At 41.9% G+C, this 144,179-nt stretch overlaps 5 protein-coding genes and 1 long non-coding RNA gene across 12 annotated transcripts in view; 4 read left to right on the top strand and 2 right to left on the bottom strand.

The window, feature by feature from the left end:
* Positions 1-5,252, top strand: part of boc (BOC cell adhesion associated, oncogene regulated) — a 64,367-nt gene extending 59,115 nt beyond the window's left edge. For 2 of the 3 annotated variants that reach the window (XM_072913430.1, XM_072913428.1), the window contains 4 exons: positions 2,271-2,542; positions 3,948-4,036; positions 4,919-4,989; positions 5,063-5,252. In XM_072913430.1, coding sequence (XP_072769531.1) covers positions 2,271-2,542; positions 3,948-4,036; positions 4,919-4,989; positions 5,063-5,124 — 494 coding nt within the window. In that variant the 3' untranslated portion in view covers positions 5,125-5,252. The remainder of the gene's footprint in view (positions 1-2,270; positions 2,543-3,947; positions 4,037-4,918; positions 4,990-5,062) is intronic. The other variant, XM_072913429.1, reaches the window with a different exon arrangement.
* A 1,554-nt stretch (positions 5,253-6,806) lies between these two features.
* Positions 6,807-28,621, bottom strand: LOC133581359 (basic helix-loop-helix domain-containing protein USF3). Its single transcript, XM_061935345.1, has 7 exons — positions 28,512-28,621; positions 25,377-25,486; positions 25,279-25,310; positions 23,107-23,189; positions 22,934-23,030; positions 15,211-19,577; positions 6,807-8,697 (listed from the first exon to the last, which is right to left on the bottom strand). The coding sequence occupies exons 2-7, from the start codon at positions 25,418-25,420 to the stop codon at positions 6,925-6,927; spliced, it is 6,396 nt and encodes a 2,131-aa protein (XP_061791329.1). The 5' UTR covers positions 25,421-25,486; positions 28,512-28,621; the 3' UTR covers positions 6,807-6,924.
* Positions 28,622-30,229: 1,608 nt separating this feature from the next.
* On the bottom strand, positions 30,230-43,465 carry naa50 (N-alpha-acetyltransferase 50, NatE catalytic subunit). 2 transcript variants are annotated; one of them, XM_061935353.2, is made up of 5 exons: positions 43,276-43,465; positions 35,054-35,187; positions 34,859-34,978; positions 34,738-34,804; positions 30,230-30,829 (listed from the first exon to the last, which is right to left on the bottom strand). In XM_061935353.2, exons 1-5 carry the CDS (start codon positions 43,281-43,283, stop codon positions 30,661-30,663), a joined length of 498 nt encoding a protein of 165 aa, XP_061791337.1. In that variant the 5' UTR covers positions 43,284-43,465; the 3' UTR covers positions 30,230-30,660. The 2 variants fall into 2 exon arrangements, with proteins under 2 accessions (XP_061791337.1, XP_061791336.1); XM_061935352.2 differs by having other exon boundaries at positions 35,054-35,190; positions 43,276-43,464.
* Positions 43,466-48,195: 4,730 nt separating this feature from the next.
* On the top strand, positions 48,196-114,973 carry gramd1c (GRAM domain containing 1c). 3 transcript variants are annotated; one of them, XM_061935347.1, is made up of 18 exons: positions 48,196-48,308; positions 52,995-53,103; positions 55,533-55,629; positions 64,821-64,921; positions 66,391-66,486; positions 66,560-66,640; positions 80,962-81,080; positions 87,285-87,396; positions 87,459-87,726; positions 101,168-101,308; positions 101,374-101,492; positions 101,551-101,693; positions 101,768-101,871; positions 105,061-105,210; positions 113,332-113,398; positions 113,465-113,572; positions 114,401-114,506; positions 114,620-114,973. In XM_061935347.1, the coding sequence occupies exons 2-18, from the start codon at positions 53,014-53,016 to the stop codon at positions 114,674-114,676; spliced, it is 1,959 nt and encodes a 652-aa protein (XP_061791331.1). In that variant the 5' UTR covers positions 48,196-48,308; positions 52,995-53,013; the 3' UTR covers positions 114,677-114,973. The 3 variants fall into 3 exon arrangements, with proteins under 3 accessions (XP_061791331.1, XP_061791330.1, XP_072769528.1); XM_061935346.2 differs by lacking the exon at positions 48,196-48,308 and adding an exon at positions 50,521-50,632; XM_072913427.1 differs by lacking the exon at positions 48,196-48,308 and having other exon boundaries at positions 52,957-53,103.
* A 1,735-nt stretch (positions 114,974-116,708) lies between these two features.
* LOC140678938 (uncharacterized) lies at positions 116,709-119,900 on the top strand. Of its 2 annotated transcripts, XR_012050521.1 has the most exons (4): positions 116,709-116,935; positions 117,040-117,231; positions 117,344-118,542; positions 118,680-119,900. It is a non-coding gene; the product is annotated as an uncharacterized lncRNA (long non-coding RNA). The 2 variants fall into 2 exon arrangements; XR_012050520.1 differs by having other exon boundaries at positions 116,709-117,231.
* Positions 119,901-124,492: 4,592 nt separating this feature from the next.
* On the top strand, positions 124,493-137,777 carry zdhhc23b (zDHHC palmitoyltransferase 23b). The gene is made up of 6 exons (XM_061935350.1): positions 124,493-124,900; positions 127,444-128,043; positions 130,304-130,909; positions 130,995-131,162; positions 136,676-136,945; positions 137,071-137,777. Exons 2-6 carry the CDS (start codon positions 127,916-127,918, stop codon positions 137,108-137,110), a joined length of 1,212 nt encoding a protein of 403 aa, XP_061791334.1. The 5' UTR covers positions 124,493-124,900; positions 127,444-127,915; the 3' UTR covers positions 137,111-137,777.
* The last annotated feature ends 6,402 nt before the right edge of the window (positions 137,778-144,179 follow it).

Genomic DNA, 144,179 nt, shown 5'->3' with positions numbered 1-144,179 from the left:
TTCACCTTCCCTACAGACCTTCGCCTTCCCTTTAGACCTTCCCTTCAGACCTTCGCCTTCCCTTTAGACCTTCCCTTCAGACCTTCACCTTCCCTTCAGACCTTCACCTTCCCTACAGACCTTCGCCTTCCCTTTAGACCTTCACCTTCCCTACAGACCTTCGCCTTCCCTTTAGACCTTCCCTTCAGACCTTCGCCTTCCCTTTAGACCTTCCCTTCAGACCTTCACCTTCCCTTCAGACCTTCACCTTCCCTACAGACCTTCGCCTTCCCTTTAGACCTTCACCTTCCCTACAGACCTTCGCCTTCCCTTTAGACCTTCCCTTCAGACCTTCGCCTTCCCTTTAGACCTTCCCTTCAGACCTTCACCTTCCCTTCAGACCGTCTCTTCAGACCTTCGCCTTCCCTGTAGACCTTCCCTTCAGACCTTCCCTTCAGACTTTCACCTTCCCTTCAGACTTTCACCTTCCCTTCAGAACTTCACCTTCCCTTCAGACCTTCACCTTCCCTACAGACCGTCTCTTCAGACCTTCGCCTTCCCTTCAGACCTTCACCTTCCCTTCAGACCTTCACCTTCCCTTCAGACTTTCACCCTCCCTTCAGACTTTCACCTTCCCTTCAGACTTTGACCTTCCTTTCAGACTTTTACCTTCCCTTCAGACCTTCACCTTCCCTTTTGACGTTCACCTTACCTTCAGACCTTCACCTTCCCTTCAGACCTTCCCTTTAGACCTTCCCGACAGTCACCTTCCCTTTAGACCTTCCCTTCAGACCTTCACCTTCCCTACAGACCTTCGCCTTCCCTTTAGACCTTCCCTTCAGACCTTCACCTTCCCAACAGACCGTCTCTTCAGACCTTCGCCTTCCCTTTAGACCTTCCCTTCAGACCTTCCCTTCAGACCTTCACCTTCCCTTCAGACCTTCACCTTCCCTACAGACCTTCGCCTTCCCTTTAGACCTTCACCTTCCCTACAGACCTTCGCCTTCCCTTTAGACCTTCCCTTCAGACCTTCGCCTTCCCTTTAGACCTTCCCTTCAGACCTTCACCTTCCCTTCAGACCTTCGCCTTCCCTTTAGACCTTCCCTTCAGACCTTCACCTTCCCTTCAGACCTTCACCTTCCCTACAGACCTTCGCCTTCCCTTTAGACCTTCACCTTCCCTACAGACCTTCGCCTTCCCTTTAGACCTTCCCTTCAGACCTTCGCCTTCCCTTTAGACCTTCCCTTCAGACCTTCACCTTCCCTTCAGACCGTCTCTTCAGACCTTCGCCTTCCCTGTAGACCTTCCCTTCAGACCTTCCCTTCAGACTTTCACCTTCCCTTCAGACTTTCACCTTCCCTTCAGAACTTCACCTTCCCTTCAGACCTTCACCTTCCCTACAGACCGTCTCTTCAGACCTTCACCTTCCCTTTAGACCTTCCCTTCAGACCTTCACCTTCCTTTCAGACCGTCTCTTCAGACCTTCGCCTTCCCTTTAGACCTTCCCTTCAGACCTTCACCTTCCCTACAGACCTTCGCCTTCCCTTTAGACCTTCCCTTCAGACCTTCGCCTTCCCTTTAGACCTTCCCTTCAGACCTTCACCTTCCCTTTAGACCTTCCCTTCAGACCTTCACCTTCCCTTCAGACCTTCACCTTACCTTCAGACCTCCCCTTCAGAACTTCACCTTCCCTACAGACCATCACCTTACCTACAGACCTTCGCCTTCCCTTTAGACCGTAACCTTCCCTTCAGACCGTCTCTTCAGACCTTCGCCTTCCCTTTAGACCTTCCCTTCAGACCTTCACCTTCCCTTCAGACCTTCACCTTCCCTACAGACCTTCGCCTTCCCTTTAGACCTTCCCTTCAGACCTTCACCTTCCCTTTAGACCTTCCCTACAGACCTTCGCCTTCCCTTTAGACCTTCCCTTCAGACCTTCACCTTCCCTTTAGACCTTCACCTTCCCTTTAGACCTTCACCTTCCCTTCATACCTTCACCTTCTCTTCAGACCTTCACTTTCCCTTCAGACCTTCACCTTCCCTTCAGACCTTCACCTTCCCTTTAGACCTTCCCTTCAGACCTTCACCTTCCCTTTAGACCTTCCCTTCAGACCTTCACCTTCCCTTTAGACCTTTCCTTCAGACCTTCACCTTCCCTTTAGACCTTCCCTTCAGACCTTCACCTTCCCTTTAGACCTTCCCTTCAGACCTTCACCTTCCCTTTAGACCTTCCCTTCAGACTTTCACCTTCAGACCTTCACCTTCCCTTCAGACCTCTTTTTGCCTTCCAGAGCAAACGTCGGCCTTGTGCTTCCCCGCCCCCACGTCCTCCTGCCACTACACGGTGGTTCCTCTGCAGGGTGTGGCCCTGATGGGACACGCTCCCGTGGACGCCCACCTGACCCTGGTGGGACACGCTCCCGTGGACGCCCACCTGACCCTGGTGGGACACGCTCCCGTGGACGCCCACCTGACCCTGGTGGGACACGCTCCCGTGGACGCCCACCTGACCCTGCCGCAAAACCAGGAACACGCACATCCCGGCAAAGTCCAGCACCGGCAGGTGAGAAGCACATATTGATTAGATTTAGTCTTCATATTGATTAGATTTATAAGATCATTGTTGATGATTGTATGATTATTATTAATGATTGTATGTTTATTATTGATGATTGTTAGGATTTTTATTGATGAGTTTTATGATTATTATTGATGATTGGTCTGATTATTATTATTGACGATTGGTATGATTATTATTATTGACGATTGTATGATTATTATTGACGATTTTTATGATTATTATTGATGATTGGTACGATTATTATTGATGATTTTTAGGATTATCATTGATGATTGTATGATTATTATTGATGATTGGTATGATTGTTATTGACGATTGGTCTGGTTATTATTATTATTGACGATTGGTATGATTATTATTGATCCTTTTTATGATTATTATTGATGATTGGTCTGATTATTAGCATTGACGATTGGTATGATTATTATTATTGCGATTGTATGATTATTATTGACGATTTTTATGATTTTTATTGATGATTGGTACGATTATTATTGATGATTGATACAATTATTATTGGTGAGTGGTACGATTATTATTGATGATTGGTTTGATTATTATTGATTGTATGATTATTATTGACTTTTATGATTCATATTGATGATTATGATTATTATTGATAATTGGTACGATTATTATTGATGATTGATATTATTGATGATTGTTCAAATTATTATTGATGATTGTTAGGATTATTATTGATATGATTATTATTGATGATTTGTATGATGATTGGTGTGATTATTATTGATGATTGCTTGGATTGTTTTTGATGATTGTTAGGATTATTATTGATGATAGGATTGTTATTGATGATTGTTAGGATTATTATTGATGATTGTTAGATTATTATTGATGATTGTTAGGGTTATTGATTGTTATGATTATTATTGATGATTGTTATGATTATTATTGATGATTGGTATGATTATCGTTGATTGTTAGGATTATTATCAATGATTGTTAGGATTATTATCAATGATTGTTTGGATTATTATTGATGATTGCTTGGCGTATAATTGATGATTGTTATGATCATTATTGATTGTTGTTATGATTATTGTTGTTATGATTATTATCGATGCTTGTTGGATTATTGATTTTTTAAATAATTATTACTGATGATTATGATTATTATCGATGATTATAATGCTGATTATTATTATTGATTATTGTTGGGATTATTATGATTATTATCAATGATTGTTATAATCATTATTGATGATTGTTATGATTATTATTGATAATTATGATTTATTGATGATTATGATTATTATTGATGATTGTTGTGATTATTATTGCTAATTATGAATGATTGTTATGACTATTATTGATGATTGTTATGATGATTAGTGTTTTTTTAATGGCACTGGTGTGTGTGCTGCAGGAGGACCTGGAAGCTTCTATGGAGTGTGACACCTTGTTACCACGGCGACTGTCCAACGGGCACGCTCCTCTGTGCCACTACGCCAACGAGTACGTTACTTGTCTCATCGATGGTCCATCAATAATCTATCAATGGTGTATCAGTAATTAATGGTGTATCAATAATCTATCAATGGTGTATCAATAATGTATCAATGGTGCATCAATAATCTATCAATGGCGCATCAGTAATCTATCAGTGGTGTATCAATAATCAATGGTGCATCAGTAATCTAATAATGCCATCAATGGTGTATCAATAATCTATGGCGTATCAATAATCAATGGTGCATTAATAATCTATCGATGGTGTATCAATGATCTATGGCGGATCAATAATGTATCAATCAATGGTCCATCAATAATCTATCGATGGGGTGTCAATCTATGGCGCATCAATAATGTATAAATAATCAATTTGCATCAATGTATCAATAATCTATGTCGCATCAATAATGTATCAATAATGTATAATCAATGACGTATCAATAATACATCAATGGCACATCGATAATGTATCAATAATCAATGGTGCATCAATAATGTATCAATAATAAAAGGTCCATCAATGATCTATTGAATGTGTATCAATCTATGGCGCATCAATAATGTATCGATGGTGCATCGATAATGTATCATTAATGGCACATCAATAATGTATCAATAATCAATGGCGCATCAATAATGTATCAATGGCGCATCGATAATGTATCAATAATCAATGGCGCATCAATAATGTATCAATAATCAATGGCGCATCGATAATGTATCAATAATCAATGGCGCATCAATAATCAATGGTGCATCAATAATCAAAGGTGCATCAATAATGTATCAAAAGCGCATCAATAATCAATGGTGCATCAATAATGTATCAATAATCAATGGCGTATCAATAATCAATAATTGGAATGACTTCTCTGCTGCTTTCAGCGACGCTGAGCCTCCTGATTGGTTCATGCTGGATTCGTGTCCTCAGTGGGCGGAGCCTCAGCAGTGGCCAGGTGAGGAGCAGGACAATATGTCACAAATCAGGACACTTCATAAGGTACACCTCCTCTCTGTTCCTCCATGCAGAAGTCACGTCTTCTCCCAGCGCTTCTCTACAAGATGAAGCAACGCTCAGCAGCGCCACATGAGAGAGCAACACATGAATATTTATTTTTCTATGGCAGATATTTATCTATTTATACTTTTGTACATATCATCCTGTATATAAGATGGCATCTTTTTCTACAGCATCATAAACTTGGTCTGGAAATAACAACATGCTTCTTTCAATCATTTGCTGCGCACGTCCTCTTGTTTGCCACACAAATGAAGGACATCCTAAATAGCACTTTTGCAAAATCCTAAATAGCGGCTGGAGCACTCTTGCATGTAAATGAAATCCTAAATAGCGGCTGGAGCACTCTTGCATGTAAATAAAATCTTAAATAGCGGCGGGAGCACTCTTGCATGTAAATGAAATCCTAAATAGTGACTGGAGCACTCTTGCATGTAAATAAAATCCTAAATAGCGGCTGGAGCACTCTTGCATGGAAATGAAATCCTAAATAGCGGCGGGAGCACTCTTGCATGTAAATAAAGCTTGTGAAACACTTTCATGGCTTTCATGGCATTGAGGGAGAGCCTCAATGACGTGTTGCCCTCCAGTGGACTGAGAGAGTATTGCATACACACTTCTTTGGCGCTTTCATTAAAATGTTTGCTGCCCTCAAGTGGCTACCAGGGATATTGCATGAATTATTGCTTTGGTGGCCAGACGGTATTGCATTCCAATGATGGTGTGAGTATGGCTCTCGGTTTTGAAGCTGGGACCAAATATGGCGCCTTGAGTCACGTGAGGAGCGTTTGAGCAATCGTTTAGGAGATCAGGCCAAAAGCCCCTCATGTGACTGCAGGGCGCCATGTTTGGTCTTACACACCTGATTGAACTGAGTGGTGTGCCCTCAAGTGGACACAAAGAGTATTACACTCTGGTGTAGAAGTAACCTGACTCAGATAGATCCTTGTAGTTGGCTGAGCTCCACACAAGGATGTGGGACTTCTCCACACAAGGATGTGGGACTTCTCAATAGGAGATGTATTTCAGAAGGCGGGGCCTTGTATGTGATTGGATAAAGCACTTATCTTGAACGAGGTGCTACTTTAAGCACTCCCATGGAAATCAAGCCGTGACGCTGATTAGAGCCACCCTGGGAAATACAAACCCGGTCGGAAGAACATTCTTGCCACCAATAAATGCCTTCAAAATCCTTCTCTGTTCATCTTTGAAATAGTTAATATTCGATTGATGTGACAAAACATTTGCAATAGCCGAATCAATGTCAGCACACCATTGTTGTTTCAATCAAAGTCCCTTTGGCGCTACGTCGCATCTATGAAATCCCCAACTAATTGCTTCATTATTTTTTGCTATCTTAAAGGAGTTTGCAATGCCTTCGAGCCCAGATCCTTGTGTGCAGCTCAGCCAACTACAAGGATCTGGCCAGAGTCTGGTTAGTGTAGAGGACTATGCATCCAAATGTTGCTCTTGAAGTGGACACAAGGAGTATTACACTGAATTGTTTTGACAGTATTGCCTTCAAAAGTTTCTCAAAGTCTTCATTGCATTCAAATATCACAGCGTATGGACAACCGGGTTTCAGAGTTGGTCCCCAACATGGCGCCCTAGAGTCACATGAGGGGCTTTTGACCAATCAGAGAGAATAAAGCCAAGTGATTGGTCACGTGACTCCAAGGCACCATGCTGGGGACCAACTCTGCAACCCAGTTGTCCATACTGTCTTGCTTGGTACGCCTTAGTGGACAGGATGAGTACTGCATCTCTTATAAACTTTATTCATCATTTGGTATTTACAAATAGACAATCTAAACTCTGATATGAAAGGTGAGTATTTACAAAAGCCATATAAGTTAAAAAGGTTTGTCCCCCTTCAGACCGCCGAACTGCCGTCGTGTCCCAGGATGTGGCTGATGTTGTGGGCGGGCCTGTTGGGTTGCTTGCTGGCGTCGGCGGAGGACGCGTTGGCGAGGGACAGCAGGGGCGACATGGGCATGGCCGAACCGTCCGTGGGCATTCCCGCGGCAATCTCCGGGAAGAGAGAGGTGAGGCTGAAGTTGGAGATGTGAGGCGTGATGCCTGCAGTGTTGGTGATGGGCATGGGAGGCATGTCGGGCAGCAGGGGGAAGCTGGCCTGAGCGAAGCCTACCGGGCGCGGCGGTGACAGGATGGAGCCGAAGCGGTTGTTCAAAGGGGGTGGCGGCGGGGGGGCGCTGGCCTTGTCAGCAGTGGGGCTGGTGAACATTTGGTTGGAGAAGTACTGCAGGGTGACGTCGCCCGGCAAGCTGGGGTGGGCAGCAGGCGAGTAGGACGGGTAGAAGGAGGCTAAGGTGTTCTGGGGGGACTCCACGGGCAGCAAGGAGGGCGTACGGGAGGTGCTGGGTTGGCTGACGGGGGGGATGAAGGTGGAGTTGCCGTTAATGGGGGGTGGAGGGTTTATGCCACCCTCGGGGATAAAAGGGAAGCCGAAGTTCTGCGTCAGGTGTTGTTCAGGCACAAGGGCGTTGTCGCCAGGCGGCTGAGCGCCGTCCGCCATAAAGCGAACAATGGCGCTACGCCTAGCCTCGCCCCCTGATGGGGGCTGAGGCCGGCCCAGCAACATCCCCCCCGGCAGGTGGGGCTCGGCCTCAAAGGGGTTAGCGGGTCGTAAAGATCCAGATCTGGGCCGTTCGCCCGGTCTCAGTTTGGTGCTCTGAGTGTCCCGGGCGATGTGGCGTGAATGCTGGCTTACGACCGGGGGCGGCCTCGAGACAGCGGTAGGGCGACCGGGTTCAGAGCTGCTGTGAGGCGTGGGAGGGTGGGCCACACCCACTCGGACACCCCCGTGCATGTTGCCGTTCACCTGAGAGATATGACCTTTGTTACTCATGGCCGAGGCCTTCTGGCTGGGGGGCACATTGGGACTGGAGCTCTTGGCGGTCTGGATGTCTGCTGATGGGGGGCCACAGGCGTACTCCATGCTGACCGGGGGACAGCACTGCGCCACCCTCTGGTGGTTGCTGTGCTCCAGCATGTGGGGGGAAAGGAGGCTCTGCATGAAGGTCTGGTGACACGCTTCCCCTTGTGACCCCTGAGAGCCAAGTTGGATGCCAGCATAGCGGTTTCTACTGTCTGCCGGGGGACCGACACCCATCCTGAAGGTCCCTTGTTGCTGGCCCGGAGGTCCCCGCTGGGACGGGAGTCCCGGCTTAGGGGCCATGTCGCCGCTGCGTGAAACCTGCGCCTCGAATCCGGTCAATTGGTGTCCTCCTGCCGCCATGGCCTTGAAGGGGGGGCACTCTGAGACCCTCTGTATGTCAGCTGGGTGCTGCTCCGACGAGAGGCGGTTCTGGGGGTTGTGTGCCATGTTGGCTTTCGCCCGCGTGGTTGTGTTCATGTACGCTCGCAGGTCAGGCTGGTCCTGGGCGGCAGCACGGCCCGACTGCAGGTGCAGCGCCAAACGCTGCTGCTGGTCGCCGCTTGTCGGGCTTTTCCCGATGAGTGCCTCGGCGGAGTAGCTGGACACGCGGTGGCGCTCCTGGCGGGATGGAACGCAGGACAGCTCGGATGGACGGGAGACGGGGTTGCTAGGAGACGAGATGAGCTGCTGCTGCTCCACAGTCCGAGAACTCATCATCCGCTGCATGGCGCCGTGATCCTGAGCCGGCTGAGGACAAACAAACGTCACTTGAACACAACGTCTACAAACACAACATTGTGTCAAGTTTTACTTTGCTTGTGCAAATTAAATATATATATTTCCTCTCAGGGATCAATAAAGTACATTTATCCAATCCAATCCACTTTATTTCAAACAACAAAAATGTTTCCAAAGTGCTGCACAAAAATATTAAAAACAAGATTCAAATACTATCCTTAGCTCCACCAATGACTGAATAAAAACTAAATATAAAACCAATATAATAATAAATATGATTAAAAATGATTTTAAAGGGTAAAACCAATGAAAACAATAAATAGAATAAAAAAAATGTAAAAACATGAGTCACGTAGTGTTAAAAGGCAGAGAATAAAAGTGGGAAACTTAAAAGAGTCCACTGTGGGAGCAGTTGGAACATGGAGGGGCAGAATGTTCCAGAGCTTAGCCCTGTCTCCCCTGGTTTTAAGTCTGGTCTTGGGCACCACGAGCTGGAGCTGGCTCTCGGACCTCAGAGCGCACGCAGGAGTGTACATTTAGATGAGATATAATGAGGTGCCAGTCCATGCAAAACTTTAAAACCAAACAGCAACATTTTCAAATCAATTAAGAGGGAGCCGATGCAAAGTCTCCAAGAATGCTGGCCTTTCCTGGCCTCTGTTAAAAATCCTGCTGGACTAACTGTAAGCGGGAGAGAGCTTTTGACTAATGCCAGCATAAAGTGCATTGCAGTAGTCCAGGCCACTCGAAATAAAAGCATGCACCACTTCTTCACAAAGGTTCAAAGATAAAAACGGTTTTACTTTTGCTAATAGACCAAGATGATAAAAACAGGCTTTAAAAAGGACATTGACGTGTTTGTCAAGTTTAAAATCACCGTCTATAGTGACGCCAAAGCTGGTGACATCATTTTGCAATGGCCCCAAGTCAGTGAAACTACAATTTCCCTTTTTCCCTCATTCATTATTCAACAATTCTGGGCTAACCAAGCCTTGACGTGGCATAGACAGTTGAGCAGGGGCGTCAGGGGGCGTGGCCTTTTCAAATCACCAAATACATTTGGCAGTCATCTGCATAAAAGTGATAAGACACTTCAAAATCTCTCCAAGAGGGAGGAGCTCAAGAGCAAACAGGATAGATCCCTGGGGGACACCACAGTAAAGAAGGAGCTCTCTGACAGGTAGGATGTGAAGCACTCCAATGCGGTCTAAAAGAATTGTGTCAAAGGCAGCTGGGAGATCTAAAAGCACTAAAATGGCAGAGCTGCCATAATCAGTCATTAAAAACCTTTAAAAGTGCAGATTCAGTACAATGCAAAGCAGACTGAAATGGATCTAAAGTGCCATTTTCATCTAAAAAAGGCTGCAGTTGCGCCAAAACACGTCTCCAAAATGTTTGACACCAAAAGTCCTTTAGAAATGGGCCAATGATTTGACAAACTTGTAGGATCAAAACCTGTTTTTTTGATGGAAGGCTCAACAACAGCTCCTCTACAAAAAGAGGACACACTGCCAGAAATCAAGCTGCTGTTGATGATGTCCCTCACAGAAAAATCAATAGAGTCCCAGACCTCTTTAAAAAGGCCGGGGGGACTGGGTCTGTGGGACTGAAAATGTGAGCAAATCTGCTGTGTCAAAAGTATACATACAGTCACAATAACATATTGCTGGGTATTGTGGCCAAACAGCTCAATTTTTGTTCAATCCGACCACAGAACATTCCTCCAGAAGGTCTGATCTTTACAGAGAGTAAATGGGACAATGAAAAAAGAGAATTACCGTATTTTCCGCACTATAAGGCGCACCTAAAAACCACAAATGTTCTCAAAAGCTGACAGTGCGCCTTATAACCCGGTGCGCTTTATATATGGATTAATATTAAGATTCATTTTCATAAAGTTTCGGTCTCGCAACTACGGTAAACAGCCGCCATCTTTTTTCCCCGTAGAAGAGGAAGTGCTTCTTCTTCTACGCAAGCAACCGCCAAGGTAAGCACCCGCCCCCATAGAAGAGGAAGCGCTTCTTCTTCTACTGTAAGCAACCACCCGCCCGCGTAGAAGAAGAAGAAGCGCGCGGATATTACGTTTCATTTCCTTTGTGTGTTTACATCTGTAAAGACCACAAAATGGCTCCTACTAAGCGACAGGGATCCGGTTCATGAAAAGACGCAATCTCTCCAGCCGCACACAGACTACTATTTCACAGCAACTGCCTAAAGACTTTCAAGAAAAGCTGGCTACTTTCCGTGCATATTGTAAAAACAAGATAGCTGAAAAAAAGATCCGGCCAGAGAACATTATCAACATGGACGAGGTTCCACTGACTTTTGATATTCCTGTGAACCGCACTGTGGATACAACGGGAGCACGTACGGTGAATATTCGCACCACAGGGAATGAGAAGTCATCCTTCACTGTGGTTCTAGCTTGCCATGCTAATGGCCAGAAACTTCCACCCATGGTGATATTCAAAAGGAAGACCTTGCCAAAAGAGACCTTTCCAGCCGGCGTCATCATAAAAGCTAACTCGAAGGGATGGATGAAGAAAAGATGAGCGAGTGGTTAAGGTAAGTTTACGCGAAGAGGCCGGGTGGCTTTTTTCACGCAGCTCCGTCCATGTTGATATACGACTCCATGCGCGCCCACATCACGCTGGTTTTAATATATTATTAAAGTTTGACTGACCTATCTGACTGTTTTTTTGACATTCCTTTAGCGCAGTTAGATGCGGCTTATAACACGGGGCGGCTTATAGGTGGACAAAGTTTTGAAATATGCCGTTCATTGAAGGCGCGGCTTATAACCCAGGGCGCCTTATGGTGCGGAAAATACGGTACCTCCAAATTCTTCTGGACAAGCTAAAATCATCCGCCCGGAGGTTGGGTCTTGGGCGCAGTTGGGTGTTCCAACAGGACAATGACCCCAAACGCACGTCAAAAGTGGTAAAGGAATGGCTAAATCAGGCTAGAATGAAGGTTTCAGAATGGCCTTCCCAAATTCCTGACTTAAACGTGTGGACAATACTGAAGAAACAAGTCCATGTCAGAAAAACAACAAATTTAGCTGAACTGCACCAATTTTGTCACGAGTAGTGGTCAAAAATTCAAGCAGAAGCTTGTGGATGGCCACCAAAAGCGCCTTATTGCAGTGAAACTTGCCAAAGGAAATGTAAGCAAATATTAACATTGCTGTATGTATGCTTCTGACCCAGCACATTTGCTCACATTTCAGTAGACCCATAATAAATTCATAAAAGAAGCAAACTTCATGAATGTTTTTTGTGAGCAACAAGTACCGTATTTTCCGCACTATAAGGCGCACCTAAAAACCACAAATTTTCTCAAAAGCTAACAGTGCGCCTTATAACCCGGTGCGCTTTATTACGATTAATTTTCATAAAGTTTCGATCTCGCAACTTCGGTAAACAGCCGCCATCTTTTTTCCCGGTAGAACAGGAAGCGCTTCTTCTTCTACGCAAGCAACCGCCAAGGAAAGCACCCGCCCCCATAGAACAGGAAGCGCTTTAAGCAACCACCCGCCCCCGGAAGAAGAAGAAAAAACGCGCGGATATCACCGTACGTTTCATTTCCTGTTTACATCTGTAAAGACCACAAAATGGCTCCTACAAAGGACAAGGATCCGGTTCATAAAAAGACGCAATCTCTCCATCCGCACACGGATTACTACCGTATTTCACAGCAACTGATATTCCTGTGGAACGGGAGCACGTACGGTGAATATTCGCACCACAGGGAATGAGAAGTCGTCCTTCACTGTGGTTCTAGCTTGCCATGCTAATGGCCAGAAACTTCCTCCCATGGTGATATTCAAAAGGAAGACCTTGCCAAAAGAGACCTTTCCAGCCGGCGTCATCATAAAAGCTAACTCGAAGGGATGGATGGATGAAGAAAAGATGAGCGAGTGGTTAAGGGAAGTTTACGCGAAGAGGCCGGGTGGCTTTTTTCACACAGCTCCGAAGGCGAACACACCTTCACTAAGACGGGCAGATAGCGCCGGTCGACATACGCCAACATCTGCCAGTGGATCGTAAATGCCTGGGCAGATAGTTTCGGTCACAACTGTGGTCCGAGCTTTCCGGAAGGCAGGATTCACAGAACTGCTGCACAACAACAGCGACACTGAATCCGATGACTTCGACGAGGCGGAGCCGGCCATTTTTGGATCCCACGCTTGCGCAACTTTTCAATTCGGACACCGAAGACGAAGAATTCGAAGGATTTACGAATGAAGAATAACTTCAGAAGGTGAGCGCTATGTTTATTTTGTGTGTTGTGACATTAACGTTCGAGCAACATTATGTTGCTATTTATTGCTCTACACCATTTTGAATTTTACTATGTTTGTGATTGCACATTTGCGTACATTTTGGGACAGAGTTGTTAGAACGCTGGTTTTCAATATATTATTAAAGTTTGACTGAACTATCTGACTGTTTTTTTGACATTCACTTTAGCGCAGCGTTTTTTTGACATTCACTTTAGCGCAGCGTAGGCGCGGCTTTTAGTCCGGGGCGGCTTATTGGTGGACAAAATTATGAAATATGTAATTCATAGAAGGTGCGGCTAATAATCCGGTGCGCCTTATAGTGCGGAAAATACGGTATGTGCTCCAATCACTACATCACAAAAAAATAAGACTTGTAGAAATGATTGGAAACTCAAGACAGCCATGACATCATGTTCTTTACAAGTGTATGTACACTTTTGACCACCACTGTATATATAATATATATATATATAAATATATATATATAAATATATATATATATTTATACACACACACACACACACACACACACACACACACACACACACACACACACACACACACACACACACACACATTTACAGTACGTGTAGGTGGGATTGAGGAGGTCTTCAAAGTATTCCTTCCACCGATCCACAACTTCCCCAGTCTAGGTCAGTAGCACACCACCCCCACCATACACAGTGTTGACAGTGCACTGCTTCCCCCTCCCGAGGCAGCGGATGGTGGTCCAGAATCGCTTCGAAGCTGTCCGGAAGTCGTTCTCCAAAGCTTCTCCAAACTCCTCATGTCCGAGTTTTTGCCTCTGCAATTGCCAAAGCCGCACACCTTTTGGCCTGTCGGTACCTGTCCACTGCCTCCAGAGTCCCATGAGCCAAAAGGACCCAACAGGATCCAACAGCATCAGCGGGTTTTGAGATAACCACCACGACAGGCGCCGATCACCTTGCAGCCACATCTCCGATCGACTGGCTCGACAACAGAGGTACAGAACATGCATGGTCCACTCGGCTCATTGTCCGGTGCCTCCCTCGTGACATGTTGGAAGGTCTTCCGGAGGTTGAAATTGAAACTCTGATGGGAGACTCTGCCAGTGGTTCCCAGAAGACCCTCACTATGCGTTTGGGCCTGCAAGGTCTGTCCAGCATCCTCCACCAACATCAGAGCTGACTCACCACCAGGTGGTGATCAATAGAAAGCTTCGCCCCCTCTCTTCACCCGAGTGACCGCAAATCCGATGATACAACAACAAAGTCGATCATGGAACTGCTGCCGAGGGTGTACTGGTGCCAAGTGCACATATGGACACCCTTATGTTTGAACATGGTGTATGATATGAACAATCTGAGACAAGCCCAAAAGTCCAATAACAAAACCACACTGGTTCTGATCAGGGCGGCTGTTTCTCTTATTCACACCTCTCCAAGTCTCACTGTCGTTGCCAACTTGAGTGTTGAAGTCCCCCAGTAGAACAAGGGAATCACCTGAGGGAGCACTCCCCAGTACTCCCTCTTAGGCCTTCAAAAAGAGCAGGTACTTTGAGCTACTGTTTGGTGCGTAAGCACAAACTACAGTCAGGACCCACCCCCCCTCGGAAGTGAAGGGAAGCTACCCTCTCATCAACCGGGTTAAACTCCAACGTACAGGCTCTGAGCCGCAGGGCAGCAAGTATAGCCACCCCGCCTGTCAACGCCAGATTGGAAAAGAGTCCAGAGCTCTTGCTGTGCGTCGAAGTGAGACCAACTTGATCCAGCCTAAACTACTCTACCTCGCGCACCAGCTCAGGCTATTTGTCTGGTTGAGCACAGAGGAGTGCCTTCAAGGTGTGCACAGGTTTGTTGATTCTTTTGTGGACTTATAGGAGCACTGGCAGATTTGCTGGAACGTGGCGTTCCATTCATCAAAGAGGAAAGATATTTAATTTTATTTATTTATATTGTAATTTTCAACCATTTCCAGCCAGTTTGACAAGTTTTTGATTTATTGTCCTACTTACTTGTATGGGGGTCGATTATAAACATAATCTTAGTGGTAATCAAAGAAAGGGAGTTCATAAATTATTGTCAGCTTACTCCATGTGAGCTAAGTTGAGAGGTAATGTGAGCATGCTAGACTATAACTTGTTCCAAAGTTAGCATTAACAATAGCATTAGCTTTACAGTCTGTTATGTTTACAATGTTTACAGTTTGAGTCATGAAAAGACTTTAGTTGTAGAAAAAAGTAAAAGTAGTCCAACCTTGAGGTGGTCTTGCTGGGCCAAATGGTTGCCGTGGAGGGTTCTGGTTCCAGGAGCCTGAGCGTCGCAGATTTTCTCCTGATGTCTAAAATGTTGAATCTGCTGAAGATGCTGCTGGTGTCTGGAATGAGAGTTCTGCTGCAGTTGTTGATGATGTTGTTGGTGCTGTGCTTGGTGTGCTTGATGCTGCTGAGGATGAGACGCTTGGTGTTGATGTTGTTGTTGTTGTTGTTGTTGTTGTTGTTGAGCATGCTGATGTGCAGCCTGTTGCTGTTGTGAGTGATGCTGCTTCTGCTGCATGCCAGCGGGTGAGCCCAGCCCCCGCTTCTTCTGCTGCTGCTGCTGCTGTTCCTGCAGCGCCCTCTGGTGGAGCGAGTGTCGCTGTGCGGGATCGGGCTGAGTCAGGTGGTGTTGGAGGTGATAAAGATGGTGCCTGTGTTGCTCTTGCTGCTGCTTCATGTAGATATTACCTCCCAGATGCTGTCCAGGCTGGGCTGGTGGATGCTGTGGATGACTTTGGGGCAGATGGAGCACTCCAGGCTGGTTGTGCTCAGGGGGACTCATAAAGGAGTTTGGCGAGAAGAGCGAGCCTTCAGGATGAATCCTCGCCATGGCTGAAGATGAGGGGGGAAGCTGTCCCACCATCATCTGGCTGTGTTCCGCTGCCTTCACGTCCCTTTGGCCTACAGCAGGTGGCGGTGCCGGACAAGGTTTGGCTCGCTTTCCCGTGTTGAGCATGGCCTCCTCCTGGGCCTGCCGCTTTGAGATGATCTTGACCTGGCGCTCGGCCTGAGCCCTCATTAGAGCCGTTTTCATGGGGGCGTATTCGCTGAGCTGGGACGCACCAGAATTGCTGTTGTGCGAGTTGTTGGAGCCTCGAGACACGTGGACGAAGGCGGCGGTGGCGGATGTGGGTCCTGAGGCCTGCTGGACTGCCAGACTTGGAGCAGCAGGGTAGGGATGCTGCGAGGAGCTGGGTCTGATCAGGTTGTTGACACTCAGGCTTGCCACTGGGCCACTCTGAGTCTGGACCTGAGGGACAGACTGAGGCTGTGAGTACGAGATGTGATGAGGCAAGTTCTGAGGATGTCTGCTTGCACTGCTCCCACTGACGGAGACATCTCCAACTTGTCCTCTGGTTGACACTTGAACTGGAACTTTTACTGTGTCCAAAGGTTTGCTAACTTTAGTCTGCTGCACAGTCTTGTCTTTATTAACAGACACTTTTGGAGGCTCCCAAGCCGCTGCAGTGTTATTGGTTGGTGCAGTGTTGTGTGATGGTGCGGTGCTGTGTGATGGTGCGTTGTTGTTGGTTGGTGCGGTGTTGTGTGATGGTGCGTTGTTGTTGGATGGGGCGGAGTTTTGGGATGGTACGGAGTTGTGGGATGGTGCGGAGTCGTGGGATGGTGCGGCGTTGTGGGATGGTGCGGCGTCGTTGGATTGTGCGCTGTCGTTGGTTTGTGCGGTGGTGTCGCTTGGTGCCGTGGTGTCGCTTGGTGCGGTGGTGTCGCTTGGTGCGGTGTTGCTAGTTGGTGTTGCATCGCTCCCGGTGCAGCTTCCAGTCCTCCTCCCAGGACTATCCTGCTCCAACATGGCCAGGGCTAACATCTCAGCCTGCTCTGAAGTGAATGTGAAGGTGCCGAAGGTAGCGGAAGAGGCACTTATACTGTGACCCTGAGGGAGCATGGAGGCCACAGAGAAGCCTCGAACTCCCTCTGCCACTGACGACATGGGGGAGTCTGTCTGTGTGGGGTGCTCCATTGCTTGGTCGCTCAGATTAGTGTACAATCCATGAGGGAGCGCAAAATATTTTTTAGATGTCGCGTCAGATAGGGTCTCTGCTTGTGTGATTGCTTGTTCTTCCTGGAGCTGTCTGGGTTTTTCTGGAGAGTCGGGCACTTGGACTTCCGACTGATGCTCTCTTGTGGCCGTGAATCCTTTTCTCAACTCTGGACAAATTGTTGGGGTATTACCGGAGCTTGCAGATGAAGACAGGGTGGCGCTTGTGGATGCTGTGGAGGAGGGAACTGGCTTCTTACAAGGCAGAGGCGTTGTTGTGGTTCGCTGGGGACAAGAAGCTGAGCTGGTTGGCGTGCTGGGAGCTATGGATGTTGAAACTGTGCCGCAGACTGCAATAGGACAAGCGGTGGTAACAACACATCTGCTTTGTTTAGCAGAAGGTGGCGCTGTCTTGCTTTGTGTAGTGTTAGTCACTGACCTAGTGGGCGACTGTTTTACTCCTGAGTCGACAAGTTTGCTTCCCACTGAGCTACTGCTGGAAGATGTTTTATCACTCTCTGAAGGCTTGATTAATGTTGCGCTGACAACTGCTTGCGTCACACTGGTTTTGGTTTGCCTGAGAATAAGATCACTCTGAGTGGAGCTGACAGAGCCTAGACTTTGCGGCTGAGAATTACTGGATGAAAGTGTTAATGTGGCGGTAGCATTTTCTACAGCGTCACTGATGGTGGTGGTGACCATGGAAGAAATGTCTAAGCAAGCCCGGCTGGGCTCACTCTTATTTGATTCTTTGGTCTTTTTACCTGCAGACCGCTGAGCATAAAGAGAAGTCCTGAGCCTCTTTCCTACAGGTTTAGGAGCACTAAGCACTAGACCTTGTTTGATGGTTTTTGCAGGAACTGTCAAAGGAGCAGGCCGCTGCAGGACCACTGTTGATGCAGCAGGTGAAGGCGGGACGCTGCTGCTCTGGCTAGTGATACTAAGTGGAAGGCCCTGAGAGATGCTCTGGTTCAGACTGCTGAGGGCCCCCAAACTCTTAAGCGCAATATTAGTCGTCGGCTCCTCTGTGGTGGTGGGCTGGACCAGTTGGATTGTACTCTGGACGCCCTGCGAGGCGCTTTTGTCTGACGTTGTCATGGGCTGCAGAGCGAACACCTGCCCATTCACAGTGATGGTCTGTGGGGTTGCTTGGACCCCTGGACCGGTGAGCGCTTGGCTCACAGGAGGCTGAGCCGGGCGTGGGAGGATGTGCACCAGCTGCTTGCCGCTTACACTCTGCACGGTTGATGCCGAGCTGCTCGGTGTGGGTGTTTGAGTTGACACTGCAGGTAAGGAAGCAGGCACCAGGCCCACCTGAGAATTCTGAGGGGCGGGTGCAGCTTGATTGGGGGCCTGGATGATAACAATGTGCTGACATGGCGTTGGCTTGTCTTCTCTTAAGACCGGCTGGCTTGGGCAGGAACTGGCCTGCTGTAAGATGACCACACTGGCATTGTGTGTGTTCTGCGGTGCAGAGACCGCCGCGACGTTAGGGTTGACCTGTAACACCTGCATGGTCTGCAGGAGGGGAAGCACGGTGGCCTGCTGCTGGGGCATCGCAGGCTGAGTTTGAGGGAGGAGGGCAGCAGGAGGGTGTGGAACTAATGAGGCTGGCTGAAGAACAGCAGATTGGGGCTGGGAGACGATAGCGGGGTGAGCTACCATAGCTGGCTGAGGTATAATGGCAGATTGTGGTAGCACGGCGCACTGGGGTTGTGGGGCGAGGAGTGTCTGAGGTTCGGGGGCGAGGAGCGTCTGAATTGAAGGTCGAAGCTGGGGCGTTCTTGCTTGACTGTGGGCGCTGATGGGGGCTTGCTGCACAGGAGTTTGCATGTGTATTTGAATGGGTTGACCAGAAGGAGGACGACACACTGTCACTTGGTGGACAGACTGGGTAGTGCTGCCAAGACTCTGACAGACAGGCTGCACCGTGTTGCCCGCCATCTGCAGTGTCGTCCACGTGGTTTGCGTGCTACTGGCCGCCCCCGCCCTGAGGAGAGCTTGGCTGTTACGGATGGCGGTATAAGCTACGGTTCTGGTGGTCGTGTCCTGCATGGCGGTTGCCGTGGTGATGGTCGGAACCAGTGTTGTGAAGCTGGAAACAGGTGGGCTTTGAGTGAGGTGTGGGCATGCTGAAGTAGCCATGTTGGTGTGTTGGGGGAGCTGAAGGGTGATGTAGGACACAGACGGTGGCAAAGAGGGGACGACTGGGATCTGCTCCACCACAGCGAGGCCTGTTGTGGACTGGCTGTGTGGGACTGTGGAAGCGGTGGAAGAAGCCTCAATGTGCAGCAAGGTTTCATTTACCCTTAATTTTGTGCCGACCTCAGTAGGGGCCTGAAGAATTAACGAGTCGGACTGCTGTTTGCCAGGACTCGCCTCCTTGCCGTCAGAGGAGACCATTATTCCCTTTGGGGGCTGATAGGTGGGCGTCACTTTGGCCACCTTGGCACAGCTCTGCTTACCCTTCCAGTGAAGGGTAAGGTCCTCCAGAAGGTTGATGTCATGGGCTTTGAGGAGCTCGATGTAGTGAGCGCTCTCCTTGCGAAGCTCATCCAGTTGACGCCGCAGTCGGCGGATCTCCTCCGCTGTGGAAACCGAGAACAAGCGGAATTATCTATTATGACAAAAATCCTCAAATAGTGGCCTCGCTCTATTAGATACCAACTGTTGTGCGTTTATGGCTGCACTGTCCACTGAAATGAATGACTTAGCTCAAAAAGCTCATTTCATGACCTTTACCGTAGTCATGTTTCCACTAGGCGGTAGGTATCGTTCAGTACACAAGGCCCTTTTTTACATGAGCCTCATAGTCTCTTTCCGTCGTGTTCGAATTTTGACATTTGTTCCCCTCTAAAGAGTCACCATCTAGGCCGCAAAGCGAGAGAGCTTGCTTAAACATGTCGTTTTCATACGATTAGGAATTATGTACTTTATCTGTGGCGACAAATCATGGGTAACACTTCACCTTCCCAGTAAAATTTGTAAGGCGGGGGTGTCCAAAGTGCAGAGGGCAGCTAGTTTTTTTTAATGGGCCTGTGTTACAATGAAAAAATGAAACTGAACCAGGGCCTGTGGCGCAATGTAGAAATGAAACTGAACCAGGGCTTGTGGCACAATGTAGAAATGAAACTGAACCAGGGTCTGTGGCACAATGTAGAAATGAAACTGAACCAGGGCTTGTGGCACAATGTAGAAATGAAACTGAACCAGGGTCTGTGGCACAATGTAGAAATGAAACTGAACCAGGGCCTGTGGCACATTGTAGAAATGAAATGGCACAATGTCGAAATTAAACTGAACCAGGGCCTGTGGCACAATGTAGAAATGAAACTGAACCTTAGCCTGTGGCACAATGTAGAAATTAAACTGAACCTTAGCCTGTGGCACAATGTAGAAATTAAACTGAACCAGAGCCTGTAGCACAATGTAGAAATGAAACTGAACCAAGGCCTGTGGCACAATGTAGAGATGAAACTGAACCAGAGCCTGTGGCACAATGTAGAAATGAAACTGAACCAGAGCCTGTAGCACAATGTAGAAATTAAACTGAACCAAGGCCTGTGGCACAATGTAGAAATGAAACTGAACCAAGGCATGTGGCACAATGTAGAAATGAAACTGAACCAGAGCCTGTGGCACAATGTAGAAATGAAACTGAACCAGGGCCTGGGCACAATGTAGAAATGAAACTGAACCAGGGCTTGTGGCACAATGTAGAAATGAAACTGAACCAGAGCCTCTGGCACAATGTAGAAATGAAACTGAACCAGGACCTGTGGCATAATGTAGAAAGGAAACTGAACCAGGGCTTGTGGCACAATGTAGAAATGATACTGAACCAGGGCCTGTGGCACAATGTAGAAATGAAACTGAACCAGGGCTTTTGGCACAATGTAGAAATGAAACTGAACCAGGGCTTTTGGCACAATGTAGAAATGAAATGGCACAATGTAGAAATGAAACTGAACCAGGGCCTGTGGCACAATGTAGAAATGAAACTGAACCAGGGCTTGTGGCATAATGTGGAAATGAAACTGAACCAGGGCCTGTGGCACAATGTAGAAATGAAACTGAACCAGGGCTTGTGGCACAATGTAGAAATGAAACTGAACCAGGGCTTTTGGCACAATGTAGAAATGAAACTGAACCAGGGCTTTTGGCACAATGTAGAAATGAAATGGCACAATGTAGAAATGAAACTGAACCAGGGCCTGTGGCACAATGTAGAAATGAAACTGAACCATGGCCTGTGGCACAATGTAGAAATGAAACTGAACCAGGGCCTGTGGCACAATGTAGAAATGAAACTGAACCATGGCCTGTGGCACAATGTAAAAATGAAACTGAACCAGGGCTTGTGGCACAATGTAGAAATGAAACTGAACCAGGGCCTGTGGCACAATGTAGAAATGAAACTGAACCATGGCCTGTGGCACAATGTAGAAATGAAACTGAACCAGGGCTTGTGGCACAATGTAGAAATGAAACTGAACCAGAGCCTGTGGCACAATGTAGAAATGAAACTGAACCAGGGCTTGTGGCACAATGTAGAAATGAAACTGAACCAGAGCCTGTGGCACAATGTAGAAATTAAACTGAACCAGAGCCTGTAGCACAATGTAGAAATGAAACTGAACCAAGGCCTGTGGCACAATGTAGAGATGAAACTGAACCAGAGCCTGTGGCACAATGTAGAAATTAAACTGAACCAGAGCCTGTGGCACAATGTAGAAATGAAACTGAACCAGGGCCTGGGCACAATGTAGAAATGAAACTGAACCAGGGCCTGGGCACAATGTAGAAATGAAACTGAACCAGGGCCTGTGGCACAATGTAGAAATGAAACTGAACCAGAGCCTGTAGCACAATGTAGAAATGAAACTGAACCAGGGCCTGTGGCACAATGTAGAAATGAAACTGAACCAGAGCCTGTGGCACAATGTAGAAATTAAACTGAACCAGAGCCTGTAGCACAATGTAGAAATGAAACTGAACCAAGGCCTGTGGCACAATGTAGAGATGAAACTGAACCAGAGCCTGTGGCACAATGTAGAAATTAAACTGAACCAGAGCCTGTGGCACAATGTAGAAATGAAACTGAACCAGGGCCTGGGCACAATGTAGAAATGAAACTGAACCAGGGCCTGGGCACAATGTAGAAATGAAACTGAACCAGGGCCTGTGGCACAATGTAGAAATGAAACTGAACCAGGGCCTTGGCACAATGTAGAAATGAAACTGAACCAAAACATGGCAAAGCAAACTCCTACGTAATGATGTAACTACGTACGTACGTACGTAACACATGCACGCACATTAGCTTTAGGTGTTGTTAGCTGATCATAGCAATTAGGATAGCTAGCATTAGGTGTCATTAAATGCATATTCTATCATAACAACATGTCTGCAAATTGTTCCTTGCTTCTCTTGGACTGCTTTTGTACGTGTGCATGCGCTCCCTTGCGTGTACGTGTTGACGAGACCGGGTGGTATGACCGCCCACACGAGACCGGGTGGTATGACCGCCCACACCGTAAACACCAATCATTTTATTCGGGCCGGCAAAAAAACCTGTATTTCATAAACTTTGTAATTGTTTCAAATATAGACGATTGTTAAACAAATGCGTAACATAAGCTAGCTGGGGGTGTTCTTGTTTTAGTTTCTGCTTTGAAAAGTGTAACTGTAAGGAAGTTGCAAACAGCACCTTTGAACTGAATTGTTGACACTAGTTAGAAAAAAATAGTCGAAGATTTGTTTCGCCTTTTTAAAAAGTTACATGCGTCATGGACGATTGAGAAAAATACACCCTCCCCCACACCGACCTGGGCCACCCACCACCACAAATAGATGTCAGTCCTGTGGGAAAGACTGAAATGTTTTTGTTCTCCAGACAGGCAGTTTGAAGGCCTGATGCCGGTCGATCAAGCAAGGACTTTACCTTGGACTTTGTCGCCGCCCTCCAGCAGCATGGCATCATTCTGTTTCTTCAGCTCGGTGATGTAGCGAAAGGCCTGGTCCAGGATCATGTTCTTACTCTGCAAAGTCAAACAGATGGACGGGTTTTACCAGAGAGTGGTGAGTGACATGGTCTCCTTTCCAAATGCATCCTACCTGTCGGAGTGCTTGCGAACAGGGCAGAAGGTTACCAATGCGGTTAATTCCAGCATTTATCTTCTCCTTTCTGTGTCTCTCAACTACAAAGGACAACATACTTATGTCATTAGGGCGCCAACCATTCCTTCTGACAACCATTCCATTCTCAACTGCTGGTTGCCATACCATTCAGGGACCATGTTGTTTTTACAATACCATCCCAGCAATTTGTTCCTGGCCTCGGACCATTCTGCCATCCTGGCCTCGGACAGGGACAAATTGAAGGTTGAAAGTGCACTCAGCACCCAACTAAGTCATCTCTGTCTCTGGCTTGCCCATAACAAACTGTCACCACACCTGGGTAAGACACAGTCCATCCTATTTGGCTCCAGGATTTACTAGGGAAATCCCCGGGCTTTACGATTAAGGTAACACAAGAGCCACAACACAACAACATAAAGCCACAACACAACAACATAAAGCCATAACACAACAACTATAAGCCAAAACACAACAATATAAAGCCACAACACAACAACATAAAACCACAACACAACAATATAAAGCCACAACACAACAACATAAGGCCATTACACAAAACCTATAAGCCACAACACAACAAGATAAAGCCAAAACACAATAATACAAAGCCACAATACAACAATACAAAGCCACAACACAACACATATGAGCCAAAACACAACAACATAAAGCCACAACACAACAATATAAAATCACAACACAACAACTACCGTATTTTCCGCACTATAAGGCGCACCTAAAAACCACAAATTTTCTCAAAAGCTGACAGTGCGCCTTATAACCCGGTGCGCTTTATATATGGATAAATATTAAGATTCATTTTCATAAAGTTTCGGTCTCGCAACTTCGGTAAACAGCCGCCATCTTTTTTCCCGGTAGAACAGGAAGCGCTTCTTCTTCTACGCAAGCAACCGCCAAGGTAAGCACCCGCCCCCATAGAACAGGAAGCGCTTCTTCTTCTACTGTAAGCAACCACCCGCCCGCGTAGAAGAAGAAAAAGCGCGCGGATGTTACCGTACGTTTCATTTCCTTTGTGTGTTTACATCTGTAAAGACCACAAAATGGCTCCTACTAAGCGTCAGGGATCCGGTTCATGAAAAGACGCAATCTCTCCATCCGCACACGGATTACTATTTCACAGCAACTGATATTCCTGTGAACCGCACTGTGGATACAACGGGAGCACGTTCGGTGAAACTTCCACCCATGGTGATATTCAAAAGGAAGACCTTGCCAAAAGAGACCTTTCCAGCCGGCGTCATCATAAAAGCTAACTCGAAGGGATGGATGAAGAAAAGATGAGCGAGTGGTTAAGGTAAGTTTAAGTTTACGCGAAGAGGCCGGGTGGCTTTTTTCACGCAGCTTCGTCCATGTTGATATACGACTCCATGCGCGCCCACATCACGCTGGTTTTATTATATTATTAAAGTTTGACTGACCTATCTGACTGTTTTTTTGACATTCCTTTAGCGCAGTTAGATGCGGCTTACAACACGGGGCGGCTTATAGGTGGACAAAGTTTTGAAATATGCTGTTCATTGAAGGCGCGGCTTATAACCCAGGGCGCCTTATGGTGCGGAAAATACGGTATAAGCCAAAACACAACAATACAAAGCCACAGCACAACAATAGAAAGACAGAAGACAACTATGAACCAAAACACAACAATATAAAGCCACAACACAACAACTATAAGCCAAAATACAACAATATAAAACCACAACACAACAACTATGAGCCAAAACACAACAATACAAAGAAAGGAAGTTGTAAAAGTAAGTGAAGTGTGACAACATCAACATTTTCAATAAGACTAATTTACAAGGTTGAGGAAGTGTGTCCGTCACCCTAACTTGCTCCACTGTCACTTCCGTTGTGTCCTTAAAGTTGTGTTGTGGCTTTTGCAATGGTGCTGTAGCTGGAAGTTGTTGTGTTGTCATTGATATTGTTGTGTTTGTATTTGTAAATATTCTTCACATGAAGTAACTTCCTTGTCATTAAAAGTCTTCACCTTCATAGAAAGTCTGCTGCTCTTTAACCCAAACTTGTCCTTGTTCTAGAACCCAGACAACTGCTGGATTGCCTTTAAAAGGACCTCCCGCAAGGCAAAGATGGCGAGCACAGGTGGAATGGAAGGACACATCTTACCTGCATTGTGGGACTCTTTGTTCTTCTTCTTCCTGCAAAAGGTTTGGAGAAGTGAGACATCAAAGATCCTTCAGCAGAAATGTCCGTTCAGTTCTCACTTTGGTTTGCGTCCACTTGAGTCACTTTCAGTCATCTCTGGCATCCTGTCCTACACCTGGTGACCTCACATCCTTCACCAGGTGGACCTCACATCCTTCCTCTGCCCCTCCTGAAACACAACGTGCACAACTCACACCTGGACAACTCACACCTGGACAACTCACACCTGGACAACTCACACCTGGACAACTCACACCTGGACAACTCACATCTGGACACTGCTTTACCGCTCTCACATAATGACAATAGTCGTGTAGTTAAAAGACATTTGGTGGCATAGAAAGACAATAGTCGTGTAGTTAAAAGACATTTGGTGGCTTAGAAAGACAATAGTCGTGTAGTTAAAAGACATTTGGTGGCATAGAAAGACAATAGTCGTGTAGTTAAAAGACATTTGGTGGCATAGAAAGACAATAGTCGTGTAGTTAAAAGACATTTGGTGGCTTAGAAAGACAATAGTCGTGTAGTTAAAAGACATTTGGTGGCATAGAAAGACAATAGTCGTGTAGTTAAAAGACATTTGGTGGCATAGAAAGACAATAGTCGTGTAGTTAAAAGACATTTGGTGGCATAGAAAGACAATAGTCGTGTAGTTAAAAGACATTTGGTGGCTTAGAAAGACAATAGTCGTGTAGTTAAAAGACATTTGGTGGCATAGAAAGACAATAGTCGTGTAGTTAAAAGACATTTGGTGGCATAGAAAGACAATAGTCGTGTAGTTAAAAGACATTTGGTGGCTTAGAAAGACAATAGTCGTGTAGTTAAAAGACATTTGGTGGCTTAGAAAGACAATAGTCGTGTAGTTAAAAGACATTTGGTGGCATAGAAAGACAATAGTCGTGTAGTTAAAAGACATTTGGTGGCTTAGAAAGACAATAGTCGTGTAGTTAAAAGACATTTGGTGGCATAGAAAGACAATAGTCGTGTAGTTAAAAGACATTTGGTGGCATAGAAAGACAATAGTCGTGTAGTTAAAAGACATTTGGTGGCATAGAAAGACAATAGTCGTGTAGTTAAAAGACATTTGGTGGCTTAGAAAGACAATGTTTGTGTAGTTAAAAGACATTTGGTGGCATAGAAAGACAATAGTCGTGTAGTTAGAAGACATTTGGTGGCTTAGAAAGACAATAGTCGTGTAGTTAAAAGACATTTGGTGGCATAGAAAGACAATAGTCGTGTAGTTAAAAGACATTTGGTGGCATAGAAAGACAATAGTCGTGTAGTTAGAAGACATTTGGTGGCTTAGAAAGACAATAGTCGTGTAGTTAAAAGACATTTGGTGGCATAGAAAGACAATAGTCGTGTAGTTAAAAGACATTTGGTGGCATAGAAAGACAATAGTCGTGTAGTTAAAAGACATTTGGTGGCTTAGAAAGACAATAGTCGTGTAGTTAAAAGACATTTGGTGGCATAGAAAGACAATAGTCGTGTAGTTAAAAGACATTTGGTGGCATAGAAAGACAATAGTCGTGTAGTTAAAAGACATTTGGTGGCATAGAAAGACAATAGTCGTGTAGTTAAAAGACATTTGGTGGCATAGAAAGACAATAGTCGTGTAGTTAGAAGACATTTGGTGGCTTAGAAAGACAATAGTCGTGTAGTTAAAAGACATTTGGTGGCATAGAAAGACAATAGTCGTGTAGTTAAAAGACATTTGGTGGCTTAGAAAGACAATGTTTGTGTAGTTAAAAGACATTTGGTGGCTTAGAAAGACAATGTTTGTGTAGTTAAAAGACATTTGGTGGCTTAGAAAGACAATGTTTGTGTAGTTAAAAGACATTTGGTGGCATAGAAAGACAATAGTCGTGTAGTTAAAAGACATTTGGTGGCTTAGAAAGACAATGTTTGTGTAGTTAAAAGACATTTGGTGGCTTAGAAAGACAATAGTCGTGTAGTTAAAAGACATTTGGTGGCATAGAAAGACAATAGTCGTGTAGTTAAAAGACATTTGGTGGCATAGAAAGACAATAGTCGTGTAGTTAAAAGACATTTGGTGGCATAGAAAGACAATAGTCGTGTAGTTAAAAGACATTTGGTGGCTTAGAAAGACAATAGTCGTGTAGTTAAAAGACATTTGGTGGCTTAGAAAGACAATAGTCGTGTAGTTAAAAGACATTTGGTGGCATAGAAAGACAATAGTCGTGTAGTTAAAAGACATTTGGTGGCTTAGAAAGACAATAGTCGTGTAGTTAAAAGACATTTGGTGGCATAGAAAGACAATAGTCGTGTAGTTAAAAGACATTTGGTGGCTTAGAAAGACAATAGTCGTGTAGTTAAAAGACATTTGGTGGCATAGAAAGACAATAGTCGTGTAGTTAAAAGACATTTGGTGGCATAGAAAGACAATAGTCGTGTAGTTAAAAGACATTTGGTGGCTTAGAAAGACAATAGTCGTGTAGTTAAAAGACATTTGGTGGCATAGAAAGACAATAGTCGTGTAGTTAAAAGACATTTGGTGGCATAGAAGGACAATAGTCGTGTAGTTAAAAGACATTTGGTGGCATAGAAAGACAATAGTCGTGTAGTTAAAAGACATTTGGTGGCTTAGAAAGACAATAGTCGTGTAGTTAAAAGACATTTGGTGGCATAGAAAGACAATAGTCGTGTAGTTAAAAGACATTTGGTGGCTTAGAAAGACAATAGTCGTGTAGTTAAAAGACATTTGGTGGCTTAGAAAGACAATAGTCGTGTAGTTAAAAGACATTTGGTGGCATAGAAAGACAATAGTCGTGTAGTTAAAAGACATTTGGTGGCATAGAAAGACAATAGTCGTGTAGTTAAAAGACATTTGGTGGCATAGAAAGACAATGTTTGTGTAGTTAAAAGACATTTGGTGTCTTAGAAAGACAACAGTCTTAGCAATCTGAAGTCATTTCCAAACATGTGCAGCCTGGACATAAGACAAACGTCAAGTAACGCAGTCTGGAGATGGTATTTGTGGTGTAATATAAATATATTTGTAGTGTAATATAAATGATCCACACACTTATTACGACGTTTAATCCAAGAAAAAGTAGAAATCTTTGCTTATCCGGCTAGCTAGCTTAGCTGACTTTAAAGGCATGATTTCGAAGAGAAATTGAGCACCGTTTCAGCTAAGAAAGCGTGATGAAAGGCTGCGAATGGCCACTAACCTGTGCTGCGTAGTGGACATGTTACAAGAAGTTACAAGAAGTTACAAGAAGTCTGCTCCTCGCAATGTTTGCACTCCCACTGCTGGCTAGCTGGCTAGCTGGCTAGCAGCATAGTCAACATAGCTCAAAAACAATCGAGCAGCAAAAAGAGGCGGGCCTACGGAGCTGTCAGCCTATCAGAATTCAAAGTCTGGAGGACGCAGCCAATCAGTGAAGGGCAAGTAGGTTGCGCAGACACTGAAAGCACTCTTGTGTTGGTGAACAACTTCTCAAGTGCCCGCAGCTCATTTGTAATGGCCATCTATCTATTTTCTACCGCTTGTCCCTCGCGGGGGCGGGGTGCTGGAGCCTATCTCAGCTGCACTCGGGCAGAAAGCGAGGTATACCCTGGACAAGTCACCACCTCATCAACACAGATAGACAACATTCACACCCCAGGAGCGTCTCTTTGGAGGTGGGAGGGGCCTATCCCCAGGTGCATCTCTTTGGAGGTGGGAGGGGCCTATCCCCAGGTGCATGTCATGGGAGGTGGGAGGGGCCTATCCCCAGGTGCATGTCAAGGGAGGTGGGAGGGGCCTATCCCCAGGTGCATGTCAAGGGAGGTGGGAGGGGCCTATCCCCAGGTGCATGTCATGGGAGGTGGGAGGGGCCTATCCCCAGGTGCATGTCATGGGAGGTGGGAGGGGCCTATCCCCAGGTGCATGTCATGGGAGGTGGGAGGGGCCTATCCCCAGGTGCATGTCATGGGAGGTGGGAGGGGCCTATCCCCAGGTGCATGTCGTGGGAGGTGGGAGGGGCCTATCCCCAGGTGCATGTCATGGGAGGTGGGAGGGGCCTATCCCCAGGTGCATGTCATGGGAGGTGGGAGGGGCCTATCCCCAGGTGCATGTCATGGGAGGTGGGAGGGGCCTATCCATATTGTGTGATTGTCATATAAAATACTGCATATTGTGTGTGATTGTCATATAAAATATTGCATATTGTGTGATTGTCATATAAAACACTGCATATTGTGTGTAATTGTCATATAAAACACTGCATATTGTGGGTGATTGTCATATGAAATATTGCATATTGTGTGATTGTCATATAAAACACTGCATATTGTGTGTAATTGTCATATAAAACACTGCATATTGTGGGTGATTGTCATATAAATACTGCAGTGTGATTGTTATATAAAATACTGCAGTGTGTGTGATTGTCATAATACTGCAGTGTGTGATTGTTATATAAAATACTGCATATTGTGTGTGATTGTCATATGAAATACTGCAGTGTGTGATTGTCATATAAAATACTGCATATTGTGTGTGTGATTGTCATATAAAATGGGTTTTCTTTGACAAAACAGACATTAAACCAACAAAAAATAACTTACCAAGGACAGATAGATCTGAAGTTGATCTAAAGATCTAAGTGTTGAAAACGTAAAAAATGAGAACATATGACTTATTTTTAACACTTCTGATCCCTGCAAATGTTAGTGGCATATTTTAAAAAACTGTCTTTGCTCAAAAATAATAATGAATCCAAATCAATGTTATGAATTATTGACCTAATCAAGACTGCACACATTTCACTTTCAAATATTTGGTGGGGGAAAGATTGCATATTTTGAGTTTCTTCCATAAAAATCCAAATGAAAAATGAAAAGTGTTATCAAAGTTGATTATTGATACGACTTGAGCCCTGAAGGTTCCAAAGCAGAAATGAAGTTTACTGCAAATAGTACTTCCTTTATTTCCAGGTTAAAAAGTCTTACAATATAGAGCTCCAGTAAAGATAAAATTCTTCAAGCATGCTGATACTACATGCATGTGGAGTCAGAGCTTCCTCTGGGGCCAAGAAGGTGGACATGAGCCGGCAGAAACCCTCGGGCAAGGCAGCAAAGGTGGAGTGCTGAAGGCCCTTCAACACAAGCCAAGACTTAGATGTTGCAAACCCAGGAGAACCTCTGAAACATCAAGCTGTGCAATGTAAAATAGACCTTTAAAAGAAAACATGTTGAACTGACACAACCTGGCGGGCTCTTTGTCAATTGGCTGGGAAGCAATCAAATATGCACAAAAACAACCAATCCCCAAAACAAATTTAGATTCCCCCCCGAATGAGTTCTGCTTTTAGCCTTCTTTGTGTTTGTCACAGTTCACTCCGTCTTCTGGAGCTCTTGGCTGGCCGCACTCTTCAGACTCTTCTGCAGGACGTGGGCGTCTGCCGGTTCTATCCTCTTGTAGTAGTTCTTCTTGGTCTCCATGATCTCAAAGCCAAACTTCTGGTAAAAGTCCATGGCCGACTCGTTGCTGATCTGCACGTGACTGAGGATGACAGGCATCACATCTTCAATTCTACATGATCACAAATAACCCTCAAAATATCAGTAGACTTACCTGCTGCTTCAACATCAAATATTACATGATCACAAATAACCTTCAAAATAACAGTAATTTACCTGCTGCTTCAACATCAAATAATATAATATTAATATCACAAATATAGTACAACCAACATCTTCACATTAAAAATAAAAGTAGATTTTAGAGCTGCAACAACTAATCGATTAAAATCGATTATAAAAAATAGTTGGCAATTAATTTAGTCATCGATTGGTTGGATCTATGCTATGCGGCTACGTCTCATGAGGTGGAAGTAGGGCTGGGCGAAATGGCCTTTTATTCATATGTGGATATGTTTAGTCCATGTCACCATACACCATATATATGTGGATATGTTTAGTCCATGTCACCATACACCATATATATGTGGATATGTTTAGTCCATGTCACCATACACCATATATATGTGGATATGTTTAGTCCATGTCACCATACACCATATATATGTGGATATGTTTAGTCCATGTCACCATACACCATATATATGTGGATATGTTTAGTCCATGTCACCATACACCATATATATGTGGATATGTTTAGTCCATGTCACCATACACCATATATATGTGGATATGTTTAGTCCATGTCACCATACACCATATATATGTGGATATGTTTAGTCCATGTCACCATACATCATATATATGTGGATATGTTTAGTCCATGTCACCATACACCATATATATGTGGATATGTTTAGTCCATGTCACCATACACCATATATATGTGGATATGTTTAGTCCATGTCACCATACACCATATATATGTGGATATGTTTAGTCCATGTCACCATACACCATATATATGTGGATATGTTTAGTCCATGTCACCATACACCATATATATGTGGATATGTTTAGTCCATGTCACCATACACCATATATATGTGGATATGTTTAGTCCATGTCACCATACACCATATATATGTGGATATGTTTAGTCCATGTCATGATACATCATATATATGCGGATATTTTGCCTTAGCCTTGAATGAACACTTGATGCATATAATGACAGCAGTATGATGATTCTATGTGTCTACATGAAAACATTCTTCTTCATACTGCATTAATATATGCTACTTTTAAACTTTCATGCAGAGAGGGAAATCACAAGTAAAAGTGTATTTATTAAAGAGTTATTAAGCAGTGGCACAAACATTCATGTCATTTCCAAACAGAAAGTGCAAGATTGTCAGAGACATTTAAAAAAAAGCTATAAGTGCACTTTTTGTGCATGATGTCACTAAGATGACATATCAAAACAACACTTAAAGTGCACTTTTTGTACAGAACGCCACTACAATAGTTCAAAACAAATAAAGTGCACTTTTGTGCATGATGTCACACAAGATATTTCAATAAGTGTCAAATAAAAATGAGCTGCATAATAGGAAATCAAATAGTGTATGTCCTTCGCTATGTGGTAGGTTCCTGCAGACGTAATCTCCTTCTGTTGTTGACTATTTGTTTCATACGGTATTGATCTGGAAATGGTTGCTCGGGCATTTTGTGGGTATGGCACCGAACGGAGATGTTGACATGCAGAGTTTCAAGCACTCTTCATTCTCTAGCGGGTGACTTTTCAAATGATGCTACACATTAGCAGTGCTGCTACTTTTTGTAACAACGCTTTTGCCGCATACTTGACATATTACGGTTGTCTGTTCAACGTCTTTCCGCTTGAAGCCAAACCACTGCCAGACGATGGACCCCCTGCTGTTTTTCTTGGGAATTAATTCTTTCTTCATTTGTTACCAGATTCGCATCTTTCTTTCTCTCGTATTACCACTCACACCACTCCGCTTACACCACCTGCCACAGCTAACGTTAGCCATGTCACAACTCTCTGCTTGTTTTATTTGGCAAGTTGAAAGAACATGGTGGCAGTACGCTGTTTTTTTTAAATAAAATACTGGAAAGGATAGAAATGTAGTTTGTCTCTTTTATCCGATTATTAATCGAAGTAATAATCGACAGATTAATCGATTATCAAATAAGTTGTTGGTTGCAGCCCTATTAGATTTACCGTATTTTCCGCACTATTAGCCGCACCTAAAAACCACAAATTTACTCAAAAGCTGACAGTGCGGCTTTTAACCCGGTGCGCTTTATATATGGATAAATATTAAGATTCATTTTCATAAAGTTTCGGTCTCGCAACTACGGTAAACAGCCGCCATCATTTTTCCCCGTAGAAGAGGAAGTGCTTCTTCTTCTACGCAAGCAACCGCCAAGGTAAGCACCCGCCCCCATAGAACAGGAAGCGCTTCTTCTTCTACTGTAAGCAACCACCCGCCCGCATAGAAGAAGAAAAAGGGCGCGGATATTACCGTACGTTTCATTTCCTTTGTGTGTTTACATCTGTAAAGACCACAAAATGGCTCCTACTAAGCGACAGGGATCCGGTTCATGAAAAGAGGCAATCTCTCCATCCGCACACGGATTACTATTTCACAGCAACTGCCTAAAGACTTTCAAGAAAAGCTGGCTACTTTCCGTGCATATTGTAAAAACAAGATAGCTGAAAAAAAGATCCGGCCAGAGAACATTATCAACATGGACGAGGTTCCACTGACTTTTGATATTCCTGTGAACCGCACTGTGGATACAACGGGAGCACGTACGGTGAATATTCGCACCACAGGGAAGGAGAAGTCATCCTTCACTGTGGTTCTAGCTTGCCATGCTAATGGCCAGAAACTTCCACCCATGGTGATATTCAAAAGGAAGACCTTGCCAAAAGAGACCTTTCCAGCCGGCGTCATCATAAAAGCTAACTCGAAGGGATGGATGAAGAAAAGATGAGCGAGTGGTTAAGGTAAGTTTAAGTTTACGCGAAGAGGCCGGGTGGCTTTTTTCACGCAGCTCTGTCCATGTTGATATACGATTCCATGCACGCCCACATCACGCTGGTTTTAATATATTATTAGTTTGACTGACCTATCTGACTGTTTTTTTGACATTCCTTTAGCGCAGTTAGATGCGGCTTACAACACGGGGCGGCTTATAGGTGGACAAAGTTTTGAAATATGCCGTTCATTGAAGGCGCGGCTTATAACCCAGGGCGCCTTATGGTGCGGAAAATACGGTACCTGCTATTTTTACTGTTGTTTTTTGACATAAAAATACAAATAGAAAATCAACTGATATTAACATTAGTTGAGGTTGAATGAGCAGTGGTTATAAACATCTACGCTAGTAGAGCACTAACACAAACAACAACAAGAGTAAGACAGAAGAAAAGTAACTTCCTGAGACAGAAAGTGTGTAATAAGGAAGTTGGAAACGTTAGTGAAATGTTGGACTTTTCCCAATAAGACTAATTTACAAGGTTCAGGAAGTGGGTCCGTCAGCCTAACTTGCCCCACTGTCACTTCCGTTGTGTCCTTTGTGGCTTAAAGTTGTGTTGTGGCTTTATATTATTGTGCTGTAGCAGAAAGTTGTTTTGTCATGTTTGTATTTGTTGTGACCTTTCTCAGCTGCTGTAGCTACCTGCCATTCCTCTTAAAGATGACATCACAGACAGACTTGAGTAACGTTTAACGTCCTTGTCATTAAAAGTCTTCATAGAAAGTCTGTTGGTCTGTCTAGTATGGATGGTGGTTTTAAAAGGATATGTATATGTTTGGGTAACGTTTAACGTCCTTGTCATTAAAAGTCTTCATAGTAAGTCTGTTGGTCTGTCTAGTATGGATGGTGGTTTTAAAAAGGATATGTGTATGTTTGGGAAGGAAGATGATTGATGGTTACACCCCCAGTCATTGCGTAATCCAAGGTGTAAGAGTAGACTGTGAGCGCTTCTTTAAGATGAAGGTTGAGGATACTTACAGGTAAATGTTGTCAAAAGTGCCATCCTTCTCGCAGATGTTGAGCACATGATTCAGCATCTTTGTACCTGCCAGGACCACGGAGGTTACAAAGAAACCACCACCCAAAATATGCTCCTTACCAATGCCGAGCCTCCGGTAGGGCGCTAGGCAGCCCAGCGTCATGATGTACAACCTCTTCTGGTTCTGAGAGTGGTCCACTCTGCAGCACACGGCCCCCACCGCAATGTCGTTGAAGTACGCTGCCAGACAAGACTTCTTTAACACAAGCAACAGGAGGGCCAGGCCACGCCACAACACGCCACGCCACGCCTCACCTAGCTTGGCCAGCTCGCCCACCTCCAGCACATCCTTGTAGAACTTGTCGTTGTAGCTGACAGGGAAGATGACCTGGTTCAGACGCTTCAACTGCTTGATGTTGTGGGGCGTCACGTCCCCCAGCTCGATGCGGCTACTGGAACAACAGTCAAAGAGACGACAAGTGATAACAATGTTGTGGGGCGTCACGTCCCCCAGCTCCATGCGGCTACTGGAACAACAGTCAAAGAGACGACAAGTGATAACAATGTTGTGGGGCGTCACGTCCCCCAGCTCCATGCGGCTACTGGAACAACAGTCAAAGAGACGACAAGTGATAACAATGTTGTGGGGCGTCACGTCCCCCAGCTCCATGCGGCTACTGGAACAACAGTCAAAGAGACGACAAGTGATAACAATGTTGTGGGGCGTCACGTCCCCCAGCTCCATGCGGCTACTGGAACAACAGTCAAAGAGACGACAAGTGATAACAATGTTGTGGGGCGTCACGTCCCCCAGCTCCATGCGACTACTGGAACAACAGTCAAAGAGACAGCGTGATTGTTGTATTTTCTAGACAACAATACAACAGCCTGCACATCAACATCAACAATGGAGGAGAAAGGTGAAGAAGAAATGATTGATGGTCAGCAACTTCCTAGACATGGTTTTCTTTAATACTCTAAAAACAACACTTTGCTTGTCTGCCAGACGTGCATTGGAAGCATCACGTCCTTTGCAAATATGTCCCTTACATTCATCTAAATCCATATTTGTATATATATTATAATATTTAAACACATCTACATCCATATATGTATACACTGTATGTATGTACCGTATTTTTCGGACTATAAGTCAACGTTTTTTTCATAGTTTGGCCGTAAACTCCGGAGCGACTTATGTGTGAAATTATTAACATATTACCGTAAAATATCAAATAATATTATTTATCTCATTCGCGTGAGCGACAAAGCAAATGTCAGCAATCGTCACTCACACGCCAACCAATAAGAATTCAGCGGGGGCGGGTCATGGCAGAAGTGCATTGTGGGTTTTGGAATGCTAACTGCTATATGCTATACGCTACTGCCGGAGCTATTAAAATAGATCACATCAACAATCGCGGTAACTTATAAAAACTGAGAAGGACTGAACTAAAATGGCAGCGAAAAGGAAATCATATACTGCAGATTACAAGCAGGACATAGTGAAATATGCACCAGAAAACGGCGATCGAGCAGCAGAAAGAAAGGACGCTAGCGGGGCGCATACCAGGAGCGACACCGAGGGGGAAGATTTCATGGGATTTAGCGATCGGGAGTGACAGATTGTTTGGTAAACGTATAGCATGTTCTATATGTTATAGTTATTTGAATGACTCTTACCATAATATGTTACGTTAACATACCAGTTGGTTATTTATGCCTCATATAACATACACTTATTCAGCCTGTTGTTCACTATTCTTCATTTATTTTAAATTGCCTTTCAAATGTCTATTCTTGCTGTTGGCTTTTATCAAATACATTTCTCCCAAAAATGCGACTTATACTCCAGTGAGACGTATATATGTTTTTTTTCTTCTTTATTGTGCATTTTCGGCCGGTGCGACTTATACTCCGAAAAATACGGTACATAGTATAATATTTAAACAACACATCTACATCCATATATGTACACACTGTGTATATATATATATATATATATATATATATATATATATATATATATATATATATATATATATATATATATTATAATATTTAAACACATCTACATCCATATATGTATACACTGTATGTATGTATGTATATACATATATATATATATATACACCGTATTTTCCACACTATTAGCCGCACCTAAAAACCACAAATTTACTCAAAAGCTGACAGTGCGGCTTTTAACCCGGTGCGCTTTATATATGGATTAATATTACGATTCATTTTCATAAAGTTTCGATCTCGCAACTTCGGTAAACAGCCGCCATCTTTTTTCCCCGTAGAACAGGAAGCGCTTCTTCTTCTACGCAAGCAACCGCCAAGGTAAGCACCCGCCCCCATAGAACAGGAAGCGCTTCTTCTTCTACTGTAAGCAACCACCTGCCCGCGTAGAAGAAGAAAAAGCGCGCGGATATACCGTACGTTTCATTTCCTTTGTGTGTTTACATCTGTAAAGACCACAAAATGGCTCCTACTAAGCGTCAGGGATCCGGTTCATGAAAAGACGCAATCTCTCCATCCGCACACGGATTACTATTTCACAGCAACTGATATTCCTGTGAACCGCACTGTGGATACAACGGGAGCACGTACGGTGAATATTCGCACCACAGGGAATGAGAAGTCATCCTTCACTGTGGTTCTAGCTTGCCATGCTAATGGCCAGAAACTTCCACCCATGGTGATATTCAAAAGGAAGACCTTGCCAAAAGAGACCTTTCCAGCCGGCGTCATCATAAAAGCTAACTCGAAGGGATGGATGAAGAAAAGATGAGCGAGTGGTTAAGGTAAGTTTAAGTTTACGCGAAGAGGCCGGGTGGCTTTTTTCACGCAGCTCCGTCCATGTTGATATACGACTCCGTGCGCGCCCACATCACGCTGGTTTTTAATATATTATTAAAGTTTGACTGACCTATCTGACTGTTTTTTTGACATTCCTTTAGCGCAGTTAGCTGCGGCTTATAACACGGGGCGGCTTATAGGTGGACAAAGTTTTGAAATATGCCGTTCATTGAAGGCGCGGCTTATAACCCAGGGCGCCTTATGGTGCGGAAAATACGGTATATATATATATATATATATATATATATATATATATATATATATATATATATATATACATATATATATTATAATATTTAAACACATCTACATCCATATATGTATACACTGTATGTATGTATGTATGTATGTATATATATATATATATATATATATATATATATATATTAGGGATGTCCCGATCCAGGTTTTTGCACTTCCGATCCGATACCGATATTGTTTTTGCATTTCCGATCCGATACCGATACTGACCGATACCGATACTGACCGATACTGGCCTATCCGAGCATGTATTAAAGTTTAAAGTTATTTAGCCTACTTAGTTGTCAGAATCATGTTGAAAAGGGTTTTAGTACTCTTGATAACAACTAGCCAGCTGAATTAGGGGAGTTTGAATAATACACAATGGTTGGTAACAAGAAACTGACCTGTTTATTCAAGGATAAACACAAAATAGACAAAATTATACATGACAAACAGAAATGGCATCATTGAACTAGGGCTGGGCGATATGGCCTTTTTTTAATATTGCCATATTTTAAGGCCATATTGCGATACACAATATATATCTCGATATTTTGCCTTAGCCTTGAATGAACACTTGATGTATATAATCACAGCAGTATGATGATTCTATGTGTTTTGATTGATTGATTGAGACTTTTATTAGTAGGTTGCACAGTGAAGTACATATTCCGTACAATTGACCACTAAATGGTAACACCCCATTAAGTTTTTCAACTTCTTTAAGTCGGGGTCCACTTAAATTGATTCATGATACAGATATATACTATCAGATATATACTATCATCATAATACAGTCATCACACAAGATAATCACATTGAATTATTTACATTATTTATAATCCAGGGTGTGGAGGGGGGCGCCGGATGTAAGTGTCAAAAAGACAGCCAAAAGAGTTTGATATGAGAATAAATCTAAAGTTAAAATATAGGGTAGAAATGCATCCATTTGCAGGAAATGTAGTCTTGATTTTCAACATTTTCTTTCAAGGCTTGCATGTCTACATTAAAACATTCTTCTTCATACTGCATTAATATATGCTACTTTTAAACTTTCAGGCAGAGAAGGAAATCACAAGTAAAAAAATTACTAATTTTTTCATACGGTGTTGATGTGGAAATTTTTGCCTAGGCATTTTGATGGTGTGGGCGTGTGGCACCGAATGGAGATAAGCGTCTCGACAGACGTCACAATATTTGAACAATGATGACGAAAACTGTTTTCTCTGTCGTGTCCGTGTGTCGAAAATTGTTATGCGCTTATTTTTTTATTTGATTTTGTGCGTGGCATAGATTTGCTATGCGCAGAGGACGCTTAAACAGTGCGCAATTGCACAGGCGCGCACCTTAGAGGGAGCGTTGCTCGCACGGCTGCGCTAGCATCACAGCTAACGTTAGCCATGCTGCTACCTCTCTGCTCGGGGAGGACGTGACAGTATGTGACGTATGACGTGACAGTATGTGACGTGTGACGTGACAGTATGTGACGTATGACGTGACAGTATGTGACGTATGACGTGACAGTATGTGACGTATGACGTGACAGTATGTGACGTATGACGTGACAGTATGTGACGTGTGACGTGACAGTATGTGACGTGTGACGTGACAGTATGTGACGTATGACGTGACAGTATGTGACGTATGACGTGACAGTATGTGACGTATGACGTGACAGTATGTGACGTATGACGTGACAGTATGTGACGTGTGTAAGAAGGTGCACTTGCTGTCTGTGAGAGGGAGACACAGGAAAGAGTGAGAAGAGCCTGTCGTGTAATGCCAGCAGCTACAAGCAACTGCGTGAGAATTCACAGACCTGTGGATGTGTTGAAGGTGTGCTGGAAAATGCGGAACGGAAATTACGGAGCAGCAGAAAAGTGGAATGTATTATTTAAATCGGTGCGTTGGAAAACACGAACCGGAGTTTTTTTTTTAAAAACTGGATCTGGATCGGCATTTTCCCATGCCTTGCCGATACGCAATTTTTGGAAAATATCGGCAGCCGATCCGATCCAAATATCGGATCGGGACATCCCTAATATACATATATATATATATATATATATATACATATATATATATATATATATATATTAGGGCTGCAACTAACGATTAATTTGATAATCGATTAGTCTGTCGATTATTACTTCGATTAATCGATTAATAATCGGATAAAAGAGACAAACTACATTTCTATCCTTTCCAGTATCTTATTGAAAAAAAAAAACCCAGCATACTGGCACCATACTTATTTTGATTATTGTTTCTCAGCTGTTTGTGTACATGTTGCAGTTTATAAATAAAGGTTTATTTATTAAAAACAATTTTTTTTTAAATGCCTCTGCGCATGCGCATAGCATAGATCCAACGAATCGATGACTAAATTAATCGCCAACTATTTTTATAAACAAGACATGATAAATTACAACACAACTTTCGGCTACAACACAATAGCAAAAGTCACAACAAATAAACACCATGACACAATAATATAAAGCCACAACACAACTTTAAGTCACAAAGGACACAACGGAAGTGACAGTGGAGCAAGTTAGGGTGACGGACACACTTCCTCAACCTTGTAAATTAGTCTTATTGAAAATGTTGATGTTGTCACACTTCACTTACTTTTACAACTTCCTTCATTACACACTTTTCAACTTTCTGTCTCTCAAACTTGTCATCGGTCACTTCTGTTCTTTCTTTGTATTGTTGTGTTTTGGCTCTTAGTTATTGTGTTGTGGCTTGTACTTGCTGTGTTGTGGCTTTGTATTGTTGTATTTTGGCTTATACTTGAAGTGTTGTGGCTTTATATTGTTGTGTTTTGGTTTATACTTGTGTTGTGGCTTTATATTGTTGTGTTTTGGTTTATACTTGTGTTGTGGCTTTATATTGTTGTGTTGTGGCTTCATATTGTTGTGTTGTTGCTTAATAGTGTTGTGTTTTGGCTTAATAATGTTGTGGCTTTATATTGTTGTGTTTTGGCTTATACTTGTGTTGTGGCTTAAAGGCCTACTGAAACCCACTAAAGGCTTTTTTATCAGCGACCAAAAGTTGTGAACTTTATCGTCGATGTTCTCTACTAAAACCTTTCAGCAAAAATATGTCAATATCGCGAAATGATCAAGTATGACACATAGAATGGACCTGCTATCCCCGTTTAAATAAGAAAATCGCATTTCAGTAGGCCTTTAAAGTTGTTGTGTTGTGGCTTTATATTGTTGTGTTTTGGCTTATAGTTTCTATGCTTTGGCGTATAGTTGTTGTGTTGTGGCTTTATGTTGTTGTGTTTTGGCATATAGTTGTTGTGTTGTGGCTTTATGTTGTTGTGTTTTGGCGTATGGTTGTTGTGTTGTGGCTTTATGTTGTTGTGTTTTGGCGTATAGTTGTTGTGTTGTGGCTTTATGTTGTTGTGTTTTGGTGTATGGTTGTTGTGTTGTGGCTTTATGTTGTTGTGTTTTGGCGTATAGTTGTTGTGTTGTGGCTTTATGTTGTTGTGCTTTGGCATATAGTTGTTGTGTTGTGGCTTTATCTTGTTGTGTTTTGGCATATAGTTGTTGTGTTGTGGCTTTATGTTGTTGTGTTTTGGCGTATAGTTGTTGTGTTGTGGCTTTATGTTGTTGTGCTTTGGCGTATACCGTATTTTCCGCACTATTAGCCGCACCTAAAAACCACAAATTTACTCAAAAGCTGACAGTGCGGCTTTTAACCCGGTGCGCTTTATATATGGATTAATATTAAGATTCATTTTCATAAAGTTTCGGTCTCGCAACTACGGTAAACAGCCGCCATCTTTTTTCCCCGTAGAAGAGGAAGTGCTTCTTCTTCTACGCAAGCAACCGCCAAGGTAAGCACCCGCCCCCATAGAACAGGAAGCACTTCTTCTTCTACTGTAAGCAACCACCCGCCCGCGTAGAAGAAGAAAAAGCGCGCAGATATTACCGTACATTTCATTTCCTTTGTGTGTTTACATCTGTAAAGACCACAAAATGGCTCCTACTAAGCGACAGGGATCCGGTTCATGAAAAGACGCAATCTCTCCATCCGCACACGGATTACTATTTCACAGCAACTGCTTAAAGACTTTCAAGAAAAGCTGTCTACTTTCCGTGCATACAACGGGAGCACGTACGGTGAATATTCGCACCACAGGGAATGAGAAGTCATCCTTCACTGTGGTTCTAGCTTGCCATGCTAATGGCCAGAAACTTCCACCCATGGTGATATTCAAAAGGAAGACCTTGCCAAAAGAGACCTTTCCAGCCGGCGTCATCATAAAAGCTAACTCGAAGGGATGGATGAAGAAAAGATGAGCGAGCGGTTAAGGTAAGTTTAAGTTTACGCGAAGAGGCCGGGTGGCTTTTTTCACGCAGCTCCGTCCATGTTGATATACGATTCCATGCGCGCCCACATCACGCTGGTTTTAATATATTATTAAAGTTTGACTGACCTATTTGACTGTTTTTTTGACATTCCTTTAGCGCAGTTAGATGCGGCTTATAACACGGGGCGGCTTATAGGTGGACAAAGTTTTGAAATATGCCGTTCATTGAAGGCGCGGCTTATAACCCAGGGCGCCTTATGGTGCGGAAAATACGGTAGTTGTTGTGTTGTGGCTTTATGTTGTTGTGCTTTGGCATTTGTTGTGACTTTTAATGCCGTCGTAGCCGTTTATTAAAATGAGAGTACGTTGGTTGCACATTATGTTTTGAAATGAGTACTGTATTTATGTTGAAAAACAAAAGCAGACATAGCAGCTCCATCTACTATTAAAATGTTTGAATGTTGAAAATGAGTGCAGTTTCCTCTTGTTAATTCAAGCTGAAGTGCATTTTATTTTGATGAGATGTGAATGCATTGTTTTTTAGTTGTATCATAATTGAGCCATTCCCTTACAATAATAACATGAATTTCTACATCATTCTTTACAAGAGATAGGAAACTTCACCTGCAGGGTCAGGTATCCAATTTGTATTCCACACTTACACTGCTTGTTTTCTTTCTTTCTAAAGTTACTCAATCGTTTCGTGTCGTTGTAAAACACAGAATAGCTGCAGCCCTCACAACACTGACAGCCGACACACGCACTAGCAGCTAAAGCTACAATTGGCAGCAGCGTGACGTCATCGTGTTTGCTATCATAGATGACGTAATAATGCTCAGATTGACGCTGCTCATTACAAGCTAGCTAGCTCGCTATCCAACAAGCTTGCAATGGGCGCGGGTTTAGCCCTAAAGTGGTGGTGCGCTCCTTAGCTTTATACGAATTATTCTCGGCTCCTTAGCTTTGTACTAATTCTTCTTAGCTTTGTACTAATTCTTCTGGGCTCCGGCACCGAGATGAAACTAGTTTAGCATGCTAGCTGGCTAGCCGTCTAAGTTGACATGTGCTAATGCGCTTAAATGGTGTCTCCGGAGCGTCCACTCACCCTTTCATTGTGCGCACAGACAACCTTTGATCCTCCACAAGGCTAAACTAGGAAGTTGTAGCCGCTAAAAGCGGGGAAATGTGACTGGATGGCTTCCCTTTCACCCTCCACATGTAGCTAGTTACGATGCTGTTAGCTTAGCCGCCGCACGACCGTCAACCTTTCACCCCCGCATGCGCACTAACGTCTCATTTCAGTGGACGAATAAGAACCTGAATTGAGTCTGTCAGGTTGACACCTCCGACAGGTTTTTTGCTCCTCTTAATGTTTTAGATGATGTCTTTTACTTTCACGAAAAACACCAAATGTATCAATCCATGCCCCTTAGCTTTAGGAGCAGTTCTAGCACTATACAATAATCGACCAATACTAACTAGCTATAAGATGATGTGATAAGAGCAGGACCGGCCCTAACCAATCTGGCGCCCTAGGCAAGATTTTAGGTGGCGCCCCCCCACATCGGCAGTGAAGTGTGTATACTCACAAGAACCCGAATAGCTTTGTCTTTGACCTTTTTTTTTACTTAAAGAAAGCAAATTAACAATCAGAATACCGGTAGTTAACAAGATAAAAAAAAAAAAAGAATAAATAAATGAATGCAAAAAATAAAAAATGAATATATGAAATACAATATTTTTTACATACATATTGCTTAATTAACATTAATGATGTGCACTTTAACAACTAGGCTTACAACTATACCTAATATATAAAGGGGTGGAAAAGTGACTATTACCTGCAGGGCAAACATTAGCTAACCAGAAGGCAATAACAATGTAAACAAAAAACACCTGCTTAAAAGATCTAATACAAATGTCCCTGAGGAATGTAAGGTGGGAGTACTGTAATTACCTAACGTTACATTATTATTTTCCATAACAATTTAGCCCCCTCCACAATATTAACCCGACGTTGAAACAGAACTAGCTATTTATTGATTAGCAATTGCCGAATCATGTAACATTAGCTTAATGCTAAAAAGCCAGGTTACTATCACATTCTGTAACAGACAAATCATTTCATGTAGGCTAACGTTACCTACCTGCTACCTCTGTCTTTTCTCGTTTCTCCTCGTCTTCTTTTCTCTTTTTTCTTCCCTGGGCACCTGACAGTTTTGGCCGTTTTGACATCTTGTGTTGATTTTTTGATGTGGTGACGTCCAAAAAGAGTCATGATACGGGAAGGGAGGGGGCGCACCGTGCGGGGGGAGGAGGGGGGGGGGGCGTAATGTTGTAACAAATAATATTTCTATTAAATAGGCTTTACTTTGCATTTTAATTAACGTGGGATTATTTTTTGTATTTAGAAATAATAGTACCAACTTTTTTTTTTTTTTTCTCTTACATTTGTGGCACTGGCGTGGCGCCCCCTGATGGACGGCGCCCTTAGCATTTGCCTATACGGCTTATGCCACGGGCCGGCCCTGGATAAGAGAACTAACGGGCAGAAATGATAACTAGAGTAAGCTATTTTTGATCCACAAACAGCATATAGCTTTGACACATACAAACAAATTAAATCCAACACATTTCAACATTACAGCAATCAACATCTTTATATAAACACAAATGTTAAAAAGAAAATAAAGTAAGAGACAATACAAAAAGATCAGGCTTATCTAAAACAACTTCCATTCATTCAGACAATCATTTAAAAGCTTTTATGTTATAAACCATTATCCAAGATTTGTTCAATCATTTGAAATCAATAATCACATTTGAGAATTTGGCTTCCTCTTTCAGAGGATTTCACTTTTGGAAACCAACTTTTACTTATGAAAAATTTAGCCTGAAAGGTGTTATTATTGTAAGCGCCACATGATGACGTCACTAAGGGGCGGGCTCAAGTCTACTTGGGATCTTGCTCAGGTGTTGTCAGTGAAGGCGCAACAGTTTTTGAATTAAGTCCTAAACTCTTAGTGCTACTGCTTGCCCAATATACAAACCCTGTTTCCATATGAGTTGGGAAATTGTGTTAGATGTAAATATAAACAGAATACAATGATTTACAAATCCTTTTCAAGCCATATTCAGTTGAATATGCTACAAAGACAACATATTTGATGTTCAAACTCATAACCTTTTTTTTTTTTTTTGCAAATAATAATTAACTTAGAATTTCATGGCTGCAACACGTGCCAAAGTAGTTGGGAAAGGGCATGTTCACCACTGTGTTACATGGCCTTTCCTTTTTAACAACACTCAGTAAAGGTTTGGGAACTGAGGAGACACATTTTTGAAGCTTCTCAGGTGGAATTCTTTCCCATTCTTGCTTGATGTACAGCTTAAGTTGTTCAACAGTCCGGGGGTCTCCCTTCTGCTATTTTAGGCTTCATAATGCGCCACACATTTTCAATGTCTGGACTACAGGCAGGCCAGTCTAGTACCCGCACTCTTTTACTGTGAAGCCACGTTGATGTAACACGTGGCTTGGCATTGTCTTGCTGAAATAAGCAGGGGCGTCCATGGTAACATTGCTTGGATGACAACATATGTTGCTCCAAAACCTGTATGTACCTTTCAGCATTAATGGTGCCTTCACAGATGTGTAAGTTACCCATGTCTTGGGCACTAATACACCCCCATACCATCACACATGCTGACTTTTACACTTTCACCCTAGAACAATCCGGATAGTTCTTTTCCTCTTTGGTCCGGAGGACACGACGTCCACAGTTTCCAAAAACAATTTGAAATGTGGACTCGTCAGACCACAGAACACTTTTCCACTTTGTATCAGTCCATCTTAGATGAGCTCAGGCCCAGCGAAGCTGACATACAGTCACGTAAATAAAAGTCACTTTGTAATAAGACGGAAAATGAACAAAAGATAGCTCAGCACAGTCAAAAAGTGTTGCGCCTCCACTCAGCAACAGGTGATCCCAAGTAGACCTGCACTTGGCCTTAGTGACGTCATCAACTTGATATATGGCGCTTACAATTATTCATCATTTCTAGGTTGCTATCTTTCATAAATATAGCAAATGTAATATCTTCTATAGTAACTGGAGATATATCTGGTCTCCTCCCAAAAGAAATATACAGTATCACATTCCAAAAATACAAACATAACAGTTGTCAAACATACCGTATTTTCCGCACCATAAGGCGCCCTGGGTTATAAGCCGCGCCTTCAATGAACGGCATATTTCAAAACTTTGTCCACCTATAAGCCGCCCCGTGTTATAAGCCGCATCTAACTGCGCTAAAGGAATGTCAAAAAAACAGTCAGATAGGTCAGTCAAACTTTAATAATATATTAAAAACCAGCGTGATGTGGGCGCGCATGGAGTCGTATATCAACATGGACGGAGCTGCGTGAAAAAAGCCACCCGGCCTCTTCGCGTAAACTTAAACTTACCTTAACCACTTGCTCATCTTTTCTTCATCCATCCCTTCGAGTTAGCTTTTATGATGACGCCGGCTGGAAAGGTCTCTTTTGGCAAGGTCTTCCTTTTGAATATCACCATGGGTGGAAGTTTCTGGCCATTAGCATGGCAAGCTAGAACCACAGTGAAGGATGACTTCTCATTCCCTGTGGTGCGAATATTCACCGTACGTGCTCCCGTTGTATCCACAGTGCGGTTCACAGGAATATCAAAAGTCAGTGGAACCTCGTCCATGTTGATAATGTTCTCTGGCCGGATCTTTTTTTCAGCTATCTTGTTTTTACAATATGCACGGAAAGTAGCCAGCTTTTCTTGAAAGTCTTTAGGCAGTTGCTGTGAAATAGTAGTCCGTGTGCGGATGGAGAGATTGCGTCTTTTCATGAACCGGAAACCTGTCGCTTAGTAGGAGCCATTTTGTGGTCTTTACAGATGTAAACACACAAAGGAAATGAAACGTAATATCCGCGCGCTTCTTCTTCTTCTACGGGGGCGGGTGGTTGCTTACAGTAGAAGAAGAAGCGCTTCCTCTTCTATGGGGGCGGGTGCTTACCTTGGCGGTTGCTTGTGTAGAAGAAGAAGCACTTCCTCTTCTACGGGGAAAAAAGATGGCGGCTGTTTACCGTAGTTGCGAGACCGAAACTTTATGAAAATGAATCTTAATATTAATCCATATATAAAGCGCACCGGGTTATAAGCCGCACTGTCAGCTTTTGAGTAAATTTGTGGTTTTTAGGTGCGGCTAATAGTGCGGAAAATACGGTAATACATTTTTGTAAAAAAAAAAATCATGAGTAGGGTATATCCCATGAATAATTAGAAATTGTATTTGTTGAACTTTAGGTGGAATTGGACATGGAGTATATCTTGTCCTTATTTGACCTTTTGTTAACTTAAGTCCGAAAGCACAGAGAAAATCTGCACCGATGAGCGGCACCGTCACTTTAGCAGTCACAAAGTTCCAACTGAAACGCTGTCCACCAAAACACAGATCCACGTACCGTATTCCATAAGTGCGGATAGGGCTGCCATTGGCCGCTTCCATGGGGGTGGGGGGTCATGGGACTCAGACAGCATGTCCAACCTTGATGCTGGCAGGACTCTCCTCTGCGGTGTCACACAGGAACCCTCGTCCAGAGAGGGAGTCCTGGATGAAGAGCAGCCTGCCAGTACTGTTGATGCTCATGGCCACTGCTGAGCGCCAGCCCTGGCGTTCCCCGGCGGTGGGCCACTGAAACTGCACGGGGTGGCTTTGGTCCCGAACCTTGCATGAAAAAAACATAGTCCAGAATCTGGTTGCCGCCTGTGGGGCGCCGCAGCAGCAGCAGCAGCAGCAGCAGCAGCAGCAGTAAGAGTGGAAGTATCTCCCCCAGCTGGAAAGAATGCAGCCACATAGGTGGGTTGGGAGGCTAAAGAGAACTTATCAGCTTCAGCAGCTAGTTGGCGGCAGTCCAAGATGGCGGTGTTGGCTAAAGCAGCCCGCACCTGAGAAGGCAGGAGTGTCAGGAAGAGAAAATCAGGCATGTGCTCACCTAAGAGGTCTAGCATTTTGTCCATTAGTTCAGAGAGCTTGCAATCGCCAAGCCCCTGCAACGAAAAAAAGGCTGCTAGCTCTCTCCGCGTGGGAATGTTCAAATGTCTTTAAGAGGTGAGTCACGTACTTGTTCCTCTCCGGTGGATGTTCCTCTCCGCGTGGGAATGTTCAAATGTCTTTAAGAGGTGAGCCTTCAACGTCACGTACTTGTTCCTCTCCGGTGGATGTTCCTCTCCGCGTGGGAATGTTCAAATGTCTTTAAGAGGTGAGTCACGTACTTGTTCCTCTCCGGTGGATGTTCCTCTCCGCGTGGGAATGTTCAAATGTCTTTAAGAGGTGAGCCTTCAACGTCACGTACTTGTTCCTCTCCGGTGGATGTTCCCCTCCGCGTGGGAATGTTCAAATGTCTTTAAGAGGTGAGCCTTCAACGTCACGTACTTGTTCCTCTCCGGTGGATGTTCCTCTCCGCGTGGGAATGTTCAAACGTCTTTAAGAGGTGAGCCTTCAACGTCACGTACTTGTTCCTCTCCGGTGGATGCGTGAGGACGCTAACCACTCTGGTCGCCGTCGCGCTCCCGAGGGAGGAAACGACATAATAAAAGTTAGTGTCGTCCTCGGTGAGACCACGCAGGGCCAACTGTGCCTCGGCCTGGGCAAACCAGGCGGTCGCGGAATTTTCCCAGAAGTCGGGCAGCTTCAGAGAAAGCGCATTAGCCGTCACGGTGGATAATCTTCACTGGATCCGTTCAGTGAAGTGTTGGAGTCACGAGGGTTGCGCTTGTAGCGGGAAAACAACACAACTTCTTGACACACAAAAATGTGTGCGTCGTTTATTCATCAAAGACGAGAATGAATGACCGCTTACATCACACACGCAAAAAATGGCGGGAACAACAAACCCCCACCTCTGGGAGAATCTTCCGACGGCCACTTAAAGGAGTCGCTCCGAATGACTCGCTCTTAACTGCACACATCAACGCTAAACAAGAACAACATCCTTATGTGCACAATCCAACAGTACAGTCAATGATGACCAATTATGTCCTTAAATCAACAACACAAAATGATCACCACTTTTACACATTGACATCACCACTTTTACACATTGACATCACCACTTTTACACATTGACATCACCACTTTTACACATTGACATCACCACTTTTACACATTGACATCACCACTTTTACACATTGACATCACCACTTTTACACATTGACATCACCACTTTTACACATTGACATCACCACTTTTACACATTGAGATCACCACTTTTACACATTGACATCACCACTTTTACACATTGACATCACCACTTTTACACATTGAGATCACCACTTTTACACATTGACATCACCACTTTTACACATTGACATCACCACTTTTACACATTGACATCACCACTTTTACACATTGACATCACCACTTTTACACATTGACATCACCACTTTTACACATTGACATCACCACTTTTACACATTGACATCACCACTTTTACACATTGACATCACCACTTTTACACATTGACATCACCACTTTTACACATTGACATCACCACTTTTACACATTGACATCACCACTTTTACACATTGACATCACCACACAAATCTTACATGGCAGAAGTGTCGCAAAAAGTCACATGTAAAAAGACAGCCAATCAGGGATACTGCTTCACACACACACACACACACACACACACACACACACACACACACACACACACACACACACACACACACACACACACACACACACACACACACACACACACACACACACACAAACACACACGCCCAAAAAGAGATGAAGAAAAACATGTATTTGCTTTTGTTGTTTGTCTCCTGCATGTTACTGACTGTCTGTCTGACTGTCTGGTTCTACTGGTCCTTCAACATGTCTTACTCTCCTTCAACATGTCTTACTCTCCTTCAACATGTCTTACTCTCCTTCAACATGTCTTACTCTCCTTCAACATGTCTCACTCTCCTTCAACATGTGTATACAATCTATAACTATAGATGTAAAAAAGATTACAATCTATAAAGAGAATCTCTATGTTAAGGTTGATTATTCCATAGAAGTATACAAAGATGACAATGTATGAAGATAATGTTAGATGATTATTCCATATAAGTATACAAAGATGACAATGTATAAAGAGAATATCAAAGAAGAAGATTCCAGCGCTGCACGGAAGTCCGACAGGGGCTGACTTCCTCCACCTGCAGGCAAGTGACGTCATCAAGGCAAAAGAGGACCAATGAGGAACGAGGAACAACACCTTCCAGGTGTCATGCACCTGCAAACTACACCTGCCAGATTCCACGCAGCAAACAGAAGGACTAGCAGCAAACAGAAGGACTAGCAGCAAACAGAAGGACTAGCAGCAAACAGAAGGACTAGCAGCGTGTTTGTTTGTGCCGCGTGGACTCAGTCAGGTATGTTGTCATCTTAATCTTGTCCTCAATCTTCCAACTGATCATTCCAGAAGGTCTGCAACACCTTTTAATCACACCTTAATAACTCTTTATTGTGTCAACTTCCAACTGATCATCAAACATGCTCCTTATTTTTGCTAGCAGGAAACAGTGATGACATAATAGCACATTTTCCTAACACGGTCAGGCACCGGGGTTTTGATTGATTGATTGAGACTTTGATTAGTAGGTTGCACAGTGAAGTACATATTCCCTACACTAAATGGTAACACCCCAATAAGTCTTTAAGTCGGGGTCCACTTCAATTGATTGATGATACAGATATATGCTTGCCAGTGATGACATCATAGCGTGTCATACATTCTCCCTAATATGGTCAGGCACCCGGGTTGCCAGATGGCTAATGACACGTTATCCTCGCTACTGTCAGGAACATGATTACAGGTAAAAGCCAGTAAATTAGAATATTTTGAAAAACTTGATTTATTTCAGTAATTGCATTCAAAAGGTGTAACTTGTACATTATATTTATTCATTGCACACAGACTGATGCATTCAAATGTTTATTTCATTTAATTTTGATGATTTGAAGTGGCAACAAATGAAAATCCAAAATTCCGTGTGTCACAAAATTAGAATATTACTTAAGGCTAATACAAAAAAGGGATTTTTAGAAATGTTGGCCAACTGAAAAGTATGAAAATGAAAAATATGAGCATGTACAATACTCAATACTTGGTTGGAGCTCCTTTTGCCTCAATGACTGCGTTAATGCGGCGTGGCATGGAGTCCATGAGTTTCTGGCACTGCTCAGGTGTTATGAGAGCCCAGGTTGCTCTGATAGTGGCCTTCAACTCTTCTGCGTTTTTGGGTCTGGCATTCTGCATCTTCCTTTTCACAATACCCCACAGATTTTCTATGGGGCTAAGGTCAGGGGAGTTGGCGGGCCAATTTAGAACAGAAATACCATGGTCCGTAAACCAGGCACGGGTAGATTTTGCGCTGTGTGCAGGCGCCAAGTCCTGTTGGAACCTGAAATCTCCATCTCCATAGAGCAGGTCAGCAGCAGGAAGCATGAAGTGCTCTAAAACTTGCTGGTAGACAGCTGCGTTGACCCTGGATCTCAGGAAACAGAGTGGACCGACACCAGCAGATGACATGGCACCCCAAACCATCACTGATGGTGGAAACTTTACACTAGACTTCAGGCAACGTGAATCCTGTGCCTCTCCTGTCTTCCTCCAGACTCTGGGACCTCGATTGCCAAAGGAAATGCAAAATTTGCATGGTTGGGTGATGGTTTGGGGTGCCATGTGTGTCTGTATGCGCAGTAAAACTATGTTTTTGTGTGTCTGTATGCGGAGTAAAACTATGTTTTTGTGTGTCTGTAAAACTATGTTTTTGTGTGTCTGTATGCGGAGTAAAACTATGTTTTTGTGTGTCTGTATGTGGAGTAAAACTATGTTTTTGTGTGTCTGTATGCGAAGTAAAACTATGTTTTTGTGTGTCTGTATGCGGAGTAAAACTATGGAACAAAGTGGACTTACAACACAAGCAATGCCAAACTATTAATGGATTTAAACTATTATACAAACATGGAGTCTGGTTCAAATATAGAGATGAGGGTCTTTAATTTGACCTGCTGCTGTACTCTGTCTCAAAGTCTTAACATGTGCTCAATGTTTACTTACCATTATTGCCATGTTGTCTATTACCATTATTGCTATGTTGTCTATTACCATTATTGCTATGTTGTCTATTACCATTATTACTATGTTGTCTATTACCATTATTGCTATGTTGTCTATTACCATTATTACTATGTTGTCTATTACCATTATTGCTATGTTGTCTATTACCATTATTGCTATGTTGTCTATTACCATTATTACTATGTTGTCTATTACCATTATTGCTATGTTGTCTATTACCATTATTGCTATGTTGTCTATTACCATTATTGCTATGTTGTCTATTACCATTATTGCTATGTTGTCTATTACCATTATTGCTATGTTGTCTATTACCATTATTGCTATGTTGTCTATTACCATTATTGCTATGTTGTCTATTACCATTATTGCTATGTTGTCTATTACCATTATTGCTATGTTGTCTATTACCATTATTGCTATGTTGTCTATTACCATTATTGCTATGTTGTGTATTACCATTATTGTTATGTATGAGCTTCAATTCTTTGATTTCTTCATTTATTAGTTGTTTTTCAATCCTTAAGACATTTGCAAACAATTCTAAAATGTCCTATTGTCATTCTGGACTATTGTGTGAGGAGAAACAAGAAAGTATACAACAAATGGAAATGTGTGACGACTGTAATGTTGGATGACTTTGTCCACAGAGCAGGAAGTCCACAGCAGATGCACCTCATCACCTGCTTGGGCGGCGAGGCCGCAGACGAGAACACGTCCTTGATGGACGGCAAGTACAGCTCTGAAGACGGTGCTGAGGTGAGGAGAAAACTCAAGCCTCAGGTGATGGAACGAAAGTGAGGAGTGGAGAAAACTCAAGCCTCAGGTGATGGAACGAAAGTGAGGAGTGGAGAAAACTCAAGTCTCAGGTGATGGAATAATAGTGAGGAGAGGAGAAAACTCAAGTGTCAGGTGATGGAACAAAAATGAGGAGAGGAGAAAACTCAAGTGTCAGGTGATAGAACAAAAGTGAGGCGAGGAGAAAACTCAAGTGTAGGTGATGGAACAAAAGTGAGGTGAGGAGAAAACTCCAAAGTGTCAGGTGATGGAACAAAAGTGAGGAGAGGAGAAAACTCAAGTGTCAGGTGATGGAACAAAAGTGAGGAGAGGAGAAAACTCAAGTGTCAGGTGATGGAACAAATGTGAGGTGAGGAGAAAACTCAAGTGTAGGTGATGGAACAAAAGTGAGGTGAGGAGAAAACTCCAAAGAGTCAGGTGATGGAACAAAAGTGAAGAGAGGAGAAAACTCAAGTGTCAGGTGATGGAACAAATGTGAGGTGAGGAGAAAACTCAAGTGTCTGGTGATGGAACAAAAGTGAAGAGAGGAGAAAACTCAAGTGTCAGGTGATGGAACAAAAGTGAGGTGAGGAGAAAACTCAAGTGTCAGGTGATGGAACAAAAGTGAGGTGAGGAGAAAACTCAAGTGTCAGGTGATGGAACAAAAGTGAGGAGAGGAGAAAACTCAAGTGACAGGTGATGGAACAAAAGTGAGGAGAGGAGAAAACTCAAGTGTCAGGTGATGGAACAAAAGTGAGGAGAGGAGAAAACTCAAGTCTCAGGTGATGGAACAAAAGTGAGGCGAGGAGAAAACTCAAGTGTCAGGTGATGGAGCAAAAGTGAGGAGAGGAGAAAACTCAAGTGTCTAGTGATGGAACAAAAGTGAGGAGAGGAGAAAACTCAAGTGTTGGGTGATGGAACAAAAGTGAGGTGAGGAGAAAACTCAAGTGTCAGGTGATGGAACAAAAGTGAAGAGAGGAGAAAACTCAAGTGTAGGTGATGGAACAAAAGTGAGGTGAGGAGAAAACTCCAAAGTGTCAGGTGATGGAACAAAAGTGAGGAGAGGAGAAAACTCAAGTGTCAAGTGATGGAACAAAAGTGAGGTGAGGAGAAAACTCAAGTGTAGGTGATGGAACAAAAGTGAGGTGAGGAGAAAACTCCAAAGAGTCAGGTGATGGAACAAATGTGAGGTGAGGAGAAAACTCAAGTGTAGGTGATGGAACAAAAGTGAGGTGAGGAGAAAACTCCAAAGAGTCAGGTGATGGAACAAAAGTGAAGAGAGGAGAAAACTCAAGTGTCAGGTGATGGAACAAATGTGAGGTGAGGAGAAAACTCAAGTGTCTGGTGATGGAACAAAAGTGAAGAGAGGACAAAACTCAAGTGTCAGGTGATGGAACAAAAGTGAGGTGAGGAGAAAACTCAAGTGTCAGGTGATGGAACAAAAGTGAGGAGAGGAGAGAACTCAAGTGTCAGGTGATGGAACAAAAGTGAGGAGAGGAGAAAACTCAAGTCTCAGGTGATGGAACAAAAGTGAGGAGAGGAGAAAACTCAAGTGTCAGGTGATGGAACAAAAGTGAGGAGAGGAGAAAACTCAAGTGTCTAGTGATGGAACAAAAGTGAGGAGAGGAGAAAACTCAAGTGTCAGGTGATGGAACAAATGTGAGGTGAGGAGAAAACTCAAGTGTCTGGTGATGGAACAAAAGTGAAGAGAGGAGAAAACTCAAGTGTCAGGTGATGGAACAAAAGTGAGGAGAGGAGAAAACTCAAGTGTCAAGTGATAGAACAAAAGTGAGGTGAGGAGAAAACTCCAAAGTGTCAGGTGATGGAACAAAAGTGAGGAGAGGAGAAAACTCAAGTGTCAGGTGATGGAACAAATGTGAGGTGAGGAGAAAACTCAAGTGTCAAGTGATGGAACAAAAGTGAGGTGAGGAGAAAACTTAAATCTCAGGTGATGGAACAAAAGTGAGGAGAGGAGAAAACTCAAGTGTCAGGTGATGGAACAAAAGTGAGGTGAGGAGAAAACTCAAGTGTCAGGTGATGGAACAAAAGTGAGGAGAGGAGAAAACTCAAGTGTCAGGTGATGGAACAAAAGTGAAGAGAGGAGAAAACTCAAGTGTCAGGTGATGGAACAAAAGTGAGGAGAGGAGAAAACTCAAGTGTCAGGTGATGGAACAAAAGTGAGGAGAGGAGAAAACTCAAGTGTCAGGTGATGGAACGAAAGTGAGGAGAGGAGAAAACTCAAGTCTCAGGTGATGGAACAAAAGTGAGGAGAGGAGAAAACTCAAGTGTCAGGTGATGGAACGAAAGTGAGGAGAGGAGAAAACTCAAGTGTCATGTGATGGAACAAAAGTGAGGTGAGGAGAAAACTCAAGTGTCAGGTGATGGAACAAAAGCTTTCTTTTGTCCTTCAGAAAACCACTACTGCATCTCTGCCCACCTACACCCTCCGGAGGGATGAGTTCAAGAGGTTCTTCAAGGAGGTGCCGGACTCCGAGAGACTTCTTGTGGGTCAGTCAGCATTTATTTGATACATCTATTTTATACAACATTTATTTGATACATCATTTATTTTATACAGCATTGATTTTGTACATACTTTACTTTATACATCATCTATTTTATACATCATTTATTTTATACATCATTTATTTTATACATCATTTATTTGATACATCATTTATTTTATACATCATCTATTTTATACATCATCTATTGTATACATCATTTATTTGATACATAATTTATTTTATACATCATTTATTTTATACAGCATTGATTTTGTACATACTTTACTTTATACATCATCTATTTTATACATCATCTATTTTATACATCATTTATTTTATACATCATTTATTTTAAACATCATTTTTTGCATGCATCATTTGTTTTATACATAATCTATTTTATACAGCATTGATTTTATACAGCATCTATTTAAGAAATCATCTATTTTATACAGCATCTATTTTATACATAATTTATTTTATACTTCATCTGTTTTATACAGCATGTATTTTATACATTATTGATTTTATATGTCATTTATTTTATACATCATCTGCTTTATACAGCATCTATTTTATACATAATTTATTTTATACAGCATCTATTTTATACATCATTTATTTTATACAGCGTCTATTTTTTATGTCATTTATTTTGTACATCATTTATTTTATACATCATCTGCTTTATACGGCATCTATTTTATACATAATTTATTTTACACAGCATCCATTTTATACATCATTTATTTTACACAGCGTCTATTTTATATGTAATTTATTTTGTACAGCATCTATTGTATACACTATCTATTTTATACATCATTCATTTTATACATCATCTATTTTATACAGCATCTATTTTATACACTATCTATTTTATACATCATTTATTTTATACATCATCTATTTTATACAGCATCTATTTTATACATCGTCTTTTTTATACATCATCTATTTTGTACAGCATCTATTTTAAACATCTTTTTTATACGTCATCTGTTTTATACAGCATGTATTTTATACATTATCTATTTTATACAGCATTTATTTTATACAACATTTATTTTATACATCATTTATTTTATACAGCATCTATTTTATACATCATTGATTTTATATGTCATTTATTTTATACATCATCTGTTTTATACAGCATCTATTTTATACGTTATTTATTTTATACATCATTTATTTTATACAGCATCTATTTAATAAATCATCTATTTTATACAGCATCTATTTTATACAATATCTATTTTATACAGCATCTATTTTATGCATCATTTATTTTGTACAGCATTTATTTTATACATGTATTTTATACAGCATCTATTGTATACATCATTTATTTTATACATTATTTAGTTCATACATAATTTTGTGTATACATCATTTATTTTATATATCATTAATTGTAAACATTATTTATTTTATACATCATTTATTTTATACATCATCTATTTTATATATCATTTATTTTATACATCATCTAATTTATACATCATTTATTTAATACATCTTTTATTTTACTCATCATTTATTTGTCATGTGGGGGTGGCATCTTCATGCGGGATCGTTCCTCCGATGCAACTCAGACACTCCGGACAAAAACGTGAAGGTAAGAGATGATTTATTTACATAAATCATAGGCAAACAGAAAATAAGCAAAAGAAAAGCGTGCCGGAAGCTAAGGCTAACACTTAGCACAGAAGTTAGGCACAGAGTCTAGAACAGACTAGAACATCAACGTAACTGTTGCTTACCGCAAACAAGGAAGCCAGGACCAATGAACAGAAAGACAGGCTTAAATCGTGTCCGTGATGGCAAACAGGTGCGCGTCGGGAACACTAGCGGCAGGTGAAAATAATAAGTAACCATGGTAACAAACTCAAACAAGGAAGTGCAACCAAGAACTAAGGAAGTCCAAAACTAACAGAACATAACTAAACTAAACATTATTTTATATATCATATTTCTATACATCATTTATTGTGTACATCATGTATATACTTACATGTGTGTTGTGTACATCACATATACTTACTTGTGTGTTGTGTACATCATGTATATGAAGTGCTTCGAGCGACTTGTTCTCCAGCACATCAAGGACCATATCCCTCCAGACTTCGACCCCCACCAGTTCGCATACCGGGCGAACAGGTCCACAGAGGACGCCATCGCTGTTGCTCTCCACTCTGCTCTGAACCACCTGGAGCAGCAGCAGAGCTACGTCCGGATGCTCTCTGTGGACTATAGCTCTGCCTTCAATACAATAATCCCGGACAGACTCTGCAATAAACTGGACACTCTTGGCCTCCCCCCTCTCACAAACGCCTGGATAAGGGACTTCCTAACGGACCGACCCCAGAATGTGAGACTTGGCCCGCACCTCTCATCCTCCCGCACGCTGAGCATCGGCTCCCCACAGGGCTGTGTGCTGAGCCCCCTCCTCTACTGCCTTTACACCCATGACTGCAGTCCGGCCCACAGTGACAACCTTACCGTCAAGTTCGCCGACGATACCACAGTGGTCGGGCTCATCTCCAGGGGTGACGAGGCTGCCTACAGAGAGGAGGTCCTGAAGCTGACGGCCTGGTCTTCGGAGAACAACCTCGCTCTCAACACCAGCAAGACCAGAGAGATCATCGTCGACTTCAGGAGGAGCAGCACCGACCCTGCCCCCCTCTACATCAACGGCGAGCGTGTAGAGAGGGTCCACACCTTCAGGTACCTTGGAGTCCACATCTCTAATGACTTCTCCTGGACAGTCAACACCACATCAATCATCAAGAAGGCTCAGCAGCGGCTACACTTCCTTAGAGTCCTCGGGAAGTACAACCTGAAGCCTGACCTGCTGCTGACCTTCTACCGCTCGTCCATCGAGAGCCTGCTGACCTACTGTATTACGGTATGGTACGGCAGCTGCACTGCAGCAGACAGGGAGAGGCTGCAAAGAGTGGTCAAGACGGCTCAGAAGATCATCGGCCGCCCTCTCCCCTCTCTGACGGACATCTACACCTCCCGCTGCCTCAACAGAGCCAGTGCCATCATCAAGGACAGCACCCACCCTGGCTCTGACCTGTTCCACCTGCTGCCCTCTGGGAAGCGCTACAGGTGCATTAAAACCAAAACAAACAGACTAAAGAACAGCTTCTTCCCCAGGGCCATAACCATCCTGAACGGACTGCCCCATTGTCCCTCATAACTGCCTTCTCTTCGGTGCAATAACCCATTCCACCAACCACCCTGTTTTTTTTTTTGTTTTTTTTTCATGTATATATTCATTTCACACCATATTCATTGCACTTCTACATTTTTTATATTTTTATATATTTGCACATTGTTTTTCTAGCATGCACACATCGCACTGTATGGAATGGCCTCAATCTCGTTACCTTGCGTAATGACAATAAAGCTGATTCTGATTCTGATTCTGATTCTGATATACTTACATGTGTGTTGTGTACATCATGTATATACTTACGTGCGTGTTGTGTACATCATGTGTTGTATACATCCTGTATTATATACTTCCATGTGTGTTGTAAACATCATGTATATACTTACATGTGTATTGTGTACAATGTTCCCTCTAATTGTTCATGTGTGTGAGCAAACTCACAAACTCCCTGAGCACATCAGACGTGCACACTGTGGCCACACCAGCGTCACACCTGTCCCAAACCTGACTAAATAACAATTGAAATGTTTTATTCAAATCATTTTCTGATATAAGTGATTTTGCCCTCTTACAATGACAATAAGTAAAAAACATTTTTTCATGAGCTATGTGCTAGTATTGTATGTCTGGCTGCAAGTCCTGCCTTTAAGAAGAAATGTTACCCCTTTCAGAGATTACATTTAGTTCCTGTAAAATACATCTTTTTATCAGCATTTATGAAATCTAGTGACAATATTTCATGAATAATATCCTTGGATTAACATTCTTAATAAATAAGCACACATCTGATTGAGTGTTACAACCTGGCATTTACACATTGTGTGGCGTTGGGGTTGTCCCACTTTTTGTGTGGCCATAAACGCAGCACTGGCTAAGTGCCATGAGTGCGTGTGTTGGTGCAGGTGAGACTGAGCGAGCGGCTTCTGTTGAAACCACGGATGATAACGTTGGTTTAAGCCTGGTTTGTATGGCAAAAAATTACCAGTTTTTATAGATAACTTTTTTTAACTCATATTTTGGTGTGGTTACAAACAGTTTAACCCTAACCCTAACCCTGTCCGTAAAGTGCCTCGACCCTAACCCTAACCCTGTGTTGACAAAGATTGTTTTATTCATTGGGGCCACTCTTGTTGTCACCTGTCACTCAGAGTTGCATTGCAAAATCATACAGAACAAATTGTAATGTGTTTATTAGGGACCGCAATGTCCCTTTATTGTATTTTGGGCGTTTTATTCTTTATTATTATACCGCCGCCTCTTTGAGCTGTAATTTGACCCCCTTAACATGCTTCAAAACTCACCATATTTGACACACACATCAGGACTGGCGAAAATTGCCATCTAATAAAAAAACAAACCCAAAACTCAAAATTGTGCTCTAGCGCCCCCTAGGAAAAAAACACAGACAAACTGCTTGTAACTTCCGGTAGGAATGTCGTAGAGACATGAAACAAAAACCTCTATGTAGGTCTGACTTAGACCTAGATTTCATACGTTGACATCTTTCAGCAAAAAACAGGAAGTTGGCAATTCCCCCTTCAAAACAAAAGTTGAGTAAAAACAGTGACTTTTGCCTCTTTGAGCTGTAATGTGACTCCCTTAACATGCTTCAAAACTCACCAAACTGGACACACATCAGGACTGGCAAAAATTGCGATCAAATAAAAAAACCCAACCCTAAAACTCAAAATTGCGCTCTAGCGCCCCCTAGGAAGAAAACAGACACAACTGCTTCTAGGAAGAAAACTCAGACAAAACTGCCTGTAACTTCCAGTAGGAATGTCTTAGAGACATACTTGCCAACCTTGAGACCTCCAATTTCGGGAGGTGGGGGGTGGGGGCGGGGTCGGGGGGCGTGGTTGGGGGCGTGGTTAAGAGGGGAGGAGTATATTTACAGCTAGAATTCACCAAGTCAAGTATTTCATATATATATATATTTATATATCCCCCGCGACCCCAAAGGGAATAAGCGGTAGAAAATGGATGGATGGATGGATGGATATATATATATATATATATATATATATATATATATATATATATATATATATATATATATATATATATATATATATATATATATATATATATATATATATATATAAAAGAAATACTTGAATTTCAGTGTTCATTTATTTACACATATACACACACATAACACTCATCTACTAATTGTTGAGTTAAGGGTTGCATTGTCCATCCTTGTTCTATTCTCTGTCACTATCTTTCTAACCATGCTGAACACCCTCTCTGATGATGCATTGCTGTGTGGCACGCACAAAAGTGCTTTCATCAAATGCACTAGATGGCAGTATTGTCCTGTTTAAGAGTGTCACAACATTGCTGTTTAGACGGACTGCTTTACTGTAGACGTTGTTTATATTGTGGGAAAGCGGACTCAGGTCCGCAGCTGGAGGGGGCGTGGCCTTCAGTTCGGCCTGAATTTCGGGAGATTTTCGGGAGAAAATTTGTCCCGGGAGGTTTTCGGGAGAGGCGCTGAATTTTGGGAGTCTCCCGGAAAATCCGGGAGGGTTGGCAAGTATGCTTAGAGACATGAAACAAAAACCTCTATGTAGGTCTCACTTAGACCTACATTTCATATATTGACAACCCCCAGCAAAAAAACAGGAAGTTTGCAATTCCCCCTTCAAAACAAAAGTTTTGTAAAAACCGGTCACCTATTTTCAAACATTATCTCCTCTGAAGGCGTTTGTCGTGTCGGCTTCAAACTAGCATTGAACCCTTCTGATTAAAAGTTGACCAAAGAGTTTTAATTACTGCTCCGGTTTGGATTTTATGTGCGTCAAAGTCGGTCCCGTCCATCGCTGCTTGCAGCTTTCATTTTGTTTAAAGTTCAGATGGGATTTTTGATTTCCTGCGCGGCATTCATTTGCTGTGAGCAGAGGACGCGTTAGCGGTGTGCACCTTAGAGGGAACCTTGATTGTGTAAAGAAATGCTTTTCTACCTTCAAGGTACTCAAAGCGCTTTGACACTACTTCCACATTCACACACACATTCACACACTGATGGCCATGCAAGGCGCTAACCAGCAGCCATCAGGAGCAAGGATGAAGTGTCTTGCTCAAGGACACAACGGATGTGACTAGGATGGTAGAAGGTGGGGATTGAACCAGCAACCCTCCGATTGCTGGCACGGCCACTCTACCAACTTCGCCACGTCATGTATATACTTACATGTGTGTTGTGTACATGTACTTACATGTGTATTGTGTACATCATGTATATACTTACATGTGTGTTGTGTACATCATGTGTTGTGTACATGTACTTACATGTGTATTGTGTACATCATGTATATACTTACATATGTTTTGTGTACATCAAGTATGTACGTACATGTGTGTTGTGTACATATACTTACATGTGTATTGTGTACATATACTTACATGTGTATTGTGTACATAAACTTACATGTGTGTTGTGTACATCATGTGTTGTGTACATATACTTAAATGTGTGTTATGTACATCATATGTTGTGTACATATACTTACATGTGTGTTGTGTACATCAGACTACCCGTGTGCCCTCCAGCATGACATCATGTGTTGTGTACATATCCTTACATGTGTGTTGTGTACATCATGTGTTGTGTACATCTTGTGTGTCACAGACTACCCGTGTGCCCTGCAGCGTGACATCATGTGTTGTGTACATGATGTGTTGTGTGCATCATGTGTTGTGTACATCTTGTGTGTGACAGACTACCCGTGTGTCCTGCATTGTGACATCATGTGTTGTGTACATTATGTGTTGTGTACATCATGTGTTGTGTACATCTTGTGTGTGACAGACTACCCGTGTGTCCTGCATTGTGACATCATGTGTTGTGTACATCATGTGTTGTGTACATGTTGTGTGTGACAGACTACCTGTGTGCCCTGCATTGGGACATCATGTGTCGTGTACATCATGTGTTGTGTACATCATGTGTTGTGTACATCTTGTGTGTGACAGACTACCCATGTGCCTTGCATTGTGACATCATGTGTTGTGTACATCATGTGTTGTATACATCATGTGTTGTGTACATCTTGTGTGTGACAGACTAGCCGTGTGCCCTGCAGCGTGACATCATGCGTCGTGTACATCATGTGTTGTGTACATCGTGTGTTGTGTACATCATGTGTTGTGTACATGTTGTGTGTGACAGACTACCCGTGTGCCCTGCATTGTGACATCATGTGTTGTGTACATCATGTGTTGTGTACATGTTGTGTGTGACAGACTACCCGTGTGCCCTGCATTGTGACATGATGTGTTGTGTACATGATGTGTTGTGTACATGTTGTGTGTGACAGACTACCCGTGTGCCCTGCAGAGAGACATGATGTGTTGTGTACATGATGTGTTGTGTACATGATGTGTTGTGTACATGTTGTGTGTGCCAGACTACCCGTGTGCCCTGCATTGTGACATGATGTGTTGTGTACATGATGTGTTGTGTACATGTTGTGTGTGGCAGACTACCCGTGTGCCCTGCAGAGAGACATGATGTGTTGTGTACATGTTGTGTGTGACAGACTACCCGTGTGCCCTGCATTGTGACATGATGTGTTGTGTACATGATGTGTTGTGTACATGATGTGTTGTGTACATGTTGTGTGTGCCAGACTACCCGTGTGCCCTGCATTGTGACATGATGTGTTGTGTACATGATGTGTTGTGTACATGTTGTGTGTGGCAGACTACCCGTGTGCCCTGCAGAGAGACATGATGTGTTGTGTACATGTTGTGTGTGCCAGACTACCCGTGTGTCCTGCATTGTGACATGATGTGTTGTGTACATGATGTGTTGTGTACATGTTGTGTGTGCCAGACTACCCGTGTGCCCTGCAGAGAGACATGATGTGTTGTGTACATGTTGTGTGTGGCAGACTACCCGTGTGCCCTGCAGAGAGACATGATGTGTTGTGTACATGATGTGTTGTGTACATGTTGTGTGTGGCAGACTACCCGTGTGCCCTGCATTGTGACATGATGTGTTGTGTACATGATGTGTTGTGTACATGTTGTGTGTGGCAGACTACCCGTGTGCCCTGCAGAGAGACATGATGTGTTGTGTACATGATGTGTTGTGTACATGTTGTGTGTGGCAGACTACCCGTGTGCCCTGCAGAGAGACATGATGTGTTGTGTACATGATGTGTTGTGTACATGTTGTGTGTGGCAGACTACCCGTGTGCCCTGCATTGTGACATGATGTGTTGTGTACATGATGTGTTGTGTACATGTTGTGTGTGACAGACTAGCCGTGTGCCCTGCATTGTGACATCATGTGTTGTGTACATCATGTGTTGTGTACATGTTGTGTGTGACAGACTACCCGTGTGCCCTGCATTGTGACATGATGTGTTGTGTACATGATGTGTTGTGTACATGTTGTGTGTGACAGACTACCCGTGTGTCCTGCATTGTGACATGATGTGTTGTGTACATGATGTGTTGTGTACATGTTGTGTGTGACAGACTACCCGTGTGCCCTGCAGAGAGACATGATGTGTTGTGTACATGATGTGTTGTGTACATGTTGTGTGTGCCAGACTACCCGTGTGCCCTGCAGAGAGACATGATGTGTTGTGTACATGATGTGTTGTGTACATGATGTGTTGTGTACATGTTGTGTGTGGCAGACTACCCGTGTGCCCTGCATTGTGACATGTTGTGTTGTGTACATGTTGTGTGTGCCAGACTACCCGTGTGCCCTGCAGAGAGACATGATGTGTTGTGTACATGATGTGTTGTGTACATGTTGTGTGTGCCAGACTAGCCGTGTGTCCTGCATTGTGACATGATGTGTTGTGTACATGATGTGTTGTGTACATGTTGTGTGTGGCAGACTACCCGTGTGCCCTGCAGAGAGACATGATGTGTTGTGTACATGATGTGTTGTGTACATGTTGTGTGTGCCAGACTAGCCGTGTGTCCTGCATTGTGACATGATGTGTTGTGTACATGATGTGTTGTGTACATGTTGTGTGTGGCAGACTACCCGTGTGCCCTGCAGAGAGACATCCTCCTTCAGGGACGTCTTTACCTCACAGACAACTGGTTGTGTTTCTACAGCAACGTGTTCTTCGGCACCAAGGTAATATTCACTCTAGTAATATTCACTCTAGTAATATTCACTCTAGTAATATTCACTCTAGTAATATTCACTCTAGTAATATTCACTCTAGTAATATTCATCATAATGATGATGGTTATACTAATCATCATCATCATAATAATGATCATTATACGATATAATAATATAATATAATATAATAATCATATGATATAATAATATATCATTATTATAATTATCATCATAAAAATGATAATAATCATCATCATAATGATGATAAAACTATTACGAATAATCATCATAATAATTATGATAATAATACTAATAATCATAATAATAAAGATAATCATCATAATAATCATGATAATAATACGAATAATCATCATTATGAAAATGATAATATTAATAATAATCATCATAATCATGATAATTATACTAACAATCATCATCATAGATATGAAAAAAATCATCATATTGATAATACTAAAAATCCATCCATCCATCCTTGCTACCGCTTGTCCATTACAGGGCCGCAGGGGATGCTGTAGCCTTTCTCAATTAATGATTTAATCTGCAATATGTGAACAATATCTTCATGATTTAATCTGCAATATGTGATCAATAACTTCATGATTTAATCTGCAATATATTATTAATAATTTCATGATTTAATCTGCAATCATTGATCAATACATTCATGATTTAAGCTGCAATATATGATTAATAATTTAATGATTTAATCTGCAATCATTGATCAATAACTTCATGATTTAATCTGCAATATATAATTAATAATTTAATGATTTAATCTGCAATAATTGATCAATACATTCATGATTTAATCTGCAATATGTGATCAATAATTTAATGATTTAATCTGCAATATATGATCAATAACTTCATGATTTAATCTGCAATATATGATTAATAATTTAATGATTTAATCTACAATCATTGATCAATACATTAATGCTTTAATCTGCAATATATGATCAATAACTTCAAGATTGAATCTACAATATATGATAAATACCTTCATAATTTAATCTGCAATATATGATCAATACATTCATGATTTAATCTGCAATGTATGATCAAAACAGTCATGATTTAATCTGCAATATGATCAATATATTCATGAATTAATCTGCAATATATGATCAATAACTTCATGATTTCATCTGCAATATATGATCAATAGCTTCATGATTTCATCTGCAATATATGATCAATAGCTTCATGATTTCATCTGCAATATATGATCAATACCTTCATGATTTAACCTGCAATATATGATCAATACAGTCATGATTTAATCTGCAATATGTGATCAATATCTTCATGATTTAATCTGCAATATGTGATCAATAAGTTGAAGTCACATCTACGTCTGTGTGCACTTTCAAATGTTGCTGTTTAGTTGTTCCACTTGCCAGTGTTGTTTCTAATGTATTAGTCAGCGTGATTGTCATGTCTTTTTCTTGCTGTAGTTTACTCTTCTCCTCAAAGACATCGAGCAACTGACCAAGGAAAAAACCGCCCGTCTGATTCCCAACGCCATGGTTGTCCGCTCCACCACGGAGAGGGTGAGACATCAAAGTACAACAGCTGCAACTCAATCTTCATTCATCTCTACTTTTCTTCTACTTGGACACACAGCTCTTCCTCACTTCCTTCTCAGCGAGAGACAAAAGCTACGTGGAAGTCTTCCGTATGTGGCAGAACGCACTGATGGACAAGGTAATATACATGTTGTAGTACTACTGCAAAGAATACATTGTACTACATGTAGTATGACCGCAAATAATACATTGTACTACATGTAGTACGACCGCAAAGAATACATTGTACTACATGTAGTACGACCGCAAAGAATACATTGTACTACATGTAGTATGACCGCAAAGAATACATTGTACTACATGTAGTATGACCGCAAAGAATACATTGTACTACATGTAGTATCGCAACAAAGAATACATTGTACTGCATGTAGTATGACCGCAAAGAATACATTGTACTACATGTAGTATCGCAACAAAGAATACATTGTACTGCATGTAGTATCGCAACAAAGAATACATTGTACTGTATTTATTGTGAAAACAAAGAATACATTGTACCGTATTTTCCGCACTATAAGGCGCACCTAAAAACCACAAATTTTCTCAAAAGCTGACAGTGCGCCTTATAACCCGGTGCGCTTTATATATGGATTAATATTAAGATTCATTTTCATAAAGTTTCGATCTCGCAACTACGGTAAACAGCCGCCATCGTTTTTCCCGGTAGAACAGGAAGCGCTTCTTCTTCTACGCAAGCAACCGCCAAGGTAAGCACCCGCCCCCATAGAACAGGAAGCGCTTCTTCTTCTACTGTAAGCAACCACCCGCCCGCGTAGAAGAAGAAAAAGCGCGCGGATATTACGTACGTTTCATTTCCTTTGTGTGTTTACATCTGTAAAGACCACAAAATGGCTCCTACTAAGCGACAAGGATCCGGTTCATGAAAAGACGCAATCTCTCCATCCGCACACGGATTACTATTTCACAGCAACTGATATTCCTGTGAACCGCACTGTGGATACAACGGGAGCACGTACGGTGAATATTCGCACCACAGGGAATGAGAAGTCATCCTTCACTGTGGTTCTAGCTTGCCATGCTAATGGCCAGAAACTTCCACCCATGGTGATATTCAAAAGGAAGACCTTGCTAAAAGAGACCTTTCCAGCCGGCGTCATCATAAAAGCTAACTCGAAGGGATGGATGAAGAAAAGATGAGCGAGCGGTTAAGGTAAGTTTAAGTTTACGCGAAGAGGCCGGGTGGCTTTCTTCACGCAGCTCCGTCCATGTTGATATACGACTCCATGCGCGCCCACATCACGCTGGTTTTAATATATTATTAAAGTTTGACTGACCTATCTGACTGTTTTTTTGACATTCCTTTAGCGCAGTTAGATGCGGCTTACAACACGGGGCGGCTTATAGGTGGACAAAGTTTTGAAATATGCCGTTCATTGAAGGCGCGGCTTATAACCCAGGGCGCCTTATGGTGCGGAAAATACGGTACTACATGTAGTATCACAACAAAGTATACATTATACTATATGTAGTAATACTACATTGTACTGCATATAGTATCACAACAAATAATACATGATATTGTATGTAGTATTACTACATTGTACAACATGTAGTATCACAACAAATACATTATACTATATGTAGTAATACTAGTTTAGTTTAGTTGATTCTTCTTCGGTCAATGGTCAACCAAATAAACAAAGAGTTGCACATTCATAGATTGAAAATGAAAATGTTGCAGACCGAAAGGGTTTAGGCTGAAGTTGAAGACTTATTGCGCCTAACCCTATAAACAATGTCAAGTACAAGATGAACTTCCCAAAATTGTGAAATGTCTTTTGTACAACATATTATAAATACACATTATACACAGCATAAACACACTTCAATTATATACACAGTAAAGGCATGTGAAATATCCTTGTCCATCCATCCATCCATCCATCTTCTTCCGCTTAGCCGAGGTCGGGTCGCGGGGGCAGCAGCTTAAGCAGGGAAGCCCAGACTTCCCTCTCCCCAGCCGCTTGGTCCAGCCCCTCCCGGGGGATACCGAGGCGTTCCCAGGCCAGCCGGGAGAGATAGTCTTCCCAACGTGTCCTGGGTCTTCCCCGTGGCCTCCTACTGGTCGGACGTGCCCGAAACACCTTCCTAGGGAGGCGTTTGGGTGGCATCCTGACCAGATGCCCGAACCACCTCATCTGGCTCCTCTCTATGTGGAGGAGCAGCAGCTTTACTTTGAGCTCCCCCCGGATGACAGAGCTTCTCACCCTATCTCTAAGGGAGAGCCCCGCCACCCGGCGGAGGAAACTCATTTGGGCCGCTTGTACCCGTGATCTTGTCCTTTCGATCATGACCCAAAGCTCATGACCATAGGTGAGGATGGGAACGTAGATCGACCGGTAAATCGAGAGCTTTGCCTTCCGGCTCAGCTCCTTCTTCACCAAAACGGATCGATACAGCGTCCGCATTACTGAAGACGCCGCACCGATCCGCCTGTCGATCTCATGATCCACTCTTCCCCCACTCGTGAACAAGACTCCGAGGTACTTGAACTCCTCCACTTGGGGCAAGATCTCCTCCCCAACCCGGAGATGGCACTCCACCCTTTTCCGGGAGAGAACCATGGACTCGGACTTGGAGGTGCTGATTCCCATCCCAGTCACTTCACACTCTGCTGCGAACCGATCCAGTGAGAGTTGAAGATCTTGGCCAGAGGAAGCCATCAGGACCACATCATCTGCAAATAGCAGAGACCTAATCCTGCAGCCACCAAACCAGATACCCTCAACGCCTTGACTGCGCCTAGAAATTCTGTCCATAAAGGTTATGAACAGAATCTGTGACAAAGGGCAGCCTTGGCGGAGTCCAACCCTCACTGGAAACGTGTCCGACTTACTGCCGGCAATGCGGACCAAGCTCTGACACTGATCATACAGGGAGCGAACCGCCACGATAAGACTGTCCGTTACCCCATACTCTCTGAGCACTCCCCACAGGACTTCCCGGGGTACACGGTCGAATGCCTTCTCCAAGTCCACAAAGCACATGTAGACTGGTTGGGCAAACTCCCATGCACCCTCAAGGACTCTGCCGAGAGTATGGAGCTGGTCCACAGTTCCACGACCAGGACGAAAACCACACTGTTCCTCCTGAATCCGAGGTTCGACTATCTGGCGTAGCCTCCTCTCCAGTACACCTGAATAGACCTTACCGGGAAGGCTGAGGAGTGTGATCCCACCATAGTTGGAACACACCCTCCAGTTCCCCTTCTTAAAGAGAGGAACCACCACCCCGGTCTGCCAATCCAGAGGTACCGCCCCTGATGTCCACGCGATGTTGCAGAGTCTTGTCAACCAAGACAGCCCCACAGCATCCAGAGCCTTAAGGAACTCCGGGCGGATCTCATCCACCCCCAGGTCCTTGCCACTGAGGAGCTTTTTAACTACCTCAGCAACCTCAGCACACGTGATAAACCTTTGTACCAATTCATATACTATATACAAACATTATTATTTATATCCCACATTTAGTATTGTAACCAACATTGATCATAGTATTAACTGCTGTGTTGATTCAAGAGTGATATCTTTTTTCAAGACATTGGTCTTAAAGTGTTTTTTAAATGTGTGAATGGAAGTGGAACATTTGAAGGAATCATCCGAGCTGTTCCACAGTTGAACCCCCCCGACAGAAACACATCTACTTTTTAAGATCCTTCTTATCTTAGCTTTCTGGAAGACAGCTGAACCTCTGAGGTCATAGGTATTCTCTCTGGGTTTGAACCTCTCCTGTAGACACCGAGGCAGCATGTGGTTATGAGCTTTGTATGTCACAATAGCAGTGTTGAGGTCAACAAGATGGTGCAGTTTTAATGTTTTTAATTTAATAAACAGAGCATTGGTATGGTCATAGTGGATCTAGTTAATAGTGTGAAAGTCCAGTCCATAGTGGATCTAGTTAATAGTGTGAAAGTCCAGTCCATAGTGGATCTAGTTAATAGTGTGAGTTCAGTCCATAGTGGATCTAGTTAATAGTGTGAGTCCAGTCCATAGTGGATCTAGTTAATAGTGTGAGTTCAGTCCATAGTGGATCTAGTTAATAGTGTGAGAGTCAAGTCAATAGTGGATCTAGTTAATAGTGTGAGTCCAGTCCATAGTGGATCTAGTTAATAGTGTGAAAGTCCAGTCCATAGTGGATCTAGTTAATAGTGTGAAAGTCCAGTCCATAGTGGATCTAGTTAATAGTGTGAAAGTCCAGTCCATAGTGGATCTAGTTAATAGTGTGAAAGTCCAGTCCATAGTGGATCTAGTTAATAGTGTGAAAGTCCAGTCCATAGTGGATCTAGTTAATAGTGTGAAAGTCCAGTCCATAGTGGATCTAGTTAATAGTGTGAAAGTCCAGTCCATAGTGGATCTAGTTAATAGTGTGAGAGTCCAGTCCATAGTGGATCTAGTTAATAGTGTTAAAGTCCAGTCCATAGTGGATCTAGTTAATAGTGTGAGTTCAGTCCATAGTGGATCTAGTTAATAGTGTGAGAGTCAAGTCAATAGTGGATCTAGTTAATAGTGTGAGTTCAGTCCATAGTGGATCTAGTTAATAGTGTGAGAGTCAAGTCAATAGTGGATCTAGTTAATAGTGTGAGTCCAGTCCATAGTGGATCTAGTTAATAGTGTGAAAGTCCAGTCCATAGTGGATCTAGTTAATAGTGTGAAAGTCCAGTCCATAGTGGATCTAGTTAATAGTGTGAAAGTCCAGTCCATAGTGGATCTAGTTAATAGTGTGAAAGTCCAGTCCATAGTGGATCTAGTTAATAGTGTGAGAGTCCAGTCCATAGTGGATCTAGTTAATAGTGTTAAAGTCCAGTCCATAGTGGATCTAGTTAATAGTGTGAGTTCAGTCCATAGTGGATCTAGTTAATAGTGTGAGAGTCAAGTCAATAGTGGATCTAGTTAATAGTGTGAGTCCAGTCCATAGTGGATCTAGTTAATAGTGTGAGTCCAGTCCATAGTGGATCTAGTTAATAGTGTGAGTCCAGTCCATAGTGGATCTAGTTAATAGTGTGTAAGTCCAGTCCATAGTGGATCTAGTTAATAGTGTGAAAGTCCAGTCCATAGTGGATCTAGTTAATAGTGTTAAAGTCCAGTCCATAGTGGATCTAGTTAATAGTGTGAAAGTCCAGTCCATAGTGGATCTAGTTAATAGTGTGAAAGTCCAGTCCATAGTGGATCTAGTTAATAGTGTGAAAGTCCAGTCCATAGTGGATCTAGTTAATAGTGTGAGAGTCCAGTCCATAGTGGATCTAGTTAATAGTGTGAAAGTCCAGTCCATAGTGGATCTAGTTAATAGTGTGAAAGTCCAGTCCATAGTGGATCTAGTTAATAGTGTGAAAGTCCAGTCCATAGTGGATCTAGTTAATAGTGTGAAAGTCCAGTCCATAGTGGATCTAGTTAATAGTGTGAAAGTCCAGTCCATAGTGGATCTAGTTAATAGTGTGAGAGTCCAGTCCATAGTGGATCTAGTTAATACTGTGAGAGTCCAGTCCATAGTGGATCTAGTAAATAGTGTGAGTCCAGTCCATAGTGGATCTAGTTAATAGTGTGAGTTCAGTCCATAGTGGATCTAGTTAATAGTGTGAGAGTCAAGTCAATAGTGGATCTAGTTAATAGTGTGAGTCCAGTCCATAGTGGATCTAGTTAATAGTGTGAGTCCAGTCCATAGTGGATCTAGTTAATAGTGTGTAAGTCCAGTCCATAGTGGATCTAGTTAATAGTGTGAAAGTCCAGTCCATAGTGGATCTAGTTAATAGTGTTAAAGTCCAGTCCATAGTGGATCTAGTTAATAGTGTGAAAGTCCAGTCCATAGTGGATCTAGTTAATAGTGTGAAAGTCCAGTCCATAGTGGATCTAGTTAATAGTGTGAAAGTCCAGTCCATAGTGGATCTAGTTAATAGTGTGAGAGTCCAGTCCATAGTGGATCTAGTTAATAGTGTGAAAGTCCAGTCCATAGTGGATCTAGTTAATAGTGTGAAAGTCCAGTCCATAGTGGATCTAGTTAATAGTGTGAGTTCAGTCCATAGTGGATCTAGTTAATAGTGTGAGTCCAGTCCATAGTGGATCTAGTTAATAGTGTGAGTTCAGTCCATAGTGGATCTAGTTAATAGTGTGAGAGTCAAGTCAATAGTGGATCTAGTTAATAGTGTGAGTCCAGTCCATAGTGGATCTAGTTAATAGTGTGAAAGTCCAGTCCATAGTGGATCTAGTTAATAGTGTGAAAGTCCAGTCCATAGTGGATCTAGTTAATAGTGTGAAAGTCCAGTCCATAGTGGATCTAGTTAATAGTGTGAAAGTCCAGTCCATAGTGGATCTAGTTAATAGTGTGAAAGTCCAGTCCATAGTGGATCTAGTTAATAGTGTGAAAGTCCAGTCCATAGTGGATCTAGTTAATAGTGTGAAAGTCCAGTCCATAGTGGATCTAGTTAATAGTGTGAGAGTCCAGTCCATAGTGGATCTAGTTAATAGTGTTAAAGTCCAGTCCATAGTGGATCTAGTTAATAGTGTGAGTTCAGTCCATAGTGGATCTAGTTAGTAGTGTGAGAGTCAAGTCAATAGTGGATCTAGTTAATAGTGTGAGTTCAGTCCATAGTGGATCTAGTTAATAGTGTGAGAGTCAAGTCAATAGTGGATCTAGTTAATAGTGTGAGTCCAGTCCATAGTGGATCTAGTTAATAGTGTGAAAGTCCAGTCCATAGTGGATCTAGTTAATAGTGTGAAAGTCCAGTCCATAGTGGATCTAGTTAATAGTGTGAAAGTCCAGTCCATAGTGGATCTAGTTAATAGTGTGAAAGTCCAGTCCATAGTGGATCTAGTTAATAGTGTGAGAGTCCAGTCCATAGTGGATCTAGTTAATAGTGTTAAAGTCCAGTCCATAGTGGATCTAGTTAATAGTGTGAGTTCAGTCCATAGTGGATCTAGTTAATAGTGTGAGAGTCAAGTCAATAGTGGATCTAGTTAATAGTGTGAGTCCAGTCCATAGTGGATCTAGTTAATAGTGTGAGTCCAGTCCATAGTGGATCTAGTTAATAGTGTGAGTCCAGTCCATAGTGGATCTAGTTAATAGTGTGTAAGTCCAGTCCATAGTGGATCTAGTTAATAGTGTGAAAGTCCAGTCCATAGTGGATCTAGTTAATAGTGTTAAAGTCCAGTCCATAGTGGATCTAGTTAATAGTGTGAAAGTCCAGTCCATAGTGGATCTAGTTAATAGTGTGAAAGTCCAGTCCATAGTGGATCTAGTTAATAGTGTGAAAGTCCAGTCCATAGTGGATCTAGTTAATAGTGTGAGAGTCCAGTCCATAGTGGATCTAGTTAATAGTGTGAAAGTCCAGTCCATAGTGGATCTAGTTAATAGTGTGAAAGTCCAGTCCATAGTGGATCTAGTTAATAGTGTGAAAGTCCAGTCCATAGTGGATCTAGTTAATAGTGTGAAAGTCCAGTCCATAGTGGATCTAGTTAATAGTGTGAGAGTCCAGTCCATAGTGGATCTAGTTAATACTGTGAGAGTCCAGTCCATAGTGGATCTAGTAAATAGTGTGAGTCCAGTCCATAGTGGATCTAGTTAATAGTGTGAGTTCAGTCCATAGTGGATCTAGTTAATAGTGTGAGAGTCAAGTCAATAGTGGATCTAGTTAATAGTGTGAGTCCAGTCCATAGTGGATCTAGTTAATAGTGTGAGTCCAGTCCATAGTGGATCTAGTTAATAGTGTGTAAGTCCAGTCCATAGTGGATCTAGTTAATAGTGTGAAAGTCCAGTCCATAGTGGATCTAGTTAATAGTGTTAAAGTCCAGTCCATAGTGGATCTAGTTAATAGTGTGAAAGTCCAGTCCATAGTGGATCTAGTTAATAGTGTGAAAGTCCAGTCCATAGTGGATCTAGTTAATAGTGTGAAAGTCCAGTCCATAGTGGATCTAGTTAATAGTGTGAGAGTCCAGTCCATAGTGGATCTAGTTAATAGTGTGAAAGTCCAGTCCATAGTGGATCTAGTTAATAGTGTGAAAGTCCAGTCCATAGTGGATCTAGTTAATAGTGTGAAAGTCCAGTCCATAGTGGATCTAGTTAATAGTGTGAGTTCAGTCCATAGTGGATCTAGTTAATAGTGTGAGTCCAGTCCATAGTGGATCTAGTTAATAGTGTGAGTTCAGTCCATAGTGGATCTAGTTAATAGTGTGAGAGTCAAGTCAATAGTGGATCTAGTTAATAGTGTGAGTCCAGTCCATAGTGGATCTAGTTAATAGTGTGAAAGTCCAGTCCATAGTGGATCTAGTTAATAGTGTGAGAGTCCAGTCCATAGTGGATCTAGTTAATAGTGTGAAAGTCCAGTCCATAGTGGATCTAGTTAATAGTGTGAGTTCAGTCCATAGTGGATCTAGTTAATAGTGTGAGAGTCAAGTCAATAGTGGATCTAGTTAATAGTGTGAGAGTCCAGTTAATAGTGGATCTAGTTAATAGTGTGAGAGTCCAGTCCATAGTGGATCTAGTTAATAGTGTGTAAGTCCAGTCCATAGTGGATCTAGTTAATAGTGTGAAAGTCCAGTCCATAGTGGATCTAGTTAATAGTGTGAAAGTCCAGTCCATAGTGGATCTAGTTAATAGTGTGTAAGTCCAGTCCATAGTGGATCTAGTTAATAGTGTGAAAGTCCAGTCCATAGTGGATCTAGTTAATAGTGTGAAAGTCCAGTCCATAGTGGATCTAGTTAATAGAGTGAGAGTCCAGTCAATAGTGGATCTAACATAATAGTGTGAGAGTCCAGTCCATAGTGGATCTAGTTAATAGTGTGAAAGTCCAGTCCATAGTGGATCTAGTTAATAGTGTGAAAGTCCAGTCCATAGTGGATCTAGTTAATAGAGTGAGAGTCCAGTCAATAGTGGATCTAACATAATAGTGTGAGAGTCCAGTCCATAGTGGATCTAGTTAATAGTGTGTAAGTCCAGTCCATAGTGGATCTAGTTAATAGTGTGAAAGTCCAGTCCATAGTGGATCTAGTTAATAGTGTGAAAGTCCAGTCCATAGTGGATCTAGTTAATAGTGTGAAAGTCCAGTCCATAGTGGATCTAGTTAATAGTGTGAAAGTCCAGTCCATAGTGGATCTAGTTAATAGTGTGAGAGTCCAGTCCATAGTGGATCTAGTTAATAGTGTGAGAGTCCAGTCCATAGTGGATCTAGTTAATAGTGTGAGAGTCCAGTCCATAGTGGATCTAGTTAATAGTGTGAAGGTCCAGTCCATAGTGGATCTAGTTAATAGTGTGAGAGTCCAGTCCATAGTGGATCTAGTTAATAGTGTGAGAGTCCAGTCCATAGTGGATCTAGTTAATAGTGTGAAAGTCCAGTCCATAGTGGATCTAGTTAATAGTGTGAAAGTCCAGTCCATAGTGGGACCAGCAGGGCATCATCTTGAGTGGAGACATGTAGTAATACTACATTGTACTGCATGTAGTGTGAATAAAGAATACATTGTACTACATGTAGTAATATTACATTGTACTACATGTAGTAAGAAAAAGGCTACATTGTACTACATGTAGTAATATTACATTGTACTACATTATACGACATGTAGTAATACTACATTGTACTACATGTAGTAATATTACATTGTACTACATTATACGACATGTAGTAGTACTACATTGTACTACATGTAGTATGACAACAAAGACTATTTTGTACTACATGTAGTATGACAACAAAGTCGTGTTGTGCACTATTATGTGGACACATATCAAGGTGCGCACTATTATGTGGACACATATCAAGGCGCGCACTATTATGTGGACACATATCAAGGTGTGCACTATGATGCACTATTATGTGGACACATATCAAGGTGTGCACTATTATGTGTACACATATCAAGGTGTGCACTATGATGCACTATTATGTGGACACATATCAAGGTGCGCACTATTATGTGGACAAATATCAAGGTGTGCACTATGATGCACTATTATGTGGACACATATCAAGGTGTGCACTATTATGTGTACACATATCAAGGTGTGCACTATGATGCACTATTATGTGGACACATATCAAGGTGCACACTATTATGTGGACAAATATCAAGGTGCTCACTATTATGTGGACACATATCAAGGTGCGCACTATTATGTGGACAAATATCAAGGTGCACACTATTATGCACTATTATGTGGACACATATCAAGGTGCTCACTATTATGTGGACACATATCAAGGTGCTCACTATTATGTGGACAAATATCAAGGTGCACACTATTATGCACTATTATGTGGACAAATATCAAGGTGCGCACTATTATGTGGACAAATATCAAGGTGCTCACTATTATGTGGACATATATCAAGGTGCGCACTATTATGTGGACAAACATCAAGGTGCTCACTATTATGTGGACACATATCAAGGTGCGCACTATTATGTGGACATATATCAAGGTGCGCACTATTATGTGGACAAACATCAAGGTGCTCACTATTATGTGGACACATATCAAGGTGCGCACTATTATGTGGACAAATATCAAGGTGCGCACTATTATGTGGACAAATATCAAGGTGCTCACTATTATGTGGACAAATATCAAGGTGCTCACTATTATGTGGACACATATCAAGGTGCGCACAATGATGCACTATTATGTGTACACATATCAAGGTGTGCACTATTATGTGTACACATATCAAGGTGTGCACTATGATGCACTATTATGTGGACACATATCAAGGTGCGCACTATTATGTGGACAAATATCAAGGTGTGCACTATGATGCACTATTATGTGGACACATATCAAGGTGTGCACTATTATGTGTACACATATCAAGGTGTGCACTATGATGCACTATTATGTGGACACATATCAAGGTGCGCACTATTATGTGGACAAATATCAAGGTGCTCACTATTATGTGGACAAATATCAAGGTGCGCACTATTATGTGGACACATATCAAGGTGCGCACTATGATGCACTATGATGTGGACACATATCAAGGTGTGCACTATTATGTGTACACATATCAAGGTGTGCACTATGATGCACTATTATGTGGACACATATCAAGGTGCGCACTATTATGTGGACAAATATCAAGGTGTGCACTATGATGCACTATTATGTGGACACATATCAAGGTGTGCACTATTATGTGTACACATATCAAGGTGTGCACTATGATGCACTATTATGTGGACACATATCAAGGTGCGCACTATTATGTGGACAAATATCAAGGTGCGCACTATTATGTGGACAAATATCAAGGTGCTCACTATTATGTGGACACATATCAAGGTGCACACTATTATGTGGATAAATATCAAGGTGCGCACTATTATGTGGACAAATATCAAGGTGCTCACTATTATGTGGACACATATCAAGGTGCACACTACTATGTGGATAAATATCAAGGTGCGCACTATTATGTGGACACATATCAAGGTGCGCACTATTATGTGGACAAATATCAAGGTGCGCACTATTATGTGGACAAATATCAAGGTGCTCACTATTATGTGGACACATATCAAGGTGCACACTATTATGTGGATAAATATCAAGGTGCACACTATTATGCACTATTATGTGGACACATATCAAGGTGTGCACTATTATGGTAAATGGTAAATGGGTTGTACTTGTATAGCGCTTTTCTACCTTTTTTAAGGAACTCAAAGCGCTTTGACACTATTTCCACATTCACACACTGATGGCGGGAGCTGCCATGCACGGCGCTAACCAGCAGCCATCAGGAGCAAGGGTGAAGTGTCTTGCTCAAGGACACAACGGACGTGACTCGGATGGTAGAAGGTGGGGCTTGAACCAGGATCCCTCAGATTGCTGGCACGGCCACTCTCCCTGGCCGTTGCTGGACACATATCAAGGTGTGCACTATGATGCACTATTATGTGGACACATATCAAGGTGTGCACTATTATGTGGACACATATCAAGGTGTGCACTATTATGTGTACACATATCAAGGTGTGCACTATTATTTGGCAGATCTTTTTTCAAATGAGCAAAAAAGATTGTAAAAGTCAAAGATTGGAACAACAACGTTGATAAGATATTGATCGCCACTTCTTCTTGTTCAAATGACATCATTGCACACATTCATAGCAATAATTATGCACGCAAAGATTTTCCTCTAATTTACTTTCTTAAATGTTCAGCTTTCACACACGTGACTTTATTATGCGCGTGCGCGGTTAGGTAAAGTTCACTGACCTTCCAGGTGTTGTCAATTGTTGCACAAACACACTTGCTCTTTTTGCTCGGATTAAGAAATAAGACGTAATAATAGGTAATAATGTATTATTGTTGCACAAACACACTTGCTCTTTTTGCTCGGATTAAGAAAGAAGACGTCATAATGTGACGCAATAATGTGACGTTAATGTGGGCGGGGCTTGTCTACTTCCGGGTCGTGGAAGCAGGTTTCAGTTGGCACTTGGCCGCCCGGTCGGGGCACACCTGGAGACTTACCTGGGGACTTACCTGGGGACTTACCTGCAACAAGTAAGCTTTGGGAGGTCTTCGAACACGAAGTTGTTGAAATGTCAACTTTGACGTGAATGTTGAGAGACGAGCGACTAAAAGACTTTTCACCTCCACGTTGGCTGACGAGGTACAAAGTTGTCAATGATTGACGAACATTGTTTAACATTTCATCTTCTGTAATGGAACAACTTGTTTAACATTTCATCTTCTGTAATGGAACAACTTGTTTGACCTTGTGAAAGGTCAATTGAGCGAGAAGACAACAGCACAATGTGAAAGGAAGATGTTCATATAATACAAATATGCTTAACAGTTGTTATGTCAATGTAACTTCTCAAGCTGTTTTCTATCCAAATCAAGCCTCGTTATGTGTTGTTTGGAACAACTTGCTGCAAATGTGTTGTGTTATGTGTTGTTTGGAACAACTTGCTGCAAATGTGTTGTGTTATGTGTTGTTTGGAACAACTTGCTGCAAATGTGCTAGTCAGTCTTGTCACCACACGATCGGTCCACGCAGGCCCGGCCCTAACCAATCTGGCGCCCTAGGCAAGATTTTAGGTGGCGCCCCCCCACATCGGCAGTGAAGTGTATATACTCACAAGAAACTGAATAGCTTTGTCTTTGACCTTTTTTTTTTTTTACTTACAACTATACCTAATATATAAAGGGGTGGAAAAGTGACTATTACCTGCAGGGCAAACATTAGCTAACCAGAAGGCAATAACAAGGTAAACAAAAAACACCTGCTTAAAAGATCTAATACAAATGTCCCTGAGGAATGTAAGGTGAGTACTGTAATTACCTAACGTTACATTATTATTTTCCATAACAATTTAGCCCCCTCCACAATATTAACCCGAAGTTAAAACAGAACTAGCTATTTATTGATTAGCAATTGCCGAATCATGTAACATTAGCTTAATGCTAAAAAGCCAGGTTACTATCACATTCTGTAACAGACAAATAATTTCATGTAGGCTAACGTTACCTACCTGCTACCTCTGTCTTTTTCTCGTTTCTCCTCCTCTTCTTTTCTCTTTTTTCTTCCCTGGGCACCTGACAGTTTTGACATCTTGTGTTGATTTTTTGATGTGGTGACGTCCAAAAAGAGTCATGATACGGGAAGGGATGGGCGCACCGTGCGGGGGAGAGGGGGGGGCGTAATGTTGTAACAAATAATATTTCTATTAAATAGGCTTTACTTTGCATTTTAATTAACGTGAGATTATTTTTTGTATTTAGAAATAATAATACCAACTTTTTTTTTTTTTTTTTTTTTTCATCCAACATTTGTGGCACTGGCGTGGCGCCCCCTGATGGACGGCGCCCTTAGCATTTGCCTATACGGCCTATGCCACGGGCCGGCCCTGGGTCCACGCATGCGCGAAAGCTACGTACTGTCCGTCAAGGTGTTTTACGGCAGTTATGTTTGTCATATCATGGTTTTCTTTTTCAATCTTTATTTGAATAACAATTTTTCATATAGAAATATTTTAAAAAGTCAACATTTCAAAAAATAAATTGAAAGTACTGTACATCAAACAAACCTTTATGGATGGGAGTCGCTCATTGCGACGACAGAAGAGTGCAAGTGGTTGAAAATGTGGCGATAATACTCCCATTCGAAAAAAAATAAAGGCTGTAGGGAAGCTTTTAGACAAAACTCTAATAAAACATTCAAATTTCACACAACATGGCCTCGCAGGGCTCCGTGGTAGAAAATGGCAGTTGTAGGAAGTGACGTAGTCTTCGTGTCTTGCCGTACTATCGTGTAGCGACTGGAGAGTCTCAATATGATGTTGTTCTACTTCCTGTTACCTCCTCTACTTCCCATGAGCACTTCTACTTCCTGTTACTTATTAATGATTCTACTTTCCGCTGCAACCAAGCGAGTGGTGTTCATGTCCCGCTCTCTTGTCTTCCCGTCACTCCCAGCCGCTGACCCCTAAAGAGTCTCTTCAGATGGTCCAGCAGCATTATGGCACTGAACTGGGTCTGAGCCATGAGGAGATGGACAGCTTACGCTTTTCTGCTGAATCTAGCATGCAGAGCAGGTGAGTAAGACGGGTCATGTGACACAATAGCAGTGGCAACTACATTTGTTTACTGATCATTTACAGCTTTTGCCAGCATGTCATGTCATTCTTGCACTCCATCCTCAAAGAATGCTCACGTTGTGGTGGAAACCACTGCTTCTTAACCATAAGGCCCCGGGCCCCTTGTTGGCTTGCAAGCGCCCCCTAGAGGGCTAACAAAAGTATCTGTTTCTCAGCTGTGGTCCGTATAAGCCGCAGCAGTACTCGCTTGTAAAACACTTGCGGCAGTAATGACAATATCAAACAGAAGAAGTCTGGAGCTAAAGTGGTAGAGAAGTTTCTTAAGTGCAACAATTATGACTAAAGTGGTGAAGCTGTGTTTTCATTTGGACTGTCATTTTATTGACAGTTTCGTTAAGATGAATTAATAATGAATATGTTTATTTCAGCACAACATAATTGTATGTACACTTACTTTTTGTCAGTTTTGAGTCCCTTCTTATGCCGCATATTTGATTAGTAGTTATTTTTCTAATCAGCCTGACCTAAGCCTAAGGATTATGTGTTAATAAATAATATTTTTTGTGATTAATACATGCTTTCATATAATTTAGAAAAGTCAAGAGTAGTATTACTAATTAAGTGTTAATATTCGAGTGAGTCCCGGGCCCCTCTGTAGTGGAAAATTTGGGCCCCCAGGTCAAAAAAGTTTAATAACCCCTGTTTTACTTTGAAACTGTCTCATTTGGTACACTTGTGTACTTGCATTGAGACCATGTCCACACCGACACTTGACTACTTCAAAATAAGTACATTAAAGGCCTACTGAAATGAATTTTTTCTATTTAAACGGGGATAGCAGATCCATTCTATGTGTCATACTTGATCATTTCGCGATATTGCCATATTTTTGCTGAAAGGATTTAGAAGGGAACATCGACGATAAAGTTCGCAACTTTTGGTCGCTGATAAAAAAAAGCCTTGCCTGTAGCAGAAGTAGCGTGACGTCACAAGTTGAAAGTCTCCTCACATTGTTTACACCAGCAGCGAGAGCCATTGGGACCGAGAAAGCGACGATTAGCCCATTAATTTGAGCCAGGATGAAAGATTGGTGGATGAGGAAGGTGAGAGTGAAGTATTAGAGAGCAGTGCAGGACGTATCTTTTTTGGCTCTGACCGTAACTTAGGTACAAGGACTCATTGGATTCCACACTCTCTCCTTTTTCTATTGTGGATCACGGATTTGTATTTGAAACCACCTGGGATACTATATCCTCTTGAAAATGAGAGTGGAGAACGCGAAATGGACATTCACAGTGACTTTTATCTCCACGACAATACATCGGTGAAGCACTTTAGCTACGGAGCTAACATGATAGCATCGGGCTTAATTGCAGATAGAAACAAAAGAAATAAACCCCTGACTGGAAGGATAGACAGAATATCAACAATACTACCAAACTCTGGACCTGTAACCACACGGTTAATGATGTACCGCCTGACAAAGCCTAGCAACGCTGTTGCTAACGACTCCATTGAATCTAACTTAGCTACGGGACCTCAACAGAGCTATGCTAAAAACATTAGCTCTCCACCTAGCTAGCTCTCATCTGCTCATCAACACCGAAGCTCACCTGCGTTCCAGCGATCGACGGCGCAACGAAGGACTTCATCCGATCATCGATGCGGTCGGCGTAGTCACGGTAGCGCGTCTGCTATCCAAGTCAAAGTCCTCCTGGTTGTGTTGCTGCAGCCGCCGCTAATACTCGATCCCACCTACAAGTTTGTTCTTTGCAGTCTCCATTGTTCATTGAACAAATTGCAAAAGATTCACCAACACAGATGTCCACAATACTGTGGAATTTTGCCATGTAAACAGAGCTGTTTGTATTGGATACAATGGTGACCCAATACTTCCGCTTCAACCCTTGACGTCACGCGCAAACGTCATCATACCTAGACGTTTACAACCGGAAGTTTCCTGGGAAATTTAAAATTGCACTTTATAAGTTAACCCGGCCGTATTGGCATGTGTTGCAATGTTAAGATTTCATCATTGATATATAAACTATCAGACTGCCTGGTCGGTACTAGTGGCTTTCAGTAGGCCTTTAAATACATTTGTAATACTAACCCCGTTTCCATATGAGTTGGGAAATTGTGTTAGATGTAAATATAAACGGAATACAATGATTTGCAAATCATTTTCAAGCCATATTCAGTTGAATATGCTACAAAGACAACATACTTGATGTTCAAACTCAGAAACTTTTTTTTTTGTTGCAAATAATAATTAACTTAGAATTTCATAGCTGCAACATGTGCCAAAATAGTTGGGAAAGGGCATGTTCACCACTTTTAACAACACTCAGTAAAGGTTTGGGAACTGAGGAGACACATTTTTGAAGCTTCTCAGGTGGAATTCTTTCCCATTCTTGCTTGATGTACAGCTTAAGTTGTTCAACAGTCCGGGGGTCTCCCTTCTGCTATTTTAGGCTTCATAATGCGCCACACATTTTCAAAGTCTGGACTACAGGCAGGCCAGTCTAGTACCCGCACTCTTTTACTATGAAGCCACGTTGATGTAACACGTGGCTTGGCATTGTCTTGCTGAAATAAGCAGGGGCGTCCATGGTAACGTTGCTTGGATGGCAACATATGTTGCTCCAAAACCTGTATGTACCTTTCAGCATTAATGGTGCCTTCACAGATGTGTAAGTTACCCATGTCTTGGCCACTAATACACCCCCATACCATCACAGATGCTGGCTTTTCAACTTTGCGCCTATAACAATCTGGATGGTTCTTTTCCTCTTTGGTCCGGAGGACACGACATCCACAGTTTCCAAAAACAATTTGAAATGTGGACTCGTCAGACCACAGAACACTTTTCCACTTTGTATCAGTCCATCTTAGATGAGCTCAGGCCCAGCGAAGCGACTGCGTTTCTGGGTGTTGTTGATAAACGGTTTTCGCCTTGCATAGGAGAGTTTTAACTTGCACTTACAGATGTAGCGACCAACTGTAGTTACTGACAGTGGCTTTCTGAAGTGTTCCTGAGCCCATGTGGTGATATCCTTTACACACTGATGTCGCTTGTTGATGCAGTACAGCCTGAGGGATGGAAGGTCACGGGCTTAGCTGCTTACGTGCAGTGATTTCTCCACATTCTCTGAACCCTTTGATGATATTACGGAGCGTAGATGGTGAAATCCCTAAATTCCTTGCAATAGCTGCTTGAGAAAGGTTTTTCTTAAACTGTTCAACAATTTGCTCACGCATTTGTTGACAAAGTGGTGACCCTCGCCCCATCAAATTCTAAAGTTAATGATTATTTGCAACAAAAAAAAAATGTTTGAGTTTGAACATCAAATATGTTGTCTTTGTAGCATATTCAACTGAATATGGCTTGAAAAGGATTTGCAAATCATTGTATTCCGTTTATATTTACATCTAACACAATTTCCCAACTCATATGGAAACAGGGTTTGTAAAAAGAGCAACAACTGAAGAATATCAATCTGTTATAAAAAGAGCAACAAATAAATAGATAAATATCTTTTACAAAAGAGCAACAAATACATAAACATGTAATAAAAAAGAGCAACAAATAAATACATTATATAAATCTGTAATAAAAAAGCAACAAATGAATAAGTAAATCTGTGATAAAAAGAGCAACAATTTAAGTACATTAAATACATTTGTAATAAAAAAGCAACAAATAAATACGTAAATCTGTGATAAAAAGAGCAACAATTTAAGTACATTAAATAAATCTGTAATAAAAAGAGCAACATATAAATCAGTATTAAAAAGATAAATAAATATGTAATTAAAAAGAGCAACAAATAAATAAATACAATCTGTAATAAAATGAGCAACAAATAAATACATTAAATAAATCTGTAATAAAAAAAGCAGCAAATAAATAAATACATCTGTGATAAAAAACCCCAACAATTTAAGTACATTAAATAAATCTGTAATAAAAAGAGCAACATATAAATACATTAAATAAATCAGTATTAAAAAGAGAAATAAATAAATATGTAATTAAAGAGAGCAACAAATAAACACCAATGTTATCTATTGGAATTGTTTAGTACTGTTAAAAGTGTTTATACTATTTATGCTTTCAAGTCCAAGTTGAAGAAATCTTGTTAAATGTTGACAGCATAACTACCAAAATACAGAAGTATGTCCTTAATATTTTTGCAGTGCTATTTCTGTTGAAAAGTTCAAATGATTACATTAGAGATGTGATGTGCCACTTTTCAAGTGTCTGATGGCTTCAATTAATTGTCATGAATTTTTCATATTTTGAATTCTTTTGAAAGGCTTACAAATAAACTACATTTGAATTGTAATTCCATGCTATTGACAGGACTATTAATTTTAATGAAGTTAGCTTACCATGTTTACAGTATGATAATTGTGATAGAAATGTGAATTTTAGGCACAGAATATTTTTTACAATTGAACAAGGCAGTAGATTATACAAGCTTGGACAGAAAGTTAATAATGACACCAATGGAATTGTTTAGTACTGTTTTACCATTTGTTTACTGTAAAAAGTGTTTATACTTTCAATGAACAAATTGAAGTCTTGTGAAAGGTTGACAGGATAACTGGCATTAACTGTCAAAATAATTTCAAACTATTGAAGTTAGCTTACAGAATAAACATGTCAATCAACCCATATGATTTTTGCTGTAATATTTTTGTATTGAAAAGTCACTGTGACTGATAGAAAAGTGATGGTTTTAGCAACATTTTAACCCGTCTGAATGCTAATAATCATTTTGCGTCGGGGGGGCGAAGGCTGAACCCCCCACCAGGACTTTGTTCTGGACCTACCGGGGCCTGTAACCCCTGGACCCTGGCTACTAGGTTTTTCTGATTTCAAAAGTTGGCAGGTATGTAAATCACTACATGGTCTAAGGCCGAAGTATATCACTGATATGCTCCCACTATATAAGCCCTCTAGATCACTAAGATCTTCTGAGAGCAATCTGTTAGCGGTTCCCAGAGTAAAGTCAAATGAAGGGAGAGCATCATTCAGTCACTATGCAACAAATAGCTGGAATAAACTTCCTGAAGATGTCAGACTTTCCCCAACTCTGACTACTTTTAAAACTAGACTGAAAACGTTTATGTTCACCTTAGCTTTCAGCTAAATCTTTTAACTTTTAACGTCCGCACTGTTTTTATTTTTATTGTCTGCATTTTAATTTTGCTTTTATTTTCTTTCATTTCACTTTGTTGTACCACATGTTGTGCTGTGAAGCACTTTGAGTCTGCCTTGTGTATGAAAAGTGCTATACAAATACAGTTGCCTTGCCTAATAAAAAGAGCAACAAAAATACATATGTAATTAAAGGGAGCAACAAATAAACAAATATGTGAGAAAACAGCAACAAATAAATGAATTCAATACATCTGTAATAAAAAGAGCAACAGATAAATAAATAAATCTGTAGTGAAAAGAGGAACAAATAAATACAATAAATCTGTCATAAATAGAGCAACACATAAATAAATTAGATACATCTGCAATGAATAAATACATCTGTAATAAAACGAGTAACAAATACATCTGTAATAATAACAGCAATAAATAAATACATCTTTAATAAGAAGAGCAACAAATAAATAAGTCTGTGATAATAAAGAGCAACAAATACATTAATTAATAATAAGGGACGGCGTGGCGCAGTGGAAGAGTGGCCGTGCGCGACCCGAGGGTCCCTGGTTCAATCCCCACCTAGTACCAACCTCGTCATGTCCGTTGTGTCCTGAGCAAGACACTTCACCCTTGCTCCTGATGGCTGCTGGTTAGCGCCTTGCATGGCAGCTCCCTCCATCAGTGTGTGAATGTGTGTGTGAATGGGTAAATGTGGAAGTAGTGTCAAAGCGCTTTGAGTACCTTGAAGGTAGAAAAGCGCTATACAAGTACAACCCATTTATCATTTAGTTATTTAATTAAATAAATCTGTAATAAAAAGAGCAACAAATAAATAAATCTTTAATAAATAGTAAATAAATAAATCTGTAATAAAAAGAGCAACAAATAAATAAATACATCTGTAGTAAAAAGAGCAATAAATAAATCAATCTGTAGTAAAAAGAGCAACAAATAAATATATTTCAAAAAAGAAACATGTAGTAAAAAGTAATATGGTATCGAAATCCTAGCTTGATGTTCCTTTCACTTGACAGCGTGGCCGCAAGGTCTGCTGGTGGCGATACGGCCTTGGCCAGGCCTGAGACCTCCAGCCCTCAGGACAAGGACTTTCCCTCACCAATTGGTTCACGCAAGGTTACCATTGAGGTAGTCCAACAGTGTGGCCCCCCTCCCATGTGCACCTCAAACACTTTTCTACTCTGGCACAGCACGACCATCGTCGCACTTCTCTGGATGGCTTCACACCAGAGCGAGGCTCCAAGCACTGCTCTCCTGCTCCTGAGCGCAGCACCACTGGTGAGCGAGGCTCCAAGCGCTGCTCTCCTGCTCCTGAGCGCAGCACCACTGGTGAGCGAGGCTCCAAGCGCTGCTCTCCTGCTCCTGAGCACAGCACCACGGGTGAGCGAGGCTCCAAGCGCTGCTCTTCTGCTCCTGAGCGCAGCAGCACTGGCGGGTCTGAAGACAGCGTGGACGAAGGTGAGGCTTCAATAACTGTATTTTGATGATTGCATGACTCAGGAAAACAGTACAAAGTGGAAAGAGAGCAAAGGGCTCAGATAAGATGTCAGATGGTTTGCCAATTGAAAAGTGGAGAAGACAGACATGGTGATGGAAGAGCTGACATTCTTTTTTCTTTAGTTGATTTGGAACATGAACACAGCATAATACATCACACAATTTCATATCATTTCACTTTACATCATGTTCGAAAAGGAGTAGGAAGAAGCAAAGCTTATTCAATCCTACCCCTTTCCCACTTCAGAGTGTTTACAAATATATACATTCATTTACTGACTTTTTTTTTTTATAGTAAAATGACATCTGTGAATGAGTAATACAACAGTTGTGTAATATATAATGAAGTCAGTCATGATATACATACTGAGATGAAGAATATCTTATTTTCAATAAGGTTGAAAGTATTTCTCATAATTCTTCTTCTTTGTACTTTGTAAGCACTATTCATTTGAACATTATGTGAGACAAGGACATATGTTTTTGTTTTATGCATTCTAAATTATAAATAAACACTGGCAAAAGTCAGCTAGCAATGGAGCTAATGTGAGTCGCTCTTTTACCAAAAACCTCCATCAATGTTTTATATACAAACTAAGTATACATGTCATGTAGTAACATTCATAATATGTAATATATACATGATGTAAGTATATGTCATGTAGTAACATTCATAATAACATGTAATATATACATGATGTAAGTATATATGTCATGTAGTAACATTCATAATAACATGTAATATATACATGATGTAAGTATATATGTCATGTAGTAACATTCATAATAACGTGTAATATATACGTGATGTAAGTATATATGTCATGTAGTAACATTCATAATAACATGTCATATATACATGATGTAAGTATATATGTCATGTAGTAACATTCATAATAACATGTAATATATACGTGATGTAAGTATATATGTCATGTAGTAACATTCATAATAACATGTCATATATACATGATGTAAGTATATATGTCATGTAGTAACATTCATAATAACATGTCATATATACATGATGTAAGTATATATGTCATGTAGTAACATTCATAATAACATGTAATATATACATGATGTAAGTATATATGTCATGTAGTAACATTCATAATAACATGTAATATATACATGATGTAAGTATATATGTCATGTAGTAACATTCATAATAACATGTAATATATACGTGATGTAAGTATATATGTCATGTAGTAACATTCATAATAACATGTAATATATACATGATGTAAGTATATGTCATGTAGTAACATTCATAATAACATGTAATATATACATGATGTAAGTATATATGTCATGTAGTAACATTCATAATAACGTGTAATATATACGTGATGTAAGTATATATGTCATGTAGTAACATTCATAATAACATGTCATATATACATGATGTAAGTATATATGTCATGTAGTAACATTCATAATAACATGTAATATATACGTGATGTAAGTATATATGTCATGTAGTAACATTCATAATAACATGTCATATATACATGATGTAAGTATATATGTCATGTAGTAACATTCATAATAACATGTCATATATACATGATGTAAGTATATATGTCATGTAGTAACATTCATAATAACATGTAATATATACGTGATGTAAGTATATATGTCATGTAGTAACATTCATAATAACATGTAATATATACATGATGTAAGTATATATGTCATGTAGTAACATTCATAATAACATGTCATATATACATGATGTAAGTATATATGTCATGTAGTAACATTCATAATAACATGTAATATATACATGATGTAAGTATATATGTCATGTAGTAACATTCATAATAACATGTAATATATACATGATGTAAGTATATATGTCATGTAGTAACATTCATAATAACATGTAATATATACATGATGTAAGTATATATGTCATGTAGTAACATTCATAATAACATGTAATATTTACATATTTTCATCATACAGCGGCGTATTAATTTCACAAAACGTTGTCTAGTTCCCTTCAACAACAACAAGAAGAAGAAGAAGACTACTAATCATGGCAGACGTGATAAGAGACAACAAAGACTACTTTGATGATCCACAAACTTTTATTTTTGATCCTGAATATAAGGAGGATGATCTACAAGTTTTAGAAACTGTAGCAGTATTGCTAAGTGCTAAACAAGATATACAAACTAGAGATGTCCGATAATAATGGCTTTTTTACCGATATCCGATATTCCGATATTGTCCAACTCTTAATTACCGATACCGATATCAAGCAATAGCGATATATATTTAGTGGTGGAATGAACACATTATTATGTTGTGATGCCCCGCTGGACGCATGAAACAATGTAACAAGGTTTTCCAAAACAAATCAACTCAAGTTATGTAAAAAAATGCCATATTTATTATTGAAGTCACAAAGTGCATTATTTTTTTTAACATGCCTCAAAACAATAACAGTGCAAGACTTTTTCATAACATGGTCACTACTGCCTAGTTTCTCTTGTTAAATTCTTATTTTACTGTTATATTTTTATTCTCATTGTTGCTCTTTATTTTTTATTCTTATTGTAATATTTTTCTATTCTGTTTCCATTTATACCCCCATTATTTCCTTTTTAAATTCCATCTCAACTCTGTACACTGCTGCTGGAATTTTAATTTTCCTGAGGGAACTCTCCTGAAAGAATCAATAAAGTACTATCTAACTATCTATCTATCTATCTATCTATCCAAACAGCAGCTTGGAATTTGAGACTGGGCGGGGTTGGGGTGGGTGGGGTAGGGGGTAGCGGGGGGTGTATATTGTAGCGTTCCGGAAGAGTTAGTACTGCAAGGGATTCTGGGTATTTGTTCTGTTGTGTTTATGTTGTGTTACGGTGCGGATGTTCTCCCGAAATGTGTTTGTCATTCTTGTTTGGTGTGGGTTCACAGTGTGGCGCATATTTGTAACAGTGTTAAAGTTGTTTATACGGCCACCCTCAGTGTGACCTGTATGGCTGTTGACCAAGTATGCCTTGCATTCACTCATGATGAGAACAGCCGGTAGATATTATGTGACTCGGACGGCACGCACGCAAAGGAAATGCCTTTAAGGTTGAATGGCGCTCTGTACTTCTCCCTACGTCCGTGTACACAGCGCCGTTTTAAAACGTCATACATTTTGCTTTTAGAAACCCATACCGATAATTATGAAACCGATACCAATAATTTACGATATTACATTTTAAAGCATTTATCGGTCGATAATATCAGCAGACATCCCTAATACAAACATAATAAAACAATCACTACTGTACAATGTCTGCTCTCACTGGGATAAACACAGTGTTTATATTTTCCCCTTTACATCCTAATCCTGAGGAAGTTGTATAAAAAAAGTGTGAGGTGAGAGACATGATTTTTAATCTAGAATTAACTTTCACCAACTCAGAGGCAATGCAGCAGCTCAATATGTCAATATAGCTCTCCTCTATAGTCCACTATATAATATAGCTCTCCTCTATAGTTCCTCTGTGTTAGCACTTATAATAACAAGATCACTAATACTTGATATTCAGGTCACCACATGTAAATGGAGTATTGTTGGTGTTTTTTAGAGGACTTTATGGTGGAATAGTGTGCTCCCATTACTTGCTGTATATTATGATTTAGAATGCATCAAAAAGTAAAACCTGTGTGTTCTTGTCTTACATAAGGATTGTGAATGAGAGGCAACACTCCAAAAAAGTGCGCACACAAATAGTTTGACTAGTACAAGGAATGTTTGATTCCAACCTGTCAGGTCGCACTCGTCACAGAAACTTCCGGAGGAAGGAATTACAGCTGTCAGATTCCTAAATGGATCAAGTGGAAGAGTTATCTGCAACTTTTGGTTTAGTGAGTGTGTGTTTGGAGCAGACTTGTGTAGCTGTGCGACTGTATGTTGTGACGTATGAAAGCACTTCCTGTGTGTGTTTGGAGCAGACTTGTGTGGCTGTGCGTCTGTATGTTGTGACGTATGAAAGCACTTCCTGTGTGTGTTTGGAGCAGACTTGTGTAGCTGTGCGACTGTATGTTGTGACGTATGAAAGCACTTCCTGTGTGTGTTTGGAGCAGACTTGTGTGGCTGTGCGACTGTATGTTGTGACGTATGAAAGCACTTCCTGTGTGTGTTTGGAGCAGACTTGTGTAGCTGTGCGACTGTATGTTGTGACGTATGAAAGCACTTCCTGTGTGTGTTTGGAGCAGACTTGTGTAGCTGTGCGTCTGTATGTTGTGACGTATGAAAGCACTTCCTGTGTGTGTTTGGAGCAGACTTGTGTAGCTGTGCGACTGTATGTTGTGACGTATGAAAGCACTTCCTGTGTGTGTTTGGAGCAGACTTGTGTGGCTGTGCGACTGTATGTTGTGACGTATGAAAGCACTTCCTGTGTGTGTTTGGAGCAGACTTGTGTGGCTGTGCGACTGTATGTTGTGACGTATGAAAGCACTTCCTGTGTGTGTTTGGAGCAGACTTGTGTAGCTGTGCGACTGTATGTTGTGACGTATGAAAGCACTTCCTGTGTGTGTTTGGAGCAGACTTGTGTAGCTGTGCGACTGTATGTTGTGACGTATGAAAGCACTTCCTGTGTGTGTTTGGAGCAGACTTGTGTGGCTGTGCGACTGTATGTTGTGACGTATGAAAGCACTTCCTGTGTGTGTTTGGAGCAGACTTGTGTGGCTGTGCGACTGTATGTTGTGACGTATGAAAGCACTTCCTGTGTGTGTTTGGAGCAGACTTGTGTAGCTGTGCGACTGTATGTTGTGACGTATGAAAGCACTTCCTGTGTGTGTTTGGAGCAGACTTGTGTGGCTGTGCGTCTGTATGTTGTGACGTATGAAAGCACTTCCTGTGTGTGTTTGGAGCAGACTTGTGTGGCTGTGCGACTGTATGTTGTGACGTATGAAAGCACTTCCTGTGTGTGTTTGGAGCAGACTTGTGTAGCTGTGCGACTGTATGTTGTGACGTATGAAAGCACTTCCTGTGTGTGTTTGGAGCAGACTTGTGTAGCTGTGCGTCTGTATGTTGTGACGTATGAAAGCACTTCCTGTGTGTGTTTGGAGCAGACTTGTGTAGCTGTGCGACTGTATGTTGTGACGTATGAAAGCACTTCCTGTGTGTGTTTGGAGCAGACTTGTGTAGCTGTGCGACTGTATGTTGTGACGTATGAAAGCACTTCCTGTGTGTGTTTGGAGCAGACTTGTGTGGCTGTGCGACTGTATGTTGTGACGTATGAAAGCACTTCCTGTGTGTGTTTGGAGCAGACTTGTGTAGCTGTGCGACTGTATGTTGTGACGTATGAAAGCACTTCCTGTGTGTGTTTGGAGCAGACTTGTGTAGCTGTGCGTCTGTATGTTGTGACGTATGAAAGCACTTCCTGTGTGTGTTTGGAGCAGACTTGTGTAGCTGTGCGACTGTATGTTGTGACGTATGAAAGCACTTCCTGTGTGTGTTTGGAGCAGACTTGTGTGGCTGTGCGACTGTATGTTGTGACGTATGAAAGCACTTCCTGTGTGTGTTTGGAGCAGACTTGTGTAGCTGTGCGACTGTATGTTGTGACGTATGAAAGCACTTCCTGTGTGTGTTTGGAGCAGACTTGTGTAGCTGTGCGTCTGTATGTTGTGACGTATGAAAGCACTTCCTGTGTGTGTTTGGAGCAGACTTGTGTAGCTGTGCGTCTGTATGTTGTGACGTATGAAAGCACTTCCTGTGTGTGTTTGGAGCAGACTTGTGTGGCTGTGCGACTGTATGTTGTGACGTATGAAAGCACTTCCTGTGTGTGTTTGGAGCAGACTTGTGTAGCTGTGCGACTGTATGTTGTGACGTATGAAAGCACTTCCTGTGTGTGTTTGGAGCAGACTTGTGTAGCTGTGCGACTGTATGTTGTGACGTATGAAAGCACTTCCTGTGTGTGTTTGGAGCAGACTTGTGTGGCTGTGCGACTGTATGTTGTGACGTATGAAAGCACTTCCTGTGTGTGTTTGGAGCAGACTTGTGTAGCTGTGCGACTGTATGTTGTGACGTATGAAAGCACTTCCTGTGTGTGTTTGGAGCAGACTTGTGTAGGCTGTGCGACTGTATGTTGTGACGTATGAAAGCACTTCCTGTGTGTGTTTGGAGCAGACTTGTGTGGCTGTGCGACTGTATGTTGTGACGTATGAAAGCACTTCCTGTGTGTGTTTGGAGCAGACTTGTGTAGCTGTGCGACTGTATGTTGTGACGTATGAAAGCACTTCCTGTGTGTGTTTGGAGCAGACTTGTGTGGCTGTGCGACTGTATGTTGTGACGTATGAAAGCACTTCCTGTGTGTGTTTGGAGCAGACTTGTGTGGCTGTGCGACTGTATGTTGTGACGTATGAAAGCACTTCCTGTGTGTGTTTGGAGCAGACTTGTGTAGCTGTGCGACTGTATGTTGTGACGTATGAAAGCACTTCCTGTGTGTGTTTGGAGCAGACTTGTGTAGCTGTGCGTCTGTATGTTGTGACGTATGAAAGCACTTCCTGTGTGTGTTTGGAGCAGACTTGTGTAGCTGTGCGACTGTATGTTGTGACGTATGAAAGCACTTCCTGTGTGTGTTTGGAGCAGACTTGTGTAGCTGTGCGACTGTATGTTGTGACGTATGAAAGCACTTCCTGTGTGTGTTTGGAGCAGACTTGTGTGGCTGTGCGACTGTATGTTGTGACGTATGAAAGCACTTCCTGTGTGTGTTTGGAGCAGACTTGTGTGGCTGTGCGACTGTATGTTGTGACGTATGAAAGCACTTCCTGTGTGTGTTTGGAGCAGACTTGTGTAGCTGTGCGACTGTATGTTGTGACGTATGAAAGCACTTCCTGTGTGTGTTTGGAGCAGACTTGTGTAGCTGTGCGACTGTATGTTGTGACGTATGAAAGCACTTCCTGTGTGTGTTTGGAGCAGACTTGTGTGGCTGTGCGACTGTATGTTGTGACGTATGAAAGCACTTCCTGTGTGTGTTTGGAGCAGACTTGTGTGGCTGTGCGACTGTATGTTGTGACGTATGAAAGCACTTCCTGTGTGTGTTTGGAGCAGACTTGTGTGGCTGTGCGACTGTATGTTGTGACGTATGAAAGCACTTCCTGTGTGTGTTTGGAGCAGACTTGTGTAGCTGTGCGACTGTATGTTGTGACGTATGAAAGCACTTCCTGTGTGTGTTTGGAGCAGACTTGTGTAGCTGTGCGTCTGTATGTTGTGACGTATGAAAGCACTTCCTGTGTGTGTTTGGAGCAGACTTGTGTAGCTGTGCGACTGTATGTTGTGACGTATGAAAGCACTTCCTGTGTGTGTTTGGAGCAGACTTGTGTAGCTGTGCGACTGTATGTTGTGACGTATGAAAGCACTTCCTGTGTGTGTTTGGAGCAGACTTGTGTGGCTGTGCGACTGTATGTTGTGACGTATGAAAGCACTTCCTGTGTGTGTTTGGAGCAGACTTGTGTAGCTGTGCGACTGTATGTTGTGACGTATGAAAGCACTTCCTGTGTGTGTTTGGAGCAGACTTGTGTAGCTGTGCGTCTGTATGTTGTGACGTATGAAAGCACTTCCTGTGTGTGTTTGGAGCAGACTTGTGTAGCTGTGCGACTGTATGTTGTGACGTATGAAAGCACTTCCTGTGTGTGTTTGGAGCAGACTTGTGTGGCTGTGCGACTGTATGTTGTGACGTATGAAAGCACTTCCTGTGTGTGTTTGGAGCAGACTTGTGTAGCTGTGCGACTGTATGTTGTGACGTATGAAAGCACTTCCTGTGTGTGTTTGGAGCAGACTTGTGTAGCTGTGCGTCTGTATGTTGTGACGTATGAAAGCACTTCCTGTGTGTGTTTGGAGCAGACTTGTGTGGCTGTGCGACTGTATGTTGTGACGTATGAAAGCACTTCCTGTGTGTGTTTGGAGCAGACTTGTGTGGCTGTGCGACTGTATGTTGTGACGTATGAAAGCACTTCCTGTGTGTGTTTGGAGCAGACTTGTGTAGCTGTGCGACTGTATGTTGTGACGTATGAAAGCACTTCCTGTGTGTGTTTGGAGCAGACTTGTGTAGCTGTGCGTCTGTATGTTGTGACGTATGAAAGCACTTCCTGTGTGTGTTTGGAGCAGACTTGTGTAGCTGTGCGACTGTATGTTGTGACGTATGAAAGCACTTCCTGTGTGTGTTTGGAGCAGACTTGTGTAGCTGTGCGACTGTATGTTGTGACGTATGAAAGCACTTCCTGTGTGTGTTTGGAGCAGACTTGTGTGGCTGTGCGACTGTATGTTGTGACGTATGAAAGCACTTCCTGTGTGTGTTTGGAGCAGACTTGTGTAGCTGTGCGACTGTATGTTGTGACGTATGAAAGCACTTCCTGTGTGTGTTTGGAGCAGACTTGTGTAGCTGTGCGTCTGTATGTTGTGACGTATGAAAGCACTTCCTGTGTGTGTTTGGAGCAGACTTGTGTAGCTGTGCGACTGTATGTTGTGACGTATGAAAGCACTTCCTGTGTGTGTTTGGAGCAGACTTGTGTGGCTGTGCGACTGTATGTTGTGACGTATGAAAGCACTTCCTGTGTGTGTTTGGAGCAGACTTGTGTAGCTGTGCGACTGTATGTTGTGACGTATGAAAGCACTTCCTGTGTGTGTTTGGAGCAGACTTGTGTAGCTGTGCGTCTGTATGTTGTGACGTATGAAAGCACTTCCTGTGTGTGTTTGGAGCAGACTTGTGTAGCTGTGCGTCTGTATGTTGTGACGTATGAAAGCACTTCCTGTGTGTGTTTGGAGCAGACTTGTGTGGCTGTGCGACTGTATGTTGTGACGTATGAAAGCACTTCCTGTGTGTGTTTGGAGCAGACTTGTGTAGCTGTGCGACTGTATGTTGTGACGTATGAAAGCACTTCCTGTGTGTGTTTGGAGCAGACTTGTGTAGCTGTGCGACTGTATGTTGTGACGTATGAAAGCACTTCCTGTGTGTGTTTGGAGCAGACTTGTGTGGCTGTGCGACTGTATGTTGTGACGTATGAAAGCACTTCCTGTGTGTGTTTGGAGCAGACTTGTGTAGCTGTGCGACTGTATGTTGTGACGTATGAAAGCACTTCCTGTGTGTGTTTGGAGCAGACTTGTGTGGCTGTGCGACTGTATGTTGTGACGTATGAAAGCACTTCCTGTGTGTGTTTGGAGCAGACTTGTGTGGCTGTGCGACTGTATGTTGTGACGTATGAAAGCACTTCCTGTGTGTGTTTGGAGCAGACTTGTGTAGCTGTGCGACTGTATGTTGTGACGTATGAAAGCACTTCCTGTGTGTGTTTGGAGCAGACTTGTGTGGCTGTGCGACTGTATGTTGTGACGTATGAAAGCACTTCCTGTGTGTGTTTGGAGCAGACTTGTGTGGCTGTGCGACTGTATGTTGTGACGTATGAAAGCACTTCCTGTGTGTGTTTGGCGCAGACTTGTGTAGCTGTGCGACTGTATGTTGTGACGTATGAAAGCACTTCCTGTGTGTGTTTGGAGCAGACTTGTGTAGCTGTGCGTCTGTATGTTGTGACGTATGAAAGCACTTCCTGTGTGTGTTTGGAGCAGACATGTGTAGCTGTGCGACTGTATGTTGTGACGTATGAAAGCACTTCCTGTGTGTGTTTGGAGCAGACTTGTGTAGCTGTGCGTCTGTATGTTGTGACGTATGAAAGCACTTCCTGTGTGTGTTTGGAGCAGACTTGTGTGGCTGTGCGTCTGTATGTTGTGACGTATGAAAGCACTTCCTGTGTGTGTTTGGAGCAGACTTGTGTGGCTGTGCGACTGTATGTTGTGACGTATGAAAGCACTTCCTGTGTGTGTTTGGAGCAGACTTGTGTAGCTGTGCGACTGTATGTTGTGACGTATGAAAGCACTTCCTGTGTGTGTTTGGAGCAGACTTGTGTAGCTGTGCGACTGTATGTTGTGACGTATGAAAGCACTTCCTGTGTGTGTTTGGAGCAGACTTGTGTGGCTGTGCGACTGTATGTTGTGACGTATGAAAGCACTTCCTGTGTGTGTTTGGAGCAGACTTGTGTGGCTGTGCGACTGTATGTTGTGACGTATGAAAGCACTTCCTGTGTGTGTTTGGAGCAGACTTGTGTGGCTGTGCGACTGTATGTTGTGACGTATGAAAGCACTTCCTGTGTGTGTTTGGCGCAGACTTGTGTAGCTGTGCGACTGTATGTTGTGACGTATGAAAGCACTTCCTGTGTGTGTTTGGAGCAGACTTGTGTAGCTGTGCGTCTGTATGTTGTGACGTATGAAAGCACTTCCTGTGTGTGTTTGGAGCAGACATGTGTAGCTGTGCGACTGTATGTTGTGACGTATGAAAGCACTTCCTGTGTGTGTTTGGAGCAGACTTGTGTAGCTGTGCGTCTGTATGTTGTGACGTATGAAAGCACTTCCTGTGTGTGTTTGGAGCAGACTTGTGTGGCTGTGCGTCTGTATGTTGTGACGTATGAAAGCACTTCCTGTGTGTGTTTGGAGCAGACTTGTGTGGCTGTGCGACTGTATGTTGTGACGTATGAAAGCACTTCCTGTGTGTGTTTGGAGCAGACTTGTGTAGCTGTGCGACTGTATGTTGTGACGTATGAAAGCACTTCCTGTGTGTGTTTGGAGCAGACTTGTGTAGCTGTGCGACTGTATGTTGTGACGTATGAAAGCACTTCCTGTGTGTGTTTGGAGCAGACTTGTGTGGCTGTGCGACTGTATGTTGTGACGTATGAAAGCACTTCCTGTGTGTGTTTGGAGCAGACTTGTGTGGCTGTGCGACTGTATGTTGTGACGTATGAAAGCACTTCCTGTGTGTGTTTGGCGCAGACTTGTGTAGCTGTGCGACTGTATGTTGTGACGTATGAAAGCACTTCCTGTGTGTGTTTGGAGCAGACTTGTGTAGCTGTGCGTCTGTATGTTGTGACGTATGAAAGCACTTCCTGTGTGTGTTTGGAGCAGACATGTGTAGCTGTGCGACTGTATGTTGTGACGTATGAAAGCACTTCCTGTGTGTGTTTGGAGCAGACTTGTGTAGCTGTGCGTCTGTATGTTGTGACGTATGAAAGCACTTCCTGTGTGTGTTTGGAGCAGACTTGTGTGGCTGTGCGTCTGTATGTTGTGACGTATGAAAGCACTTCCTGTGTGTGTTTGGAGCAGACTTGTGTGGCTGTGCGACTGTATGTTGTGACGTATGAAAGCACTTCCTGTGTGTGTTTGGAGCAGACTTGTGTAGCTGTGCGTCTGTATGTTGTGACGTATGAAAGCACTTCCTGTGTGTGTTTGGAGCAGACTTGTGTAGCTGTGCGTCTGTATGTTGTGACGTATGAAAGCACTTCCTGTGTGTGTTTGGAGCAGACTTGTGTAGCTGTGCGTCTGTATGTTGTGACGTATGAAAGCACTTCCTGTGTGTGTTTGGAGCAGACTTGTGTGGCTGTGCGACTGTATGTTGTGACGTATGAAAGCACTTCCTGTGTGTGTTTGGAGCAGACTTGTGTAGCTGTGCGACTGTATGTTGTGACGTATGAAAGCACTTCCTGTGTGTGTTTGGAGCAGACTTGTGTAGCTGTGCGTCTGTATGTTGTGACGTATGAAAGCACTTCCTGTGTGTGTTTGGAGCAGACTTGTGTGGCTGTGCGACTGTATGTTGTGACGTATGAAAGCACTTCCTGTGTGTGTTTGGAGCAGACTTGTGTAGCTGTGCGACTGTATGTTGTGACGTATGAAAGCACTTCCTGTGTGTGTTTGGAGCAGACTTGTGTAGCTGTGCGTCTGTATGTTGTGACGTATGAAAGCACTTCCTGTGTGTGTTTGGAGCAGACTTGTGTGGCTGTGCGACTGTATGTTGTGACGTATGAAAGCACTTCCTGTGTGTGTTTGGAGCAGACTTGTGTAGCTGTGCGACTGTATGTTGTGACATATGAAAGCACTTCCTGTGTGTGTTTGGAGCAGACTTGTGTGGCTGTGCGACTGTATGTTGTGACGTATGAAAGCACTTCCTGTGTGTGTTTGGAGCAGACTTGTGTAGCTGTGCGACTGTATGTTGTGACGTATGAAAGCACTTCCTGTGTGTGTTTGGAGCAGACTTGTGTAGCTGTGCGACTGTATGTTGTGACGTATGAAAGCACTTCCTGTGTGTGTTTGGAGCAGACTTGTGTGGCTGTGCGACTGTATGTTGTGACGTATGAAAGCACTTCCTGTGTGTGTTTGGAGCAGACTTGTGTAGCTGTGCGACTGTATGTTGTGACGTATGAAAGCACTTCCTGTGTGTGTTTGGAGCAGACTTGTGTGGCTGTGCGACTGTATGTTGTGACGTATGAAAGCACTTCCTGTGTGTGTTTGGAGCAGACTTGTGTGGCTGTGCGACTGTATGTTGTGACGTATGAAAGCACTTCCTGTGTGTGTTTGGAGCAGACTTGTGTAGCTGTGCGACTGTATGTTGTGACGTATGAAAGCACTTCCTGTGTGTGTTTGGAGCAGACTTGTGTGGCTGTGCGACTGTATGTTGTGACGTATGAAAGCACTTCCTGTGTGTGTTTGGAGCAGACTTGTGTAGCTGTGCGACTGTATGTTGTGACGTATGAAAGCACTTCCTGTGTGTGTTTGGAGCAGACTTGTGTGGCTGTGCGTCTGTATGTTGTGATGTATTAAAGCACTTCCTGTGTGTGTTTGGAGCAGACTTGTGTGGCTGTGCGACTGTATGTTGTGACGTATGAAAGCACTTCCTGTGTGTGTTTGGAGCAGACTTGTGTGGCTGTGCGACTGTATGTTGTGACGTATGAAAGCACTTCCTGTGTGTGTTTGGAGCAGACTTGTGTGGCTGTGCGTCTGTATGTTGTGACGTATGAAAGCACTTCCTGTGTGTGTTTGGAGCAGACTTGTGTAGCTGTGCGTCTGTATGTTGTGACGTATGAAAGCACTTCCTGTGTGTGTTTGGAGCAGACTTGTGTAGCTGTGCGTCTGTATGTTGTGACGTATGAAAGCACTTCCTGTGTGTGTTTGGAGCAGACTTGTGTGGCTGTGCGACTGTATGTTGTGACGTATGAAAGCACTTCCTGTGTGTGTTTGGAGCAGACTTGTGTGGCTGTGCGACTGTATGTTGTGACGTATGAAAGCACTTCCTGTGTGTGTTTGGAGCAGACTTGTGTAGCTGTGCGTCTGTATGTTGTGACGTATGAAAGCACTTCCTGTGTGTGTTTGGAGCAGACTTGTGTGGCTGTGCGACTGTATGTTGTGACGTATGAAAGCACTTCCTGTGTGTGTTTGGAGCAGACTTGTGTGGCTGTGCGACTGTATGTTGTGACGTATGAAAGCACTTCCTGTGTGTGTGTTTGGAGCAGACTTGTGTGGCTGTGCGTCTGTATGTTGTGACGTATGAAAGCACTTCCTGTGGTCCTGCAGAGGAGGGAGTGGGCCTGCCGCAGGAAGAGGGGCGCCGCTACCTCAACAGAGTCTTCCATGTGAGCGCCGGCCGGATGTTCCAGCTGCTCTTCAGCGACTCTCCCTTCATTCGCAGCTTCATGAACGTGCGCAAGATAACCGGTAAGCCCTCCTGTTCCCGCCACCAAACTCTCCTGGCTAAAGCACCTGCCTTCTGTCGCCGCCAGAGCCCAGCTTCACAGAGTGGCAGAAGAACCCAGCGGGGAACTCTGAGAGGAGCCTGAACTACACCATCACCATCAGCAACCCTCTGATTGGCAAGTTCTCCACGGCGACGGAGAAGCAGGTGTGTTGGTGTCAGACGGCAGGTGTTGCTGCGCCTACTGACTCCACTGCTCCCTCAGACGCTGTACAAGGACTCGCAGGATGGTCACTATTACCTGGTGGACTCTGAGGTGTACACGCACGACGTGCCCTACAGCGATTACTTCTACACCCACAACCGATACTACATCCGACGCCACTCCAAGCACAAGTGTCGCCTGACGTAATGCCGCCGCCGCCGCCGCCGCCTTCTGCTGTGTGGCGCTCCTGTGTTGATGGAGACTTTGTGTGTGTCAGGGTCTTTACTGACGTCAAGTACAAGAAGCAGCCCTGGGGTCTCATCAAGTCTTTCATCACCAAGAACTCCTGGAACGGGATTGAAGATTACTTTCGAGAACTGGGTGAGCAAAGTTGACGTCAACAAATAATCTCCATTTTGATTTTGGCTTCTCGCCGTCATCAAAATATTATGATGGTGAAGGTTTGAGTGAAAAAAGATCAGGTTGAGAAGTTTGGTTGCCTTCAGGGTGACAACAATAACCAGGTGACATTCACGGTGTATAATAAATAGTCACATGCTGACTGTATATCGGTTGGGAACATCTCTGTGCTGCTGACCGCTTAGGATGGTTTCCTGCTGACCCCACTATGGACTGGACTCTTACTATTATGTTGGATCCACTATGGACTGGACTCTTACTATTATGTTGGCTCCACTATGGACTGTACTCTCACTATTATGTTAGGTCCACTATGGACTGGACTCTTACTATTATGTTGGATCCACTATGGACTGGACTCTTACTATTATGTTAGATCCACTATGGACTGTACTCTCACTATTATGTTAGGTCCACTATGGACTGGACTCTTACTATTATGTTGGCTCCACTATGGACTGTACTCTCACTATTATGTTAGGTCCACTATGGACTGGACTCTCACTATTATGTTAGGTCCACTATGGACTGGACTCTTACTATTATGTTGGATCCACTATGGACTGTACTCTCACTATTATGTTGGATCCACTATGGACTGGACTCTCACAATATTATGTCAGACCCACTCGACATCCATTGCATTCGGTCTCCCTGGGGGGGGGGGGGTTTCCCACATATGCGGTCCTCTCCAAGGTTTCTCATAGTCATTCACATCGACGTCCCACTGGGGTGAGTTTTTCCTTGCCCTTCCGAGGATGTGGTTGTGGCTTGTGCAGCCCTTTGAGACACTTGTGATTCAGGGCTATATAAATAAACATTGATTGATTGAAGATTTTACAAAAGACAACAAAAATAGCTGACACTCCATTTCAAGGGATATAGTGGAAGAATGCATGAGTGTCACTCCATTAAAGGTTTGATGTACTTTTGACATTTATTATCTCCCGTTGAAGTATTATCTTTATTTGTATTTTCCGTTTGAACAAACAAAGCAGAAAGTCAGTCAATGATACTTTGTCATGAAAGGTACTTCTGTCTTTATTTTGTACACATATGAGGTCAAATATGTGAAGATTCAGTCATTGTCAGGTGCTAGTTTGATTCCACGGAGGCAAGATGCCAAGTTAAATCATGGTACTAACCCAGCAAAAAGCAAGCAGAGCCTTGATACCAATGTCCTTGACCCAGACCTCCAAGTTTCATCTGTAGAATGATGTCTGGAGCACAATAGCAGTCCCTTCTTATTTATTGTAATCAGCCTGACCTAAACCTAAACCTAATTCATACAAATCTTCACAACTGGAAGTACCGTATTTTCCGCACCATAAGGCGCCCTGGGTTATAAGCCGCGCCTTCAATGAACGGCATATTTCAAAACTTTGTCCACCTATAAGCCGCCCCGTGTTGTAAGCCGCATCTAACTGCGCTAAAGGAATGTCAAAAAAACAGTCAGATAGGTCAGTCAAACTTTAATAATATATTAAAACCAGCGTGATGTGGGCGCGCATGGAGTCGTATATCAACATGGACAGAGCTGCGTGAAAAAAGCCACCCGGCCTCTTCGCGTAAACTTAAACTTACCTTAACCACTCGCTCATCTTTTCTTCATCCATCCCTTCGAGTTAGCTTTTATGATGACGCCGGGTGGAAAGGTCTCTTTTGGCAAGGTCTTCCTTTTGAATATCACCATGGGTGGAAGTTTCTGGCCATTAGCATGGCAAGCTAGAACCACAGTGAAGGATGACTTCTCATTCCCTGTGGTGCGAATATTCACCGTACGTGCTCCCGTTGTATCCACAGTGCGGTTCACAGGAATATCAGTTGCTGTGAAATAGTAATCCGTGTGCGGATGGAGAGATTGCGTCTTTTCATGAACCGGATCCCTGACGCTTAGTAGGAGCCATTTTGTGGTCTTTACAGATGTAAACACACAAAGGAAATGAAACGTACAGTAATATCCGCGCTCTTTTTCTTCTTCTACGCGGGCGGGTGGTTGCTTACAGTAGAAGAAGCAGCGCTTCCTGTTCTATGGGGGCGGGTGCTTACCTTGGCGGTTGCTTGCGTAGAAGAAGAAGCGCTTCCTGTTCTACCGGGAAAAAAGATGGCGGCTGTTTACCGTAGTTACGAGACCGAAACTTTATGAAAATGAATCTTAATATTAATCCATATATAAAGCGCACCGGGTTATAAGGCGCACTGTCAGCTTTTGAGAAAATTTGTGGTTTTTAGGTGCGCCTTATAGTGCGGAAAATACGGTAGGTTGGATATAATGATTCAATAAGAGAACAATCAAGAGTAAGAGTGGTCAAAAAGGCGAAGAACCCTGATCTAACCCCCTTCTTTCATCTACGCTCAGTTATTTGATCAGGAAACTTCAGGGACGACTCCTAGGGGAAATGCATCCATCATCCAGTTGGATGCATAAATATTCATCCATCTTATTTTGCTGCTTCTTCCTGACCTGATTGCACGTCGTTTTTTTGTTAATGCTCTTCACTAGTAATTAATGACATTATTAAATATGTTTAATCAATGCACTTGACTAATAATTAATACCATTATTAAATGTTTAATCAATGCACTTGACTAGTAATTAATGACATTATTAAATATGTTTCATCAATGCACCTCACTAATAATGACATTATTACATATGTTTAATCAATGCACTTGACTAATAATTAATGACATTATTAAATATGTTTAATCAATGCACCTGACTAATAATTAATGACATTATTAAATATGTTTAATCAATGCACCTGACTAATAATTAATGACATTATTAAATATGTTTAATCAATGCACTTGACTAGTAATTAATGACATTAAATATGTTTAATCAATGCACTTGACTAATAATTAATGACATTATTAAATATGTTTAATCAATGCACCTGACTAGTAATTAATGACATTATTAAATATGTTTAATCAATGCACTTGACTAGTAATTAATGACATTATTACATATGTTTAATCAATGCACCTGACTAATAATTAATGACATTATTAAATATGTTTCATCAATGCACCTGACTAATAATTAATGACATGAAGGAGAATGTCATTAAGTACTAGTGAGGTGCATTGATGAACAATATATAATAATAATAATGAAATCCTCATGCACGTGTCCTTCTACAGAGACTGAACTTCTGGAGGAGGAGAATGCCATCACTCAGGGAGGCGGAGACTCCGGGAAGGCGGGCGGGCTGCTGCGGCGAAGGAGGCGGACCCTCAGTCGGACCTTGCTGCAACACATGAAGCCCAACAAACCTGACCAGCACAGTGATGGTAACTTATTATTATTATTGTACATCTCTATGTATAGTTATTATTAATACTGTAGTATTGTACATGTGTATGTATAGTTATTAATAATAGTGATATTATTGTACATGTGTACGTATAGTTATTAATAATAGTGCTCAAGACTGATATTATTGTACATGTGTGTATAGTTATTAATAATAGTGCTTAATACTGATATTATTGAACATGTGTATGTATCGTTATTAATAATACTGATATTATTGAACATGTGTATGTATCGTTATTAATAATACTGATATTATTGTACATGTGTATGTATAGTTATTAATAATGGTGCTTAATACTGATATTATTGAACATGTGTACGTATAGTTATTAATAATAGTTCTTAATACTGATATTATTGTACATCAGTATCGTTATTAACACTGATATTATTGTACATGTGTATGTATAGTTATTAATAATAGTGCTTGATACTGATATTATTGAACATGTGTATGTATAGTTATTAATAATAGTGCTTAATACTGATATTATTGTACATGTGTACGTACAGTTATTAATAATAGTGCTTAATACTGATATGATGTACATGTAGTGTTGGGACTAACGCGTTACTGTAACGCCGTTAGTTTCGGCAGTAACTTGTAATCTCACGCGTTATTTTTTATATTCAGTAACTCAGTTACCGTTACTACATGATGCGTTACTGCGTTATTTTACGTTACTTTTTATGTAGTATAAAGTGTGTTTTATCGGAGCGCTGCTGTGTCATCGTTCTGATTCTTCTTGTGTCACAAGCCGGAGAAGAGAGACATGCGCTCTGTGTGTGTCTGGGTGTGAGTGTGAATGTGAGTGTGGGGGGGGGGGGGGGGCTGGGGGCGTGTCTGATCATTGCGGAGCCAGAAGTCGAGTTTGTTAACATGGAGATATTTTCACTACTTTTCTTTTGTCGAGCACAAAGAAAATAACATTTTAGTTAAATGTAAATTGTGCTTTGGATCAAAGATGCCATCTACTGCCCAAAACAGCAATTCAAATCTGCTGAAACAGCTACATAAGCAACATGCTTCGACAAAGCTAGTAAAGAGAGACAGAGACTCCAATGACACTTCACCTCCACCACCACCATTTAAGGATTAACTCTGCCTCTGCTCATCATTCAGCACTGAAGGTACACACACTCTGTCAATCAATGTTCCCTCTAATTGTTCATGTGTGTGAGCAAAGGCAAAAAGTCCCTGAGCATTGAGTGGAGTCCATGTGAGCAACATCACACGTGCACACTGTGGCTACACCAGCAGCACACCTGGCCCAAACCTCACTAAATAACAACTTACATCTCCATCCATCCATCCATTTTCTACCGCTTGTCCCTTTCGGGGTTCCTGGAGCCTATCTCAGCTGCATTCGGGCGGAAGGCTGGGTACACCCTGGACAAGTCCCCATCCATCGCAGGGCCAACACAGATAGACAGACAATATTCTCTTATTATTAGAATCAAATGACAGCAGTCATTTCCATTTCTAATAGAAGTGTTTAGGCCCACTTACAATGACAATAACAACAAATATTGTTTTTCATGAACTGTGTACTTGTATTGTTTGTCTGGGTGGAGGTCCTGCTTTGGAGATAATGTGTACCCCTTTCAGACATTGCATTTAGTTCCCATTAAAACATTCACATGTTGCACAATGAGATGTAAGCAGGGGATCATGTGTACATTCCTGCAACTTCCTGTTTGTAAAAAATATATTTTTATTAGTATTTATTTAATATACTAACAGCATTTAATGATTAATATTTATAAATGAAGATTCCTAATAAATGACATTCGAATAAGCACACATTTGATTGGTAAATCATAGAGTAACGACCTGGAATGACACTTTATGTGTGGTGTTGGAGTTGTCCGACTTTTTGTGTGTCTGTAAAGGCATCACTGGCTAAGTGCCATATGTGCATGTGTTGGCGCAAGTGAGAAAGAGCGAGCGGCTGCTGTTGATATAACAGTGATGTGTTTATGGCCGACAATAAAGAGTTTTGCTCAGTAAAGTGATGGATGGAATTCATGTCCTCAAAGCGTCTCGACAGACGTATTATTATATTTGAACAATGATGACGAAAACGCTTTTCTCTGTCGTGTCGAAAAATGTTATGCGTTTATTTTTTTAATTGATTTTGTGCGTGGCATAGATTTGCCGTGCGCAGAGGACGCTTGAGCAGTGTGCAATTGCACAGGCGCGCTCCTTAGAGGGAACGTTGCTGTCAATTCTCTTATATACTCTTTCATTCTAGACTTCTAGAGTGTTTGATTATCACATCACTCTAAATGTATAGACTATAAAGTTGACAAACATAAAGAGGGATCCTAGTGGGCCAGGCCAATCTTTCCTTAGCTCTAAACTAAAACTGGGGAAATGTGTAGAGTGTTCTGGGCTTCAGACATGATTTTGTGTCAGAATTACTTGAGGAAAAAATGCCTGGTTAGGCTTTGTGTATGTAGTGTGTATGTAGTGTGTATGTAGTGTGTATGTAGTGTGTATGTAGTGTGTGCCTTTCTTGCTTTACAGCTATGTTGTTATTATGCTGTTTGTTACTTATGTTGCAGCTATTTACAATAGTTTGTCAATTTGCTCTGGCCAGAAACAAATTGGCCTTTGTAACATATCTTTGTCTTTGTGTGTTGTATGTAGAGCACATTGTTTGTGTGTTGTATGTAGAGCACATTGTTTGTGTGTTGTATGTAGAGCACATTGCTTAGCAGAGTTGAGTGATGCAAATATATGTCAAGTTGATGAACAGATTGTATTATTGTCCAGTGCAATAACAGTACTGACATGAAGGCTAAAAGGGCATTAATGGGAGCTTTAAAAAAAAAAAGAAGAAAAAAAGAAGTAACTAAATAGTTACTTTTCACAGTAACGCATTACTTTTTGGTGTAAGTAACTGAGTTAGTAACTGAGTTACTTTTGAAATGAAGTAACTAGTTACTGGTTTTCAGTAACTAACCCAACACTGTGTACATGTGTATGTATAGTTATTAATAATACTGATATTATTGAACATGTGTATGTAGTTATTAATAATACTGATATTGAACATGTGTATGTATCGTTATTAATAATAGTGCTTAATACTGATATTATTGAACATGTGTATGTATAGTTATTAATAATAGTGCTTAATACTGATATTTTTGTACATGTGTATGTATAGTTATTAATAATACTGATATTATTGAACATGTGTATGTATAGTTATTAATAATACTGATATTATTGTACATGTGTACGTATAGTTATTATTAATAGTGCTTAATACTGAAATTATTGTACATGTGTATGTATAGTTATTAATAATACTGATATTATTGAACATGTGTATGTATAGTTATTAATAATAGTGCTTAATACTGATATTATTGAACATGTGTATGTATATTCGGGTTGTACGGTATACTGGTATTAGTATAGTACCGCGATACTGATGAATCATATTCGGTACTATACCACCTCTGAAAAGTACCGCTCCCCCACCCCCGTCGTCATCACGTGGTGACATTGCTGGTTTTAGGAGCAGAGGAGCATGTTGGGCAGCGCACACACACAGAGTACTTACAAGCAGACACAGTGTGTAGACAGAAAAGGGAGAATGGACGCATTTTGGTGTAAAAAGTCAAGATAAAGGTGAAGTTATAACACTGAAACACCCTCAGGAAGAGCTGCTTTAACACATGGCTAACATCCATCCACAGTGTTTTAGCTACTTCTAAATCACTAATCCTGGCCTCCATGGCGACATATAAAGTAAGTTTCTTACAAGTATTATTATCACTGGAGGATGAGGAATAACTAAACATGCTTCACTACACACCGTAGCTCACCAGCGTCAAAATGTAAACAAACGCCATGATCTACACCTGACATCCATTGTAATGATACCAAGTACAATAGTGTATGTAGTCGATACTACTATGATTATGATATTTTTTGGCATCACAACATCTTTCGTTTAAAAATAATGTATATTATGTTTATAAAGTCAGGTGATATGTCCCTGGACACATGAGGACTTTGAAAATGACCAATATATGATCCTGTAAATACTTGGTATCAGATTCATACCTAAATGTGTGGTATCATCCAAAACTAATGTCAAGTATCAAAGAAGAGAAGAATAAGTGATTATTACATTATAACAGAAGTGTAGATAGAACATGTAAAAAGAGAAAATAAGCAGATATTAACAGTAAATGAACAAGTAGATTAATAATCCATTTTTACAGTTTGTCCCTCATAAAGTGTACAAAATAATAGGTGTATAAATGACACAATATGTTACTGCATAGACTAATTAGGAGTCTTTGTTTGTTTACTTACTACTAAAAGACAAGTTGTCTAGAATGTGCAACATTTTATTTAAGGACAATAATAAACATATGTTTCATGTACACTAACATTTGTTGTTACAATAAAGACAATAATGACATTTTTTGTGGTGCCCTTTATTTTGAAAAGTATTGAAATAATTTTGGTACCGGTACCAAAATATTGGTATCGGTACAAGACTAATGTATAGTTATTAATAATAGTGCTTAATACTGATATTATTGTACATGTGTATGTATCATTATTAATAATAGTGCTTAATACTGATATTATTGTACATGTGTATGTATAGTTATTAATAATAGTGCTTAATACTGATATTATTGTACATGTGTATGTATCGTTATTAATAATACTGATAATATACTTGTGTATGTATCGTTATTAATAATACTGATATTGTACATGTGTATGTATCGTTATTAATAATACTGATAATATACTTGTGTATGTATCGTTATTAATAATACTGATATTGTACATGTGTATGTATCGTTATTAATAATACTGATAATATACTTGTGTATGTATCGTTATTAATAATACTGATATTGTACATGTGTATGTATCATTAATAATACTGATATTGTACATGTGTATGTTTCTTTATAATAATACTGATATTGTACATGTGGATGTATTGTTATTAATAATACTGATATTGTACATGTGGATGTATCGTTATTAATAATACTGATATTGTACATGTGGATGTATCGTTATTAATAATACTGATATTGTACATGTGGATGTATCGTTATTAATAATACTGATATTGTACATGTGGATGTATCGTTTTTAATAATACTGATATTGTACATGTGGATGTATCGTTATTAATAATACTGATATTGTACATGTGGATGTATCGTTGTTAATAATACTGATATTGTACATGTGTATGTATCGTTATTAATAATACTGATATTGTACATGTGTATGTATCATTATTAATAATACTGATATTGTACATGTGTATGTATAGTTATTAATAATACTGATATTGTACATGTGGATGTATCGTTATTAATAATACTGATATTGTACATGTGTATGTATAGTTATTAATAATACTGATATTGTACATGTGGATGTATAGTTATTAATAATACTGATATTGTACATGTGTATGTATAGTTATTAATAATACTGATATTGTACATGTGGATGTATAGTTATTAATAATACTGATATTGTACATGTGGATGTATAGTTATTAATAATACTGATATTGTACATGTGGATGTATCGTTATTAATAATACTGATATTGTACATGTGTATGTATCGTTATTAATAATACTGATATTGTACATGTGTATGTATAGTTATTAATAATACTGATATTGTACATGTGGATGTATCGTTATTAATAATACTGATATTGTACATGTGGATGTATCGTTATTAATAATACTGATATTGTACATGTGGATGTATAGTTATTAATAATACTGATATTGTACATGTGGATGTATCGTTATTAATAATACTGATATTGTACATGTGGATGTATAGTTATTAATAATACTGATATTGTACATGTGGATGTATCGTTATTAATAATACTGATATTGTACATGTGGATGTATCGTTATTAATAATACTGATATTGTACATGTGTATGTATAGTTATTAATAATACTGATATTGTACATGTGTATGTATCGTTATTAATAATAGTGATATTGTACATGTGTATGTATAGTTATTAATAATAGTGCTTATATAGCTCATTATTATTGTGCTTAAAGTTAGCATGATTCATATTTTCCTATTTTGAATGATGCAAACGTGTGATGTTACGACAACACACTTCAGACAACACACACTTGTGTGAGTGTCAGGTTATAGTAACTCCAAGTGTGAGTGTTGTTCATGTATTGTGTTGTGTGTCTGTTGTGTGTCAGGTTGTAGCAACTCCAAGTGTGAGTGTTGTTCATGTATTGTGTTGTGTGTCTGTTGTGTGTCAGGTTGTAGTAACTCCAAGTGTGAGTGTTGTTCATGTATTGTGTTGTGTGTTATGTTGTAGCAACTCCAAGTGTGAGCGTTGTTTATGTAGTGTGTTGTGTGTCTGTTGTGTGTCAGGTTGCAGCAACTCCAAGTGTGAATGTTGTTCATGTAGTGTGTTGTGTGTCTATTGTGTGTCAGGTTGCAGCAACTCCAAGTGTGAATGTTGTTCATGTAGTGTGTTGTGTGTCTATTGTGTGTCAGGTTGTAGCAACTCCAAGTGTGAATGTTGTTCATGTAGTGTGTTGTGTGTCTATTGTGTGTCAGGTTGTAGCAACTCCAAGTGTGAGTGTTGTTGATGTAGTGTGTTGTGTGTCTATTGTGTGTCAGGTTGTAGCAACTCCAAGTGTGAGTGTTGTTGATGTGTTGTGTTGTGTGTCAGGTTGTAGCAACTCCAAGTGTGAGTGTTGTTCATGTAGTGTGTTGTGTGTCTATTGTGTGTCAGGTTGTAGCAACTCCAAGTGTGAGTGTTGTTGATGTGTTGTGTTGTGTGTCAGGTTGTAGCAACTCCAAGTGTGAGTGTTGTTCATGTAGTGTGTTGTGTGTCTATTGTGTGTCAGGTTGTAGCAACTCCAAGTGTGAGTGTTGTTGATGTGTTGTTTTGTGTCAGGTTGCAGCAACTCCAAGTGTGAATGTTGTTCATGTAGTGTGTTGTGTGTCTATTGTGTGTCAGGTTGTAGCAACTCCAAGTGTGAGTGTTGTTGATGTGTTGTGTTGTGTGTCAGGTTGTAGCAACTCCAAGTGTGAGTGTTGTTGATGTAGTGTGTTGTGTGTCTATTGTGTGTCAGGTTGTAGCAACTCCAAGTGTGAGTGTTGTTGATGCATTGTGTTGTGTGTCAGGTTGTAGCAGCTCCAAGTGTGAGTGTTGTTGATGTGTTGTGTTGTGTGTCTATTGTGTGTCAGGTTGTAGCAACTCCAAGTGTGAGTGTTGTTGATGTGTTGTGTTGTGTGTCTATTGTGTGTCAGGTTGTAGCAACTCCAAGTGTGAGTGTTGTTGATGTAGTGTGTTGTGTGTCTGTGTGTCAGGATGTAGCAACTCCAAGTGTGAGTGTTGTTGATGTAGTGTGTTGTGTGTCTGTGTGTCAGGATGTAGCAACTCCAAGTGTGAGTGTTGTTCATGTATTGTTGTGTCAGGTTGCAGCAACTCCAAGTGTGAGTGTTGTTGATGTAGTGTGTTGTGTGTCTGTTGTGTGTCAGGATGTAGCAACTCCAAGTGTGAGTGTTGTTGATGCATTGTGTTGTGTGTCAGGTTGTAGCAGCTCCAAGTGTGAGTGTTGTTGATGTGTTGTGTTGTGTGTCAGGTTGTAGCAACTCCAAGTGTGAGTGTTGTTGATGTAGTGTGTTGTGTGTCTGTTGTGTGTCAGGTTGTAGCAGCTCCAAGTGTGAGTGTTGTTGATGTGTTGTGTTGTGTGTCAGGTTGTAGCAACTCCAAGTGTGAGTGTTGTTGATGTGTTGTGTTGTGTGTCAGGTTGTAGCAACTCCAAGTGTGAGTGTTGTTGATGTGTTGTGTTGTGTGTCAGGTTGTAGCAACTCCAAGTGTGAGTGTTGTTGATGTATTGTGTTGTGTGTCTGTTGTGTGTCAGGTTGTAGCAGCTCCAAGTGTGAGTGTTGTTGATGTATTGTGTTGTGTGTCATGTTGTAGCAGCTCCAAGTGTGAGTGTTGTTGATGCATTGTGTTGTGTGTCAGGTTGTAGCAGCTCCAAGTGTGAGTGTTGTTGATGTATTGTGTTGTGTGTCAGGCGGCGTGCAGACCAGCAGCCCTGCAAGATGGAACCTGCCCAGCATGGTGGCTGCCATGAGTGTCATGTAAGACGTGATTGTGTTGGAGACGCACAACCTTTGACACAATAAAAGTCATGTGTGTGCTTGCAGATTGCTGATTGTGACTCTGCTCAACGTGGCTTTGTTCTACAAGTTGTGGGCCATGGAGGACGTCGCCCAGCGCATCTACCTGACCACTAAACATCGCCTCAGGGACAGGTGTGTCTCTTACCTGCATGCAATACTACATCATTACCATATTACCTTACCCTCATCTACCTGACCACTAAACATCGCCTGAGGGACAGGTGTGTCTCTTACCTGCATGCAATACTACATCCTTACCATATTATTCTGCTATTAAAGTCAACACAATATGATATTAAAGTCAACACAATATGATATTATTGTGGTAATAAGGTCAACACAATATGATATTATTGTGCTATTAAGGTCAACACAATATGATATTATTGTGCTATTAAGGTCAACACAATATGATATTATTGTGGTAATAAGGTCAACACAATATGATATTATTGTGCTATTAAGGTCAACACAATATGATATTATTGTGCTATTAAGGTCAACACAATATGATATTATTGTGCTATTAAGGTCAACACAATATGATATTATTGTGCTATTAAGGTCAACACAATATGATATTATTGTGCTATTAAGGTCAACACAATATTCTTAAGTGCTCCTTATTGTTTATTGAATGGATCCTTATTAAAGCGTCTTTATTGATCCTTGCCTCCTGTCTGACATTATTTATTGATCCTTGCCTCTTGTCTGACATTATTTATTGATCCTTGCCTCCTGTCTGACATTATTTATTGATCCTTGCCTCCTGTCTGACATTATTTATTGATCCTTGCCTCCTGTCTGACATTATTTATTGATCTTTGCCTCCTGTCTGACATTTATTGATCCTTGCCTCCTGTCTGACATTATTTATTGATCATTGCCTCCTGTCTGACATTATTTATTGATCCTTGCCTCCTGTCTGACATTTATTGATCCTTGCCTCCTGTCTGACAGCGCCGTGCCCGAGTCCACTTCAAGACCAGGTCCTGCCTTCATGACCGGAGAGGAAGCGCAGCTCCTCAAAAGCGTGCTGCAGAACTCCATCAAGCTTCTAGAACAGGTAGGTGGCGCTGTTGAGGAATTAGTGGATGTTCCTGCAGACGTGCGATGGCGTGTGGATGACAAGACAATGTTTGAACTTTAGTGAACCATGGCTTTCTATTTCTTTCCCAGCTGCGCACTTCTCTCATATTGCTGCAGCACAACTTTGCCAATCAAACCAGGCAGTGACACTACCCCCCAACCCCCACCCCCCTCGCTCCGCTGCCTGTTGACAAAGTGCCATGTCGTTGCCACGGTGACGCATGCTAGTTTTTAATGCTGCAGACTGAACTCTTAACAATCACCTGGGCCATAGTTGCAAATGTAAATATGTTATTTTGTCTCTCATGGCCAGAAAGTCAATCATTATTTCAAATGTTTGTTTACAAGTTTGCACATTTTAATTTTTGCACAAGGGCTTTGATGTGGACCACGCTCTGTTTTAGATCAATTTGAATTCCTTGGATTAAATCGCATGATTTGCAACCAATGTTGAGAAGGTGTTTTTCTTTGGGCAGAAATGTTGAGAATGTGTTTTCTTGACATTTACTTTGACAAAATAAAAGTCATTTCTCTTTTATTAGATATTCCAAAAGGCAATAAAAACACATTTGTTTGATTTAGTGTTAACACAATGTTGATATCTCCAACTGCAGGTTTATTCAATCATTATTTCTGCTACTTTGGCAAAAAGACTTTAGTGTTTATTGACTAAAGATATGCTGTCATGTTTGAATTTGTTGTGAAATGAACAGTTATTAAACATTATTTCTCTCTTTGGTGAGCGATTCCAAATCCTCTTGTTAGCTGAAGAGTTCCTGTCCTAAAGTCTACATCCAGTATGTGCTATAGAATGAGGACTTACAGCAGGCATGTTTAACTGAGGGCCACGTCACAGTTACTGTATGGGGGCCCTCAGTAAACATATACATATATTCATACATATCAGTGCGTTCCCAAGTGATGACTTCAATGATGACCTCTCAAAATAGCAAAAAGCATCATTGATGTCACCACATGACCATTGCTGGAGAAATACTATACAGAAACACATTTACTGTCAATTGAAACACATCAACAGTGTACAAAATACTATACAGAAACACATTTACTGTTGCATTGAACCCATCAACAGTGTACAAATTGGGTTATTTTCTGGCGCATTTAAAAATCAATAAACCTGCATCAGCAATTAAAACATATCTTATGTGGTACTGTCAAAATTTAAATTGCAAAAAACATTATAAACGTGGAAAAATATAGAAATAAAATATTTGAACTCACATTTTGTAGCACCAATTCGACACCGTATAAGCCAGTGGTACCGCTCGTCGTCGGCTGATTGGAGTGGAAATGGCGGGCATTTCCCCATTTCATCGGCAACATGGCCTCACAAGATGTAGTTTCTCTTTAAATATCCTTCTTGAAATTGGCCTTGCAAATATATACGTATGTTGTCTTGTCTCATCATAAAAGATGCAGACGGCTGAGTTCTTAAAAGTTTACTCCACAGCGTGCTCATCAATAACATCCCGCTGCCGGCATAACTGCATGCTCTTCACTACTGTGGCATGCTGGGTAATGGAGTTCTTATGTTACCTAGCTCATAACATCACAATATATATCTGCCACCTAATCAACGTTTTGTTCTCCTCCTTTGTGTTTCAACACTTCCTGCTTCCTGCTAAGTTGCAACTTGTGATTGGATACTCACTTTGGAGTGACAAGTGAGTATCCAATCACAACATCAGGCTACTTAGAGAGGCTACTGTCAACAACTTGTGATCTGATTGGCTATCGCAACTGTCTATCAACTGTGTGTGTTCTCAAATTCATCCGCTAATGGTCCCGGTGAGTATCCAATCACAAGATGTGTCAATGTCACGTTCAACGTGAGGCCAGCTAGAAGGCCTTACTGACAACTCGTGATCTGATTGGCTATCGCAACTGTCTATCAACTGTATGTGTTCTCAAATTCATCCGCTAATGGTCCCGGTGAGTATCCAATCACAAGATGTGTCAATGTCACGTTCAACGTGAGGCCAGCTAGAAGGCCTTACTGACAACTCGTGATCTGATTGGCTATCGCAACTGTCTATCAACTGTATGTGTCCGTTCACTTCGAGTGCATTGTTGATTCTGAAGGCCCCGGGCAGATTTGGTACAGCATGGCAACATAAGCTAGCTGAATTCTGATTGGACAAAAAGTTGAAGTAAAAACAACAGTGCTGGAAGGAGCAGAAAATGAATACTTGTACATAGTCAATTCAAAAATTGTTACGGCGCACACGCGCTCCGTGCTTCCTTCTTCTGCGGGAGCGCTCAGAAGCTCCGCTGTGAGCACCAAAGACGCGCCCACACTCCGCCGCAGCCGCACCCAACGCACCTGGCTTTGATGAGGGACCTTCCACGCTGACTCATCGTCGTCAGAACGTAGCTCTGCTCGCAGTAAGCTTCACGTCTCTGACTGCCCTCTTGCTCTGGCTTATTTGCCTGTTTCCTTGTGCCTCATTTCCTGATCCCAGTGTTGTCTCTCGTTTCCCGTGTCTCAGCCTCGCTGTGTACCTCCGCTGCCATATTTCCCTCCCGGACTCTGCTTGCTCTCCCCGATCCTTGACCCGGTTTTGGACTACCGGATTTCGCCCTCCTGCCCTCGACCCCCGCTCGGACCTTGAACCTCCTCTTGGATCATTCCCTTTGGACTTGGACGCTTATCATTCAACAAACCTTACGGTATTCATATGGTAAATTTCCACACATAGTCTCTCATGCAAACACATAGTAGCATACACTCATCAAGCACTCAATAAACCTGTTGAGCTTGATATTCTGTTGTCGTGCCGTCTCCTTCCCCAGTTCGACATAACAGTATGTTCCGACCAAGATGGAACCAGACGGCACCCCTAAGTCTTCGCCCGGACCTGTGGCTCGGACTTCCCCCAGTACAGACTTGTCCACAATCCAGTCTGTCCTCCAACAACACCAGCTCCGTTTTTCCACCCTAGAGGACAAATTGGACGTTGCATTCGCCAGCCTGTTGTCCAGACTCGACAACCTCAGCACCGGTCAGGTGACACCACCAACACCTGTCATTAGCACACCCAATACACTCGCCACCGAGGGAGCTACACCCCACCGGGAACCAAAGATAGCAAGCCCTAAATATTTTGAGGGAAGTTTCGAACACTGTCGCAGCTTATTGGTTCAATGCGAGTTCATTTTTCTACACCAACCTTCCCGATATGCTAATGACGGTGCTAAAATTGCCTTTATATTTTCCCTACTATCGGGACCTGCACTGAAGTGGGCCACGTCTGCTCTCAGTATGGATTCAGGGCTTAACGCCAATTTTGCTGCTTTCGGCAAGGAATTTTTGGCGGTATTCGACCATCCTGTTGATGGTGGAGACGCCGCTTCCAGACTCCATTCCATGCGACAGGGCCCCCGATCTGTGGCTACTTATACTTTGGAGTTTAGAACCCTGGCGGCAGAGAGTGGATGGGACGACAAGGCACTTCAGAGCGCTTATTGAAGAGGACTTAATGACTCTATTAAGGACGGTTTGTTGCGGGTTAGACCTTCTAACTGTCAAGACCTCATTGAGTTAGCCCTACTATTCGACCAACGACTTATGGAACGTGAGGCGGAGAGGAAGAGCGACTATGGCAGCACAGCATCTGCAAGAGTCTCTGGATATACCAACCGTCCCCTCACCAGAAGTTCTGGCACCGTAAGACCGGTTCTAACCACACCTCAAGAACCCATGCAAATTGGCAGGTCCCAACTATCCTTTGAGGAACGAGGACAGAGATTCCAACTTCGACTCTGTCTATACTGTGGCCGGGCAGATCATCAGATACGCGACTGCACTTTTCGGCCAAAAGATTGGGCTCACCAGTCAAGGGGATCCTGGTGAGCCATACAACTGTCCCCACAACTCCCTCCAGGAGGAACCCCAGTATTCTGTTCCCCGCAAGCTTGACTTGGGAAGCTAGGACGTTGTTCATGGACGCATACCTGGACTCCGGAGCCGCCGAAAGTTTCATGGACTTAAGGTACGCCCAAAAGAAGTTTATTCCATTAATACCTTTAGAAATGTTTGTCTCCGCCCAGGCTCTAGGTGGCCATCCTTTGGGCCCTATCAAATACCGCACTAAACCTTTGTCTCTTACCCTTTCTGGTAACCACACAGAGATCATCAGCTTCTGGGTTTTGGACGCTCCAGTAGCCACCCTCGTCCTAGGCCGATCTTGGCTCGTTCAACATCATCCTCACATCTCTTGGGCTACTGGCAAGATTCTGGCTTGGAGTAACCACTGCCATGCTCATTGTCTCAAGTCTGCAGTAGTTCATTCCGAAAGTCCGAGACCAGCGTCACCTCCGGTGGACCTCTCCCGAGTCCCCAAAGTTTACCACGATTTAGCCGCCGTATTCAGTAAGGAACAAGCTTTGTCTCTTCCACCTCACAGACCTTGCGACTGCACAATCGACCTCATCCCTAATGCAGCTCTCCCTTGCAGTCGATTGTATAACTTGTCTCTCCCTGAAAAACAAGCGATGAAGGATTACATCTCCGAGTCCCTTGCTTCTGGAATCATCAGACCATCTAAGTCACCTGTAGCTGCCAGATTTTTCTGTTTGCAAGAAGGATGGGTCACTTCGTCCCTGCATAGCCTACCGTCAACTGAACTGTATCACCATTAAGAACAAATACCCTCTACCTCTGCTTAATTCATCCTTTGAACTTCTCACTCCTGCCACCATCTTCTCCAAGTTAGATCTTCGTAATGCGTATCATTTGGTCCGCATCAGGGAGGGAGACGAGTGGAAGACAGCATTTAACACTCACCTGGGCCACTTTGAGTATAAAGTTATGCCTTTTGGACTGACCAATGCTCCCGCTGTTTTTCAGGCCCTTGTCAATGACATTCTTAGAGATATGATTGATCGATTTGTGGTGGTCTACCTGGATGACATACACATTTTTTCCAAGAACCCTCAGGAGCACCAGCACCACGTCCATCTCGTCCTTCAACAATTACTGGAGAACCGCCTATTTGTCAAAGCTGAAAAATGTGAGTTTCATTCCTCTTCAGTTGAGTTTCTCGGTTTTGTCATTGAAAAGGGACATATCAAGGCTGACCCCAAGAAGGTGAAGGCGGTGGTGGAATGGCCTCAACCCTATACCCGTACCGAATTATGTCGTTTTCTGGGATTCACTGGATTCTACAGACGATTTATCAAAGATATCAGTAAATTGGCCGCACCCCTTCATGCACTTACATCAACCAGCAGACCTTTTCAGTGGAACCGGGAAGCAGGTATGGCATTTTGGTGCCTGAAGAGGAGCTTCGTCTCAGCACCCATCCTGGTGTACCCGGATCAAGACTGAATTTCTGTCTATGTTGGGACAGACAACAAAGTGAAATGTGTGATGCACTACTTCATGGAAAGAAGGAATATATTTAGTGGGAAAAGTCAAAGTAGTTTGACACATTTATTTGCAAGCTTTCGTGGGCCACATAAAATGATCCCAGGAGTCACAAGACATTGATACAATGTTGATTATACATACATGTCCTTAACATCCACTTGAAAACAACGTTGCAAAATAGTTGTATTTTTACATTGATACAATGTTGACTAGATGTACATGTCCTTAACATTCACTTGAAAACAACGTTGCAAAATAATTGTATTTTCACATTATCATGTAGAAAGTTGGAACGCAAATGGCGCGCGACTAAGCTTGAGGTTTTCCATCAAGCGTGGAGTGATAGTTTAATATCTTATAAACGCATGCTTACCTTAGCTAAAGCTAAATATTACTCAAATCTCATCCGCCTCAACAAAAACGACCCTAAATTTTTGTTTAGTACAGTAGCATCGCTAACCCAACAAGGGACTCCTCCCAATAGCTCCACCCACTCGGCAGATGACTTTATGAATTTCTTTAATAAGAAAATTGAACTCATTAGAAAGGAGATTAAAGACAACGCATCCCAGCTACAACTGGGTTCTATGAACACAGATACAACTGTATCTACGACGGATACTGCAATACAAAATAGTCTCTCTCTTTTTGATGGAATAACAAAGGAACTATTACGGCGTGTAAATGGGATAAAACAAACAACATGTTTACTTGACCCACTTCCTGGGAAACTTATCAAGGAGCTTTTTATATTATTAGGTCCATCAGTGCTAAATATTATAAACTTATCACTTTCCTCTGGCACTGTTCCCCTAGCATTCAAGAAAGCGGTTATTCATCCTCTGCTCAAAAGACCTAACCTCCATCCTGACCTCATGGTAAACTACCGACCGGTGTCCCACCTTCCCTTTATTTTGAAAATCCTTGAAAAAATTGTTGCACAGCAGCTAAATGAACACTTAGTGTCTAACAATCTCTGTGAACCTTTTCAATCCGGTTTCAGGGCAAATCACTCTACGGAGACAGCCCTCGCAAAAATGACTAATGATCTACTGCTAACCATGGATGTCATCTATGTTGCTGCTTCTTCATCTTAGCGCTGCTTTCCATAATATTTTATTAGAGCGTATCAAAACACGTATTGGTATGTCAGACTTAGCCTTGTCGTGGTTTAACTCTTATCTTACTGACAGGATGCAATGCGTCTCCCATAATAATGTGACCTCGGACTATGTTAAGGTAACGTGCGGAGTTCCTCAGGGTTCGGTTCTTGGCCCTGCACTCTTTAGTATTTACATGCTGCCGCTAGGTGACATCATACGTGTTAGCTTTCATTGTTATGCTGATGACAGCCAACTCTACATGCCCCTAAAGCTGACCAACACGCCGGATTGTAGTCAGCTGGAGGCGTGTCTTAATGAAATTAAACAATGGATGTCCGCTAACTTCTTGCAACTCAACGCCAAGAAAACGGAAATGCTGATTATCGGTCCTGCTAAACACCGACATTTATTTAATAATACCACCTTAACATTTGACAACCAAACAATTACACAAGGCGAATCAGTAAAGAATCTGAAGAATTATCTTCCACCCAACTCTCTCCTTTGAATCACACATTAAGAGTGTTACTAAAACAACTCTCTCCTTTGAGTCACACATTAAGAGTGTTACTAAAACAACTCTCTCCTTTGAGTCACACATTAAGAGTGTTACTAAAACAACTCTCTCCTTTGAGTCACACATTAAGAGTGTTACTAAAACAACTCTCTCCTTTGAGTCACACATTAAGAGTGTTACTAAAACAACTCTCTCCTTTGAGTCACACATTAAGAGTGTTACTAAAACAACTCTCTCCTTTGAGTCACACATTAAGAGTGTTACTAAAACAACTCTCTCCTTTGAGTCACACATTAAGAGTGTTACTAAAACAACTCTCTCCTTTGAGTCACACATTAAGAGTGTTACTAAAACAACTCTCTCCTTTGAGTCACACATTAAGAGTGTTACTAAAACAACTCTCTCCTTTGAGTCACACAATAAGAGTGTTACTAAAACAACTCTCTCCTTTGACTCACACATTAAGAGTTACTAAAACGGCCTTCTTTCATATCCGTAATATCGCTAAAATTCGCTCTATTTTATCCACTAGCGACGCTGAGATCATTATTCATGCGTTCGTTACGTCTCGTCTCGACTACTGTAACATATTATTTTGGGGTCTCCCTATGTCTAGCATTAAAAGATTACAATTGGTACAAAATGTGGCTGCTAGACTTTTGACAAGAACAAGTAAGTTTGATCATATTACGCCTATACTGTATATACCTATATATATATATATATATATATATATATATATATATATATATATACTGGCTCACCTGCACTGGCTTCCTGTGCACTTAAGATGTGACTTTAAGGTTTTACTACTTACGTATAAAATACTATAAGGTCTAGCTCCGTCCTATCTTGTCGATTGCATTGTACCATATGTCCCGGCAAGAAATCTGCCTTCGAAGAACTCCGGCTTATTAGTGATTCCCAGAGCCCAAAAATCGTCTGCGGGCTATAGAGCGTTTTCTATTGGGGCTCCAGTACTATGGAATGCCCTCCCGGTAACAGTTAGAGATGCTACCTCAGTAGAAGCATTTAAGTCCCATCTTAAAACTCATTTGTATACTCTGGCCTTTAAATAGACCCCCTTTTTATACCAGTTGATCTGCCGTTTCTTTTCTCCTCTGCTCCCCTCTCCCTTGTGGAGGGGGGGGGGACACAGTCCAGAGTCGGGACCCGGGGTGGACCGCTCGCCTGTGCATCGGTTGGGAACATCTCTGCGCTGCTGACCCGTCTCCGCTCAGGATGGTTTCCTGCTGGCCCCACTATGGACTGGACTCTTACTATTATGTTGGATCCACTATGGACTGGACTCTCACAATATTATGTCAGACCCACTCGACATCCATTGCTTTCGGTCTCCCCTAGAGGGGGGGGGGGTTACCCACATATGCGGTCCTCTCCAAGGTTTCTCATAGTCATTCACATCGACGTCCCACTGGGGTGAGTTTTTCCCTTGCCCTTATGTGGGCTCTGTACCGAGGATGTGGTTGTGGCTTGTGCAGCCCTTTGAGACACTTGTGATTCAGGGCTATATAAATAAACATTGATTGATTGATTGACATTGATACAACATTTGTGTCGTAACGTGAATCCATGTTATTGGTTGGGAAATGATCAGATTTCAAAGGTCAAATCAAGTTTAGAACCCGAAGTTGTTTAAACGTTGTCAAAAAGCATGTTGTTTCAACGATGTGTTTGACTTGCTCAACGTCAGGACTTAATTCCACAAGTTTACAAGCTTGTTTCAATGTCTTGTGCCTGCTTTAATGAACGTCATGTCTGCACACTTCTCATGAACTCGGTTGTCTCCTTAAAGGTGGTCTAATTGGCACTATTTTTACATTTATTGTGTGAATGTTGTCTGTCTATCTGTGTTGGCCCTGTGATGAGGTGGCAACTTGTCCAGGTTGTACCCTGCCTTCCGCCCGATTGTAGCTGAGATAGGTTCCAGCGCCCCCCGTGACCTCGAAGGGAACAAGCGGTAGAAAATGGATGGATGGATGTCTGCACACTTCTCATTTACACGGTTGTCTCATTAAAGGCGGTCTAAAAAATGTTTTTAAAAAAGATTTACATTTGTGAAATACAAGTTTGACACCATAACTTTCATCTTTACATTCTGGCTTTCACTTTTTGCGTTTGGCCACAAAACACGTTTTTAGACTTAGACTTAAACTTAGAATTAGACTTCCTTTTTATTGTCATTCAAATTTGAACTTTACAGTACAGATAAGAACGACATTTCGTTGCATTAGCTCATGGTAGTGCAGGATAAAAAAACAATAAGGTGCATATATAAATAAATAAATAGGATACCGTACAGATAAATATATTGCACTTTTTCATATGCATCCAGGTTTATGGATGTATGTTTTTTTATTCCAGCGAGTTAATCCATTTTGGGGGGAGTTGAGGGGATAATTATGATGCGTTCGGCCTGAGGGAAGAAGCTGTTACAGAACCTGGAGGTTCTGCTTCGGAGGCTGCGGAACCTCTTTCTAGAGTCCATCAGTGAAAACAGTCCTTGGTGGGGGTGGGAGGAGTCTTTGCAGATTTTCTGAGCCCTGGTCAGGCAGCGGCTTTTTGCCATCTCCAGATTTTTGGTGATAAAAAGTATTTGTAGCGACGGTGTGTCATATTGACAAAAACATCAGAGGCCACTAAGGTGTAGTGCACCTGTACATTATGAAGCCACTAGGTAGCACGCTAGGATCATGTGTGTGGGTGACTGCTTACACATAGCGAAGAAGACGTATTTGGGAAGAATCAAATCGTTGTCCTACATAACAGGTTTTCATGAAAACTTACAACAATGAATCAACGATACAAAGTAGAATATTATTTATATATAATATATGATAATATAAGATATATATGCCAAACATGTATAGAATGACGCGGCCACTACATTAAGACGGCTCGTGCGTCCTCTGCAGCCCTGGGCGGGGCAAGGTAATATCACGTGACATAACGTCATGGGGCAAGGCAACATCACGTGACGTCACGTGATCAACGTGCATCCTGAAAAAAACTAAAAGCTTTTTCTTTTTTTTTTTTCATTGCACGAACACGCAAGGCAGAAGCAGCGACCTCGAGTGGAAGACAAACAGCGAACATCATCACTCGAGTGGAAGACAAACAGCGAACATCATCACTCGAGTGGAAGACAAACAGCGAACATAATCACTCGAGTGGAAGACAAACAGCGAACATAATCACTCGAGTGGAAGACAAACAGCGAACATAATCACTCGAGTGGAAGACGCGTTTTGATGAAAGTACATTTAAAGCGCCGGAAGAGGAATACCTGCTGACTTCCGGCACACAGGCGGGGACATTGTGGCGTGTCAAATGTTCTGGTATGTTCCACTTTCTTTCATCTTTGACTGCTTTTTGTGACACGTTTACTCGCTGGAATGGAGACTTTGTCCAACATTGAGCCCAAATGAACGATTAAGTATCGAACTTGTTCCTCAGTGGTTACAGGAAGTAGTAAAAGTTTCTTTATTTTTTATTTTTGCCAACCTAGGAAACATAAAACGTAATATTTAGATTGTTTTGCTAAGCGACGTCGCCATGGCGACAGCAGGGCGGCACATGACCTCGCAATTACAAACTTTATCGGGACGTTTTTCTTTTAATGTGATCTCTCGCACAAGTTCACCAACGTTTTTTATCGAATTGTATTTATTTGCATTCGTTTAGACTGGGCTTGTCTGACATTTTGTTCTCCACTGCTCCCAAACTACTATGCATTATACTTTCTACAATATACTATGCTATTCTACAATACACTATACTATACTATACTATGCTATACTACAATTTACTATACTATGCTATTCTACAATACACTATACTATACTACAATTTGCTATACTATGCTATTCTACAATACACTATACTATACTACAATTTGCTATACTATGCTATTCTACAATACACTATACTATGCTATACTACAATTTACTATACTATGCTATGGGCGAGGGCGGACCTACGTCACTTCCACCCTCCAATCCCCTAGCAACGCGGTCGCCATATTGAATTCGTTGAAAACAAACCAGCTCACAGCGAACACAGCATTGACAGAAAAGGCATTTAACGAGATTTCACGGCATTTTAAACTGTTCTAAATGGCGTATGATTATGTAAATAGTCTTTCCGGTGAGGCTAGGTTAAGATACGAGTTAAAATGTTCTGTAGTTGGATTAAACGACTGCCCTTACCGCCTTCCAGCAGATGATAATCCTACACAATGGCCGGACATGGAATTTGGAAATCTTTATGTCTACCTCACAAGCGCACCAGGTCGGTTGTTAGCTTCGGTTGTTGTATAACGAATAAATCACATAAAAATGGTTAAATCACCCAAGGTATGTTGATAAATGATAATAAGGATGACACGGTGGCTACCAGTATCTGTATATTTATTATATCTGTAGAGAGCTCATTCAAATTCAGTTCAGTATTATGATTTATTATTTGCTGAATTACTGGAAATAGCCTTTATACCGTATGTTATTGTTGTGCAACAACAACAACTTCAGCTGTCGAACGTTATTCAGTAAAAATTCAACGGGTTCAACATTAGCATGGACGGTATAGCCAAGTTGTGGTTAAGAAGGTGGATTTTTGTTCCTTATATTTACCAGAAACGAAGTGATCCGAACACACGACCCGGGATTTTGGGGGACTCCAGTGAGAAGCGTCCTCGTTTTCCCGGTGTAAAGCTGCGAGCCATTTGTCTCGTCTCTGTGGGCTTTTAGCACGCTTTGGCAGAACAAAATACGACCTTTGTTTTCCCTGTTTCCAGTTGTGGTTTGCACAACCAAAAACAACACCGTTTTTTGGCATTTTGGAGGCAGAATGACGGGTTTAATCAGCGCAGGTCGACAGGTTAAAGAGTAATGGCGATGGTTTGTTTTCAACGCCAGTCAGGTTGCTATGGCTCGAAGAACCCGTATGTAGCTCAGTTGCCCGGATGTCGGCCCTGCCCCATTCTACAATACACTATACTATACTATACTATGCTATACTACAATTTACTATACTATGCTATTCTACAATACATTATAGTATAATGATTATACTATGCTATTTTACAATATACTATGCTATGCTATTTTACAATATACTATACTATGCTATACTATACCAACGTCAGGGCTCACTCAAATGTTACTACTAAACTGTGTAAGTTACCCTACTTTGATTTTAATCGTATTCAATAATTATAGTCCTGAAATATGTAAATTAATACAATAAAATACAAATAAATAATTTATAATATAAATGTTTCTTAGATAAACTGTTAAAAAAATAAATTGCAAATGAAAATACAGGTTTGCCACTTTAGTCAGCCCTATGGTTAAGAAACACTGCACTTTACTTTAGTATGCTATACTACAATATACTATGCTATAATATACTATGCTATGCTACAACATACACTACACTACTACTGCCATATTAAACTATACACAAACGCAAGCATGTACCGAACATGGAACCCCACACAGATTTCTGACAGGATCATAATGTGGCTTCAACATTTGTATTTGCAATCACGTCTAGTCCACCTTCTGGTGACCATGAAGACAAGGCGGGAGGAGGAAGAGTACATCAACAATCACATCTAGTCCGCCTGCTGGTGACCATGAAGACAAGGCGGGAGGAGGAAGAGTACATCAACAATCACATCTAGTCCACCTGCTGGTGACCATGAAGACAAGGCGGGAGGAGGAAGAGTACATCAACAATCACATCTAGTCCACCTGCTGGTGACCATGAAGACAAGGCGGGAGGAGGAAGAGTACATCAACAATCACATCTAGTCCACCTGCTGGTGACCATGAAGACAAGGCGGGAGGAGGAAGAGTACATCAACAATCACATCTAGTCCACCTTCTGGTGACCATGAAGACAAGGCGGGAGGAGGAAGAGTACATCAACAATCACATCTAGTCCACCTGCTGGTGACCATGAAGACAAGGCGGGAGGAGGAAGAGTACATCAACAATCACATCTAGTCCACCTGCTGGTGACCATGAAGACAAGGCGGGAGGAGGAAGAGTACATCAACAATCACATCTAGTCCACCTGCTGGTGACCATGAAGACAAGGCGGGAGGAGGAAGAGTACATCAACAATCACATCTAGTCCACCTGCTGGTGACCATGAAGACAAGGCGGGAGGAGGAAGAGTACATCAACAATCACATCTAGTCCACCTGCTGGTGACCATGAAGACAAGGCGGGAGGAGGAAGAGTACATCAACAATCACATCTAGTCCACCTGCTGGTGACCATGAAGACAAGGCGGGAGGAGGAAGAGTACATCAACAATCACATCTAGTCCACCTGCTGGTGACCATGAAGACAAGGCGGGAGGAGGAAGAGGACGCCTTGTGCTGCTGCGAGTACATCAACAGACGAGGCGAGCGCAGCCATGTGGCCGCCTGCTGCTGCGACTGTGAGGACCTGGACGACATGTGTGACCGGTAATAACATCTTCTTTCTGATCTACTTACCTTTTGTCTGCATTCTTTTCATAGAAAACTGAAAGGTCCAAGTTAGAATGCCATTCTAGAAATACATTCATGGTCCTTACAAAGGCTATTTGACATCGAATGAAAATTGTGTGACCAAAATGATCACAGTTATCCTTTTGATCACAATATTGCGGTATAGCTCAGTTGGTAGAGTGGCCGTGCCAGCAACTTGAGGGTTCCAGGTTCAATCCCCGCTTCTGCCATCCTAGTCTCTGCCGTTGTGTCCTTGGGCAAGACACTTTACCCACCTCCCAGTGCCACCCACACTGGTTTAAATGTAACTTACCGTATTTTCCGCACCATAAGGCGCCCTGGGTTATAAGCCGCGCCTTCAATGAACGGCATATTTCAAAACTTTGTCCACCTATAAGCCGCCCCGTGTTGTAAGCCGCATCTAACTGCGCTAAAGGAATGTCAAAAAAACAGTCAGATAGGTCAGTCAAACTTTAATAATATATTAAAAACCAGCGTGATGTGGGCGCGCACGGAGTCGTATATCAACATGGACGGAGCTGCGTGAAAAAAGCCACCCGGCCTCTTCGCGTATATTCACCGTACGTGCTCCCGTTGTATCCACAGTGCGGTTCACAGGAATATCAAAAGTCAGTGGAACCTCGTCCATGTTGATAATGTTCTCTGGCCGGATCTTTTTTTCAGCTATCTTGTTTTTACAATATGCACGGAAAGTAGCCAGCTTTTCTTGAAAGTCTTTAGGCAGTTGCTGTGAAATAGTAATCCGTGTGCGGATGGAGAGATTGCGTCTTTTCATGAACCGGATACCTGTCGCTTAGTAGGAGCCATTTAGTGGTCTTTACAGATGTAAACACACAAAGGAAATGAAACGTACGGTAATATCCGCGCGCTTCTTCTTCTTCTACGCGGGCGGGTGGTTGCTTACAGTAGAAGAAGAGGCGCTTCCTCTTCTATGGGGGCGGGTGCTTACCTTGGCGGTTGCTTGCGTAGAAGAAGAAGCACTTCCTCTTCTACGGGGAAAAAAGATGGCGGCTGTTTACCGTAGTTGCGAGACCGAAACTTTATGAAAATGAATCTTAATATTAATCCATATATAAAGCGCACCGTGTTATAAGCCGCACTGTCAGCTTTTGAGTAAATTTGTGGTTTTTAGGTGCGGCTAATAGTGCGGAAAATACGGTACTTATTCGCACTGTAAATCTTTTACCCAAGTTCAATCTTTTTAATACCTGAATAAATAACCACACACTATGCTTTCTTCGCAGAGGAAACATTAAATATGGTTTTGGCTTCATTAAATCCGTATTGTTTTTGTGTTTAAATATGTTTATTTTCTTCCATTTTAATTTGTGAACGTTTAAAACATTTTTTAAATGAATAAAGCTGTATACATTGTGAAATGTGTTCTTTACACAGAAATATTTTGTAAATGTTTATTGACATCCCTTAATTGTTTCCAAACCGATGGCGCCGTAACACAAACAACACACCTATTCAGTTGCTTTGCTTGTGATTAATGAAAACGATTTGCTTTATGGCCGTCGGCAAAGAAAAAATCATAAATTAGCTGCACCATTTTATAAGCTGCAGGGTTCAACCTGTAGGAAAAACATAGCATCTTCTAGTGCCTCCTTTACAGTAGGTGATCATTTTGTTTCACTTCTGGTTGAGAAGACATGCGTATGTTTCAACTTGACATGGAATGTGAACATCTTAGTTGCTCACACAGTAATATATTTATGCACGTCTAGATTGTGGTATGACGTGTCCTATTGGGAATGATGTTAATGACTTTTGCTTTCATGTTAGCATTTAAGCTAGCTAGCAAAGTAATGTTAGTCCGTCTATAACTTTATCAAAGTGTGGCTCTCAATCATGCTTTTTGGAGCTTTTCAATTTCCAAGGGTAGTACTAACCGTCAGGAGTTTTACAGAGGTCGTCATTATCACCGTTTATGGTTTTGGAATTTTTCCTTTTCATTAAATAAATGTCCAGAGGATACTCCGATATTTTTAGGTATTTGAGTCCTCAAATATTATCCGATTCCAAAGGAGAAGGTTGACACAGACAGACAGTGTCTCTCTCTCTCTGAGAGAAGGTCGGGGTTTGGATCCCCAGCAAGCCCCAATAATGCGCCAAGGGCCATAAGAGTGTCCTATTTCTTGGACTAAGATGGTGGTTGTAGTCATCTTGCCTTGCAGCTGTAACCCTCTTCTTCTTCTTCTTCTTCTTGCAGCTTTTTGAAAAGGGAGCCTCAGAATCCAGAATCTCTGTCCCAGGTGGCCGCCGTCATTTGCGACCGTCTCCGTCTTCCCTGGCTGTCGGGCGGCGCCCGAAAAGTGGACCTGTCCGTCATCCCTCCCCTGCTCATCCTGCCGGCACTGCTGCACTTGGCCGCCGTCAACGTCCTTCTGGGCGCGCTGGTTCTGTGGGTTGTGCCCGTCCTGGTGCTGTGGTACTACTACTTCACCCAGCGCAAGAAGGGACGGACGCTGTTCTTCCTCAGCCTGGCTCTTTTCTCCTTGGCCTACATGTACTACATGTTCATCACTGAGGTGCTGCCCCGCGGGGATGTGGGCCCCTCCCAGGTTGCCCTGGTAACAGGGGGTGTCACGCTCACCCTGCTTGGCCTGGTCCGCACCAAGAGAGACCCGGGCGTCGTGCTCCCACAGCCTCCTCTCAGTGGCGGGAGGCCGGACGTCAAAGTAGGCGACCGGCTGGGACGCTCGCTGGAGGCGGCGCTTAGCCGGTGTCCGCTATGTGGGGTGGCGCGGCCCCTGAGGGCGGGACATTGTCGCATCTGTGGCGTGTGCGTGCTGCGTCACGACCACCACTGTGTCTGGTGCGTTCCATCACCGTTCAAGCTAGCGTCCATCCTGGTCATCAATGTCTTGTCTTTTCTCCTCCCTCGCCGTTCTGGCCTTCAGGATCAATCACTGCGTGGGCCAGGACAACCACGCCAGCTTCCTGCTGACCCTGCTCATCTTCCTGTTGACCTCGCTGTACGGCATCAGCCTGGTGCTGCGGAGCGTGTGTCCCGCTCAGAACCTCCTCCTCGCCCTGCTGTACTGCCCTGGCGTCTACCAGCAATACAGGTTGTGACCTCACTTCCTCCATCTTTCATAGTCCACACTGCTCAAGTAGGGCTGGGCCATATCAAACTGCATCACCATTGAAGTTCTATTGATCCATTTAAGATCCCAACCTGACGCGGGACGAATTTGAGTCTAAAGAGGAACAACCCATTGTTATCAAACCAGATGGACAGGTCACAGTATGTATATATGGGAGGGCACCAGACAGTTGGGGGACACCACGTATTAGGGCTGGGCGATATTGGCTTTTATTAATATCTCGATATTTTTAGGCCATATTGCGATATACGATATATCTCTCGATATTTTGCCTTAACCTTGAATGAACACTTGATGCATATAGTAGGGCGCATTAAAGGAGTCATATTATTATTTTTCTAAATTGAAAACTCTTCCTAGTGGTCTACATAACATGTAATGTTGGTTCTCTGGTCAAAATGTTGCATAGATGATGTTTATGGGGCCATGTCCTTCGCTATGTAATAAGTTATCTCCTTGTGTTTTCATATGGTGTTGATCTGTAAATGGAAGACGTCAGGCTCATTTGTCACTGCAGGTTGTTTCCGCATGTCTTTGGGTGTGGCACCGGCCGGAGATGTTAACGTGCGGAGTTTCAAGCACTCTTCTTCTCTCGCGGGTGACTTTTTAAATGAAAGAACAAATTAGTAGTGCTGCCTCTAATTGTTCATGTGTGTGAGCATACACAAAAAGTCCCTGAGCATTGAGTGGAGCACATGTGAGCAACATCACACCTGGCAATACCAGCAGCACACCTAGTGATGGGTTGATGAGGCGTCATGAAGCGTTTTGACACATTGCAAAACTGTATTGATACTGTGTCACTAAATACTGACATCTGCTGGACATAAAAAATCCCTACAGGCAACCTATGCACCGACTCAACTGACACTGATTTGATGACCTAGTACAGTGGTTCTCCACCTTTTTTCAGTGATGTACCCCCTGTGAAAATGTTTTGAATTCAAGTACCCCCTAATCAGACCAAAGCATTTTTGGTTGAAAAAAAGAGATAATGAAGTAAAATAACGCACTATGTCATCAGTTTTTGATTGATTAAATAGTACAAAATATTGCTCATTTGTAGTGGTCTTTCTTGAACTATTTGGAAAAAAAGATAGTTTTTTTAAATTTATATTTATAAAGGATTTTTGAATTGTTACTATTTTTAGAATATTTAAAACAAAATCTCACGTACCCCTTGGCATACCTTCAAGTACCCCCCAGGGGTACGCGTACCCCCATTTGATAACCACTGACCTAGTCTATACAATAATATAAACCAAGTCATTGTATTTCATTTAGGATTATTTCATATCTTCATTTAAATAAAAATATATTTTTATCTTTTTTAGATACAGTCAATAAATAATGCGAACATGGAAATCTAAGAGAACGTGTTGTGAATGAGGATGCTTGTGGACTGGGAATTTATTTTATTTTTTATTTTTTTACACATTTTTATTTTTAAAAAAAAGAAGTTTTTCCAACGTATTCAATTTTAGACGATTTCTCTGCTTTGTTATTATTTCTCCGGCTGTAGAAAAGAGCCGCTCACAGGGCACAGAGGAGGCGTCAGTGCAACACAGTTGGCGTATCGGTCACGTGACCAAAACAGCCCATGATCGGTCACGTGACTTTCTAAAAGCGGTACGCGCACCGACACATGCGCCGATGCATCGGTGTTGCCGGACCCATCACTAAGCACACCTGTCTCAAACCAATCTTGTATAATAACACTCAAATGAGAGGAGTCATTTTCATGAGATTATATTGTAATATTAGTGATTTGGCCCACTTGTAATGAAAATAAAAGAAATGTTGTTTTTCATAAGCTCTGGATTAGTATTGTACAATATGTCCTGCTTTGGAAATCATTTGAGAGATCACATTTAAACATCCTCATGTTGCACAATGAAATGTAAGCGTAGGATGAAGTGTGTAACTTTCTCTAGTAACAGCATTCCATGATTAATATAAATACATTAACAATAAATGACAGTAGAATAAGCAGACGTATGACTGAGGAGTCATAGTGTAACTTTGTGTGATGTTTGACTTGTCCCACTTTTTCTGTGTCCATAAACGCAGCAGTGGCTTAGTGCTATGCGTGTTGGTGACAGATGACAAGTTGCTTTGTACGCCACAAAATGACTACTTTTTCCAGATAGAAGTTTTTTACTCATGTTTTTGTTGTGGTTATGGCCCAATATAAACAGTTTTGCTCAATAAAGTGATGGATATAATTCCTGTCCTGGAAGCATGTTGATAGACGTTACAATAATTAAACGGTGTTCAATTGAAGGGTGTTGACGAACACCGTTAGGGCTGCTTGTTGTCACTGTCACTCAGAGTTGCATTGCAAAATTACACAGAATAAATGTGTTTATTTTGTTTAGAATTCAGATGGGATTTGATTTGTTGCGCAGCATATATTTGCTGTGTGCAGAGGACGCTTGAGCAGTGCGCACCTTAGAGGGAACGTTGGCTGCTACCTTTTGTAGCAATGCTTCTGCTGCATACTTTGTACATTACTGCTGAATATCTTCCCGCTTGAAGCCAAACTACTGCCAGATGATGGACCCCGTGCTGTTTTTTTTGGGCATTATCTTCCTCCATTTGTGATCAGTTTGGCACCTTCTCTTGTATTGTCACTCGCAGCGCTCCGCTTGTACCACCTGCCTCAGCTAACATTAGCCATGCTGCTACCTCTCTGCTGGGCAAGGGCGTGTGACGCTACACGCGCGACACTATGTGACGTATGGAAGAAGGTGCTCTTGTTTTATGCCCCTGTGAGAATGAGAGACTAGAAAGAGTGAGAAACGCCTGTAGTGTAATGCCCGCAGCTAAAAGCAACTGCGTGAGAACGTATACGCCAATATCGCGATATAATCATTTTCTATATCGCAGGCAAACCCGCGATATATCGAGTATATCGATATATCGAGTATATCGAGTATATCGATATATCGCCCGGCCCTACCATGTACTACCAACCACTAACAAAACCCATCTATCCCAAACCATCCCCATGGTGGAAAAGATTGTTCACAATCTATTATTAAAAAATGTATTCATGCTAAAGAAAAAAAGTACCTTTTGAGTGAGCTGGATCCTCGGCCCCGCAGATTTTACATGCTCCCAAAAATTCATAAGGAGCCACAAGAGATCCCTCCAGCCGGCCCATTGTGTCTGACTGTGGCAGCGAGACGTATAGAACCGCAGAGTTTGACTATTATTTAACACAACTCTCCGTTAGACACCACAGCTACCTCAAGGATACTTACGACTTCATTGATAAGATCAAGAACCTGCACATGCCCCGGATGCCATCTTGTTTACTGTAGACATTGACAGCCTTTATACAAATATTGACATTGATGAAGGCATTCAGGCTGTCAAAAATGTCTTTCACAGGTACGGGGATGTCAGCAGGCCCGAAAAGGAGCTCCTACAGCTCCTTGAAATCTATTGTGTTGACCTTAATACCACAATAATATCATATTGTGTTGACTTTAATACCACAATAATATCATATTGTGTTGACCTTAATACCACAATAATATCATATTGTGTTGACCTTAATACCACAATAATATCATATTGTGTTGACCTTAATACCACAATAATATCATATTGTGTTGACCTTAATACCACAATAATATCATATTGTGTTGACCTTAATACCACAATAATATCATATTGTGTTGACCTTAATACCACAATAATATCATATTGTGTTGACCTTATTACCACAATAATATCATATTTTGCTAAAATGTCGTAAGGGGGGACCCTTACAAACAGTTCAAAAAAACGGACTTGCTTCAGCAGCACAATTCTGGTGCTGTAGTTGTAGGAGATGTCTCAAAACGTCATCAGGAGTCTCAATAAAACACGAAAATGGCAGAAAATGCATATTTTACGAAAAAAAAATATTTTGCTAAAATGTTGTAAAAAAAAAAAAAAAACCGGACTTGCTTCAGCAGCACAATTGTGGTGCTGTAGTTGTAGGAGATGTCTCAAAACATCATCAGGCGTCCCGACAAAACCCGTAAATGTAAGAAAATGCATATTTTACGAAAAAATGTTTTTGCTAAAATGTCGTAAGCAAACAGTTAAAAAAAACAGACTTGCTTCAGCAGCACAATTCTGGTGCTGTAGTTGTAGGAGATGTCTCAAAACGTCATCAGGAGTCTCAATAAAACATGAAAATGGCAGAAAATGCATATTTTACGAAAAAAAAAAATATTTTGCTAAAATGTCGTAAAAAATTTCAAAAAACGGACTTGCTTCAGCAGCACAATTGTGGTGCTGTAGTTGTAGCCAGATACTTGCCATCTTTTTTTGGATGCTAGTTCATTAATGTCGGGGCTCAGGCTTTCATTATCGAACAAAAGTGTTCATCAGTCAGACGTATTCTGTGAGACGTTTTCGTCATCTTCATTGAGGAGAAAAGTTGCTCACATAGATAAGTGCTGCTGAACATGGAGAGCAATTGAGCAGCTTGGGTGCGGAGCTGAAGCATTGTGTCAGGGATGGATTGTGGCGCCAACAGCATCATACTTTGTGTCAACACACGAGTTCAATCAGCTCCATTTGGAGGTTAATTGGTGCTTTTTCCACATCAACTGCGAAGGGATTATTAAGCAGCTCAAATCTACATTTCTGATGATCAAAGTCGCCAAATCGCCGGCTAAACTCAGCGCCGGGAACACAGAGTTTTTCAGCAAACTGCGCACACGGCGGTAGAGATCTGCGTTTGTATGGTTTGGCGGCAGGGGAAATGGCCAAGGTTTCTTTGCAGCAGCTGACTCTCCCACAGGCAGAGTTTAGTTTGAAAAGCTCTCACTGACGAGTACATATCTGTGATGATGCGGCCCCGCCCCCGTAGCTGCAGGTTCAGCGCATCAAGATGGCTTGAGATGTCACACAGAAAGGCCAGCTCACACACAAACTTTTGCTCCCGGAGCTCTGCTGTTTCTTTTGCTTTGCAGAAACTCACCTATTTCTTCACGCAGCTCAAAGTGTGTGTGTGTGTGTGTGTGTGTGTGCGTGTGTGTGTGCGTGTGCGTGTGCGTGTGCGTGTGCGTGTGCGTGTGCGTGTGCGTGTGCGTGTGCGTGTGCGTGTGCGTGCGCGTGCGCGTGCGCGTGCGCGTGCGCGCGCGTGTGCGTGTCACATGACTTTGTGACTGGGCCGGCACACTGTTTGCATGGTGGAAAAGCGGATGCTAAAGGCAATGCCTTTAAGGCACGCCCCCAATATGCCGGGCCAGCTCTAATGTTCATTTGATATTGCCTCAAGGGCCAAATGAAATTCCGCTGCGGGCCAGAGTTTGACACCCATGCCTTAGGGTATAACCCTGCAAATAATTACAAGCTCCAAATTGCGGCTACACACCTCCTCCACTCCTATTAATGCATACGCTATCGGCCCTGACAGAAGCGTGTGATGGTGCAGTTTTTGAAAATGTCTTCCTCGCTGTGTCTTCCAGCGCCGCCTTGTGCTTCACGTGCGCCTGGTACTGCAGCGTGGTGACCGGCGGCCTGCTGCACCTGCTCCTGATGCAGCTGCTCAACATCAGCTACAACGTGACCCAGCGTGAGGCGAGGGCCGCCCTCAGGAACGGGTCCGGCCGCAGGGCCTTGTGGGGCCTCGTCGTGGACACCGGCGTCTACTCGCGTGGTTTCCCAGGCAACTGGGTGGAATTCGTCAGCATGGCGAGCCCAAGGACTCCCCGCTCCTCCGGCCGGACCGACGTGGTGTAAGGAAACCGTCGTTGCTGTTCTGATCTTGTCCACTGGGCGGCAGTGTTTCACCTTCTGCTGAGCTGCCTTCCCCAGTGCTAAGTTCCTTCTCTTCACTTGTCTCCTGATCACTACGCTTTAGTTCCATCCAGGAAGTCTGCACGCCATCCAGTGACGCCTGAATGACATTTGGCACAAAATGACGCCGCCTCGCACCTGCTGCACGTCTGCACACCATCCCATTCAGTATATGAGCATTATATTCAACATAATAATGCTTGCAAGCTGAAAAATGCGGCAGCCATTTTGATTTTAAAAACCAATAGATTTGTTCAACCTTTCAAGCTACCCTCAAGTTTGGTCCCTGCAACCCAAAGGTTCAAAATAAGTCATATATTATCATTTTGTATTCAACAATTACATCTCTAGATTACCATAGTTATTTTTTTAGGGTTAGGTGTTTTACTTGACATGTATCATTGATAACATGACATGGATCAAATCTTCAACGTTGTATAGATGATCATTTCTCTATTATTGAAAGTGTATTATTAAATGATGTGTGGTGACTTTTACATCAGGCGAGGTACAGATACCTTTTGTTATTGGAAAGAGAAAGAGAGAGGTGAGGTGGTTAGAGAGTAAAAGACATGAAATATACTCAAATCACGTATTAGTGTGGAAGAAGAGCCGCACAGTAGAGCGTGCTTCTCATGCGTAGGATCCATCCCTGCGCACCCCACCTCCTTCAAAAAGATTCTTGCAAAACATCAGATCTCAACACTAAGTGGAAAAAGGTAAGTTGGAACCCACTCGGTAGGACTACTTGGAATGGGTTAGGGTTAGGGTTAGGGCTAAAGAAGAAAAATGGTTAGGTTAGGGTTGTGGTTGGGCATAAAGAAAAAGAGTTGGTTAGGGTTAGAGGGTTAGGGTTAGGGTTAGAGGGTTAGGGTTAGAGGGTTAGGGTTAGGTTTAGGGTTAGGGTTTAGGGTTAGGGTCAGGGTTAGTAAGGGGGGACCCTTACAAAAAATTCAAAGAAACAGACTTGCTTCAGCAGCACAATTGTGGTGCTGTAGTTGTAGGAGATGTCTCAAAACGTCATCAGGCGTCCCGACAAAACCCGTAAATGTAAGAAAATGCATATTTTACGAAAAAATGTTTTTGCTAAAATGTCGTAAGGGGGTACCCTTACAAACAGTTCACAAAAACGGACTTGCTACAGCAGCACAATTCTGGTGCTGTAGTTGTAGGAGATGTCTCAAAACGTCATCAGGAGTCTCAATAAAACACGAAAATGGCAGAAAATGCATATTTTACGGAAAAAATTTTTTTTGCTAAAATGTCGTAAATTTTTTTTTTTTAAACGGACTTGCTTCAGCAGCACAATTGTGGTGCTGTAGTTGTAGGAGATGTCTCAAAACGTCATCAGGCGTCCCGACAAAACCCGAAAATGTAAGAAAATGCATATTTTACGAAAAAATGTTTTTGCTAAAATGTCGTAAGGGGGGACCCTTACAAACAGTTCACAAAAACGGACTTGCTACAGCAGCACAATTCTGGTGCTGTAGTTGTAGGAGATGTCTCAAAACGTCATCAGGAGTCTCAATAAAACACGAAAATGGCAGAAAATGCATATTTTACGGAAAAAAATTTTTTTGCTAAAATGTCGTAAATTTTTTTTTTTTAAACGGACTTGCTTCAGCAGCACAATTGTGGTGCTGTAGTTGTAGGAGATGTCTCAAAACGTCATCAGGCGTCCCGACAAAACCCGAAAATGTAAGAAAATGCATATTTTACGAAAAAATGTTTTTGCTAAAATGTCGTAAGGGGGGACCCTTACAAACAGTTCACAAAAACGGACTTGCTACAGCAGCACAATTCTGGTGCTGTAGTTGTAGGAGATGTCTCAAAACGTCATCAGGAGTCTCAATAAAACACGAAAATGGCAGAAAATGCATATTTTACGGAAAAAATTTTTTTTGCTAAAATGTCGTAAATTTTTTTTTTTAAAACGGACTTGCTTCAGCAGCACAATTGTGGTGCTGTAGTTGTAGGAGATGTCTCAAAACGTCATCAGGCGTCCCGACAAAACCCGAAAATGTAAGAAAATGCATATTTTACGAAAAAAAATTTTTGCTAAAATGTCGTAAGGGGGGACCCTTACAAACAGTTCACAAAAACGGACTTGCTACAGCAGCACAATTCTGGTGCTGTAGTTCTAGGAGATGTCTCAAAACGTCATCAGGAGTCTCAATAAAACACGAAAATGGCAGAAAATGCATATTTTACGAAAAAAAATATTTTGCTAAAATGTAAAAAAAAACAAAAAAAAACGGACTTGCTTCGGCAGCACAATTTTGGTGCTGTAGTTGTAGGAGATGTCTCAAAACGTCATCGGGAGTCTCAATAAAACACGAAAATGGCAGAAAATGCATATTTTACGAAAAAAAATATTTTGCTAAAATGTCGTAAAAAAATTAAAAAAAACGGACTTGCTTCAGCAGCACAATTGTGGTGCTGTAGTTGTAGGAGATGTCTCAAAACGTCATCAGGCGTCCCGACAAAACCCGTAAATGTAAGAAAATGCATATTTTACGAAAAAATGTTTTTGCTAAAATGTCGTAAGGGGGGACCCTTACAAACAGTTAAAAAAAACGGACTTGCTACAGCAGCACAATTCTGGTGCTGTAGTTGTAGGAGATGTCTCAAAACGTCATCAGGAGTCTCAATAAAACACGAAAATGGCAGAAAATGCATATTTTACGAAAAAAAAAATTTTTTTGCTAAAATGTCGTAAAAAAATTAAAAAAAACGGACTTGCTTCAGCAGCACAATTCTGGTGCTGTAGTTGTAGGAGATGTCTCAAAACGGCATCAGGAGACCCGATAAATCCCGAAAATGGAAGAAAATGCATATTTTATGAAAAAAAAAAAATTTTGCTTAAATGTCTTAAAAAATTAAAAAAAAACGGACTTGCTTCAACAGCACAATTCTGGTGCTGTAGTTGTAGGAGATGTCTCAAAATGTCATCCTGTAACCCATATTTAAAATACCCATTGAAAATGCGCATACAGTGCAACGACTTTTATTGTGGAGGGTTACTTCTTGCCGCTGCTCACTTTACCACCCCCCCCCCCCCCCCCCCCCCGTCTGCTGTGGCTGCGGTGCTGTGAGACGCGCTTGAGAAGAAACTCGCAAAATCTTCTCATTGTCACACTTTGCAAACTTCATAATTAGGTGAGTGTTTTGCCATGGCATAATCAACGGAATTCCACACTCACAATCATGTGCCATGTCGCCAATATTGTGTTAGCATTTGTTTTAGCATAGGCGCTAACCGCTGCCATTCTTCCATTTGACTCCGTTTTGAGAGAGAAAACGCAAGGTTAGCAATTTGGAAATAAACGTAACGGACAGAAATATCTCAGGTTGGTTTCATAATGGATCAATGTAAAGCTATATAAATATATTTAGATTTGAGTGACGCTTTAGTACAGACCTGGGCATTCTGCGGCCCGCGGGCCACATCCGGCCCTTTGTGAGTTCCTGTCCGGCCCGCGTGAGGCCAATCATAAATTACAAAATACATTTAAAAAAGTATCTTATCTCGAGTGTGCAATACGACGGTGCTGCTTTTGCTTTGAAAAGCGTTATTTGTATTACTTCCGTGCGGACGTATGCGCGTGTGTGATTGTGAGTGAATGTGAACAGCGGCAATCCCAAATTACAAAATAAATTTAAAAAAAACATCTATGTCGTGCGTGCAATGCAACTGTGCTGCTTTTATTTTGACACTAAAAAAAGAAAAGTTGATGAGGAATGTCGTGTTTTCAACAAGACATGGACTGCCAAGTATTTCTTGACAGAAATGAAAGGTAAAGCCGTGTGCTTAATTTGTGCTACACATGTTGCTGTGTTGAAAGAATATATTGGAACCACCTGCTGAAGTTGATGTTGTGTTCTTGAGTTGCGGGAGTGAGGAGTGAGGATAGACGTGCGTGTGGAAGGAAGGAGATAAGTTGAGCTGTGTTAGTATAGGTTGCTCAATAAAAGTTTAAAAAGAGCGTCAGACTTGGTGTGCACTTCTTCTCCACGCTACAATTGGTGTCAGAAGTCAAACTTGTGTGCTCAGCCTGCTACGCAGGGCCGGCCCGTGGCATAGGCCGTATAGTCAAATGCTAAGGGCGCAGTCCATCAGGGGGCGCCACGCCAGTGCCACAAATGTTGGAGAAAAAAGTTGTTACTATTATTTCTAAATACAAAAAATAATCCCACGTTAATTAAAATGCAAAGTAAAGCCTATTTAATAGAAATATTATTTGTTACAACATTACGCCCCCCCTCCTCCCCCCGCACGGTGCGCCCCCTCCCTTCCCGTATCATGACTCTTTTTGGACGTCACCACATCAAAAAATCAACACAAGATGTCAAAACGGCCAAAACTGTCAGGTGCCCAGGGAAGAAAAAAGAGAAAAGAAGAGGAGGAGAAACGAGAAAAGACAGAGGTAGCAGGTAGGTAACGTTAGCCTACATGAAATTATTTGTCTGTTACAGAATGTGATAGTAACCTGGCTTTTTAGCATTAAGCTAATGTTACATGATTCGGCAATTGCTAATCAATAAATAGCTAGTTCTGTTTTAACGTTGGGTTAATATTGTGGAGGGGGCTAAATTGTTATGGAAAATAATAATGTAACGTTAGGTAATTACAGTACTCCCACCTTACATTCCTCAGGGACATTTGTATTAGATCTTTTAAGCAGGTGTTTTTTGTTTACATTATTGCCTTCTGGTTAGCTAATGTTTGCCCTGCAGGTAATAGTCACTTTTCCACCCCTTTATATATTAGGTATAGTTGTAAGTAAAAAAAAAAGGTCAAAGACAAAGCTATTCGGGTTCTTGTGAGTATATACACCTCACTGCCGATGTGGGGGGGCGCCACCTAAAATCTTGCCTAGGGCGCCAGATTGGTTAGGGCCGGGCCTGCTGCTACGTCATCGGGAGGTACGTGCCACGATGTTTCCTGGCGACTTTGTCAAGATTGAAGGGGAGGGGATGTCTGCGAGAGAGAGAGAGAGAGAGAGAGGGTGGAAGGAGAGAGGCAGCGTCGACAGGTGCAGTGCACGCTGCTTGGCGTGGGGGAATTCCGCCCTCAATGAAGACTCCCAGGTTTGATAGCAAGGCGAACTGGGAGGCATTTCATCCCACTTCTGACACCAATTGTAGCGTCCAGAAGAAGTGCACACCAAGTCTTGACGCTCTTTTTAAACTTTTATTGAGCAACCTATACTAACAGAGCTCAACTTGTCTCGTTCTTTCCACACGCACGTCTATTCTCACTCATCATTTCCGCAACAGCAACGCTCCTTCTTGGCCAATCACCTTACAGGTGTGCTACGTTCACAACAAAGAGGATGCAGGATCAAGTGACAGAAATGGACATTTTTGCATTGTAATATACACCAGGTGTAAGAAAGTGTTAAAAAATAAAGCCATCTGCTTTTGTATAAAGATAAGTTAGGTTAAATGAAAATATTATTATTTATCTTACGGTACATCAAAAATAATTTCAGCAAAATTGAATTGAAATATTGTCGGTGTGGCCCTCCAGCAGTGCTCGGGTTGCTCATGGTAAAAATGAATTGCTTTAGTTATGAAGGTGCTGGAATATTTCATGCTATTATTCAGAGGCCGCCTAAAATGAATCCTTTATTATTCACAACAGAAACGTGTACAATATTTGATTCAGTTCTGATCTGATGGGTTACTTTTCTGTCTTATTATTGCTGTATGCTGCACCCCCAATGTCCACAACATGGTGCCACTATGCTGGTTTGTTTCAATAAAATACCGCAAAGGATAGAAATGTAGTTTGTCTCTTTTATCCGATTATTAATCCAAGTAATAATCGACAGATTAATCGATTATCAAATGAATGGTTAGTTGCAGCTGTCACGCCAAATGTATTCCCCCTACAAAAACCTTCTTACTCCTGGGGTCATTTCCTCTTACTTATGTCATTTCCTCTTACGTCATTGACAGCGATCGATAGAATCCAAATCTCCTGAAAATGGTGATGTCACTGAATGTCAAATGACATTTGTCTTTATCTTTCCCAGGGGACTTATGTCAAACACCAGCAGGCTTCGAAACATTCCAGGCGGAGTGTTAGGGCCGCTGCTGGGAACTTCTGTCTTCGTGGTAACGTGCAAAAAATATTAATTGATATATAATACTGTTAAATGTCTGTACTTTAACAATGTTTGGAACAAAAAAATTGTAAACAATAAAAAATAATTTTACATTGCAGTTTTTGGCCTCATTTTAAAGTCTTGAAGAAATACCCAAGGTTTTTCTTTATTTTTATGTTCTTACTCTAAATATTGTCGTTTGTCTGACCACGGGTCATCTGACTTCACTGAGGTACATATGTGCAGTGCTATTTACATTATGGACAAACAATTGGGCATATACTTATTATTAGGCAGCTTCAATTATACCTCAACTGATAATTGGCTCATTACAGAAAGTGACTTGACACGGAGGGCAAAGTTTATAATTGTAGAGAATTCAAAGTCATGTCAGGGTTATTATCGGGGTTGTTGGCAATTACTTTTATTATTTGCTAAAAACTGCTCCTACTCACGTCTCAATACTGGGCTACCACGGACCAGCCGCATACAGTAAAGGTATGTTCTTACTCCAAGTCAGAGTGAATCTCAGTAAATCGTGTTTGCCAACAATATCAACCTAAAACCCATCCGTCTGAAAGAAAAATTAACCCTGAAGTAGTGTTGACCCGTGGAAAACCAATCAAAAATGAATTCTCCGTCAAATGTGCAGTCAGGAATACCCTCAAGTTAATTTGTCCGATTAATACAGACGTTTTGTTAACGCTATATTATAAAAAATACAAGTATCCTCCCAGCGACGGGCAGTCAAAGCCGAAGTGTCATCGATCGCTGTCAATGACGTAAGAGGAAATGACCCCGGAAGTAAATGGGGGGGGGTTTGTAGGGCGTGACACAGCCCTACATTAAAGCTGCTTCACTAGCTTGCATTAAAAGTTGCTAGCAGCTAGCTAGGTACACTTGACAGAGCTATCTGACGCCCCCTCAGACCTGCTGTCCATTTACACTCCTACACACACTACTCTTGTAAGAATAACACTCATTGTGTAAGTCTCAATCGCAACATTTCCCCCCTCCCAAAATCTCATCTGTACTCAGTTTATAAGGGTCATTTGTCACA

This window comes from Nerophis lumbriciformis, linkage group LG07 (genome assembly GCF_033978685.3).
Source record: "Nerophis lumbriciformis linkage group LG07, RoL_Nlum_v2.1, whole genome shotgun sequence".
Lineage (NCBI taxonomy): Eukaryota > Metazoa > Chordata > Actinopteri > Syngnathiformes > Syngnathidae > Nerophis > Nerophis lumbriciformis.
This window is presented reverse-complemented; position numbering and strand designations above follow the sequence as displayed.

Excerpts from the sequence above, each read along its gene's own strand:
- gramd1c (XM_072913427.1), top strand. The coding sequence starts at position 52,972 with ATGTTGGATGACTTTGTCCACAGAGCAGGAAGTCCACAGCAGATGCAC. Across the intron at positions 66,487-66,559 it reads TCCGCTCCACCACGGAGAGG|CTCTTCCTCACTTCCTTCTC; the intron begins GTGAGACATCAA and ends TTGGACACACAG. Across the intron at positions 113,399-113,464 it reads GTGGCTGCCATGAGTGTCAT|ATTGCTGATTGTGACTCTGC; the intron begins GTAAGACGTGAT and ends GTGTGCTTGCAG.
- LOC133581359 (XM_061935345.1), bottom strand. The coding sequence starts at position 25,420 with ATGCCAGAGATGACTGAAAGTGACTCAAGTGGACGCAAACCAAA. Across the intron at positions 23,190-25,278 it reads CAAAGAGTCCCACAATGCAG|TTGAGAGACACAGAAAGGAG; the intron begins GTAAGATGTGTC and ends TGTCCTTTGTAG. Across the intron at positions 19,578-22,933 it reads GGGCGGCGACAAAGTCCAAG|CGGAGGAGATCCGCCGACTG; the intron begins GTAAAGTCCTTG and ends CGGTTTCCACAG.
- zdhhc23b (XM_061935350.1), top strand. The coding sequence starts at position 127,916 with ATGAAGACAAGGCGGGAGGAGGAAGAGGACGCCTTGTGCTGCTGCGAG. Across the intron at positions 130,910-130,994 it reads CACGACCACCACTGTGTCTG|GATCAATCACTGCGTGGGCC; the intron begins GTGCGTTCCATC and ends TCTGGCCTTCAG. Across the intron at positions 131,163-136,675 it reads GGCGTCTACCAGCAATACAG|CGCCGCCTTGTGCTTCACGT; the intron begins GTTGTGACCTCA and ends TGTGTCTTCCAG.
- naa50 (XM_061935352.2), bottom strand. Across the intron at positions 34,979-35,053 it reads GGGCGAGCTGGCCAAGCTAG|CGTACTTCAACGACATTGCG; the intron begins GTGAGGCGTGGC and ends CTTGTCTGGCAG. Across the intron at positions 30,830-34,737 it reads ACTTTTGACAACATTTACCT|TCACGTGCAGATCAGCAACG; the intron begins GTAAGTATCCTC and ends TGTCATCCTCAG.